Genomic DNA, 106,863 nt, shown 5'->3' with positions numbered 1-106,863 from the left:
GTGTACTGTATGTGTGTGTGTGTGTACTGTATGTGTGTGTGTACCATGTGTGTACACATTGACCACGCCACACACTGGTGTTAAAGTTCGATTCTAATAGACAGACAACAGTACCATAAAGTGGTAAAACATTAGTCTTTATTACACCAGCGGGAGTGGGAGAGCTACAACTAGTATGCTCGCATACTAGCAGTCACTCGAAGACCCCACTCACTTACAGAGTGTTTCAGCAACCTTTTTATGCACCAAATACAAAGGGTTTTTAGAAGTGATAACAGAACCAGACACCCCACACAGGTGGTCTTGCAAGAGGATGGGAGTTCAATGAATCATCACCCACTATCACTGGCCATTGTCCGAGGTTAACAATTGAGTATATTAACATAAACACATCTTCCTAGTGCTCAACTTTAGAGTGATTGTAACGAGGCTCAGTCTATTAACATAAACACATCTTTCTGGGGCTCAACCTTGTGGTAATTGTTCAGAGGCTCAAGTCTACTCGGTGCTCTTCTGTATCCGTATCCTGTCCTTTGTAAGATTACAACACCCCTTCTGCAATCTCAAGCCAGCATCTACACAGAGGTAGATTTGCCGGCATCTGAGGTATGCATTTTAATTTAGTGACAGTTCAGCTTCATGTAGCATTTGGTCACATACACCTTAACCCTTAAATCCCCTTTTCTCCTTTACACTGGTGCTGGGGTTTCCTGTGGCAACGGTCGCTATTCACACGTCACTCTGAATCCGAGGGCCATACTTGGTCCATGGAACAATGTTTAACGGAGATGTTCAGGGCAGGTTGTTTCACAGAGGGTGGTGGGGACCTGGAACCAGGGGTGGTGGTGGAGGCAGATACGGTAGTGGTGTTTAAAAGGTTTTTGGACAGGCACGGGCAGAGAATGGGGGATATGGATCACGTGCAGGCAGAGGGGATCAGTTCAACTTGTCATTATGTTCAGCACGGACATTGTGGGCCGAAGGGCCCTGCTCCTGCGCTGTGTTCATCTCTGCCCAGGCATTAATGATAGGAGCAGAATTAGGCCATTCGGACCATTGAGTCCACTCTGCCATTCAATCATGGCTGATCTATCTCTCCCCCTGACCCCATTCTCCTGCCTTCTCCCCATAACCTCTGACACCCGCACTGATCAACAATCTATCAATCTCCGCCTACAATAGACAATAGGTGCAGGAGGAGGCCATTCGGCCCTTTGAGCCTGTACGCACCGCCATTCAATGTGATCATGGTTGATCATTCTCAATCAGTACCCCGTTCCTGCCTTCTCCCCATACCCCCTGACTCCGCTATCCTTAAGAGCTCTATCCAGCTCTCTCTTGAATGCATTCAGAGAATTGGCCTCCACTGCCTTCTGAGGCAGAGAATTCCACAGATTCACAACTCTCTGACTGAAAAAGTTTTTCCTCATCTCACTTCTAAATGGCCTACCCCTTATTCTTAAACTGTGGCCCCTGGTTCTGGACTCCCCCAACATTGGGAACATGTTTCCTGCCTCTAATGTGTCTCAACCCCTTAATAATCTTTTCCGTTTCGATAAGATCTCCTCTCATCCTTCTAAATCCCAGTGTATACAAGCCTACCTCCACAGCCTTCTGTGGCAAAGAATTCCACAGATTCACCTCCCTCTGACTAAAGAAATTCCTCCTCATATCCTTCCTAAATGAACGTTCTTTAATTCTGAGGCTGTGCCCTCTGGTCCTCGACTCTCCCACGAATGGAAACAGAGTATGAAGAAAGGTCCCGACGTGCAACGCCACCCATTCCTTCTCTCCACAGATGCTGCCTGACCCACTGAGTTACTCCAGCACTCCATGAAACGTCACCTATCCATGTTCTCCACAGATGCTGCCTGACCCGCTGAGTTACTCCAGCACTCTGTGAAACGTTGCCTATCCATGTTCCCCACAGATGCTGCCTGACCCGCTGAGTTACTCCAGCACTCTGTCTATCTTTTGTTTGAAACTGTTGCATTAACCTTGGTCTTTGCCCTGAGGGTGTGTGGGTTGGTCTTGAGTATTCTCGGAACCTCTGGGGTGTGGGACCGGCTGCTGACATTGAGTAGCTGCACGAGGGAACTGCGATAAGTGAAAGTCACCTTCCCTTCACCCTGCACGTCGTAGCCATGACTAAAGTCCACTCTCTGCACGTTGACAGTGGAGATTGGTGAAGGCCACACCTCACGCACAATTCTCTGCCTCAGAGGCAGTGGAGGCCAATTCTCTGAATGCATTCAAGAGAGAGCTAGATAGAGCTCTTAAGGATAGCGGAGTCAGGGGGTATGGGGAGAAGGCAGGAACGGGGTACTGATTGAGAATGATCAGCCATCATCACATTGAATGGCGGTGCTGGCTCGAATGGCCTCCTCCTGCAGCTATTGTCCGTTGCCTACAAGGTGGAGATTTGCCACACCTCACACACAACGTGGAGATGGGGGGAACACTGGTCAGCCAGCATGGAAACAGGCCCTTCAGCCCACCGTGTCCACACCGCCCAACATGCCACACCTACACTAGTCCCACCTGCCTGCGTTTGGCCCATATCTATAAATTGTCCCTAGTGTGTGTAGGATAGACTGGGTGGGCCAAAGGGCCTGTTTCTGCACTGCATCTCTAAACTAAACTAGTGTACGGGGTGATTGCTGGTCAGCACGACTCGGTGGGGAAGGGCCTGTTTCCGTGCTGTATCTCTGAACTAAACTCTCTCTATCAGACATGTCTGACTGCGGTGTTGGGTCACGAGGTGACATTGAACTTTAGCGCGGGCGGTGGTACTCGGGGAATGAGAGATGTTGGCTGAAGGGCCAGAGGTGAGACGTTTCAGCCATGCGGTGCAATGATATCTCCTGCAGCTGTCCACTGCCTGCCCAAGATAGTCAGAAATCCCCCAGGCCAGCCGCAGTGAGACGGTGCGGTCTGCTGGGAGGGGAGGGAGAGGGGAGAGGTGGAGGGGGAGGGAGAGGGAGGCGTGGATGGGGAGAGGGAGAGGGTGGGTGGAAGGGAGAGGGAGGCGTGGATGTGGAGAGAGAGGGAGGGAAGGGGTGGAGGGGAGGGGGGAGAGTGGCTGGGAGGCGTGGATGGGGAGAGGGTGGGTGGGTAGGAGGGGACAGGGAGGGGGGTGGAGAGGGAGGCATGGGTGGGAGGGAGAGGGTGGGTGGGAGGGAGAGGGAGGAAGGGAGAGGGTGGGTGGGAGGGGAGAGGGAGGAAGTGAGGGTGGGTGGGAGGGAGAGGGTGGGTGTGGAGGGAGAGGGTGGGTGGGAGGGGAGAGGGAGCATGGATGGGGAGAGAGAGGGGAGGGTGGGTGGATGGAGAGGGAGGCGTGGATAGGAGAGGATGGGTGGGAATAGGGAGGAGAGGGTGGGAGAGGGAGGTGCAGATGGGGAGAGGGAGAGGGTGGGTGGGAGAGAGAGGAGGGAGAGGGGAGGGAGAGGGTGGGTGGAAGGAGGGGAGAGGGAGGGTGAGGGGTTGGGAGGGGGAGGAGGGAGGGTGGATGGGGAGAGGAGGGGAGGGTGGTGGAGAGGGAGAGGGTGGAGTGGGATGGGTGAGGGGAGGAGGGAGGAGGGTGGGATGGGAGGGTGGGAGGAGGGGTGGAGGGAGGGTGGGTGGGAGGGAGAGGTGGGAGGGAGGGAGGTGAGGGAGAGGGGTGGGTGTGGGAGGAGTGGGAGGAGAGGGTGGGAGGGAGAGTGGGGAGGGAGGGTTGGTGGGGTGGAGGGGTGAGGGGGTTGGATGGGAGAGAGGGAGTGGAGTGTGGTTGGTTGAGGGGAGGAGTGGTGTGGGTGGTAGGGAGAGGGTGGTGGGTGGGAGGGAGGAGAGTGGTGGGTGGGTGGGGAGAGGGTGGAGGTTGGAGGTGTTGGGTGTGGGGTTGGGAGGGTGGATGTGGGGGAGGGGGTTGGTGAGGTGGGTTGGTGTGTGGGGGAGGTGGAGGTGAGGTGGGTGGAGAGGGAGGGTTGTTGTGAGGGTGTTTGGGTGGGTTGGGGGGAGGGTGTGGTGGGGAGGGTGAGGGTGAGGGTGTGGGGGGTGAGGGTTAGGTAGGTAGATGGGGAAGATGAGGGAAGGAGGGAGATGAGTGAGTTGGGATGAATAGTTGGTGGGAGAAAGAAGAATAGTTTTTGATATAAGCAAGAACTAAGAGGGCTTGTGTACAAAACAGGGGTCAATGTTGAGGCTCTATAAGGCGCTGGTCAGATGCATTTGGAGTATGTGTGCAGTGTTTATGGGCAAATTGAGGAGTGGATGTGCTGGCTAGTGAGAGGGCCAGAAGTTGGGTGTACAAGAACGTTCCATGAATGAGTGGGTTAACTACGATGAGTGTTTGTGGGCACTGGGCTGTACTCGATGGAGTTTAGAGGATGAGAGGGGACATATTGAACGTACAGATAGTGAGCGGCTGGATAGAGTGGATGTGGGAGAGATGTTCACTAGTGGGAGAGTCTGGATCAGAGGGCACAGCCAGATATAAGGACGTTCCTTTAGGAAGATGGGGTGGAATTTCTTTAGCCAGAGGGTGGTGAATATGTGGAATTCTCACCACAGACGGCTGTGGAGGCGAAGTGAGTGGATATTTTGAAGGCAGTGATAGATAGATTCTTGATCAGTGGGGGCGGCGTAGAGCTGCGAGTAGAGCTGCTGTCTCACAGCGCCAGACACCTAGGTTCGATCCCAAATGTGGGTGCTGTCTGTACGGAGTTTGTACGTTCTCCCCGTGACCTGTGGTGGTTTTCTCCGGGTGCTCCGGTTTCCTCCCGCACTCCAAAGACGTGCAGGTTTGTTGGTTAATTGAGTCAGGTAAAATTGTAAATTGTCCCCCGTGTGTGCAGGACAGGGCTAGTGTACGAGGTGTTCGCTGGTCGGCATGGAATCGGGAACCAGGGGCCACAGTTTAAGAATAAGGGGTCGGCCATTTAGAACGGAGATGAGGAAAAACTTTTTCAATCAGAGAGTTGTGAATCTGTGGAATTCTCTGCCTCAGAGGGCAGTGGAGGCCAATTCTCTGAATACATTCAAGAGAGAGCTAGATAGAGCTCTTAAGGATAGCGGAGTCCTTATGGGGAGAAGGCAGGAACAGGGTACTGATTGAGAATGATCAGCCATGATCACATTGAATGGCGATGCTGGCTCAAAGGGCCGAATGGCCTTCTCCTGCACCTATTGTCTATTGTCTATAGGTCGGCCGAAGGGTCTGTTTCTACGCTGTTTTTCTAAAGTTCATAGTCATTGGAGCAGAATGAGTCCATTGAGCCCATTCAATCATGGCTGATCTATTTTTCCCCCACAACCCCATTCTCCTGCCTTCAACATGTGATGTTAGTTACGGCAGGTACCACGAACAACATTTAAAAGGCATTTAGACAGGTACGTGGACAGGACAGGTTTGGAGGGATATGGGCCAAATGTGGGCAGGTGGGTCTAGTGTAGCTGGAGCATGTTGGTCGGTGTGGGCAGGTTGGGCTGAAGGGCCTGTTTCCGTGCTGGGTGACTCTGTGACTAGTGTAGCTGGGGCATGTTGGTCGGTGTGGGCAGGTTGGGCTGAAGGGCCTGTTTCCGCGCTGGGTGACTCTGTGACTGCCCGGTCCATCATGGCAACTGACCCCCCCCCCCATTATGAAAGTGCTCTACAGAAAGCAGCCAGCATTACCAGAGACCCTCACCTCCCTGGCCACACTCCCAATGACCCACACCACCCTGGCCTCACTGCCAATGACCCACACCACCCTGGCCACACTCCCAATGACCCTCACCCCCCTGACCACACCCCCAATGACCCTCACCCTCCTGACCAGGCTCACAAAGACCCTCACCACCCTGACCACACTAGCAATGACCCTCACCACCCTGACCTCACCCCCAATGACCCTCACCACCCTGACCACACCCCCAATCACCCTCACCCCCCTGGCCACACTCCCAATGACCCTCACCCCCCTGACCACACCCCCAATGACCCTCACCCCCCCTGACCACACCCCCAATGACCCTCACCACCTGGCCACACTCCCAATGACCCACACCACCCTGACCACATCCCCCCTGACCCTCACCCCCCTGGCCACACTCCCAATGACCCTCACCACCCTGGCCACACTCCCAATGACCCTCACCACCCTAACCACACCCCCAATGACCCTCACCACCCTGACCAGGCTCACAAAGACCCTCACCACCCTGACTACACTGGAAATGACCCTCACTACCCTGACCACACTCACACCAGAGACCCTCACCATCTTGACCAGGCTCCCAATGACCCTGGCTACACTCTCAATGACCCTCACCACCCTGGCCACACTCCCAATGACCCTCACCCCCCTGACCACACTCCCAATGACCCTCACCACCCTGACCACACTGGAAATGACCCTCACCCCCCTGGCCACACCCCCCCTGACCCTCACCCCCCTGGCCACACTCCCAATGACGCACACCCCCCCCTCGACCGTCACCACCCTGACCACAGACTCACCAGAGACCCTCACCCCCCTGACCACACTCCCAATGACCCTCACCCCCCTGGCCTCACTCCCAATGACCCTGACCACACTCCCAATGACCCTTACCCGCTGGCCACACTCCCAATGACCCTCACCCCCCTGACCACACTCCCACTGACCCTCACCCCCTGGCAACACTCCCAATGACCCTCACCCCCCTGGCCACACTCCCAATGATCCACACCCCCCCTGACCCTCACTCCCAATGACCCTCACCCCCCCTGGCCAGACTCCCAATGACCCTCACCCCCCTGACCCACACCCCCCCTGGCCAGACTCCCAATGACCCTTACCCCCTCTGACCACACTCCCAATAACCCTCACCCCCCCTGACCACACTCCCAATAACCCTCACCACACTGACCACACTCACACCAGAGACACACACCACCCTGACCACACCCCCAATGACCCTTACCCCCCCTGGCCACACCCCCAATGACCCACACCACCCTGACCACGCTCTCATCTCACTGCTAACATCAGGATGAAGGTACAGGAGCTTGAAAACCGTGACCTCTAGGTTCAGGAACAGCTTCTTCCCATCAGAGGCTCGAACCAGCATTAACAATCCTGCACCATCGGACTTTATGTGTAGAGGGAACTGCAGATGGTGGTTTACAACAAAGATGGACACAAAGTGCTGGAGTAACTCGGCGGGACAGGCAGCATCTCTGGATAGAAGGAGTGGGTGACATTTTGGGTGGAGAACCTTCTTCAGACTTTATCTTTATTCTGACTTTGCCTTGCACTGAATGTTGAGTCATTATCCTGTATCTGCACACTGATTATCACTATGTCTCCTACTTTCATTGACTGAGCAGCGTGCAACAAAAGCTTTACACCGTGCCGTTGTATACGTGACATTCATAATGATAATAATCATTTAAATTGGCACTAAAGCAATATGTACTTTGCCCCAGGCATTGTACTTTGCACTATCACGATACGGTTCACCCGAAATAACTGGGGATTTATTGCATTATTGTGCACTTATGGTGCTGCAATAAAGTGGCTGTAAAGCCGAGCATAAAATCATGAAAGGAGCAGATCGGGTAGACGCACAGAGTCTCTTACCCAGAGTAGAGGAATCAAGGACCAGAGGACACAGGTTTATGGTGATGGGTGGTCTTAAAGAGGTGTACAAGATCATGAGAGGAATAGATCAGGTTAGATGCACACAGTCTCTTGCCCAGAGTAGGGGAATCGAGGACCAGATATGCATTTAAGGTGAGGGGGGAAAGATTTAATAGGAACCTGAGGGGTATCTTTTCCACACAGAGGGTGGTGGGTGTCTGGAATGAGGTGCCAGAGGAGGTAGTTGAGGCTGGGACTATCCCAACGTTTAAGAGACATTTGGACAGGTACATGGATAGGGCAGGTTTAGAGGGATTTGGGCCAAACGCAGGCAGGTGGGACCAGTGTAGATGGGACATTTTGGCCGATGTGGGCAAGTTGGGCCGAAGGGCTTGTTTCCACGTTGGGTAACTAGTGTAGACGGGGCATGTTGGCCGGAGTGGGCAGGTTGGGCTGAAGGGCCTGTTTCCACACTGTATCATTGTGACTCTAAGCTGCAGCAAACAAGGGTTTCATTGTTTCAGGTCATATCAGTTTAGTTCAGTTTATTGCCACGTGTTCTGAGGTACAGTGCAAAGCTCATATCTTCCCCTGCAACCGCAGGAGATGCAACACCTGTCCCTATACTTCCTCCCTCGACTCCGTCCAAGGACCCCGACAGTCCTTTCAGGTGAGGCAGAGGTTCACCTGCACCTCCTCCAACCTCATCTAGGTGTTCCAGGTGTGAACCTCTGTATATCGGCGAGACCAAGCGTTTCCCTGAACACCTCCGTTCAGTCTGCCTTAATCTACCAGATCTCCCAGTTGCTCAACACTTTAACTCCCCCTCCCATTCCCATCCTCACCTTTCTGTCCTGGGTCTCCTGCACTGTCAGAGTGAGGCCCAGTGCAAATTGGAGGAAAAGCACCTCATATTTTGTTGTAGCTTCCCAACTCAAATACCACCTCTCTACCAATAACCTGTATGAAACTTTCCAATCCGGATTCCGCTCAAACCACTGTACTGAAACTGCGCTCCTCAAAATCACAAACGACATTCTCCTCTCCTCCGACGCTGGCAACCTCAACATCCTCATCCTACTTGACCTCAGCGCCGCCTTTGACACCATAAATCACTCCATTCTCCTCACCCGACTTGAAACCTCCCTTAACATCACCGGCACAGCCCTATCCTGGTTCAAATCTTACCTCTCTGACAGACACCAGTTCATCTCCATTAACAACTGTAAATCCCCCACCGCTCCCCTCCCCCAAGGTGTCCCCCAAGGCTCAGTCCTTGGCCCCCTCCTCTTCATCCTCTACCTGTTCCCCCTTGGTCAATTAATCCGCCGTCATGGTCTCAACTTCCACTGCTTCGCCGATGATATCCAGCTCCTCATCTCCACCAAGTCAATCTCCTCCACCACACACTCTACACTGACAAACTGCATTACTGAAATAAAATCTTGGCTTCAATCAAACTTCCTCAAACTCAATTGCAACAAATCTGAAATCATCATCATTGGTCCAAAAATGCTCACCAAATCCACCCAAAACTTCATCCTCAACATTGATGGTCTCCCAGTATCCACCTCACCTCACATCCGGAATCTTGGAATCATCCTTGATCAAACCCTCTCCTTCGACAAACACATCAAACACATCACAAAGACAGCCTTCTTCCACCTCAAAAACATTGCCCGTCTCCGTCCATCCCTCTCCTCCACAGCTGCAGAAACCCTCATCCACGCCTTCATCACCTCCCGTCTGGACTACTGCAACAGCCTCCTCTATGGCGCACCCTCAAAAATCATCAATAAACTTCAATACATTCAAAACTCCGCTGCCCGTCTACTCACACACACCTCGATCCGTGACCATATCACCCCCGTCCTTTATAAACTCCACTGGCTCCCCATCCCCCAGAGAATCCAGTACAAAATCCTCCTCATAACCTACAAAGCCCTCCATAACCTGGCCCCATCCTACCTGACCGACCTCCTCCACAGGCACACTCCCACCTGCACCCTCCGCTCTGCCGCTGCCAATCTCCTATCCCCCCACATCCGGACTAAACTCAGATCCTGGGGGGACAGGGCTTTCTCCATCGCTGCTCCCACCCTATGGAACTCACTACCCCAAACCGTTAGAGACTCCCCCACACTCACCACATTCAAAACATCGCTGAAGTCTCACCTGTTCAGTACTGCCTTCAACCACTGAAGGTCACCTCACCTTCTGTCTCCTTTCTCTGTTCATTTATTTATTTACTTATTTATCTATTTATTCATTTCCCCTATGTTCTCAAAATCTCTGTAAAGCGTCTTTGAGTATATGAAAAGCGCTATATAAATAAAATGTATTATTATTATTATTATTATATTTTACTTGGGCAGCTACACCCCAGCGGTATGAACCTTGACTTCTCTAACTTCAAGTAATCCTTCCTTTCCCTCTCTCTCCATCCCTCCCCCTTCCCAGTTCTCCCACCAGTCTGAGTGTCTCCAACTACATTTTATCTCTGTTTGCTTTGTCACCTTCTGCCTGCTAACAATGATCTATTCTATCATCTTCCTTGATCTCCATTCCCTTGTTCCTGTTTTCACACCTTACCCTTCCTTATCTCTGTGTTTCCCTCTCCCCGACTCTCAGACTGAAGAAGGGTCTCGACCCCAAACGTCACCCATTCCTTCTCTCCAGATGCTGCCCATTCCGCTGTTACTCCAGCATTTTGTGTCGATCTTGGGTGTAAATCCTCCTGAGCTCCAATTAATAAAGTCCTAGCCTGCCCAACCGCTCCCTCTAGCTCAGGCCCTCAAGTTCTGACAACATCTGTGTAAATCCTCTCTGTTTAGTTTAGTTTAGAGATACAGCATGGAAACAGGCCCTTCAGGCCACCGAGTCCTTGCCGACCAGCCTGAATACCATCCCACTAGCGACAATTAACCTGCGTACCTCTATGTCTTTGGATTGTGGGAGGAGGACCGAAGATCTTGGAGAAAACCCACGCAGGTCATGGGGAGAGCGAACAAACAGACAGCACCGGTAGTCGGGATCGAACCCGGGTCTCTGGCGCTATATTCGCTGTAAGGCAGCAACTCTACCGTTACGCCAGCACTTAATAAAGTGCTTCCTGTAGCAAGGTGACCAAAACTGAACAAAATACTTCAAATGCGACTGCACCAACGTCTTGTACAACTTAAACAAGACATCCCCAACTTCTGTACTCAATATAGACAAAAAAATGCTGGGGTAACTCAGCGGGACAGGCAGCATCTCTGGAAAGAAGGATTGGGTAACGATTTGGGTCGAGAATCTTCGGTTTAAACCAGCATAGAAACATAGAAAATAGGTGCAGGAGTAGGCCCTTCGAGCCTGCACCGCCATTCAATATGATCATGGCTGATGATACAGCTCAGTAACCTGTACCTGCCTTCTCTCCATACCCCCTGATCCCTTTAGCCACAAGGGCCACATCGAACTCCCTCTTAAATATTGCCAATGAACTGGCCTCAACTACCTTCTGTGGCAGAGAATTCCACAGATTCACCACTCTGTGTGAAGAAATGTTTTCTCATCTCGGTCCTAAAAGACTTCCCCCTTATCCTTAAGCTGTGACCCCTGGTTCTGGACTTCCCCAACATCGGGAACAATCTTCCCGCATCTAGCCTCTTCAACCCCTTAAGAATTTTATATGTTTCAATAAGATCCCCCCTCAGTCTTCTAAATTCCAGTGAGTATAAGCCTAGTCTATCCAGTCTTTCTTCATATGAATGTCCTGCCATCCCAGGGATCAATCTGGTGAACCTTCTCTGTACTCCCTCTAAGGCTAGAATGGAAGGGGAATACTCCCGTTCCCTAATTAATGAGAATAACTCGGATGTCCTCGCATGGAACACCTCATGATGGGAGTAGATGTGGTGGAGATGAAGGAATTGGGAGTAGGGTCCAGAGTCTGTGCAAGAGCCAGAGTGGGAGAAAGTGTCGTCCATATAACTATGGGAATCAGTAGGTTTGTGATAGACGTCAGTCGATTGTTTATCTGCTGTGTTGGAAGCACACATTTTCTGTTCCTTTCTACATATCCTGTACTCAATATCCTGTCTGATGATGGGTAATGTACTGAAAGTCTTCTTGACCACCCTATGTACCTGTGACACAATTTTAATGACCTATATACCTGCACTCCTAGATCCCTCTGCCCCACGACATGTCCCAGAAACCTGTCATTCATTGTGAAGATCCCATTCTGCTTTCACTTCCTCACACTAATCTACATTACCGTGCACTTACCTGCATTAAACGCTATTAATCATAAGTCACCCCATCTTTGGAATATATGATACTTTAGTGTAATCTGTAAACTTATTTCTAGGTCTTTCCACATTCTCATCAAAATCGTTGATATTAACTGAAACAGCTAAGGGCCCAGCACCGATCCCCGAGGCACACTACTAGTCACAGGAAAGATGTTGTCAAGCTAGAAAGGGTACAGAGAAGATAGACACAAAATGCTGGAGTAACGCAGCGGGACAGGCAGCATCTCTGGAGAGAAGGAATGGGTGATGTTTCGGGTCGAGACCCTTCTTCAGACTGAAGGGTACAGAGAAGATTTACGAGGATGTTGTTGGGGCTAGAGGGTGTGAGCTACAGGGAGAAGTTGAGTAGGCTGGGACTCTATTCCTTGGAGCGCAGGAGGATGAGGAGTGATCTTATTGAGGTGTATAAAATCATGTGACAAATAGATCGGGTGAATTTACAGTCTATTACCAGAGCAGGTAAATCGAGGACCAGAGGATATAGATTTAAGGTGAAGGGGAAAAGATTTCATAGGAATCTGAGGGGTAACGTTTTCACACAAAGGTTAGTGGGTGTGCAGAACAAGCTGCCAGAGGAGGTAGTTAAGGCAGGGAGTGTCCCAACATTTAAGAAACAGTTTGACAGGTACATGGATAGAACATGGTTGAAGGGATATGGGCCAAATGCAGGCAGGCGGGACTCGTGCATCTGTGACATGTTGGTCAGTGTGGGCAATTTGGGCCAAAGGGCCTGTTTCCACACTACACTCTATGACTCTGTGAGCAAGTCCCAGCCAATATTGGAGTTGAAGTCGCCCAATAAGACCACCCTGTTGCGTTTCAATCTGTCTGCATATTTGTTACCCGATCTCCCGCTTACTGGGGGGAATACTAGCATAATCTCATTAACATTTTCTCACGTTTCTTATTTTATAATCTCATTTAATGTGCAATTAATAACTCGCCTGCTCTCATCGATGGTTTTAAATTCACCGTTTACATGCTTTAAACTCAAGGTTAAATGCTTTACCTTTTACCTTTTACCATTTACATGCTTTAAGGGCGGCACGATGGCGCAGCGGTAGAGTTGCTGCCTTACAGCGAATGCAACGCTGGAGACTCAGGTTCGATCCTGACTACGGGCGCCGTCTGTACGGAGTTTGTACGTTCTCCCCGTGACCTGTGTGGGTTTTCTCCGAGAACTTCGGTTTCCTCCCACACTCCAAAGACGTACAGGTTTGTAGGTTAATTGACTGGGTAAATGGGAAAAATTGTCCCTAGTGGGTGTAGGATAATGTTAGTGTGCGGGGATCGCTGGGCGGCGCGGACTCGGGGCGAAGGGCCTGTTTCCGCGCTGTATCTCTAAATCAAAATCAAATCCTCTGTCTATATGTATTGTATTGTATTGCACTGTCATAGAAACATAGAAAATAGGTGCAGGAGTAGGCCATTCGGCCCTTCGAGCCTGCACCGCCATTCAATATGATCATGGCTGATCATCCAACTCAGTATCCCGTACCTGCCTTCTCTCCATACCCCCTGATCCCTTTAGCCACAAGGCCCACATCTAACTCCCTCTTAAATATAGCCAATGAACTGGCCTCAACTACCTTCTGTGGCAGAGAATTCCACAGATTCACCACTCTGTGTGAAAAAAAACTTTCTCATCTCGGTCCTAAAAGACATCCCCCTTATCCTTAAACTGTGACCCCTTGTTCTGGACTTCCCCAACATCGGGAACAATCTTCCCGCATCCAGCCTGTCCAACCCCTTAAGAATTTTGTAAGTTTCTATAAGATCCCCCCTCAATCTTCTAAATTCCAGCGAGTACAAGCCTAGTCTATCCAGTCTTTCTTCATATGAAAGTCCTGCCATCCCAGGAATCAATCTGGTGAACCTTCTCTGTACTCCCTCTATGGCAAGAATGTCTTTCCTCAGATTAGGAGACCAAAACTGTATGCAATACTCCAGCCGTGGTCTCACCAATGCCCTGTACAACTGCAGCAGAACCTCCCTGCTCCTATACTCAAATCCCCTCGCTATGAATGCCAACATACCATTGGCTTTCTTCACTGCCTGCTGCCTGTCTAATTGTATTGTACTGTATCGTATTGTACTGAACTGTCATCCCCTGTTATATGTTTTGCATTTGTCTTGCACTATGGCCCCCGGGGGCACTCTGTTTCGTCCCATTCGTTGCATGATCTGTAAGGAGTGGAATGACAAATAAACTAAACTAAACTAACTAAACTTATTTCCAAACTCTATCCATTCAGCCGCAGCAGACGAACACTCCAAGGGGTTCTACAGATATGTCAATAGCAAAAGGATAGTGAGGGATAAAATTGGTCCATTAGAGAGTCAGAGTCAGAGTGGACAGCTATGTGCTGAGCCGGAAGAAATGGGGGAGATATTAAACAATTTCTTTTCTTCGGTATTTACCGAGGAGAAGGATATTGAATTATGTGAGGTAAGCGAAACAAGTAGAGTAGTGATGGAAATTAGGAGGATTAAAGAAGAGGAGGTACGGACACTTTTGAAGAATATAAAAGTGGATAAGTCTCCAGGTCCTGATAGGATATTCCCTAGGACATTGAGGGAAGTTAGTGCAGAAATAGCAGGGGCTATGACGGAAATATTTCAAACGTCATTAGAAACAGGGATGGTGCCGGAAGATTGGCGCATTGCGCATGTTGTGCCTTTGTTTAAAAAAGGTTCTAAAAGTAAACCTAGCAATTATAGACCTATTAGTTTGACGTCTGTGGTGGGAAAATTAATGGAAAAGATACTTAGGGACAATATATATAATTATTTGGATAATCAAGGCCTGATTAGAAACAGTCAACATGGATTTGTGCCTGGAAGGTCATGTTTGACTAATCTTCTTGAATTTTTTGAAGAGGTTACCAGGGAAATTGATAAGGGCAAGGCTGTGGATGTTGTCTATATGGACTTCAGTAAGGCATTTGACAAGGTTCCACATGGAAGGTTGATTAAGAAGGTTAAATCGTTGGGTATTAATAGTGAGGTTGCAAGATGGATTCAACAATGGCTGAATGGGAGATACCAGAGGGTAATGGTTGACAATTGTATGTCAGGCTGGAGGCCAGTGTCTAGTGGAGTGCCCCAAGGATCTGTGTTGGGTCCACTGTTGTTTGTCATTTACATTAATGATCTGGATGATGGTGTGGCAAATTGGATTAGTAAATATGCAGATGATACTAAGATAGGTGGAGTAGTTGATAGTGAGGTAGATTTTCAAAGTCTACAGAGAGACTTGGGCCTTTTGGAAGGGTGGGCTGAAAGATGGCAGATGGAGTTTAATGCTGATAAGTGTGAGGTGCTGCATTTTGGTAGGACAAATCAAAATAGGACGTACAGGGTAAATGGTAGGGAATTGAGGAATGCAATGGAACAGAGGGATCTGGGAATAACTGTGCATTGTTCCCTGAAGGTGGAATCTCATGTGGATAGGGTGGTGAAGAAGGCGTTTGGTATGCTTGCCTTTATAAATCAGAGCATCGAGTATAGAAGTTGGGATGTAATGTTGAAATTGTACAGGGCATTGGTGAGGCCGAATCTGGAGTATGGTGTGCAGTTCTGGTCGCCAAATTATAGGAAGGATGTTGACAAAATGGAGAGGGTACAGAGGAGATTTACTAGAATGTTGCCTGGGTTTCAGCACTTAGGCTACAGAGAGAGGTTGAACAGGTTGGGTCTTTATTCTTTGGAGCGTAGAAGGTTGAGGGGGGACTTGATAGAGGTTTTTAAAATTTTGAGAGGGACGGACAGAGTTGACGTGGGTAAGCTTTTCCCTTTGAGAGTGGGGAAGATTCCAACACGGGGACATAGCTTCAGAATTGAGGGACAAAGGTTTAGGGGTAACATGAGGGGGAACTTCTTTACTCAGAGGGTTGTGGCTGTATGGAATGGGCTTCCGGTGGAAGTGGTGGAGGCAGGCTCGATTTTATTATTTAAGAGTAAATTGGATAGGTATATGGATAGGAGGGGATTGGAGGGTTATGGTCTGAGTGCAGGTAGATGAGACTAGGTCAGGGAGAATGGTCGGCGTGGACTGGTAGGGCCGGACAGGCCTGTTTCCATGCTGTAGTTGTTATATATTGTTATATATATATATATTGTTATGTCCTCAGTGAGAGCCGCATTGTAACTTAGAAACATAGAAAATAGGTGCAGGAGGAGGCCATTCGGCCCTTCGAACCAGCACCGCCATTTATTTTGATCATGGCTGATCATCCACAATCAGTAACCTGTGCCCAAGTTCTCCCCATATCCCTTGATTCCACTTGCCCCCAGAGCTCTATCTAACTCTCTCTTAAATTAATCCAGTGACTTGGCCTCCACTGCCCTCTGTGGCAGAGAATTCCATAAATTCACAACCCTCTGGGTGAAAAAGTTCTTTCTCATCTCAGTATGAAATGGCCTCCCTTTTATTCTAAGACTGTGGCCCCTGGTTCTGGATTCCCCCAACTTTGGAAACATTTTTCCTGCACCTAGCTTGTCCAGTCCCTTTATAATTTTAAAATATATATGTCTCTATAAGACCCCCCCTCATCCTTCTAAACTCCAGTGAATACAAGCCTAGTCTTTTCAATCTTTCCTCGTATGACAGTCCCACCATCAATCTCGTGAACCTACGCTGCACTGCCTCAATTACAAGGATGTCCTTCCTCAAATTAGGAGACCAAAACTGTACACAATACTCCAGATGTGGTCTTACCAGGGCCCTATACAACTGCAGAAGAATCTCTTTACTCCTATACTGAAGGTATCACAAAATGCTGGAGTAACTCAGCAGGTCAGGCAGCATCTAGGAGAGAGGGAATGGGTGACGTTTTGGGTCGAGACCCTTCTTCAGACATACAATACAATACAATATATCTTTATTGTCATTGCACAGGGGTACAACGAGATTGGGAATGCAACTTCCATTCGATGTAATAAATTAATTAGCTAATCAACAGAAATTTAGACAACCCAGAGAAACAAAATGAGAAACAGTATAAAATGCAAATATGTCTGTGCCGGGTCGCAGTGCGACGTGACCATCCGAAGGAGACTGTTCATGAGGGTGCACCCAGCAGGACCAGTTCATAGCAGCTATGGCCCTGGGGATTAAGCTGTTCCTGAGTCTGGAGGTGCGGGCATAGAAGGCCTTGTATCATCTGCCTGATGGCAGAGGTTCGAACAGACCATTGCAGGGGTGTGAGGAGTCTTTATGAATGCTGGTGGCTTTCCTGAGGCATCGTGTGTTGTAGATGCCCTCTAAGGCTGGAAGCTGCGTCCCAATAACCTTCTGAGCTCTGTAGAATACCCGCTGAAGAGCTCTCCTCTCCGGCTCCATGCAGCTGAGATACCACACAGAGATGCCCTGCGTTAGGATGCTCTCTGTGGTGCAGCGGTAGAAGGTCGTCAGCAGCTGTCGGGGCAGACCAGTCTTTTTCAGTGTTCTTTGGTACAACAGTCATTGCTGTGCCTTCTTGATCAGCGCAGCAGTGTTATTGGACCATGTTAGGTCCTCCGAAATGTGAGTGCCCAGAAACTTGAAGCTGGACACTCTCTCCACACTGTCCCCGTTGATAAAGATCGGAGTGTATTCCCCGTTATGTGACCTACGGAAGTTGATGATTAGCTCCTTGGTCTTGGTGGTATTTAGGGACAGGTTGTTATCAGAGCACCAGTCCGCCAGGTTCTGCACCTCCGCTCTGTAGTTTGTTTCATCACCGTTGGTGATCAGCCCGATCACCGTTGTGTCGTCTGCAAACTTGACAATGGTGTTGGTGTCGAATGCAGGAACACAGTCGTGTGTGAAGAGGGAGTAGAGCATGGGGCTCAGAACACAGCCCTGTGGTGTGCCGGTACTCAGGGTGATAGTGGAGGACAGGTGCGGGCCCATTCTCACTGCCTGCGGTCGTTCCAGCAGGAAGTCCAGGATCCCGTCGCATAATGACGAGCTGAGGCCTAGCTGGTGGAGTTTGGTGATGAGCTTGGTGGGGATGACAGTGTTGAAGGCAGAGCTATAGTCAATGAATAGCATCCTCACGTACGTGCCCTGTCTCTCCAGGTGATAATTTTGATAATTTTTCAAAACTCCTTAGACTCTGGAGTAGTTTCTGAGGACTGGAGGGTAGCTAATGTAACCCCACTTTTAAAAAAGGGAGGGATAGAGAAAACGGGGAATTATAGACCAGTTAGCCTAACATCGGTAGTGGGGAAAATGCTAGAGTCAGTTATTAAAGATGTGATAGCATCACATTTGGAAAGTGGTGAAATCATCGGACAAAGTCAGCATGGATTTACAAAAGGCAAATCATGTCTGACGAAACTTATAGAATTTTTCGAGGATGTAGCTAGTAGAGTGGTTAAGGGAGAACCAGTGGATGTGTTATATCTGGACTTTCAGAAGGCCTTCGACAAGGTCCCACATAGGAGATTGGTGTACAAACTTAAAGCACACGGTATTGAGCGTTCAGTGTTGAGGTGGAGAGAAAATTGGTTGGCGGACAGGAAGCAAAGAGTAGGAATAAACGGGTCCTTTTCGGAATGGCAGGCAGTGACTAGTGGGGTACCGCAAGGCTCAGTGCTGGGACCCCAGTTATTTACAGTGTATATTAATGATTTGGACGAGGGAATTGAATGCAACATCTCTAAGTTTGCGGATGACACGAAGCTGGGTGGCAGTGTTAGCTGCGAGGAGGATGCTAGGAGGCTGCAGAGTGACTTGGATAGATTAGGCGAGTGGGCAAATGCATGGCAGATGCAATATAATGTGGATAAATGTGAGGTTATCCACTTTGGCGGCAAGAACAGGAAAGCAGAGTATTACCTGAATGGTGAACGATTAGGAGAAGGGGAGATGCAACGTGACCTGGGTGTCATGGTGCACCAGTCATTGAAAACAAGCGTGCAGGTGCAGCAGGCAGTGAAGAAAGCGAATGGTATGTTGGCATTCATAGCAAGAGGATTTGAGTTTAGGAGCAGGGAGGTTCTACTGCAGTTGTACAGGGCCTTGGTGAGACCGCACCTGGAGTATTGTGTGCAGTTTTGGTCTCCTAATCTGAGGAAAGACGTTCTTGCCTTAGAGGGAGTACAGAGAAGGTTCACCAGATTGATCCCTGGGATGGCAGGACTTTCATATGAAGAAAGACTGGATAGACTAGGCTTATACTCTCTGGAATTTAGAAGAATAAGGGGGGATCTTATTGAAACATATAAAATTCTTAAGGGGTTGAAGAGGCTAGATGCGGGAAGATTGTTCCCGATGTTGGGGGAGTCCAGAACCAGGGGTCACAGCTTAAGGATAAGGGGGAAGTCTTTTAGGACCGAGATGAGAAAACATTTCTTCACACAGAGTGGTGAATCTGTGGAATTCTCTGCCACAGAAGGTAGTTGAGGCCAGTTCATTGGCTATATTTAAGAGGGAGTTAGATGTGGCCCTTTTTGCTAAAGGGATCAGGGGGTATGGAGAGAAGGCAGGTACAGGTTACTGAGCTGGATGATCAGCCATGATCATATTGAATGGCGGTGCAGGCTCGAAGGGCCAAATGGCCTACTCCTACACCTATTTTCTATGTTTCTATGAGTCAGGACAGTGTGAAGAGCCAGAGAAATGGCATCCTCTGTGGATCTGCTTGCCCTGTATGCAAATTGATGTGGGTCCAGTGAGGCAGGGATGTTGGATTTGACGTGTGAGGGGACCAGCCTTTCAAAGCACTTCATGACTATCGGAGTTAGGGCACTTAGGACGGTAGTCGTTCAGGTCGGTGAGCTTTGCTTTTTTCGGCACCAGCACTATGGTAGCTAACTTCTGGCACTTGTGGACCATTGCCAGAGATAAAGATATCAGTCTGAAGAAGGGTCTCGACCCGAAACGTCACCCATTCCCTCTCTCCTAGATTCTGCCTGACCTGTTGAATTACTCCAGCATTTTGTGACACCTTCGATTTGTACCAGCATCTGCAGTTATTTTCCTACCCTACTCCTATACTGAAATCCTCTTGTTATGAAGGCCAACAAGCCATTAGCTTTCTTCACTGCCTGCTGTACCTGCATGCCAACTTTCAGTGACTGGTGTACAAGGACACCCAGGTCTCGCTGCACTTCCCCCTTACGTAACCTAACACCATTGAGATAATAATCTGCCTCCTTTTTGCCGCCAAAGTGGATAACCTCACATTTATCTACATTATACTGCATCTGCCACACATCTGCCCACTCACTCAACCTGTCCAGGTCACCCTACAACCTCCTAACATCCTCTTCGCAGTTCACACTGCCACCCAGCTTTGTGTCGTCTGCAAACTTGCAAGTGTTACTTCTAATTCCTTCATCCAAACCAGCTGCCAGAGGAGGTAGTTAAGGCTGGGACTATGCCAACATTTAAGAAACAGTTGGACAGGTACATGGATAGGACAGGTTTAGAAGGATGTGGAGCAAATGTTGGCTGGTGTGGGCAAGTTGGGCCGAAGGGCCTGTTTCCACTGTGTATCACTCTGACCCTATGACACGTAGACCAACCTCTGACCCATTCCTTCTCACCTGAGATGCTGCCTGACCTGCTGAGTTACTCCAGCATTTTGTGAATAAATACCTTCGATGTGTACCAGAATCTGCAGTTTCGAGGATGTAACTAGTAGAGTGGATAAGGGAGAACCAGTCGATGTGTTATATCTGGAGTTTCAGAAGGCCTTCGACAAGGTCCCACATAGGAGATTGGGGTACAAACTTAAAGCACACGGTATTGGGGGTTCAGTGTTGAGGTGGAGAGAAAATTGGTTGGCGGACAGGAAGCAAAGAGTAGGAATAAACGGGTCCTTTTCGGAATGGCAGGCAGTGACTAGTGGGGTACCGCAAGGCTCAGTGCTGGGACCCCAGTTATTTACAGTGTATATTAATGATTTGGACGAGGGAATTGAATGCAACATCTCTAAGTTTGCGGATGACACGAAGCTTGGTGGCAGTGTTAGCTGCGAGGGGGATGCTAGGAGGCTGCAGAGTGACTTGGATAGATTAGGAGAGTGGGCAAATGCATGGCAGATGCAATATAATGTGGATAAATGTGAGGTTATCCACTTTGGCGGCAAGAACAGGAAAGCAGAGTATTACCTGAATGGTGGCCAATTAGGAAAAGGGGAGATGCAACGTGACCTGGGTGTCATGGTGCACCAGTCATTGAAAGCAAACGTGCAGGTGCAGCAGGCAGTGAAGAAAGCGAATGGTATGTTAGCATTCACAGCAAGAGGATTTGAGTATATGAGCAGGGAAATTCTGCTGCAGTTGTACAGGGCCTTGGTGAGACCGCACCTGGAGTATTGTGTACAGTTTTGGTCTCCTAATCTGAGGAAAGACATTCTAGCCTTAGAGGGAGTACAGAGAAGGTTCACCAGATTGATCCCTGGGATGGCAGGGCTTTCATATGAAGAAAGACTGGATAGGCTAGGCTTATACTCGCTGGAATTTAGAAGACTGAGGGGGGATCTTATTGAAACATATAAAATACAGAGTGATACAGGTACGGGTTACTGAGCTGCATGATCAGCCATGATCATATTGAATGGCGGTGCGTACAGGCTCGAAGGGCCGAATGGCCTACTCCTGCACCTATTTTCTATGTTTCTATTCTTAGACTGTGGCCCCTGGTTCTGGACTCCCCCAATATTGGGAATATTTTTCCCGCATCTAGCTTGTCCAGTCATTTTATAATTTTACACGTCTCTATAAGATCCCCTCTCATCCTTCTAAACTCCAGTGAATACAAGCCCAGTCTGTCCCATCTTTCCTCATATGAAAGTCCCGCCATCCCAGGGATTAACCTCCTGAACCTACGCTGCTCTGCCTCAAAAGCAAGGAAGTCCTTCCTCAAATTAGGAGACCAAAACTGCACACAATACTCCAGATGTGGTCTCACCAGGGCCCTATACAACTGCAGGAGAACCTCTTTGCTCCTCTACTCAAATCCTCTCATTATGAAAGCCAACATGCCATTAGCTTTCTTCACTGCCTGCTTTACCTTCCTGCTTACTTTCAGTGACCGGTGTACAAGGACACCCAGGTCTCGTTGCACTTCCCCTATGTTTCTATGCTATTTTCTTACAATATCTGACCTGCTGTGCATTCCACACGCTGCCTTCTGCAGGTTAAACCCTCACTCCGGGTCACACGAAGAAGAGGCGGTGGGTCCGATACTCTGCTTGGGGGTTGGCGGAACTAAACCAGGAACTGCCGCCCCTTTAGTTGAGATGGAATAACAAGGAAGGAACTTGTTTTATTCACAAAATGCTGGAGTAACTCAGCAGGGTGAGGAAGGAACTTGTGCCGCCTACCCGGAAATCCAAGCAGAACCTTCATCCGAGCGCCACGTAAGTGTAAGGCAGCCTTTGGTTGTCCTGTCTGTGATTCCTCCATCTGTCCTATTCTATCTACCTCGTCCCACTCTGTGGCCCGTTCCCGGGTAAGTGACTGGTCATTCTGTGAGGGTGGGTGGAAACGGGACTAGCTGCAGTACACTCCCATTGGTGGAAACATCCAGTCCAGGTGTCCCCCCCCAACTCCCAAACGCACACTCTGCTGTTGAGTCAGCGGTGAAACCAAGTCGTGCCCCGCAACTGTCTCGGCCTTTCAACCCATGCAAGTTCACACAGTAACACAATACTTCACACAGTAACAACGTAACGCCCAGATCATGACTGGATCCGACATTTCCGGGAACACCAGCGGAGTTGGAGACCGACATGTTCAGCTGACTGCAGGTCCAACACGGTCGGATCGTGGTTTGCCACAACACCCACAAAGCTGAGTCCTTGGTGACTCAGGACAGAATCGCAGCGAATGCGAGACGAGGGATCAATCCCGACTGCCGGTCCTGTCTGGAGGGAGTTTGTAACTTCTCGTTACCTGATGGCGTTTCTCTGAGATCTTCGGTTTCCTCCCACCACTCCAAGGACGTACTTGGTAAATGTATAAAATGTCCCTAGTGTTAATATGCGGGGATCGCTGGTCAGTGCGGACTCGGTGGGCCGAAGGGCCTGCTTCCGCGCTGTATCTCTAAACTAAAGGGGAAAAAGTGAAATCAAGCACGATTCGTACAGGGAAAGGTGGTCCCCGATTAACTACAACTACAATGTTCACAAGTTCGAGGAGAAGAATTGGGGCATTCGGCCCATCACGTCTACTCCTCCATTCAATCGTGGCTCGCCAATCTTTCCCTCGCAACCCCATTTTCCTGCCTACTTTACAAGTAATCCCCGACATCCGTAATAATCGAATTTCTGAATAATCGACTTACAAATATCCATTGGCATGGCCTCCACATCTATCTGTGGCAATGAATTTCACAGAATCGCCAACCTTGAGGTACGACAATCGCAAAAGAAATTCCTCCTCGTGTCCTTTCTAAAGGTATGTACTTTTATTGCAGCGGTGGCCTCTGGTCCTGGACTCTCCCACTCTCCACACTCTGTCCATCCAGGCCTTTCATTATAGACAATAGACAATAGGTGGAGGAGTAGGCCATTCTGCCCTTCAAGCCAGCACCACCATTCAATGTGATCCTGGTTGATCATTCGCAATCAGTACCCCGTTCCTGCCTTCTCCCCATACCCCCTGACTCCGCTATCCTTAAGAGCTCTATCTAGCTCTCTCTTGAATGCATTCAGAGAATTAGCCTTCACTGCCTCCTGAGGCAGAGAATTCCACAGATTTACAACTCTCCGACTGAAAACGTTTTTCCTCATCTCCGTTCTAAATGGCCTACCCCTTATTCTTAAACTGTGGCCCCTGGTTCTGGACTCCCCCAACATTGGGAACATGTTTCCTGCCTCTAACGTGTCCAACCCCTTAATAATCTTAGATGTTTCGATAAGATTCCCTCTCATCCTTCTATACAAGCCCAGTCGCTCCAGTCTTTCAACATATGACAGTCCCGCCATTCCAGGAATTAACCTAGTAAACCTACGCTGCATGCCCTGAATAGCAAGAATATCCTTCCTCAAATTTGGAGACCAAAACTGCACACAGTACTCCAGGTGCGGCCTCACTAGGGCCATGTACAACTGCAGAAGGACGTTTTGCTCCTATACGACTCCTCTTGTTATGAAGGCCAACATTCCTTTGGCTTTCTTCACTGCCTGCTGTACCTGCATGCTTCCTTTCAGTGACTGATGCACTAGGACACCCAGATCTTGTTGCACGTCCCCTTTTCCTAACTTGGCACCATTCAGATAATAATCTGCCTTCCTATTCTTACCACCAAAGTGGATAACCTCACACTTATCCACATTAAACTGCATCTGCCATGCATCCGCCCACTCACACAACCTGTCCAAGTCATTATAATGTTTGCAGCTTTGGCTTGTATCAGAAGTGATTTCAGTGCATGATGCCATAATAAAAAGACATCAGAAAGAGGATCCCAGATCACTTGAACATGGGGGTGCCAACTATCTCACTCCCAAATAAGGGACAAGGTGACGTCATCACGTGACCTCACCCAGTCAGCAGCCACGTGCTCCCGCTCTAGTAATGGCGGCCGCCCAGGCCGGGGTGGGGGGGGTGGGTTGATACACAAGCTCCGTTTACCAGCATCTGGGCCTAGGCTGTCTGGGTCGACAGCACCGCCCGGGCCTAATATGGCCAAGGGTGGTCCTGTACTGGACAAACCAATTTAGCCTAAAATACGGGATGTCCCAGCTAATACGGGACAGTTGGCAACCCTACTTGAACTATATCCACGCTGATATAGTCTCTCTCGGTGGGGGAGGCATCTGAACTGACCCAGGGTAAGGATTGTCCCATCTCCAGTCTTTATGTGATAATTTCTGCATTAAGATGGAAAGTGACCTGGTTAATTCAGAGACAAGTAGTGAATGGAGACTTTGACGAGATGAGACGGGAATTGACTCGGATAGCAAAGAAGAGTGGGAAGGCAGAGGATTGGGACTCTTTTAAAGAGCAACAGAAGATACTCTGGGATGCAGACCATCAGGCCTTGGGGATTTATCAGCCTTCAGTCCCATCAGTCCCATAAGATTATTAAAGGGTTGGACACGTTAGAGGCAGGAAACATGTTCCCAATGTTGGGGGAGTCCAGAACCAGAGGCCACAGTTTAAGAATAAGGGGTCGGCCATTTAGAACGAAGATGAGGAAAAACATTTTCAGTCAGAGAGTTGTAAATCTGTGGAATTCTCTGCCTCAGAAGGCAGTGGAGGCCAGTTCTCTGAATGCTTTCAAGAGAGAGCTAGATAGAGCTCTTAAGGACAGCGGAGTCAGGGGGTATGGGGAGAAGGCAGGAACGGGGAACTGATTGAGAATGATCAGCCATGATCACATTGAATGGTGGCGCTGGCTCGAAGGGCCGAATGGCCTACTCCTGCACCTTTTGTCTATTAATAGACTGGCAATGTATGGTATTGGTAGTAGGGTATTGACATGAATAGAGAATTGGTTGGCAGACAGGAAGCATAGAGTAGAAATAAAAAGGGTCCTTTTCAGAATTGCAGGCAGTGGAGAGTGGAGTGCCACAGGGCTCGGTGCTGGGGCCACAACTATTTAGAATATGTATTAATGATTTGTATGATGGAAATAGAAGTAACGGTAGCAAGTTTGCAGATGACACAAAGCTGGGTGGATGTTAGGAGGTTGCAGGGTGACTTGGACAGGTTGAGTAAGTGGGCAGATGCATGGCCAATGTGGATAAATGTGAGGTTATCCATTTGGGGGCAAAAATAAGGAGGCATATTATTATCTCGACGGTGTCAGATTAGGTAAAGGGGATGTGCAACGAGACCTTGGTGTCCTTGTGCACCAGTCACTGCAAGGAAGTGTGCAGGTACAGCAGTGAAGAAAGCTAATGGCATGTTGGCCTTCATAACGAGAGGATTTGAGTACAGGAGCAAAGAAATCTCTCTGCAGTTGTGGTCTCCCTGGTGAGACCACATCTGGAGTATTATGTGCAGTTTTGGTCTCCTAAGTTGAGGATGGACATCCTTGCTATTTAGGCAGTGCAGCGTAGGTTCACGAGGTTGATCCCTGGAATGGAGGGACTGTCATATGAGGAAAGATTGGAAAGATTAGGCTTGTATGCACTGGAGTTTAGAAGGATGAGAGGGGATCTTACAGAGACGTATAAAATCATAAAAGGACTAGGCAAGATGCAGGAAAAATACAGGAAAAACGTTCCCAATGTTGAGAGAGTCCAGAACCAGGGGACGCAGTCTAAGAATAAAGGGGAGTCCATTTAAAATTGAGGAGAGAAGAAACCTTTTTCACCCGGAGAGTTGTGAATTTGTGGAATTCTCTGCCACAGAAGGCAGTGGAGGAAAATTCACTGGATGGATTTAAGAGAGAGTTAGATAGAGCTCTAGGGGCTGGTGGAATCAAGGGATATGGGGAGAAGGCAGGCACAGGTTATGGATTGTAGATGATCAGCCATGATCACCAGAGAGAGTTAGATTTAGCTCTTGGGCCTAATGGAATCAGGGAATATGGTGGAAAACGCAGGCAGGTGGTACTGATTTCGGATGATCAGCCACGATCATATTGAACGGCAGTGCTGGCTTTAAGGGTCGAATGGCCTACTCCTGCACCTATATTCTATGTTTATACTTGCGGTAACAGCGAGCAGGAAACCAGCCGAGACCTTGCCAGGAATGCAGCAGGGAGCATTTACACAGTGGATGTTTAAATCCGGATTGCACATTCCCTACAGCAGAAAGGGTTAAACAGAATTTTAAACTAATTTTGTGACAGTGGATTGCAGAACCGGTTTGAATTGATTTCCAGACCGAGACCAACCACTTGTTCTTGGGTATGTGTGATCGGCACAAAATGCTGGAGTAACTCAGCAGGTCAGGCAGCATCTCTGGAGTGAAGGAATGGGTGACGTTTCGGGTCGAGACCCTTCTTCAGACTGCGTGTGTGTGTTTTGGCATCCATTTTGTGGACCGGCTACTGAGTGTACGCAGAGTTCTGAATCTCGCACCACAGCAAATTGCACCTCCCATATCAATCCTATACTTGTGTAGGAAGGAACTGCAGATGCTGGTTTAAATCAAAGATAGACACAAGAAGCTGCAGTAACTCAACGGGACAGGCAGCATCTCTGGAGTAAAGGAATGGGTGAAGTTTTGCGTCAAGTCTGAAGGGTCCCGACTCAAAGTTTTTTTTTTTTTAATATCAAAAAATACTTTATTCAAGTAATAAATATCGCTTACAAAACATATTTTTTAACAAACCCATCCGACATTTCCGGAGGTTACACATTCGATACAGGCACTCACTTCCAAATTTACATACATTTACTTACATTTACAGACATTAACCCAGTATCCCTTATTTGGAGGGGCGTCTCTCTCCACCACACCCTGCCCCCCCATGTCCAGCAGCGGAAGGACCCTAGACTGTGGCCCTCCCCCACAGGGCCTTGGCGTTGGCTGCACCAAGTTTCAGTGCGTCCCTCAGCACGTACTCCTGCAGTCTGCAGCGGGCCAGTCGGCAACATTCCTTGACGGACAGCTCGCTCCGCTGGGAGGCCAACAAAGCTCGGGCAGACCAAAGAGCGTCTTTCACCGAGTTGATGACCTTCCAGCAGCACTCGATGTCAGTCTCCGAATGCGTCCCTGGGAACAGTCCGTAGATCACAGAGTCGTCTGTGACGGAGCTGCTCGGAATGAATCGTGCCAGGGACCCCTGCAGACTTCTCCAGACTCTCTTGGCAAATCCACACTCTGTGAAGAGGTGGGCCACCGTCTCCTCTCCGTAGCAGCCGTCCCGAGGGCAGCGTGTGCCGGTAGTGAGGTTCCGGCGGTGCAGGAAGGATCTGACTGGGAGGGCTCCCCTCACCGCCAGCCAAGCCAGGTCTTGGTGCTTGTTGGTGAGTTCTGGCGATGACTCAAAGTCTTTTTTTTTTTTTTTTTTATCAAAAAATACTTTATTCATGTAATAAATATCATTTACAAAACATCTTTTTTAAACAAACCCATCCGACATTTCCGGAGGTTACATATTCAATACAGGCATTTACTTAGACATATACATACATTTACATACATATCCCTTATTTGGAGGGGCGTTTCTCTCCACCACACCCTGCCCCCCATGTCCAGCAGCGGAAGGACCCTAGACTGTGGTCCTCCCCCACAGGGCCTTGGCGTTGGCTGCACCGAGCTTCAGAGCGTCCCTCAGCACGTACTCCTGCAGTCTGCAGTGGGCCAGTCGGCAACATTCCTTGACGGACAGCTCGCTCCGCTGGGAGGTCAACAAGGATCGGGCAGACCAAAGAGCGTCTTTCACCGAGTTGATGACCTTCCAGCAGCACTCGATGTCAGTCTCGGAATGCGACCCTGGGAACAGTCCGTCGAGCACAGAGTCCTCTGTGACGGAGCTGCTCGGAATGAATCGTGACAGGGACCCCTGCAGACCTCTCCAGACTCTCCTGGCAAATCCACACTCTTTGAAGAGGTGGGCCACCGTTTCCTCTCCGTAGCAGCCGCCCCGAGGGCAGCGTGCGCTGGTAGTGAGGTTCCGGCGGTGCAGGAAGGATCTGACTGGGAGGGCTCCCCTCACCGCCAGCCAAGCCAGGTCTTGGTGCTTGTTGGTGAGTACTGGCGATGAGGCATTTTGCCAGACAAGCTGGGCAGTCTGTTCTGGGAACCACGCCACAGGATCCATGGAGTCATTCCCCTGCAGTGCCTGCAGGACGTTCCGTGCTGACCACTGCCTGATGGACTTGTGGTCAAAGGTGTTGGTCCGGAAGAACCTGTCCACAAACGACAGATGGTTCGGCAATGTCCAGCTGACTGGCACATTGCGTGGCATCTGCGCCAGGCCCATCCTTCGCAACACCGGGGACAGGTAGAACCTCAGCAGGTAGTGGCATTTGGTGCCCACGTGCCTTGGCTCTATGCTCCGCCTGATGCAGCCACACACGAAAGTGGCCATCAGAATGAGGGCGACGTTGGGCACGTCTTTACCCCCGTTGTCTGCCGACTTGTGCATTGTGGCTCGTCGCACCCGGTCCATCGCCGACCCCCAGATGAAACGGAAGACGGCCCGGGTGATCCCCCTGGCGTAGGAGGGAGGGACGGGCCACACTTGCGCCAAGTATAGCAGCCCCGAGAGCACCTCACACCTGATGACCAGGTTTTTCCCCGTGATGGAGAGGGAGCGCTGCTTCCACAGCTCCAGCTTCTTCCCCACCTTAGCTATCCACTCCAGCCAATTTTTGTCACACGCCTCAGCCTTCCCGAACCAGATCCCCAGCACCTTCAGGAAGTCAGGCTTGATGGTGAAGGGGATGGAAGATCGGTCGGGCCAGTTTCCAAAGAGCATGGCCTCGCTCTTCCTGCGGTTTACCCTGGCCCCCGTGGCCAACTCAAACTGGTCGCAGACGCTGATCAGTCTGCGGACCGACCCTGGATCCGAGCAGAAGACGGCGACATCGTCCATGTACAGGGAGGCCTTGACCTGAGTGCCCCCACTGCCTGGCAGTGTCACTCCTCTTATGCTCGCATCCTTCCTGATGGATTCGGCAAAGGGTTCAATGCAACAGACGAACAAGACAGGGGAAAGAGGGCAACCCTGCCTGACTCCAGACCTGACGGGGAAGCTGTCTGATTCCCACCCATTAATTTGGACTGCACTACAGATATCAGAGTAGAGCAGTTGTATCCACTTCCTGATTCCCTCCCCAAAGCCCATTTTGGAGAGCACGTCCCTCATGTACGTGTGCGATATCCTGTCGAAGGCCTTCTCCTGGTCCAAGCTGACCAGGCAGGCATCCACCCGTCTGTCCTGCACGTAGGCAATGGTATCTCTCAGCAGCACCAGGCTGTCTGAGATTTTCCTGCCAGGTACAGCACAGGTTTGGTCCGGGTGGATCACCTGTCCCAGAGCAGACTTGACCCGGTTGGCGATGGCCTTAGACAGGATCTTGTAGTCTACATTCAACAATGTGATGGGTCTCCAATTCCTTAAGTCATTCATCTCCCCCTTCTGCTTGTAGATCAGGGTGATGTTGCCCTTCCTCATAGAGTCTGACATGCTGCCTGCTAGGAGTATATCGTTGTACACTTCCAGCAGGTCCGGGCCCACCCAGTCCCACAGAGCCGAGTACAACTCTGCCGGTAAGCCATCGCCTCCGGGAGTTTTACTCGAGTCAAAGGAACGGATGGAGCCAGTCAGCTCCTCCAGGGTCATTGGTTGGTCCAGACTCTCCCGCTTGCTGTCGTCCAAGACTTCCGTGATGGAGGACAGGAAGTTCTGGGAGGCGGTGCTGTCTGTGGTCTTTACATCGTACAGATCCTTATAAAAGGATCTGCAGATCTTGAGCATGTCTGTCGGCGAGGATGTTACCGAGCCGTCCTCCTCCCTAAGGCTTTTGATCACAGAGCTCCCCCTGTGAACCTTATGGAAGAAGTAACGTGAGCACGTCTCATCCTGCTCAACATGGCGGACCCTGGACCGGAAGATGATCTTGGAGGATTCAGAGGTAAAGAGCCGAGCTTGCCAGCCCTTCAACTCTCTCAGTTCCTCCCTCACATCCACCCCTCTCCTCTGCAGAAGGAGTAGCTGCTGCAAATCTGTCTGGAGTTGACACAGTTCCCTCTTACCCTGTCTTGCTCTCTGAACACCTTTGGAGACGAAGAACTTCTTGATGTTCTCCTTTGTTGCCTCCCACCAGAGTGTCTGGGAGTCAAAGAGGGGCCTCACAGTTCTCCAACATGCGTAGTCCCTCTTTAGCTCCTTAACGTTCTCCGGGGTCAACAGCTCCACGTTTAGCTTCCACGTCCCTCTGCCCGCCTTCCGGTCCTCCTGTAGGTGACAGGTGGCCTGAAGGAGGCAGTGGTCAGAGAAGAACACCGGGGCGAGGTCGGTGTGTCTGACCGTGACGGCCCTCGATGTGAAGAGGAAGTCTATCCGGGACTGGGCTGAACCGTTTGGTCCTGACCAGGTGAACCGTGGCTGGACTCCGCCTGCAGGGTCACTGAAGGCGTCGCGCAGCTTTGCATCTTTGACCGTTTCCACCAGGAGTTTGGAGGTGCCGTCCAGTCTGTGGTTGGCACTGCCGGATCGTCCAGCCGCATCGATGATGCAGTTGAAGTCACCGGCCAGAACGAGCGGTCTAGACGTGGCCAGCAGCGGTGGGAGCTGCTGGAGGACGGCCACCCGCTCGCTCCACCTGGGTGAGGCATACACATTTATCAGCCGGAGCGGAGAACCACGGTACATTACATCCACCACCAAGAGACGACCCCCCACCACCTCCCTTACCTCAGTGATGGTGAAGCCCCCTCCCCGCAGCAAGATCCCCAGACCGGACGCACGACAATCATTTCCCCCCGACCATACCGACAGTCCGTGGGGCCACCATCGCGACCACCTCCGATAGCAGCGAAGGTGTGGCAGCCCGCACTCCTGTAAAAAAGTCACATCCGCCTTTACCATGGCCAGGTACTGCAAGGCGGATACACATCGCACAGTGCTCTTCACACTGCGCACGTTTAAGGATGCCAGTTTCAGCTCCATTGTCCTTTATTGTCCCAGGCGATCCTCCCGCATGCCAATCATCTGGCTCAGTTCCTGCACATTTTTGTCGCACAGGTAGTGGTACAGGTTGGTGGCTTCCTCAGCACAGGGTGTATTTTCTGGCGAAGCCACTGCGCTGCTCCCAGTGTCCTGGAGCTGGGGCCCATTGGCCACTGCACTGCTCCCGGTCTCCCGGAGCTGGGGCCCATTGGCCATTGTGCCGCTCCCGGTCTCCCGGAGCAGGGGCCCATTGGCCGTTGTGCCGCTCACGGTCTCCCGGAGCAGGGGCCCATTGGCCGTTGTGCCGCTCACGGTCTCCTGGGGCTGGGGCCCATTGGCACTGCTCCCAGTCTCCTGGGGCTGGGGGGCAACAGACACGTACTTTCTCTTACCTTCCTCCTCCCCCGTTTCCTTCCTCTGCCTCTGCCTCCGTTGTCGGCTCCTCCCGGTCGTCTCATCCTCCGATGCGGAGAGGCTGCTGGCCTCGTCCTGGGAGAGGACTCTTTTTTGGGACTTGCTTGCCCCCTCCGCCTTTTTCTCCGTGCGCACAGCCTTCAATGTTTTCCTCGACTGTACCACCTTCCATTCCTCCTCTTCCTGTTCCCCCTCTTCCATCGACTCACCCTCGTGGGGAGGGGCCTGGGGTGCTCTGTCCTGCGGTTGGGGGCTCCTGGTGGTCGCGTTGTCCTCGCCCCTGCTCTCCTTTCCTTTTTGGACTTTTTCCGTGGTAGGAGGCGTCTCGTCCACCCTGGGGGTGCTGGCAGCGGCCCCTCTTATCGCCTGTGCATAAGTGCTTGCTCTTTTAGGGCAGGCCCTGTAAAGGTGGCCTGCCTCCCCACACAGGTTGCAGCTCTTACTCTCTTTACAATCCCTTGTCTCGTGGCCTTCTAACTTGCAGTTTCTGCAGACGACTGTCCTGCATTCTGCCGCCACGTGCCCAGGTTTGTTGCATTTCCTGCACACCCTGGGCTGCCCCACGTACGTCATGTAGCCCCGGTTCCCTCCGATAGCGAACACCGAGGGAGGGTGGACAATGAATCCCTTCCCGTCCACCCTCAGCTTCACCTTTACCTGCCTCTTGCTCGTCCAGATCCCGAACAAGTCCTTTATGTCCACGCAGTTTCCGGCCCCTTCGACGTAGCGCGCAAGGAAGGTGAGGACATCCACGACGGGCACATGTGGGTTAAACATGTGCACCGTGATCATCCGTTCCCTCTGGGTGGGGAGGGTGAAGAGCGGCTGCACCTTCAGGAGCGACAGCGGGGCTTCATTCCCCTTCTCCCGGAAGTCCTGCAGCAACTTCTGCCATCCCGCCGGGTTCTGGAAGGTAACGTCGAAGTATCCGTTACCTGGGAAGTCCTGGAGGCAGAAGATGTCCCCGGCCTTGAATCCACAGGCCTCCAGCAGCACCTTCTTGATGAAGAGATCCCTTGAGAAAGGGTTCCCCTCCTTGAGGTCCTTCACCGATACACGCAGGGTATTCCGGATACCCTGCCCTCCAGCTCCACTTGCTACTGCCATCCCACCTGGATAAGGGTGTTAGGTTGGTTACCCAACCAGCATGGATCCACCCCTAAACCAGACACGTGCTCCTGACCTCCGCTCCTCGTCAATGATCTAATGCAAATACTGCTCTTATACTTACCCTGTTCTTATAAGAACATTAGATTGTGCCAGAACAGATACTACACTTGATCTTAGCCAAAAGGCCGAGAAGCGACTCAAAGTCACCCATTCCTTCTCTCCAGAGATGCTGCCTGTCCCGCCCGCTGAGTTACTCCAGCTTTTTGTGTCTATCTTCAATCCTCTACTTGATCGGCCGGATTGAGGCAAGAATAATTTCCACACAGACGCAGCAGATCCTTTTGGTTTTCAAAGGCGGCTATCACAGCTGATCTTTATTTCGGTCTTTGTTTACAATCGCCTTTAAATGGTGGAAGGACATTTAGATCAGAGCCCTGGGAAGCCTTGACTTCGGTTTGATCCTGTGCTTGTAGTAGTCATATCTGCGTTCCTGTTGCCTGTTGCAGAGGTCACATTTTCCACACCTTGTGATAGAATTCAAGGCAGTCCCAGTGTCAAGAGTCAAGAGTGTTTTATTGTTATATACCCCAGATACAACCATGAAATTCTTGAAACAGAGTATGTAAACATAGAGCATTGTAAACAATATAATAAACGAGTATAAAAATTCAGTGTGTGTGTATTTACACGCACACGCACCCACACACACAGAAATCAATAATGGTGCAAAAAGACAAAACCAATGGCCCCAAGTCTATTAGTTCAGAATTTATTTGGAGGTAGCAGTGTTTAACTGCCTGATGGCTGTAGGGAAGAAGCTGTTATTGAACCTGGACATTTTCAGGCTCCTGTACCTTCAGGGGTACAGGGGTAAAATGAGTTTGTGGCCAGGATGGTCTGAGGAATATTAGAGAGGCGCGTCAACAGGGCAGTAGGAGTGTGGATTCTGGACTTTGCAGGAAGTGGGAACACTGTAAAATGTTTGGGGAATCAAGATCAAATTGTAATGATATGCCCCATCAGTTAGTAATGTTCTGTCAAAGTGGATGTAAATATCATCTCATTGTTGTGCGACGGACCGCATCGGTCAACACAGTTATTCTGTCTCTTCACTGTAGCTTCATTCTACAGCCCAACAGCCGAATCCCTCTAACATTATGAAAAGCAGAGAGATAATGCAGCGTTCAGCTTAGTTTAGTTGTATTTTTTGTTGCGTGCTCTCCAGTCAGCGAAAAGACTCTACATGATTACTATCAATCCATCCACACTGCACCAATGCAGGATACAATGTCTCAGGATAAGAGGAGTTGAGTATAGGAGCAAAGAGGTCCTTCTGCAGTTGTACAGGGCCCTAGTGAGACCGCACCTGGAGTACTCTGTGCAGTTTTGGTCTCCATATTTGAGGAAGGATATTCTTGCTATTGAGGGCTTGCAGCGTAGGTTTACTAGGTTAATTCCCGGAATGGCGGGACTATCATATGTTGAAAGACTGGAGCGACTAGGCTTGTATACACTGGAATTTAGAAGGATGAGAGGAGATCTTATCGAAACGTATCAGATTATTAAGGGGTTGGACATGTTAGAGGCAGGAAACATGCTCCCAATGTTGGGGGAGTCCAGAACAAGGAGCAACAGTTTAAGAATAAAGGGTAGGCCATTTAGAACTGAGACGAGGAAAAACTTTTTCAGTCAGAGAGTTGTGAATCTGTGGAATTCTTTGCCTCAGAAGGTAGTGGAGGCCAATTCTCTGAATGCATTCAAGAGAGAGCTGGATAGAGCTCTTAAGGATAGCGGAGTCAGGGGGTATGGGGAGAAGGCAGGAACGGGGTACTGATTGAGAATGATCAGCCATGTTCACATTGAATGGCGGTGCTGGCTCAAAGGGCCGAATGGCCTCCTCCTGCACCCATTGTCTATTGTCTATTGTCTCGTGTTTAGTGCAAGATAAAGTCCACTAAAGTATGATTAAATATAGTTTGAAGGTCTTCAATGAGGCAGATGGAAGGCCAGTACCACTCTTTAGTTGGTGGGAAGGTGGCTCAGTTACCTGATAGCAGCTGGGAAGAGACTGTCCCCGAGTCTGGAAGTGTGCGTTTTCAATCTTCTGTACCCCTTGCCAGATGGGCGAGGGGAGAAGAGGAAGTGACCGGGGTGAGACTGGACCTTGATTATGCTGATGGCCTTGCCGAGGCAGTGTGAAGTGTAGATGGAGTCAGTAGAAGGGAGGTTGGTCTGTGTGATGGTCTGGGCTACATCCACACCTCTGAAATGTCTTCGATAGAGCTGTTCCCAAACCATGCTGTGATGCTTCCCGATAAAATGCTTTCTACGGCGGATCTGTAGATGTTAGTGAGGTTTGTTCGGGACATGTCAAACCCCCTAAGACGTCTAAGGATCTAGAGACCTTTCTTTACCATTGCACGAAGGGATTAAAAGTACCATTAGCAAATTTGCAGATGATACTAAGCTGGGTGGTAGTGTGAATTGTGAGGAAGATGCAATAAGGCTGCAGGGTGACTTGGACAGGTTGTGTGAGTGGGCGGATACATGGCAGATGCAGTTTAATGTAGATAAGTGTGAGGTTATTCACTTTGGAAGTAAGAATAGAAAGGCAGATTATTATCTGAATGGTGTCAAGTTAGGAGGAGGGGGAGTTCAATGAGATCTGGGTGTCCTAGTGCATCAGTCAATGAAAGGAAGCATGCAGGTACAGCAGGCAGTGAAGAAAGCCAATGGAATGTTGGCCTTCATAACAAGAGGAGTTGAGTATAGGAGCAAAGAGGTCCTTCTACAGTTGTACCGGGCCCTGGTGAGACCGCACCTGGAGTACTGTGTGCAGTTTTGGTCTCCAAATTTGAGGAAGGATATTCTTGCTATGGAGGGCGTGCAGCGTAGGTTCACTAGGTTAATTCCCGGAATGGCGGGACTGTTGTATGTTGAAAGGCTGGAGCGGTTGGGCTTGTATACACTGGAATTTAGAAGGATGAGGGGGGATCTTATTGAAACATATAAGATAATTAGGGGATTGGACACATTAGAGGCAGGAAACATGTTCCCAATGTTGGGGGAGTCCAGAACAAAGGGCCACAGTTTAAGAATAAGGGGTAGGCCATTTAGAATGGAGATGAGGAAGAACTTTTACGGTCAGAGAGTGGTGAAGGTGTGGAATTCTCTGCCTCAGAAGGCAGTGGAGGCCAGTTCGTTGGATGCTTTCAAGAGAGAGCTGGATAGAGCTCTTAAGGATAGCGGAGTGAGGGGGTATGGGGAGAAGGCAGGAACGGGGTACTGATTGAGAGTGATCAGCTATGATCGCATTGAATGGCGGTGCTGGCTCGAAGAGCTGAATGGCCTACTTCTGCACCTATTGTCTATTGTCTATTGGACCGCGGGGGATGGGACAGTGTTATGATCCGAGAGGTGGGCCAAGGTCAGATAGGAAAGTGTGATCTGGAGAAAATGGCCCTGGAGAAGGGGAAATTGTGTGATCGGGAAAGATAGATGAGTGGAACAGTGTGTGACTTAGGTGAAGATCGGCTCCAGGGATCGGACAGTGTGTGACCCTGGAAACATGGATTGTGGGTGATAGGACCATGTTTGACCTAAAATGGCCCCAAGGGTCAGGGGTACGTGTGAACCGGGGAGGGTGAAACTTGAATTGAAGAAGTTAATGTTAACGATGCTGAGTTTGGCATTTACGTTTTACATTTAGGTGTGGCATCGCTCTAACTGTTGTAGTCGGTGTGTTTGTTACAGATTTGCCTTCACATTCACTTGGACCTTCTTTGGCACCTCCTGAGGAAATAGTCTAATGAAAACGATCTACGACAAACACAGCAATTCTCATAGCGACCAAATCAGCGACTCCCCCACGTCTTGTGGCTTCATTGATGGTGCCTGTGGATAGGGCCTCACCTGAGATGGAGCGAACTATCAAGGAGGATGAAAGATGGTCCAAGTGAAGCTGAGGGACAATCGACACAACTGCTCCCAATTTCACCCCCACTGACAGCGTGCAGCCACACACAAACAGTAAAACTAGCACCTCATTTCTGCTGGGGTAGCTTACACTCTATTGCAGATACTGCAAAGATTAATGTTCCATTAATATGAAACTCACTGTGAATGTATGGAATGCACTGAGGGGTCTGATGGGGGAACGTTGGAGTTTAGAAACATAGAAAATAGGTGCAGGAGTAGGCCATTCGGCCCTTCGAGCCTGCACCGCCATTCAATATGATCATGGCTGATCATCCAGCTCAGTAACCTGTACCTGCCTTCTCTCCATACCCCTTGATCCCTTTAGCCACAAGGGCCACATCTAACTCCCTCTTAAATATAGCCAATGAACTGGCCTCAACTACCTTCTGCGGCAGAGAATTCCACAGACTCACCACTCTCTGTGTGAAGAAATGTTTTCTCATCTCGGTCCTAAAAGACTTCCCCCTTATCCTTAAGCTGTGACCCCTGGTTCTGGACTTCCCCAACATCGGGAACAATCTTCCCGCATCTAGCCTCTCCAACCCCTTAAGAATTTTATATGTTTCAATAAGATCCCCCCTCAGTCTTCTAAATTCCAGCGAGTATAAGCCTCGTCTATCCCGTCTTTCTTCATATGAAAGTCCTGCCATCCCAGGGATCAATCTAGAGTCTGTCTGAAACATTCAACAATAGCTGAAAATTCAGGGTACATCTTTGGCTTAATGATACTCAGAGCTTGGTGTTGAGTTTGTTATTTCTTTTTTCAGTTATTTTTGGTGAGCCACTTCCTCCACTATCAGAGTAACAGCTAACTTGGGCTGCAAGGAATGTTTCAAGCTTTTATCGCTATCTAGTCACTGGTCCTCAGCGGACAGTGATTGACCACAGGAGCACGACCAAAGGTGCAAACAACTACAAGTCTGAAGGAATCAGAATGGACAAAGGTAAGCCAAAAACGATCTTTAAAGTTACTGGTCTATCCACTTGTCCTGACAGTTCAAATTTCGCCAAACGACAACAGTTCGGAGGACAGAGCAGATACTCACTTGCACATTGGACGTAGAAAGATGTCATCTAACTGGGACATTGGCCTCACCGGTGAAGAGGCCCTGAGTGCTGGAAGTGTCCAACAGTTGTAGTGTCGAGTTCTGACACCAGGATCTGCATGTGAGGAAATGACTCAGCCAAGGGTCTTCTGAGAATCAGGAGCAGGGACTGTATGGACAGTCAATAGTCAATTTTATTTGTCACATACACATAAATGCGCAGAGAAAATCCCACGGCCTATTATACGGGTGGGTGACTATATTTGTATTTATATTTTGTATGTAAATGGTCGGGTATATGTATATATATGATTGGCCTAATGTATGTATATATATCAGATATAGTTAATATAGACATTATTGTGTAAATAGGTATATTCATATGATTGTAGGGGTGAGTGAGTATATATGTAGTTATATAGGTATTTTAGGTATTAGTTATTATAGATAACACTTGATAAATATTGATTAGGGAATGGGGGTAGGATTAAATAAGTTCACACTTCTTCCTACTCCTTTTCGCACATGTAAAGACGTTAAGTAATGGATGAAATTCTTTGTATTTTTTTCCTGTTTTTTTTGTTTATTTTGTTTTTTTAATTGATGTCTTTTAACATGTACGAAATAAAATGAAATGAAATGAAATGAAATGAAATGAAAGATTACCCACAGTCCAATAAGAGAAATAAAAATAAGCAATAACTCACACAATCATAAACCAACACCAAACAAAAAGAAACATCCATCACAGTGAGTCTCCTCCAGTGCCCTCCTCACTGTGATGGAAGGCCAGAATGTCTTTTCTCTTCCCCTGCCGTCTTCTCCCGCGGTCAGGCTGTTGAAGTTGCCACGTTCCAGGCCGCGCCGGACGGTGAAAGGTCCGCAGCGGGCCGACCCAAGCCCCGCGATCCGCGGCGGGTGAAAGCGCCGCCGCTGCACGCCGGGACGGTCGGGGCTCCCGACATTGAAGCCCACGCCGGGCAGAGAAAATCCCCCGGCCTATTTCAGGCCGTGCCGGACGGTGAAAGGTCCGCGGTGGGCCGACCCAAGCCCCGCGGCTCGGGGCGGGCAAAGACGCTGCCGCTGCCGGAGCTCCCGATGTCGGCCTCCATCCAGGGCAGGGCCTGCGAGCTTCCGACGTCAATAGACAATAGGTGCAGGAGGAGGCCATTCGGCCCGTCGAGCCAACACCACCATTCAATGTGATCATGGCTGATCATTCTCACGCGGCCGGTGCCTCAGAAGGCGAGTCGCAGCCGCTCCCGCAGCGCCACCGCGGCCTCCGAAGGCTGCCAGCTCCGCAGATGGTTAGTCCGGTCCGCTGGGTCTGCAACCAGAGCCCAGGTGGTCCCAGGTGGTCCCAGGTGGAGGCCGCCAGCTCCAGGTGTTTGGCCGATGGTAGGCCGCAGCGGCAACGGAGACACCACCCAGAAAAAAGGTTGGGTCTACGTTCGGAAGAGACAATTTTACAGTCCCACCCCCCCCCAACATAGTGCACAACCACAAAAAACACTACATCATATCTAAATACTACAATTAAGACAAAAAACAACAAAAGACACAAAAGACAAACGGACTGCAGGCAAGCCGCAGCTGCTAGGGCAGCGCAGGCACGTGGGGTGCTTAGTACTAGAGATAGAATAGTACGGCATATGAACAGGACCTTCAGGCCACAATGTCCATGTTGTCCACCACCACTAGCAGCATCTTCCTCGCACCTGCCGCTTCTATCAAGTCTCCCCTCAACCTCCAATGCTCCATCCAAGATTGCCCAACCTCCCCTGATAACTAATACCCTCTAATCCAGGCAGCATTCTTGTAAATTTGTGGAATTCTCTGCCACCGAGGGCAGTGGAGGCCAAGTCATTGGAAGAATTTAGGAGAGAGTTAGATAGAGCTCCGGGGGCTAGTGGAATCAGGGGATATGGGCGGAAGTTGGGCACAGGTTACTGATTGTGGATGATCAGCCATGATCACAATGAATGGCGGTGCTGGCTCGAAGGGCCGAATGGCCTCCTCATGCACCTATTTTCTATGTTTCTAAATCTCTCCTTCATCCTCTCTGAAACTGCACATGCTTACTGCAAAGGGGTGACCAGAATTGCACGCAATATTCCAACCAGTCAGTCAAGGGGATAGGAAGAGTCGACCTTAGCCTTGGGCAGACCTGGATGTGGAAGTCGCCGCCCGACAACTAGCGGAAATGTCAGCTGTTTTGTCTGATAAATATAGCGGAGCACAAAATATTGGTATTAGCCCACATCCAACAATGGCCTGTTTCCTTTATCATTGTAACGTTTTTGCATATCTTTCATTCATTTGTTCTATATCTCTACATCACCGTCCATATTCCTTGTTTCCATTTCCCCTGAATCTGAAGAAGGGTCTCAACCCAAAACGTCACATATTCCTTCTCTCCAGAGATGCTGCCTGATCTGCTGAGTTACTCCAGGTTTTTATGTCCATATTGGTACATTAAATTGGAAGGCCAGGATATAATTTAATTCTGGGTTTTCGGGTTATTCCACAATGGAGATAACGGGACTTTCCTTGAATCTATTTCCCCGTGCCCAGGTAGTGTCATCGAGTCCTAGAGTGATCTGCTAATGGCTGTGTGCGCGGAGGACTAATGGTGGGTGTGGGCTTCTCAGAAGGTATTGACCGTCCCCTTGAGAATCTATGCTATTAGCTGATATAGTCAATTAGAGATATTATATTTTGTTGTAGTAGAGATGGTTTCTTTTGTTGTTTTAGCTAATATAAAATGAATGCTTATTTTAGTGGAAAGCAGTAAGATGGATGCTTGTGGCAGAAATGTTATCCTTGGGAACAGAATGTGTTTGTCCCTTTACGAATGATAAGGAGTGTACAGAAGAGATGGGCTATTGTCCTCTCCCACTACTCTGTCTGACTGCGAGTACTGTGTATTGAAACAGTAAAGCAAGGTCATGCAGCTACGAGATTGCTCGTCTATAGAGATAATAATAATAATAATAATACATTTTATTTATATAGCGCTTTTCATATACTCAAAGACGCTTTACAGAGATTTTGAGAACATAGGGAAATAAATAAATAGATAAATAAGTAAATAAATAAATGAACAGAGAAAGGAGACAGAAGGTGAGGTGACCTTCAGTGGTTGAAGGCAGTACTGAACAGGTGAGACTTCAGCGATGTTTTGAATGTGGTGAGTGTGGGGGAGTCTCTAACGGTTTGGGGTAGTGAGTTCCATAGGGTGGGAGCAGCGATGGAGAAAGCCCTGTCCCCCCAGGATCTGTGTTTAGTCCGGATGTGGGGGGATAGGAGATTGGCAGCGGCAGAGCGGAGGGTGCAGGTGGGAGTGTGCCTGTGGAGGAGGTCGGTCAGGTAGAATGGTGCCAGGTTATGGAGGGCTTTGTAGGTTATGAGGAGGATTTTGTACTGGATTCTCTGGGGGATGGGGAGCCAGTGGAGTTTATAAAGGACGGGGGTGATATGGTCACGGATCGAGGTGTGTGTGAGTAGACGGGCAGCGGAGTTTTGAATGTATTGAAGTTTATTGATGATTTTTGAGGGTGCGCCATAGAGGAGGCTGTTGCAGTAGTCCAGACGGGAGGTGATGAAGGCGTGGATGAGGGTTTCTGCAGCTGTGGAGGAGAGGGATGGACGGAGACGGGCAATGTTTTTGAGGTGGAAGAAGGCTGTCTTTGTGATGTGTTTGATGTGTTTGTCGAAGGAGAGGGTTTGATCAAGGATGATTCCAAGATTCCGGATGTGAGGTGAGGTGGATACTGGGAGACCATCAATGTTGAGGATGAAGTTTTGGGTGGATTTGGTGAGCATTTTTGGACCAATGATGATGATTTCAGATTTGTTGCAATTGAGTTTGAGGAAGTTTGATTGAAGCCAAGATTTTATTTCAGTAATGCAGTTTGTCAGTGTAGAGTGTGTGGTGGAGGAGATTGACTTGGTGGAGATGAGGAGCTGGATATCATCGGCGAAGCAGTGGAAGTTGAGACCATGACGGCGGATTAATTGACCAAGGGGGAACAGGTAGAGGATGAAGAGGAGGGGGCCAAGGACTGAGCCTTGGGGGACACCTTGGGGGAGGGGAGCGGTGGGGGATTTACAGTTGTTAATGGAGATGAACTGGTGTCTGTCAGAGAGGTAAGATTTGAACCAGGATAGGGCTGTGCCGGTGATGTTAAGGGAGGTTTCAAGTCGGGTGAGGAGAATGGAGTGATTTATGGTGTCAAAGACGGCGCTGAAGTCAAGTAGGATGAGGATGTTGAGGTTGCCAGATAAGAAAGTTTCTTTCTTAGTAACAACTCCTTATTTGGGTGCGTGTGAAAGTAGGAAAAGTTTTGAATCCACTCTAGGTAAATTGATGCGTTTCTCTAAAAACATGTGACTTATATTAATGGTTTGGTTTCTGAGCATGACCTGTATCAATAATTTTGTCTTCTCTGTAACCATGGGAATTGTATTAGATGTGTAATTGGTCCTTGTATTAGATGTGTAATTGGTCCTTGATTTCTTTTTGTCACACCTCTCTTTTTCAGTATAAAAAGTAAACAATCGTGGAGAAGTTGTTCTTCCCCTCCCCTGAGTTGAGATCTTTTCAGACACTAATATTGAGTCTGGAGATCCTCTTGGGGAAGAACCCCATGGTGGAATAAATCTGATGTGCTAATCCAGTATCACGTGTGATTATTCAGACTGAAGGTAAAGAACTTGATTTAACACCCTCCTGGTGTTCACAGATCTGAACTCCGTAATCTCCGCCTTCTTGTCACGTTGTGATGATGACAAGCTGATCCTGTTGACGAGATTCTACCGGGACCGACTGGAGCAGGCAATTGAAGAGGGAGTGGAGCGACTCGGCTTCATGTTAATGGACGCGGATCACTTCACTGGGCCAGAGTACCATGTAAGTGGATGGGACACAGGTTAAATGTATATCCTATTTCATCACAGACTGCCGGAACAGATGGAAAGGAACCGATGGACTATGAAAAGGCGAAGGTGCATGTGGACTGAATGGGGTTAAGAGGGAGAGATAGATTCTACTCCTATAACTTGTGAGCACTTGACTGTCTTGTGTTTGGACATATTTCATCATGTCTCATGTTTGAGTTGTCTTCTTTTACTTACGACCGTTTTACAGATATGTAATTACTGCAGTGTGCAGTGCAGCTTGAAGAATTAGCAACAATAAAGACATTGAAAGCAGCCGCCAAATTAAAATCAATGGCGGCAGGCAGTGAAGAAAGCTAATTGGCCTTCATAACGAGAGGATTTCGGTATAGCAGTAAAGTGGTTCTTCTGCAGTTGTACAGAGCCCTGATAAGACCACATCTGGAGTATTGTGTACAGTTTTGGGGTCCTAATATGAGGAAGGACATTCTTTAATAGAGGCAGTGCAGCGTAGGTTCACGAGATTGATCTCTGTGATGGCGGGACTGTCATATGAGGAAAGATTGAAAAGACTAGGCTTGTATTCACTGGAGTTTAGAATGATGAGAGGGGATCTTATAGAGACATATAAACTTATAAAAAGGACTAGACAAGGTAGATGCAGCAAAAATGTTCCGATTGTTGGGGGAGTCCAGAACCAGGGGCCACAGTCTTAGAATAAAGGGGAGGCCATTTAAAACTGAGGTGAGAAGGATTTTTTTCACCCAGAGAGTTGTGAATTTGTGGAATTCTCAGCCATGGAGGGCAGTGGAGGCCGATTTACTGGATGGATTTAAGAGAGAGTTAGATAGAGCTCCAGGGGCTAGTGGGATCAAGGGATATGGGGAGAAGTTGGGCACAGGTTATTGATTGTGGACGATCAGCCATGATCACAATGAATGGCGGTGCTGGCTCGAAGGGCTGAATGGCTTCCTCCTGCACCTATTTTCTATGTTTCTATGACTGGTGTTCACGATCCAAGTGGCTGATCCTCAATCTGGATGAGGAAAGGAATACAAATCGTACATAACTAACTTTCCCCATTTGCCAGTTCACTGCAAACACATTTCTCTGTGATATTACGACTTCACCTCTATCTCCCTCCTGTGGGAACAAGTCCTGAGCTCACCGCCTGCTCCTCGGTGCCGTTACCACACCCTTCATTGAGCCCAATAGTGACGTCTGATAACATATAACATATAACATATAACAACTACAGCATGGAAACAGGCCTGTCCGGCCCTACCAGTCCACGCCGACCATTCTCCCTGACCTAGTCTCATCTACCTGCACTCAGACCATAACCCTCCAATCCCCTCCTATCCATATACCTATCCAATTTGCTCTTAAATAATAAAATCGAGCCAGCCTCCACCACTTCCACCGGAAGCCCATTCCATACAGCCACAACCCTCTGAGTAAAGAAATTCCCCCTCATGTTACCCCTAAACCTTTGTCCCTCAATTCTGAAGCTATGTCCCCTTGTTGGAATCTTCCCCACTCTCAAAGGGAAAAGCCTACCCACGTCAACTCTGTCCGTCCCTCTCAAAATTTTAAAAACCTCTATCAAGTCCCCCCTCAACCTTCTACGCTCCAAAGAATAAAGACCCAACCTGTTCAACCTCTCTCTGTAGCCTAAGTGCTGAAACCCAGGCAACATTCTAGTAAATCTCCTCTGTACCCTCTCCATTTTGTCGACATCCTTCCTATAATTTGGCGACCAGAACTGCACACCATACTCCAGATTCGGCCTCACCAATGCCCTGTACAATTTCAACATTACATCCCAACTTCTATACTCGATGCTCTGATTTATAAAGGCAAGCATACCAAACGCCTTCTTCACCACCCTATCCACATGAGATTCCACCTTCAGGGAACAATGCACAGTTATTCCCAGATCCCTCTGTTCCACTGCATTCCTCAATTCCCTACCATTTACCCTGTACGTCCTATTTTGATTTGTCCTACCAAAATGCAGCACCTCACACTTATCAGCATTAAACTCCATCTGCCATCTTTCAGCCCACCCTTCCAAAAGGCCCAAGTCTCTCTGTAGACTTTGAAAATCTACCTCACTATCAACTACTCCACCTATCTTAGTATCATCTGCATATTTACTAATCCAATTTGCCACACCATCATCCAGATCATTAATGTAAATGACAAACAACAGTGGACCCAACACAGATCCTTGGGGCACTCCACTAGACACTGGCCTCCAGCCTGACATACAATTGTCAACCGTTACCCTCTGGTATCTCCCATTCAGCCATTGTTGAATCCATCTTGCAACCTCACTATTAATACCCAACGATTTAACCTTCTTAATCAACCTTCCATGTGGAACCTTGTCAAATGCTTTACTGAAGTCCATATAGACAACATCCACAGCCTTGCCCTTATCAATTTCCCTGGTAACCTCTTCAAAAAATTCAAGAAGATTAGTCAAACATGACCTTCCAGGCACAAATCCATGTTGACTGTTTCTAATCAGGCCTTGATTATCCAAATAATTATATATATTGTCCCTAAGTATCTTTTCCATTAATTTTCCCACCACAGACGTCAAACTAATAGGTCTATAATTGCTAGGTTTACTTTTAGAACCTTTTTTAAACAAAGGCACAACATGCGCAATGCGCCAATCTTCCGGCACCATCCCTGTTTCTAATGACGTTTGAAATATTTCCGTCATAGCCCCTGCTATTTCTGCACTAACTTCCCTCAATGTCCTAGGGAATATCCTATCAGGACCTGGAGACTTATCCACTTTTATATTCTTCAAAAGTGTCCGTACCTCCTCTTCTTTAATCCTCCTAATTTCCATCACTACTCTACTTGTTTCGCTTACCTCACATAATTCAATATCCTTCTCCTCGGTAAATACCGAAGAAAAGAAATTGTTTAATATCTCCCCCATTTCTTCCGGCTCAGCACATAGCTGTCCACTCTGACTCTCTAATGGACCAATTTTATCCCTCACTATCCTTTTGCTATTGACATATCTGTAGAACCCCTTGGGGTTTACTTTTACATTACTTGCCAAAGCAGCCTCATATCTTTTTTTCGCTTTTCTAATTTCCTTTTTAAGATTCCTTTTACATTCTTTATATTCCTCAAGAACCTCATTTACTCCCTGCCGCTTATATTTATTGTATATCTCCCTCTTTTTCCGAACCAAGTGTCCAATTTCCCTGGAAAACCACGGCTCTTTCAAATTATTATTCTTTCCTTTCCACCGAACAGGGACATAAAGACTCTGTACTCTCAAAATTTCACCTTTAAATATCCTCCATTTCTCTATTATATCCTTTTCATAAAACAACAATTTCCATTTCACTCCTTTTAAATCCTTTCTCATCTCCTCAAAATTAGCCTTTCTCCAATCCAAAATCTCAACCCTTGGTCCAGATTTGACCTTCTCCATAATGATATTGAAACTAATGGCATTATGATCACTAGACCCAAAGTGCTCATCAACACATACCTCCGTCACCTGACCCATCTCATTTCCTAACAGGAGGTCCAACACTGCCCCTTCTCTGGTAGGCACCTCTACGTATTGCTGCAAAAAACTATCCTGCACACATTTTACAAACTCCAAACCATCCAGCCCTTTAACAGAATGTGATTCCCAGTCTATATACGGAAAATTGAAATCACCCACAATCACCACTCTGTGCTTACTACTAATATCTGCTATCTCCTTACATATTTGCTCTTCCAATTCTCGTTCCCTATTTGGCGGTCTATAATACACCCCTATAAGTGTTGCTAAACCTTTCTCATTTCTGAGTTCCACCCAAACAGCCTCCTTAATCGAGCCTTCTAGTCTGTCCTGCCAAAGCACTGCTGTGATATCCTCCCTGACAAGCAATGCAACACCCCCACCTCTTGCCCCTCCGATTCTATCACATCTGAAACAATGAAATCCTGGAATATTTAATTGCCAATCGCAACCCTCCTGCAACCATGTTTCACTGATCGCCACAACATCATACTTCCAGATGTCAATCCAGGCTCTAAGCTCATCCACCTTTCTTACAATGCTCCTAGCATTAAAATATACACATTTAAGGGACCCATCATTTCTTATTCTCAGTTTATTTATTTTCCCTTCTTTCTCTCCTACATATTGGGTCTGAGTGTTTCCCTTTTCTGCCTCCTGCCTCACACACTGCCTATTAGCTATCTGTGTTTGAGTCCCTCCCCCCAACCGTACTAGTTTAAAGTCTCCGCAGTTATTTTAGCAAATCTCCCCGCCAGGATATTGGTTCCCCTCGGGTTCAGATGCAACCCGTCCTTTTTGTACAGGTCATACTTCCCCCAGAAGAGGTCCCAATGATCCAGAAACTTGAAACCCTGCTCCCTGCACCAGTTCCTCAGCCACGTATTTATCCTCCACCTCACTCCATTCCTATTCTCACTATCGCGTGGCACAGGCAGTAAGCCTGAGATTATTACTTTGGAAGTCCTTTTTTTTAACTCTCTTCCTAGCCCCCTGAATTCTCCTTTCAGGACCTCTTCCCTTATCCTACCTATATTGTTGGTACCTATATGTACCACGACCTCTGGCTCCTCTCCCTCCCCTTTCAGGATATCCTGGACACGCTCAGACACATCCCGGACACCGGCACCAGGGAGGCAAACCACTATCCGGGTCTCCCGACTGCGTCCACAGAAACGCCTATCTGACCCCCTCACTATAGAGTCCCCTATTACTACTGCTCTCCTCTTCCTTTCCCTACCCTTCTGAGCAACAGGGCCGGACTCCTTGCCAGAGGCCCGGGCACCGTCGTTGCCCCCAGGTAGGCTGTCCCCCCCAACAGTACTTAAACAGGAGTACTTATTTCCAAGGGGTACAGCCACCGGGGTACTCCCTAGTCCCTGCCTCTGTTCCTTGCCCCCCCTAACAGTGACCCACTTGTCTACCTCCCGTGGTCTAGGAGTGACCACCTCCCTGTAACTCCTATCTATAACCTCCTCACTCTCCCTGATCAGACGGAGGTCATCAATCTGCCGCTCCAGGTTCCTAATACGGTCCCTTAGGAGCCCCATCTCGTCACACCTGGCGCAGATGTGGATGTCTGGAAGACTATCAGACTCCCAGATTCCCCACATCTGACACCCAGAACAAAAAACTGCCCTGGCAGTCATACTCTCCAAACAAAGCCCCGCGCTCGGTTACTAAACCTACCGCCCGGCCGCTACTCCAACCGCTCCAACCGCCCACCCAAAAGAACTGAGTGATCTCCTGGGAGAGGCGAAAAACCGGATAAAAAACCCAGGCCAATTTGGGAAAAAATCCGGGAAATTCCTCTCCGACCCCAAGCTAGGCGATCGAAACTAGTCCGGGAGATCACACAGGTCTTACTCCTTACTATCCCCACACAATCCCCACACACTACTTCCCAAGCAACACAGCTTGGTGCTGCTTGCTGCTGCTGCTTGCTACTGCTGCTGCTTGCTGCTGCTACTGCTGATTGCTGCTGCTACTGATGTGTAATTTAGTTCAGACATACAGCGTGGAAATTGCCCTTTTGGCCCACCGAGACTGCACCGACCAGCAATCCCCACACAGTAACACATTCATACACACGAGGGATCATTTACATTGATACCAAGCTAATTAACCTACAAACCTGCAGGTCTTTGGAATGTGGGAGGAAACCGAAGTACTCGGAGAAAGCCCATGCATTTACAGGGAGAATGTACAAACTCCGTACAGACAGCACCCATAGTCGGGATCGAACCCAGGTCTCTGGTGCTGCCAGGCAGCATCTCTACCATGCTGCCGTGGTTAAATTAGCAGACTAGAGGTTCTTGCAGTTCTTCAGCAGTTATCCTGGAGTAGATCAACACTGATCCCCTATTAGTCAGACCTAGTGCTGGGTCAGTGTGTGCCATGCTGGGTCAGTAACATCTAGTGACAGTGCCCCATCCCAGTGCCCCTGACTATCCCACCATTTCCTCCTAACTGCTGCTTGCCACCCTCCGCATCATAGCATATGCCTTAACCTAAAAGACTCACCTTAACATATTGGAAAATTACCAATATTACCCCGCTGTACAAGAAGGGAACAAAGCAGAAGAGGGTGTTACTTTAGGAAGGAGATGAGGAGGAATGTCTTGTGTCAGAGGGTGGTGAATCTGTGGAATTCTTTGGCACAGAAGGCTGTGGAGGACAAGTTAATGGATATTTTTAAGGCAGAGATAGATAGATTCTTGATCAGTATGGGTGTCAAGTGTTTATGGGGAGGGCAGGGAAATAGGATTAGGAGGAGGGATAGAGCTGCCATGATTGAATGGCGGAGTAGACAATAGACAATAGGTGCAGGAGGAGGCCATTCGGCCCTTCGAGCCTGTACGCACCGCCATTCAATATGATCATGGCTGATCATTCTCAACCAGTGCTCCGTTCCTGCTTTCTCCCCATACCCCCTAACTCCGCTATCCTGAAGAGCTCTATCTAGCTCGCTCTTGAATGTATTCAGAGAATTGGCCTCCACTGCCCTCTGAGGCAGAGAATTCCACAGATTCACAACTCCCTGACTGAAAAAGTTTTTCCTCATCTCTGTTCTAAATGGCCTACCCCTTATTCTTAAACTGTGGCCCCTGGTTCTGGACTCCCCCAACATTGGGAACATGTTTCCTGCCTCTAATGTGTCCAACCCCTTAATAATCTTATACGTTTTGATAAGATCCCCTCTCATCCTTCTAAATTCCAGTGTATACAAGCCTAGTCGCTCCAGTCTTTCAACATATGACAGTCCCGCCATTCCGGGAATTAACCTAGTAAACCTACGCTGCACGCCCTCAATAGCAAGACTTGATGGCCTGATTCTGTTACCATTTTGACTTATGCAGCATTATTCATGACAGAGTGTGACTGGCCTCGCGGAGAAGGGAAACCGAGTGGCCGGTTCCAAACGCCTACTGGATCTGGTTATGGAGAAGGGCTCTGGGGCTCGAAGAGTGATGTGGGAATCCCTTGTGAAAATACATCACCCGGCACCGAAGCTGAACAGATTATTGAAAGAAATACAGGAAAATGGTACGAAGAACAGTATATTTTACATTGCATTTCGGCTGTGCAGACTGCTCATGTTAGGTTGTTACACATAAATGCATTCATACAAGTGAATCTGTTTGAACAGGTGATGGCCAGTTCGCCTACATGGACACAGAGCCCACTCAAGTGCCCACTCAGCTGAAAGGTAAGCAATGGAATGGAAATGGCAAAGCCTTCCTTTCACTCGGAGAATTTGATTATCTGCCTTTGGCTGCCTGTTTAGAGTTTGTCAGAATCTGGGAGTTGGGCCTTCGTGTCTGGCATCAGCCCTGCACTTGTAGTCCCATTGAGGCTTGGCTACTCCATGCTTGGCTACGCCATGCTGTCTCATCCTGTGGATTCTTCAAGGTCCAGCAACAGACCACAGAAACTGTTCTGCGCTGTTCAGTCATCAGTAATTTTCTGCATTTCGCAACGCCAGCAGAGAATCTAGCGAATTGCCAAACCCTGAACAACTGAAGCCTGACAATTCTAATTGGAGCAGCCAACTCCCACCAGGAAGTCTCGCACTGAGGGGTCTTGACACAGGAACCCACATTTGGTGGGGTATTTCAGTACAGTAATGGTTAATTGCCACAGTTCGCTTGCGAGGTCTGATGTGGCCCATAAATCCGGGTCTCGTTGGTTGACCTTGGTTTCCAGACATGTGCTTAGGAGGAGGATGTGAATGTAGCTAGTGGTGACAGTCAGAAACCTTTTCCCATGGTGGATATGTCCAACACTGGAGGGCATAGCGATCTGGTGAGTGGAGGATAGTTTTATGGAGATTAGTTTAGTTTCGAGATACAGCACGGAAACAGGTCCTTCGGCCCACCGAGTCCGCATCGACCAGCGATCTCCGCACATTAACACTATCCTACACACGAGGGACAATTTACACTTACACCGAGCCAATTAACCTACAAAGGTGTACGTCTTTCGAGTGTGGGAGGAAAATGAAGATCCCGGAAGAAACCCACGCAGGTCACAGGGAGAACGTACAAACTCCGTACAGACAGCACCTTGTACTTGAATCGAACCCAGGTCTTTGGTGCTGCATTTGCTGTAAGGCAGCAATTTTACTGCTGTGCCACCGTGCCAAGATGTGCAGGCAATTGTTTTCCACAGAACGTAGTGGGAGCATAGAATGCCTAGCCAGGTTTGGTGGTGGAGACAAATACGACAGTGTGTTTAAGGGGCTTTCAGATAGACACATGGAAGTGGAGGGAAAATAAGGGTATTGATCCTGCACAGGCACATGAGCTCAGTTTAACTTGGTATTATATTCTGTAGAAACGGCGTGGGCCAGACGGCCCGGTGCGAGAAACATACAAAATAGGTGCAGGAGGAGGCCATTTGGCACCACCATTCATTGTGATCAAGGCTGATCGTCCACAACCAGTAACCTGTGCCTGCCTTCTCCCCATAACCCTTGATTCCACTAGCCCCTTGAGCTCTATCTAACTCTCTTTTAAATTCATCCAGTGAATTGGCCTCCACTGCCCTCTGTGGCAGAGAATTCCACAAATTCACAACTCTCTGGGTGAAAAAGTTACTTCTTACATCAGTTTTAAATGGCCTCCCCTTTATTTTTAGACTGTGACCCCTGGTTCTGGACTCCCCCAATATTGGGAACATTTTTCCCGCATCTAGCTTGTCCAGTCATTTTATAATTTTATATGTCTCTATAAGATCCCCTCTCATCCTTCTAAACTCCAGTGAATACAAGCCCAGTCTTTCCCATCTTTCCTCATATGAAAGTCCCGCCATCCCAGGGATTAACCTCCTGAACCTACGCTGCTCTACCTCAAAAGCAAGGAAGTCCTTCCTCAAATTAGGAGACCAAAACGGCACACAATACTCCAGATATGGTCTCACCATGGTCCTATACAACTGCAGGAGGACCTCTTTGCTCCTATACTCAAATCCTCTCATTATGAAAGCCAACATGCCATTAGCTTTCTTCACTGCCTGCTTTACCTTCCTGCTTACTTTCAGTGACTGGTGTACAAGGACACCCACGTCTCGTTGCACTTCCCCTTTACCTAATCTGACACCGTTCAGATAATAATCTGCCTCCTTATATTTGCCACCAAAGTGGATAACCTCACATTTATCCATGTTATACTGCATCTGCCACGCATCTGCCCACTCACTCAACCTGTCCAAGTGACCCTGCAACCTCCTAACATCCTCTTCACAGTTCACATTGCCACCCAGCTTTGTGTCATCTGCAAACTTGCTAGTGTTACTTGTAATTCCATCATCCATCATTAATATATATTGTAAATAGTTGCGGCCCCATCACCGAGCCGTGCGGCACTCCACTCGCCACTGCCTGCCATTCTGAAAAGGACCCGTTTATTCCTATTTTTTGCTTCCTGTCTGCCAACCAATTTTCTATCCATGTCAACACCCTACCCCCAATACCATCTGCTCTAATTTTGCTCACCAATCTCCCATGTGGGACCTTATCAAAGGCTTTCTGAAAGTCTAGATGCACTACATCCACTGGCTCTCCTTCATCCATTTTACTTGTCACATCCTGAACAAATTCCAGAAGATTAGTCAAGCAGGAATTCCCCTTCAGAAATCCATGCTGACTTGGTCTTATCCTTTTACTGCTATCCAAATGTGTCGTAATTACCTCTTTAATGATTGACTCCAGCATCTTCCCCAGCCCGGATGTCAGGCTAACTGGTGTATAATTCCCCGCTTTCCCTCTCGCTCCTTTCTTGAAAAGAGGGATAACATTAGCTACCCTCCAATCCACTGGAACTGATCCTGAATGTATTGAACATTGGAAAATGATCACCAATACATCCACAATTACTAGAGCCACCTCCTTGAAAACCCTGGGATGCAGACCATCAGGCCCTAGGGATTTACCTGCCTTCAGTCCCATCAGTCTCCCCAATACTTTTTCTCGCCTAATGCAAATTTCTTTCAGTTCCTCTGTTTCCCAAGATCATCAGTCCTCTCGTATATCTGGGGGATTGTTTGTGTCTTCCTTCGTGAAGACAGATCCGAAGTACCTGTTCAACTCGTTCGTCATTTCCTTGTTACCCATAATAATTTCACCCGTTTCTGCCTTCAAGGGACCCACATTTGTCTTTACTAATCTTTTTCTCTTAACATACCTAAAGAAGCTTTTACTGTCCTTCTTTATATTCTTGGCCAGCTTCGCTTCGTCCCTCATCTTTTCAGCCCGTATTGGCCTTTTTGCTACCTTCTGTTGTCCTTTGAAATTTGCCCAATCCTCTGGCTTCCCACTACTCTTTGCCATCTTATACATCTTTTCTTTTAGTTTTATTCCATCTCTAACTTCCCTTGTCAGCCACAATTGCTCCTGAGAATCTTTAGAAACATAGAAACATAGAAAGTAGGTGCAGGAGTAGGCCATTCGGCCCTTTGAGCCTGTACGCACCGCCATTCAATATGATCATGGCTGATCATCCAGCTCAGTAACCTGTACCTGCCTTCTCTCCATACCCCCTGATCCCTTTAGCCATAAGGGCCACATCTAACTCCCTCTTAAATATACCCAATGAACTGGCCTCAACTACCTTCTGTGGCAGAGAATTCCACAGACTCACCACTCTCTGTGTGAAGAAATGTTTTCTCATCTCGGTCCTAAAAGACTTCCCCCTTATCCTTAAGCTGTGACCCCTGGTTCTGGACTTCCCCAACATCGGGAACAATCTTCCCGCATCTAGCCTCTCCAACCCCTTAAGAATTTTATATGTTTCAATAAGATCCCCCCTCAGTCTTCTAAATTCCAGCGAGTATAAGCCTGGTCTATCCAGTCTTTCTTCATATGAAAGTCCTGCCATCCCAGGGATCAATCTGGTGAACTTTCTCTGTACTCCCTCTAAGGCTAGAATGTCTTTCCTCAGATTAGGAGACCGAAACTGTACACAACACATTCCTCTTTGGAATGAAATGATACAATACAATACCATATCTTTCATTGTCATTGTACAAGTACAACGAGATTGAGAATGTCATTTCCATATCGATGCTATCAAATATATAAAGAAATCACGGCAAAAATGAAGACAACAAAAGGGGGGGGGGAAGAAAAAAAGGGGGAACAGGGTAAAGTGCAAAAAAAGGTTCATGCAGGGGTCAGTTGTGCCAGATGACCCTGGGGGCAGAGACCGATCATGGGGGCTCTCGGCAGGACCCATTCAGAGCAGCTACAGCTCTAGGAATAAAACTTTCTTAGTCTGGAGGTGCGGGCGTAGAAGGCCTTGTAATGTCTGCCCGATGGAAGTAGTTCAAACAGACGGTGGCATGGGTGTGTGGAGTCCTTGTAGATTCTGGTGGCTTTCCTGAGGCAGCGTGAATTGTGGATGTCCTCCAGGGCTGGTAGCTGTGTCCCAATGATCCTCTGTGCTCTGCAGACGACCTGCTGAAGAGCTCTCCTGTCCACTGCCGTGCAGCTGAGATACCACCCATAGATGTCGTATGTCAGTATGCTCTCTGTGGTGCAGCGGTAGAAAGTCATCAGTAGCTGTTGTGGCAGACCGACCGTTTTTAGCGTTCTCAGGGGAAAAAAGCCGTTGCTGTGCTTTTTTATGACTAGTTGGTGGAGCATGCGAGGTCCTGTGAGATGTGTGTGCCCAGATACCTGAAGGTGGACACTCTCTCCACTTCGTCCCTGTTGATGAAGACTGGAGCGTATTCTGCATTCTGTGTCCTTCTAAAGTTGATAATTCGCTCCTTGGTCTTAGCTGTGTTTAGCGACAGGTTGTTCTCTGAGCACCAGCTCGCCAGGTTCTGCACCTCCGCTCTGTAGGCTGATTCATCACCGTTGGAGATCAGCCCGATCACCGTTGTGTCATCCGCAAATTTGACGACGGTGTTGGTGGCGAATGCAGGGACACAGTCGTGTGTGAAGAGGGAGTAGAGGATGGGCCTCAGCATACAACCCTTCGGTGGTGGAAGACAGTGGAGGCCCATTTTCACTGCCTGCGGGCGTTCTGTCAGGGAATTCAGGATCCAGTTGCATATAGGTGAGCTGAGGCCTAGCTGGTGGAGTTTGGTGATGAGCTTGGTGGGGATGAGTGTGTTGAAGGCAGCGCTATAGTCTATAAATAGCATCCTCACGTACGTGCCCTGTCTCTCCAGGTGAGTCCATAAAGAACCAGAGAGATGTCGTCCTCTATGGATCTATTTGCCCTGTATGCGAACTGATGTGGGTCCAGTGAGGCAGGGATGGTGGCTTTGATATGGGAGAGAACCAACCTTTCAAAGCACTTCATAATTATCGGTGTGAGGGTAACCGGACGGTAGTCGTTCAGATTGCTGATGTTTGCTATTTTCAGCACCGGTACTATGGTGGCTGACTTCAGGCACTTCGGGGACCGTTGCCAGAGATATCGACAGATTGAAGATATTTGTCAATACCTCAGCAAGCTGGTCAGCACAGTCCTTAACTACCCGTCCTGGGACTCCATCTGGGCGTGCAGCCTTGCGTGGGTTGATCCTCTGTACATCATGTGTGTTCAGTGTGAGCATCTGATCGTCCTCTAAGTTTTGGTCTCCAAATTCGAGGAAGGATATTCTTGCTATTGAGGGCGTGCAGCGTAGGTTTACTAGGTTAATTCCCGGAATGGCGGGACTATCATATGTTGAAAGACTGGAGCGACTAGGCTTGTATACACTGGAATTTAGAAGGATGAGAGGAGATCTTATCGAAACGTTTAAGATTATTAAGGGGTTGGACACGTTAGAGGCAGGAAACATGTTCCCAATGTTGGGGGAGTCCAGAACCAGGGGCCACAGTTTAAGAATAAGGGGTAGGCCATTTAGAACTGAGATGAGGAAAAACTTTTTCAGTCAGAGAGTTGTGAATCTGTGGAATTCTCTGCCTCAGAAGGCAGTGGAGGCCAATTCTCTGAATGCATTCAAGAGAGAGCTGGATAGAGCTCTTAAGGATAGCGGAGTCAGGGGGTATGGGGAGAAGGCAGGAACGGGGTACTGATTGAGAATGATCAACCATGATCACATTGAATGGTGGTGCTGGCTCGAAGGGCCAAATGGCCTCCTCCTGCACCTATTGTCTATTGTCTATAAGGCCGGTATTTTACCACTCGTTGTTGCTGCCAGTTTCAAAGCGCGCAAAGAAGGTGTTGAGCTCGTTGGACAGTGTGACATCACTGTGGGGGCAGGCAGGATTACTCTTGTAATCAGTGATATCCCTGATGCCTTGCCACATGCTTCCGCTGTCAGTGCTGTTGAAGTAATCTTCCACACGTAGTCTGTGGAGGTCTTTGGCCCTTTTTATGCCTTTTTTCAGGTTTGACCTGGCAACACTGTATGCTAGTGTCCCCGGATTTAAAGGCAAGAGATGTGTATGCTGGCATCAGGAACAGTGAGATGATCCTGCATTTTCTGGATTATGCTCAGAAATTCCTGCCATTGCTGATCCACCGTCATTCCTGCTAGGATCCTTTTCCATTCGACCTTGGCCAGCTCCTCTCTCATGCCTTCATGTCCTTTGTTCAACTGCAACACTGACATTCCTGGTTTAACCTTCTCCCTCTCAAATTGCAGATTAAAACTAATCATATGATTGATGGTCACTACCTCCAAGCGGTTCCCTTACCTTGAGTTCCCTTATTAGGCAGTGAAAATGGGCCTCCACCTGTCTTCCAAGCGACTAGGCTTGTATACACTGGAATTTAGAAGGATGAGAGGAGTTCTTATTGAAACGTATAAGATTATTAAGGGGTTGGACACGTTAGAGGCAGGAAACATGTTCCCAATGTTGGGGGAGTCCAGAACCAGGGACCACAGTTTAAGAATAAGGGGCAGGCCATTTAGAACTGAGATGAGGAAACACTTTTTCAGTCAGCGAGTTGTGAATCTGTGGAATTCTCTGCCTCAGAAGGCAGTGGAGGCCAATTCTCTGAATGCATTCAAGAGAGAGCTGGATAGAGCTCTTAAGGACAGCGGAGTCAGGGGGTATGGGGAGAAGGCAGGAACGGGGTACTGATTGAGAATGATCAGCCATGATCACATTGAATGACGGTGCTGGCTCGAAGGGCCGAATGGCCTCCTCCTGCACCTATTGTCTGTTGTCTATTGTCTAAATCTGGTTCATTGGACAACACTAAATCCAGAATTGCCTTCTCTCTGGTAGACTCCCTGTCTTGGGGTCAGAACCAACTTGATTTTCCCAGTCTACCTGCATATTAAAATACTAGATAACCACAGTGGCATGAACTTTGTTCCATGGCAGTATTAACTCCTGCTGCAACTTACACCCTATATCCAGGCTACTGTTTGGGGGTCTGTAGATAACTCCCATTAGTGTCTTCTTACCTTTACAACTCCTCAACTCTATCCACAGTGACTATACATCGTCGGTCCCTATGTCACCCATCGCAAGGGACTGAATTTCATCCCTCACCAACAGAGCTACCCCACCTCCTCTGCCTACCTGCCTGTCCTTTCAAAAGGACGTATAAGCCAGAATATTCAGGGTTGTGCTCTACAATTCTGTGTTATATGTTGTGTAGGTATTTTTGATTTCATATATCTGATTATTGATATGTGGTTCGATGTTTTAGGAAAGTTAGCATTATATTTTATAAGACTTAATTTCACCTTTAATAATTACACTTCCATTCAATGGTTTTTATGCGTCTCTGATTATGTCTACTTGACATGTAGTAATGCAAGAGATAGACTGTAAATGGAATTAAACGTGAACTGATCGGTCGTGAGCACGCAGTGTGAAGAACACAGGCAGTTTAAATCAGTGGTCCTGTCAAACCACAACTGGTATGTTGCCAGGTTCATAGTTATCTCTGGGCAAGACAAGAACTATAGAGGGCAAAGGGCTAACATGACTTTCAGCAAATGCCCTCTCAGAGTTATTTAGAATGTTTCTCAGTCATTGCTTAATTTCATGTGCATTGCATTTCATGTCTTTGATTCAATTTTTGGAATTAACATTGTCAACCGTTGCCTGTATTTCCAAAATAAAGATGTTCAAAAGCAACACAAGGAGACTCTGTGGGCACAGACTGAAACACTGAGAGTGAACACAATGCTGAAGATGGAGAAGGTGAAGGTTTTCCAGCTGGTTGATCAATATGCTGAGCTCACGGTCATCTCTACTCTTCGAGATCGGAGACTGGTGGAACATGAGCTGCTGGCAAGAGGCCGAGTCCTCGAGGAGTGGAGAGAGAAATGCCTCGAGAGAGAGTTGGAAAAAATCCGGATTGATCAATTGTTTCAGAGCTGCTTCTCCAACAACATGACTTATTGGGGGAAATTCAAGTGTTTCCTCGGATACGAATGTGGAAGCTCGGCATCAGTGACTAGAATGAACTTTGGGAGTTTTGCAGTCGTGGCCGGAGTTCCGGGGATTGGAAAAACAACAATGGTGCAAAAGATTGTTTATGACTGGGCCACGGGGGAAATATACCAACACTTCCAGTTTGTCTTCAGTTTCAGATTCAGGGATTTAAATACCATTAACTGTCAAATAACCCTGAAAGAATTGATTCTGCATCAGTATCCTTACTTTGGGAATATTCTGGGAGAGGTCTGGAAGAACCCAGCAGGGCTGCTTTTTATATTTGATGGTTTGGATGAATTCAAGGACGTGATAGATTTTGCTGACAGTTGGAGAGACACAGAGCCTCAGTATATATGCTCTGGTCCCGAGTTCCGGTGTAAAGTGTCTGACATCGTGTACAGTTTAATCCAGCAAAGGCTGCTTGCATGGTGTTCAGTGCTTGTGACCACACGCCCCAGTGCACTACATTTATTGGAAAATGCAAACGTTAGTATGTGTGCTGAAATCCTGGGATTTGGTGGTGAGCAACAGAAGGAATATTTCACCAGGTATTTTGATGATCGGGTGGTGGCAGCAACCGTTTTCAAACATGTGGAGGAGAACGAGATCCTGTACACAATGAGCTACAACCCCTCCTACTGCTCGATCCTCGCCGTGACACTGGGCCCTTTTCTTCACAAAAACACAAAAGGACGCTCGCTAAGTTCCCAAGACCATCACGCAATTATATTCCTACTATATTTGCAACATCCTGCAAAACCACGGCCGTGAGAATGAGAGCCCTCGAGAGGTGTTTCTGAGGCTTGGTCAGATGGCCTTTAAAGGTGTATCGGAGAAGAAAATCGTGTTTACAGATGGAGATTTGGCCAAGTACAAACTGCAGCCTTCCCAGTTCCTGTCCAGCTTCCTGATGGAACTACTGGACAGAGAGGATTCTGCTCAGAACGTGGTGTACACATTCCCTCACCTCACCATCCAAGAGTTTGTAGCTGCAGTCGCCCAATTCCTGACTCCATATTCTGACGATATCCCGAAGGTCCTCATTGAATCCCACAGCACGACAGACGGGCGATTTGAGATATTTCTCCGTTTTGTCGCTGGTCTCTCCTCCTCATTGTCAGCTCGGGGCCTGACGGAGTTTCTGGGTCCATTTCCTCACGAAACAACCTGCAGGGTGATTGACTGGGTGAAGGAGGAGGTTAAACGCCAGGCTGGAAACGCAGCGTGTGAAGCTGGTAAAAGGAGCCTCCTGAACACAATGCACTACCTGTTTGAGTCTCATAATAGTGGACTGGCTCAGAAGGCAATGGGATCTGTGCAAACACTTTCATTCAGTGGACTGCGACTGACCCCGATTGACTGTGCAGTCCTGTCTCATTGCATTGGGTGCTGCGATACAATTAAACACCTCGACTTAGAGAGCTGCCACATTCAATGTGAAGGACTCCAGCGGTTGGAACCCGGGCTGCACAAGTGTCAGCACTTGGGGTAACTCTAAATATTCCGATTGTCTACTTATGGGCTGTTTAGGATTGGGGATCAAACTGGTGACATTGATATTCAAACTAACTACCTTTGTATGTCTAAAGTAGGTTTTCAAATTTAATGACAGTGCTTAGAAACACTAGTAGCATCATACGCCATCCCAGGGAAAAGGGCCCCTCCTGGGGAACAGAGGGATTTGGGAGTAATTATACATAGTTCTCTGAGAGACATAGATTGGGTGGTGAGGACGGCGTTTGGCAAGATGGCCATCAGCAGTACGGGGAATGAGTAGACAGGTTTGGATGTTACGTTCCATTTTTACAAGACTTTGATGAGGCAGAACTTGAGGTATTGCATTCAGTTCTGGTGGGCCCGCTATTAACTCCATGGACTTTATTCCATGGAGTGCAAATGGCTGATGAGTTATCTTATACTGGTGTATAAAACCATGAGGGGAATGGAAGGGGTTGCTTACACACTTTTGTCCCCAGGGGAATGGAATGAAGAGTTGCAGGTCAGAGGTTTAAGTTGAGAAGGGAATGATTTGACATGAATCTCTGGGTTACATTTGCATTCACAAGGCAGTTAACAAATGAAACAAACTGCCTCTCGGAATTTCCAAAATATCCTCAAACGAATGAATTTTCAAGCAAATTATTTTTAACCAAGTCATTAGATCAATATTAAATTATTTCATAATTCATCCATTTCATTGATACTCCGCAATTAAGACTAGGATATGATCACAGCAAAAATCAAACTGTTTTTGCATATATGATCTAAAGCCCAGGAGGGAAATTGGGAAATGAGACTGCACAGAGAAACATTCATAAATCAATGATTTATGAGAAAACTTTAACGCAAATGGATTTGGACGTAGAGTGTCAGTGGTGAAATAATCTGGTTAGTAATTGCTTAAATGCATTGTTCTGTTTAATGAGTAATTTGAATGAGGGACATTATATCACATCAGTGGTCTGGTTCAACTTGATCCTCAGTGTTGTCTGGTTTGGTTTAGATTGGGAAATAATGACCTGGGAGATTGCTCTGTGAAGCTGGTGTCTGATGCTCTGAAGAATCCCAACTGTAAAATCCAGAGACTGGGGTAAGTCCCGTAATTCCCGTAATTCCCGGTGTAAACGACTGTTGTATGGACACAAAAAGTTGGAGTAACTCAGCGGGTCAGACAGCATCTTGGAGAAAAGAAACAGGTGACGTTTCAGGTCAACCCCCCTTCTGGGAGTAAGGGATGGGAGGTAGCCAGCTTGGTGGATTAAGGGGAATGGGAGGTAGCCAGCTTTGGGGAGTAAGGGATGGGAGGAAGCCAGCTTTGGGGAGTAAGGGATGGGAGGAAGCCAGCTTGGGGGAATTCAGGATGGGGGGTAGTCAGCTTTGGGGAGTAAGCGATGGGAGGAAACCAGCTTGGGCGAATACATAGAAACATAGAAAATAGGTGCAGGAGTAGGCCATTTGGCCCTTCGAGCCTGCACCGCCATTCAATATGATCATGGCTGATCATCCAACTCAGTATCCCGTACCTGCCTTCTCTCCATACCCCCTGATCCCTTTAGCCACAAGGGCCACATCTAACTCCCTCTTAAATATCAATAGTCAATAGTCGTTTATTTGTCACATACACATAAATGTGTAGTGAAAAAAAACATTACCCGCAGTTGAACAATAAGACCAATAAGAATAATCAATAAAAATGCAATAACACATACAATCACAAACTAACACCAAACAAAAAGAAACATCCATCACAGTGAGTCTCCTCCAGTCCCCTCCTCACTGTGATGGAAGGCCACAATGTCTTTTCTCTTCCCCTGCCGTCTTCTCCCGCGGTCAGGCTGTTGAAGTTGCCACGTCGGGGCGGTCGGGGCTCCCGACATTGAAGCCCCCGCTGGGCGGTGAAAAATCCTGCAGCCTATTTCAGGCCGCACCGGACGGTGAAAGGTCCACGGCGGGCCGACCCAAGCCCCGCGATTCGGAGCGGGCGAACACGCTGCCGCTGCCGGAGCTCCCGATGTCGGCCCCCACCCAGGGACCTGTGGGCTTCCGACATCCACGCGGCCCGCGCCGGAGCCTCCGGAAACGAGTCGCAGCCGATCCCGCAGCATCCGAAGGCGGCCAGCGCCGCAGGTGGTGAGTCCAGGCTGCGGGCTCTGCGAACCAGAGCCCTAGGTGGTCCCAGGTGCATGGCCAGTTGTAGGCCGCAACGGGAACGGGGACACGACACAGAAACAAAGGTCGCGTCTCCGTTCGGGAGAGAGAATTTTACAGTTCCCGTTCCCTCCCACCCCCCCCCAAAACATAACATACAAACCCTACACCATATTAAAACTACAATTCAGACAAAAACACAAAAGACAGACGGACTGCAGGTGCTGGCTCCTCCCTTAAATATAGCCAATGAACTGGCCTCAACTACCTTCTGTGGCAGAGAATTCCACAGATTCATCACTCTGTGTGAAAAAAAACGTTCTCATCTCGGTCCTAAAAGACTTCCCCCTTATCCTTAAACTGTGACCCCTTGTTCTGGACTTCCCCAACATCGGGAACAATCTTCCTGCATCTAGCCTGTCCAACCCCTTAAGAATTTTGTAAGTTTCTATAAGATCCCCCCTCAATCTTCTAAATTTCAGCGAGTACAAGCCGAGTCTATCCAGTCTTTCTTCATATGAAAGTCCTGCCATCCCAGGAATCAATCTGGTGAACCTTCTCTGTACTCTATGGCAAGAATGTCTTTCCTCAGATTAGGAGACCAAAACTGTACGCAATACTCTAGGTGTGGTCTCACCAATGCCCTGTACAACTGCAGCAGAACCTCCCTGCTCCTATACTCAAATCCCCTCGCTATGAATGCTAACATACCATTCGCTTTCTTCACTGCCTGCTGCACCTGCATGCCTACTTTCAATGACTGGTGTACCACGACACCCAAGTCTCGTTGCATCTCCCCTTCTCCTAATCGGCCACCATTCAGGTAATAGTCTGCTTTCCTGTTCTTGCCAACAAAGTGAACAACCTCACATTTATCCACATTATACTGCATCTGCCATGCATTTGCCCACTCACCTAACCTATCCAAGTCACGTTGCAGCCTCCTAGCATCCTCCTCACAGCTAACACTGCCCCCCAGCTTCGTGTCATCCGCAAACGTGGAGATGTTGCATTCAATTCCCTCATCTAAATCATTAATATATATTGTAAATAGCTGGGGTCCCAGCACTGAGCCTTGCGGTACCCCACTAGTCACTGCCTGCCATTCTGAAAAGGACCCGTTTATTCCTACTCTTTGCTTCCTGTCTGCCAGCCAGTTCTCTATCCACATCAATACTGAACCCACAATACCGTGTGCTTTAAGTTTGCATACTAATCTCTTATGTGGGACCTTGTCGAAAGCCTTCTGGAAGTCCAGATATAACACATCCACTGGTTCTCCCTTATCCACTCTACTAGTTACATCCTCGAAAAACTCTATAAGATTCGTCAGACATGATTTACCTTTGATAAATCCATGCTGACTTTGTCCAATGATTTCACCACTTTCCAAATGTGCTGCTATCCCATCTTTAATAACTGACTCCAGCATTTTCCCCACTACCGATGTTAGACTAACTGGTCTGTAATTCCCCGTTTACTCTCTCCCTCCCTTTTTGAAAAGTGGGGTTACATTAGCTACCCTCCAATCCTCAGGAACTACTCCAGAATTTAAAGAGTTTTGAAAAATTATCACTAATGCATCCACTATTTCTGGGGCTACCTCCTTAAGCACTCTGGGATGCAGCCTATCTGGCCCTGAGGATTTATCGGCCTTTAATCCATTCAATTTACCTAACACCACTTCCCGACTAACCTGGATTTCACTCAGTTCCTCCATCTCATTTGACCCCCGGTCCCCTGCTATTTCCAGCAGATTATTTATGTCTTCCTTAGTGAAGACAGAGCCAAAGTAGTTATTCAATTGGTCTGCCATGTCCTTGTTCCCCATGATCAATTCACCTGTTTCTGACTGCAAGGGACCTACATTTGTTTTAACTAATCTTTTTCTCTTCACATATCTATAAAAGCTTTTGCAGTCAGTTTTTATGTTCCCTGCCAGTTTTCTTTCATAATCTATTTTCCCTTTCCTAATTAAGCCCTTTGTCCTCCTCTGCTGGACTCTGAATTTCTCCCAGTCCTCTGGTAGGCTGCTTTTTCTTGCTAATTTGTACGCTTCATCTTTTGTTTTGATACTATTCCTAATCTCCCTTGTTAGCCACGGATGCACTACCTTCCCTGATTTATTTTTTTGCCAAACTGAGATGAACAATTGTTGTAGTTCATCCATGCGGTCTTTAAATGCCTTCCATTGCATATCCACTGTCAACCCTTTAAGAATCAATTGCCAGTCTATCTTGGCCAATTCACGTCTCATGCCCTCAAAGTTACCTTTCTTTAAGTTCAGAACCGTTGTTTCTGAATTAACTAAGTCACTCTCCATCCTAATGAAGAACTCAACCATATTATGGTCACTCTTGCCCAAGGGGCCACGCACATCAAGACTGCTGACTAACCCTTCCTCATTACTCAATACCCAGTCTAGAATAGCCTGCTCTCTCGTTGGTTCCTGTACATTTTGGTTTAGAAAGCTGTCCCGTATACATTCCAAGAAATCCTCTTCCTCAGCACCTCTGCCAATTTGATTCACCCAATCTATACGTAGATTGAAGTCACCCATTATAACTGTTTTACCTTTGTTGCACGCATTTCTAATTTCCTGTTTGATGCCATCCCCAACTCTACTATTGCTGTTAGGTGGCCTGTACACAACTCCCACCAACGTTTTCTGCCCCTTAGTGTTTCGCAACTTTACCCATATCGGTTCAACATCCTCCAAGCTAATGTCCTTCCTTTCCATTGCGTTAATCTCCTCTCTAACCAGCAACGCTACCCCACCTCCTTTTCCTTTCTGTCTATCCCTCCTGAATATTGAATACGGAATGGGAGGTAGCAAACTTGGCGGAGTAAGGAGAATGGGAGGAAGCCAACTTGGGGGATTAAGGGGAATAAGAGGAAGCCGGTTTCTGGGAGTAAGGGATGGGAGGTAGCCAGTTTGGGGGATTAAGGAGAATGGGAGGTAGCCAGCTTGGGGGATTTCAGGATGAGGGTTAGCCAGCTTGGGGGAGTAGGGAGTAAGGGAAGGGAGGAAGCCAGCTTGGGTGAATACGGAATGAGAGGTAGCAAGCTTCTGGGAGTAAGGGGAACGGGAACTCGCCGCCTTGGAGGTGTAAGGGATGGGGGGGACCTTAGGTTGGGGGTGCAAGGGATGGGATGAAGCCAGCTTGGGAGAGTAAGGGATGGGAGGTAGCCAGATATTGGGAGGTTAAGAGAAATTTGACCCACAATTCCCGGTGTAAACGACCGTTGTATGGGCACAAAAAGTTGGAGTAACTCAGCGGGTCAGACAGCATCCCCCCCCCCCCCTCCCTCCCCCAATAACATGTTTGTTGTAATTTGGACCAGTTGATGATGGAACGCAATGCACTTCAATGGATTACTGGTGAAATCTCGCAATGTTGCAAACCCATGCTTTTTTATTTTGGTTACCTTTCCCAGATTGGGGAATAATGGTCTCACCGCTTCTCCAATTAACGAATTGGCCAATGCTCTTGCTGCAAACCGTTCACTGATGGAGCTTGATATTAAGGATAACAGACTGGGAGATTTGGGTGTGGATCGTCTATCTGTGCCTCTGAAGAACACGGAAAACAAAATACAGAAATTGGAGTAAGTAAAATACTCTAATAGATTGTTTCTATAATGACATGGTACGAGGTTAAACATTATTCAGAGGTCATCAGTGAATACCAGCAATTTGAACTGCTTATTGACTCTCACTCTGCTTTTGTCACATCTTATCAATCACAAGGCTGAAAAATAACAGTTTCACAGCTTCTTGCATGAAGAAACTTGCCTCTGCACTCAGTACACACAGCTCGCTGACGGAACTGGGAGTAGATAACAATAAACTGGGAGATTCGGGAGTGAAACTGCTGTGCGCTGCTCTGAGGAACACAGATTGCAAAATACAAACTACGGTAAGAGAGAAATCGTGTTTCCTGTTGGATGCCTGATATTGACGAATGTTTATGGCAGTAATTGGTTCAATTACGTGCACTCATTTTTGCAGTATGAGCGAATTTGAGATCAGGGGCATAGAAAAATTGCCACGTATTCGAAATGTTTTTCTCTGAACTTCAGGTTATGCACGAACGAACTGCACATGCTGGTTTATCCTATCAGTTGATAGTCTGTCACCTGCGATGGTTCCATCACAGAAAATGTGTGCTTCTGTCACCTGTGATGGTTCCATCACAGAAAATGTGTGCTTCCAACACAGCAGATAAACAATCGACTGACGTCTATCACAAAACTACTGATTCTCATAGTTATATGGACGACACTTTCTCCCACTCTGGCTCTTGCACAGACTCTGGACCCTACTCCCAATTCTTTCATCTCCACCACATCTACTCCCATCATGAGGTGTTCCATGCTCGGACATCCGAGTTATTCTCATTAATTAGGGAACGGGAGTATTCCCCTTCCATTCTAGCCTTAGAGGGAGTACAGAGAAGGTTCACCAGATTGATCCCTGGGATGGCAGGACTTTCATATGAAGAAAGACTGGATAGACCAGGCTTGTACTCGCTGGAATTTAGAAGACTGAGGGGGGATCTTATTGAAACATAAAATTCTTAAGGGGTTGGAGAGGCTAGATGCGGGAAGATTGTTCCCGATGTTGGGGAAGTCCAGAACCAGGGGTCACAGCTTAAGGATAAGGGGGAAGTCTTTTAAGACCGAGATGAGAAAACATTTCTTCACACAGAGAGTGGTGAGTCTGTGGAATTCTCTGCTACAGAAGGTAGTTGAGGCCAGTTCATTGGGTATATTTAAGAGGGAGTTAGATGTGGCCCTTATGGCTAAAGGGATCAGAGGGTATGGAGAGAAGGCAGGTACAGATTACTGAGCTGGATGATCAGCCATGATCATATTGAATGGCGGTGTGTACAGGCTCGAAGGTCCGAATGGCCTACTCCTGCACCGATTTTCTATGTTTCTATCATAGATGAGACCCGCACATGTGTCTCCTCTGCATTCCGTAGTTCCACTCTTGCTCCCCCTCCCCTCAGTCACAACAGGGACAGAGTCCCCCCTCAACTTTCACCTCATCAGGCATCGCATACAACACGTCATCGTACACCATTTTCATCAACTCAACCTCGATGCTGCCACTTGTCACATCTTCCCATCTCCACCCTTTCTGCAGAGACTGTTCCCTTCGCAACTCCCTTGGTTTACTCATCCCTTCCCACCCAAATCACATCCTCCCCAGGTACTGTTCCCTCCTGCCGTGACTCCATCCAGCGACGCCGACAGCCATTTCAGGCGAAGTCGAAGTTTACATGCACCTCCTCCAATCTCATCAACTGTGTCTGGTGCTCTTGGTGTGGGCTCCTATATATCGGTGAGATGAAGTGTAGACTTGGCGATCTTTTCGCTGCACACTGACGCTTAGTCGCCTAGGCCTACGCAATCTCCCAGTTGCCAAATATTTTAACTCCCCATTCGATTCCCAAAATCGCTTTTTGTCCTGGGCCTCTTCCACTGTCACAGTGAGGTCACACGCAAATTGGAGAAAGTATGAAATTGGGTTCTCTAATCTCAAGTAACTCCTGCAATCACCCCCCCCCTCCCCCCCCCCCCCCCAATAGACAATATACAATAGACAATAGGTGCAGGAGGAGGCCATTCGGCCCTTCGAGCCAGCACCGCCATTCAATGTGATCATGGCTGATCATTCTCAATCAGTACCCCGTTCCTGCTTTCTCCCCATACCCCCTGACTCTGCTATCCTTAAGAGCTCTATCCAGCTCTCTCTTGAATGCATTCAGAGAATTGGCCTCCACTGCCTTCTGAGGCAGAGAATTCCACAGATTCACAACTCTCTGACTGAAAACGTTTTTCCTCATCTCAGTTCTAAATGGCCTACCCCTTATTCTTAAACTGTGGCCCCTTGTTCTGGACTCCCCCAACATTGGGAACATGTTTCCTGCCTCTAACGTGTCCAACCCCTTAATAATTTTATACGTTTCGATAAGATCTCCTCTCATCCTTCTAAATTCCAGTGTATACAAGCCTAGTCGCTCCAGTCTTTCAACATATGAAAGTCCCGCCATTCCGGGAATGAACCTAGTAAACCTACGCTGCGCGCCCTCAATAGCAAGAATATCCTTCCTCAAATTTGGAGACCACAACTGCACACAGTATTCCAGGTGCGGTCTCACTAGGGCCCTGTACAACTGCAGAAGGACCTCTTTGCTCCTATACTCAACTCCTCTTGTTATGAAGGCCAACATTCCATTGGCTTTCTTCACTGCCTGCTGTACCTACATGCTTCCTTTCAGTGACTGATGCACTAGGACACCCAGATCTCGTTGTACATCTCCTGTTCCTAACATGACACCATTCAGATAATACTCTGCCTTCCTATTCTTACCATCAAAGTGGATAACCTCACACTTATCCACATTAAACTGCATCTGCCATGCATCCGCTCACTCACACAACCTGTCCAAGTCACCCTGCAACCTCATAGCATCTTCCTCACATTTCACACTACCACCCAGCTTTGTATCTGCAAATTTGCTAATGGTCTAATCTCAAGTAACTCCTGCAATCACCCCCCCCCCCCCCCCCACCCCAGACTCTGGTCATCCTATTTGTTCCACCGTTCGCATCCTTGTGTCACTGTTGACAGCACATGTCCCCCAGCCAACAATAGGCCATTAAGGACTCCACCCTACCTAATGTCATCTCTTGCCAGCCCTGTATTGGTCTGGCCTCTTTTCCACCCAAAACGTCACCTATTCATTTTGTCCAGAGATGCTGCCTGACCCGTTGAGTTACTCCAGCATTTTGTGTCCATCCAGGCTATGTAGTGTCGGTGCCAAGGATCTGGTCTCCGCTCTCAGCATTAACCGTTCTCTGATAAATGTTTCTCTGAGTTCTAATACACTGGGAGCATCCGGAATGAAGTTGGTATCTGTGGCTTTGATGAATCCAGACTGCATAATACAGAAACTACGGTAAGCACCAGACTGTGACAGATTGTTTTAATTTTTTTTAAAAGAGACTGAAATTAAATTATATTGAAGTGGTTAAATATACGTCCGTATGAATAACTTTCTGATCAATAATAATGACTAGAAATTGAAGTGGGGGTGGGGGCATAACTATTTATTTTTAAATATTCAAATGTTTCTGGAGTTTAATCTGATCAAGTGTGCGGTGTTTCACTTTGATCAAATGTGAGAATAAATATGCAATTAATGGCATGTTCTTGAACAGCATTGATGTGCGTGGGATCTTCGTGTCCAAGTCCATATCTACCTGATAGTGGAAACAGAATTAGACAGTGGCAAGAAGCCACATGGTGTGCTTGCTTTCATAGGTGGGGCATTGAGTATAAGAGTCAGGATGTCATGATGCAGCTTTATAGGACGTTTGATAGGACACATTTGGAGTTTTGCATGCAGTTCCGGTCATCACATTACTGGATGGATGTGGAGGCTTTGGAAAGGTTGCAGTTGTTGATCATGATTATGCCTAGATTAAGCAATTATGCCCAGATTATCAGATACACAGAGCCGTTGGATAGACTGGATTGTTTTCTCTTGAGCACATGAATTTATGGGGGGACTGACATAATATAATAATAATATATTCCTTTATTCATCCCGCACCGGGGAAATTTACAGTTACAGCAGCAAAGTGCATAGCAAGAGAGCAATAGATCATTCATTATAGATAAAAGATACATAAATTGTCATTTGTTTCATAGAAACATAGAAACATAGAAAATAGGTGCAGGAGTAGGCCATTCGACTCTTCGAGCCTGCACCGCCATTCAATATGATCATGGCTGATCATCCAGCTCAGTAACCTGTACCTCCCTTCTCTCCATACCCCCTGATCCCTTTAGCCACAAGGGCCACATCTAACTCCCTCTTAAATATAGCCAATGAACTGGCCTCAACTACCTTCTGTGGCAGAGAATTCCACAGACTCACCACTCTCATGTGTTCTTAGCTGTTATTGTTGACTCGTCCGCTGGGAGCAGTGCTGGTTGTGCAGTCTCACAGCAGCGGGAAGGAAGGACCTCCTATATCTCTCCTTCACGCACTTGGGGTGAAGGAGTCTGTCACTGAAGGAGCTACTCAGTGTAGACAGTGTCCTGCATGGGGTGGGATTCGTTGTCCAGCAGCGATGTTAGCTTTGCCATCATCCTCCTCTCTCCCACCACCTGCACTGAGTCGAGGGGGCAACTCAGGACAGAGCTGGCCTTCCTGACCAGCTTGTCGAGTCTCTTCCCCTCCGCCGCTGAGATGCTGCTGCTCCAGCAGACCACTCCATAGAAGATGGCCGCTGCAACCACCGTGTTGTAGAAGGTCCATAGGAGTGCCCCCTGCACTCCAAAGGACCTGAGTCTCCTGAGCAGATAAAGTCTGCTCTGGGCCTTTCTGTTTTCAGTCCAGTCCAGTTTATTGTTGAGGTAGACACCCAGGTACATAAGAATCCACCCTCTCGATGTCCATTCCCTGGATGTTCACCAGTGTCGGGGGAACCTGACTGCGCCTTACGAGACATTCGACATGCGACATTACGAGATGCATAGATAGGATAGACAGCCAGAAACTTTATCCCAAGATGGAAAATCAAATCGCAGAGGGCATGGCTTTCAGGTGAGGCAGACAAAGTTTAACGGAGATGTGCTCGGACAGGTTTTTTACACAGAGGGTGGTGGTTGAGCCAGGTGTGATATTGGCATTGAAGATACTTTTGGAAAGGCATATGAATGAGCATGAAATGGAGGGATATGAATTATATACAAGCAGAGATGAGTTGATCTTGGCATCATGTTCACCACAGACATTGTGGGCTAAAGGGACTGTTCGGGTGCTGTACGATTCTAACTCATGCTGTCTATATCCTTGTCTTACATTCTTGTCTCATGTCCTCAGTTTATGGGACGTTGGTCTCACAGAGTCATGCTGTGAGGATCTGGCCTCTGCCCTTTTCACAAACTGCTCGCTGAAAGTTCTGTCACTGGGTGACAACCAACTTGGAGATCTGGGGATGAGACGTTTGTTTGAGGCCCTGGGGAACCAGCAATGCAAACTGCAGGAACTGGAGTAAGTATCACTACCTCATGTGGCAACCCAACAGTATACACATTATATTCTGCAATTTTAAGTAAGGTCCCACTCTTCTTCCTTGTGCCCCAGCTGGGTTCCACAGATTGCAACACTTCCCCACCATCCCCTCCCTGCAACTTGCTTTGCTTCTTATTGATTCACATTTCATTCCTGTTCTCTCCGCAGCTGATACCTTTTTGTCTTCTTTTCATCTCTAGCCTTTGCCCATTGATCTGCCAATTAACACCCCCCCCTCCCCGATCTTTATCCACTTCACTTGCCAAGCCTTGTTGAGACACTGAACGTTACCTATGTGCTCCAGAGATGTTGCCTCACCGACCAAGTTACCAGTCATAGAGGCATACAGCATGGGCTGAGGCAATTGTCCCAACAATTCCATGGCCCATATAAGAAAATAACTGCAGATGCTGGTACAAATCGATTTATTCACAAAATGCTGGAGTAACTCAGCAGGTCAGGCAGCATCTCGGGAGAGAAGGAATGGGTGACGTTTCGGGTCGAGACCCTTCTTCAGACTGATGTCAGGGGGGCGGGACAAAGGAAGGATATAGGTGGAGACAGGAAGATAGAGGGAGATCTGGGAAGGAGGAGGGGAAGGGAGGGACAGAGGAACTATCTAAAGTTGGAGAAGTCGATGTTCATACCACTGGGCTGCAAACTGCCCAGGCGAAATATGAGGTGCTAATCGTTGCTAATCGTGCTAATCATGCACCTCATATTTCGCCTGGACGGTTTGCAGCCCAGCAGTATGAACATCGACTTCTCCAACTTTAGATAGTTCCTCTGTCCCTCCCTTCCCCTCCTCCTTCCCAGATCTCCCTCTATCTTCCTGTCTCCACCTATATCCTTCCTTTGTCCCGCCCCCCTGACATCAGTCTGAAGAAGGGTCTCGACCCGAAACGTCACCCATTCCTTCTCTCCCGAGATTCTGCCTGACCTTCTGAGTTACTCAAGCATTTTGTGAATAATTCCATGGCCCATATGCTTTAAAAATGTCCTATCCATGCACCTGTCCAAGTGTCTTTTGTAATAGTATCGGCCTCCACTATCTCATCCTTGCCATGCGTTCCACATGCACACAAACCACTTTGTGCAAATGTTGCACCCCCGCCCCCCCCCCCCCCCCCCACAGTTTGTATCAATATTTCCCCTCTCACTTTATAGCTATTTCCACTGGTTCTTGATTACTCTACCCAAAGTAAAAACCTGCATTCACCCTATCTATGCAGAAGAGATTTAGAAACATAGTAAATAGGTGCAGGAGGAGGCCTTTTGGCCCTTCGAGCCTGTACGCACCGTCCTTCATTATGATCATGGCTGATCATCCACAATCGATAACCTGTGCCTGCCTTCTCCCCACATCCCTTGATTCCACTAGCCCCTAGAGCTCTATCTAACTCTCTTTTAAATCCATCCAGTGAATTGGACTCCAATGCCTTCTGTGGCAGAGAATTCCACAAATTCACAACTCTCTGGGTGAAAATATTTCTCCTCACCTCAGTTTTAAATGTCATCCCCTTTATTCTTAGACTGTGGCCCCTGGTTCTGGACTGCTCCAACATTTTTCCTGCATCGAGCTTGTCCAGTCCTTTTATAATTTTATACATCTCTACTTGTACTTCTCATCCTTTTGAACTCCAGTGAATACAAGCCCAGTCTTTCCAATCTTTCCTCGTATTCCAGTTTCGCCATCCCAGGGATTAACCTCGTGAAACTACGCTGCGCTGCCTCAATAGCAAGGATGTCCTTCCTCAAGTTAGGAGACCAAAACTGCACACAATACTCCATATCTGGTCTCACCAGGGCCCTATACAACTGCAGAAGGACCTCTTTACTCCTAAACTCAAATTCTCTCGTTATGAAGGCCAACATGCCATTAGCTTTCTTCACTGCATGCTGTGCCTGCACACGTTTTTTCAGTGACTGGTGTACATCCAGGTCTCGTTGCACTTCCAATTGACCTAATCTGACACCATTGAGATAATAATCTGCCTCCTTGTTTTTGCCGCCATAGCGGATTAATCTACATTATACTGCATCCCGCATGCATCTGGCCACTCACTCAACCTGTCCAAGTCACCCTGCAACCTCCTTACATCCTCTTCGCAGTTCGCACTGCCACCCAGCTTTGTGTCATCTGCAAATTTGCCTGTGTTACTTCTAATTCCAACAAATAATGTCGTGGCCTGCCCAACCTATCAATCCCAGTCCCTCAGATCCTGACAACATTCTTGTAAATATTCTCTACTCTCTTCCCAGATTTATGACATCATTCCTGTAACAGGGTGAACATAAATTAACATGTGAGGCCTCACCAATGTCTTGTAGAACTGTAACTTAAAGTTTTAACTTCCATACTCACCACCCAGCTTGACGAAGGCCAGTGTACCACAAGCCTTCTTGACCACCCTGTCATGTCTTGACCACCTTCTTGACCACCTGTAATGTCACTTTCAAGGAACAGTGCACATGTACACCTGCTCCATTTGCTCCACAACACTCCTTGAAGTCCTTCCATTCACCGTGAAGGTTCTGCCCTGGTTTAACTTCCCAAAATGACACATCTCACAGTTATCTGCATTAAACCCCATTGACCACTCTTCAGTCCACTTGCCCAGCTGATCAAATTGCTGCTTTACGTTTTGATATCCATCTACACTGTCTGTGACACCGATCTACTTTTGTGTCAGCTGCAAACTTAATAATCATGCCTTGTACATTTTTCAACCAAGTAGTAGATATCAACCACAAACAACAATGCATCCAGTCCCGATCTTTGAGACATGCCGCGCTTCGCTGGCCTCCTTTCCCAAACAAAAACCGTCTGCTTCCTTCCAAGAAGTCAATTCTGTATCCAGTGTGCTAGCTCTGCCTGGATCTCAATGAAAACCATCGAACTTTCTTTCATCGGACATTACTAGACTTTACCTTGCACTAAACTTTACACCCTTTGCGCTGTGTCTGTACACTGCAGACGGCCTGATTGTAATCATGTATAGTTCTTTTCTTCAATCGGATAACACGCACTAATTAGAGCAGATTGTATTGGGGTAGGGTGTTGACATGGATAGAAAATTGGTTGGCAGACAGGAAGCAAAGAGCAGGAGTAAACGGGTAACTAATGTAACCCCACTTTTCAAAAAGGGAGGGAGAGAGAAAACGGGGAATTACAGACCAGTTAGTCTAACATCGGTAGTGGGGAAAATAGACAATAGACAATAGACAATAGACAATAGGTGCAGGAGTAGGCCATTCAGCCCTTCGAGCCAGCACCGCCATTCAATGCGATCATGGCTGATCACTCTCAATCAGTACCCCGTTCCTGCCTTCTCCCCATACCCCCTCACTCCGCTATCCTTAAGAGCTCTATCCAGCTCTCTCTTGAAAATATCCAACGAACTGGCCTCCACTGCCTTCTGAGGCAGAGAATTCCACACCTTCACCACCCTCTGACTGAAAAAGTTCTTCCTCATCTCCGTTCTAAATGGCCTGCCCCTTATTCTTAAACTGTGGCCCCTTGTTCTGGACTCCCCCAACATTGGGAACATGTTATCTGCCTCTAATGTGTCCAATCCCCTAATTATCTTATATGTTTCAATAAGATCCCCCCTCATCCTTCTAAATTCCAGTGTATACAAGCCCAATCGCTCCAGCCTTTCAACATACGACAGTCCCGCCATTCCGGGAATTAACCTAGTGAACCTACGCTGCACGCCCTCCATAGCAAGAATATCCTTCCTCAAATTTGGAGACCAAAACTGCACACAGTACTCCAGGTGCGGTCTCACCAGGGCCCGGTACAACTGTAGAAGGACCTCTTTGCTCCTATACTCAACTCCTCTTGTTACGAAGGCCAACATTCCATTGGCTTTCTTCACTGCCTGCTGTACCTGCATGCTTCCTTTCATTGACTGATGCACTAGGACACCCAGATCTCGTTGAACTCCCCCTCCTCCTAACTTGACACCATTCAGATAATAATCTGCCTTTCTATTCTTACTTCCAAAGTGAATAACCTCACACTTATCTACATTAAACTGCATCTGCCATGTATCCGCCCACTCACACAACCTGTCCAAGTCACCCTGCAGCCTTATTGCATCTTCCTCACAATTCACACTACCCCCCAGCTTAGTATCATCTGCAAATTTGCTAATGGTACTTTTAATCCCTTCGTCTAAGTCATTAATGTATATCGTAAATAGCTGGGGTCCCAGCACCGAACCTTGCGGTACCCCACTGGTCACTGCCTCCCATTCCGAAAGGGACCCATTTATCCCCACTCTTTGCTTTCTGTCTGTCAACCAATTTTCTATCCATGTCAGTACCCTACCCCCAATACCATGTGCCCTAATTTTGCCCACTAATCTCCTATGTGGAACCTTGTCAAAGGCTTTCTGAAAGTCGAGGTACACCACATCCACTGACTCTCCCCTGTCAATTTTCCTAGTTACATCCTCAGTGAAGACAGATCCAAAGTAACGGTTTAACTCGTCTGCCATTTCTTTGTTCCCCATAATAAATTCCCCTGTTTCTGTCTTCAAGGGACCCACATTTGCCTTGACTATTTTTTTCTCTTCACGTACCTAAAAAAACTTTTGCTATCCTCCTTTATATTATTGGCTAGTTTACCCTCGTACCTCATCTTTTCTCCCCGTATTGCCTTTTTAGTTAACTTTTGTTGCTCTTTAAAAGAGTCCCAATCCTCTGTCTTCCCACTCTTCTTTGCTATGTTATACTTCCTCTCCTTAATTTTTATGCTGTCCCTGACTTCCCTTGTCAGCCACAGGTGTCTCTTACTCCCCTTAGAGTCTTTCCGCCTCTTTGGAATAAATTGATCCTGCAACCTCTGCGTTATTCCCAGGAATACCTGCCATTGCTGTTCTACCGTCTTCCCTGCTAGGGCCTCCTTCCAGTCAATTTTGGCCAGCTCCCGCCTCATGCCTCTGTAATCCCCTTTGCTATACTGTAATACCGACACTTCCGATTTTCCCTTCTGCCTTTCCATTTGCAGAGTAAAACTTATCATGTTGTGATCACTGCCTCCTAATGGCTCTTTTACCTCTAGTCCCCTTATCAGATCAGGATCATTACACAACACTAAATCCAGAATTGCCTTCTCCCTGGTAGGCTCCAGTACAAGCTGTTCTAAGAATCCATCTCGAAGGCACTCTACAAACTCTCTTTCCTGGGGTCCATTTCCAACCTGATTTTCCCAGTCTACCTGCATGTTGAAATCTCCCATAACCACCATAGCATTACATTTTTGACTCGCCAATTTTATCTCCTGATTCAACTTGCACCCTATGTCGAGGCTACTGTTTGGGGGCCTATAGATAACTCCCATTAGGGTCTTTTTACCCTCACAATTTCTCATTTCTATCCATACTGATTCAACATCTCCTGATTCTATGTCACCCCTTGCAAGGGAATGAATATCATTCCTTACCATCAGAGTCAGTTATTAAAGATGGGATAGCAGCACATTTGGAAAGTGGTGAAATCATTGGACAAAGTCAGCATGGATTTATCAAAGGTAAATCATGTCTGACGAATCTTATAGAATTTTTCGAGGATGTAACTAGTAGAGTGGATAAGGGAGAACCAGTGGATGTGTTATATCTGGACTTCCAGAAGGCTTTCGACAAGGTCCCACACAAGAGATTAGTATGCAAACTTAAAGCACACGGTATTGTGGGTTCAGTATTGATGTGGATTGAGAACTGGCTGGCAGACAGGAAGCAAAGAGTAGGAATAAACGGGTCCTTTTCAGAATGGCAGGCAGTGACTAGTGGGGTACCGCAAAGCTCAGTGCTAGGACCCCAGCTATTTACAATATATATTAATGATTTGGACAAGGGAATTGAATGCAATATCTCCAAGTTTGCGGATGACACGAAGCTGGGGGGCAGTGTTAGGTGTGAGGACGATGCTAGGAGACTGCAACTTGACTTGGATAGGTTAGGTGAGTGGGCAAATGCATGGCAGATGCAGTATAATGTGGATAAATGTGAGGTTATCCACTTTGGTGGCAAGAACACGAAAGCAGACTATTACCTGAATGGTGGCCGATTAGGAGAAGGGGAGATGCAACGAGACCTGGGTGTCGTGGTACACCAGTCATTGAAAGTAGGCATGCATGTTCAGCAGGCAGTGAAGAAAGCCAATGATATGTTGGCATTCATAGCGAGGGGATTTGAGTATAGGAGCAGGGAGGTTCTGCTGCAGTTGTACAGGGCATTGGTGAGACCACGCCTGGAGTATTGCGTACAGTTTTGGTCTCCTAATCTGAGGAAAGACATTCTTGCCATAGAGGGAGTACAGAGAAGGTTCACCAGATTGATTCCTGGGATGGCAGGACTTTCATATGAAGAAAGACTGGATAGACTCGGTTTGTACTCGCTGGAATTTAGAAGATTGAGGGGGGATCTTATCGAAACTTACAAAATTCTTAAGGGGTTGGACAGGCTAGATGCAGGAAGATTGTTCCCGATGTTGGGGAAGTCCAGAACAAGGGGTCACAGTTTAAGGATAAGGGGGAAGTCTTTTAGGACCGAGATGAGAACGTTTTTTTTCACACAGAGAGTGGTGAATCTGTGGAATTCTCTGCCACAGAAGGTAGTTGAGGCCAGTTCATTGGCTATATTTAAGAGGGAGTTAGATGTGGCCCTTGTGGCTAAAGGGATCAGTAGGTCTGGGGAGAAGGCAGGTACGGGATGCTGAGTTGGATGATCAGGCATGATCATATTGAATGGCGGTGCAGGCTCGAAGGGCCGAATGGCCTACTCCTGCACCTATTTTCTATGTTTTTATGGGTCCTTTTCAGAATGGCAGGCAGTGGCGAGTGGAGTGCCGCAAGGCTCGGTGTTGGGGCCGCAACTGTTTACCATATATATTAATGATTTGGAAAAGGGAATTAGAAGCAACACTAGCAAGTTTGCGGATGACACAAAGCTGGGTGGAAGTGTGAACTGTGAAGAGGATGTTAGGAGGTTGCAGAGTGACCTGGACAGGTTGAGTGAGTGGGCAGATGCGTGGCAGATGCAGTATAATATAGATAAATGTGAGGTTATCCACTTTGGCGGCAAAAACAAGGAGGCAGATTATTATCTCAATGGTGTTAGGTTAGGTAAGGGGGAAGTGCAGCGAGACCTGGGTGTCCTTGTACACCAGTCACTGAAAGTTGGCATGCAGGTACAGCAGGCAGTGATGAAAGCTAATGGAATGTTGGCCTTCATAACAAGAGGATTTCAGTACAGGAGTAAAGAGGTTCTTCTGAAGTTGTACAGGGCCCTGGTAAGACCACATCTGGAGTATTGTCTCCTAATTTGAGGAAGGACGTCCTTGTAATTGAGGCAGTGCAGCGTAGGTTCACGAGATTGATCCCTGGGATGGCGGGACTGTCATATGAGGAAAGATTGAAAAGACTCGGCTTGTATTCACTGGAGTTGAGAAGGATGAGAGGGGATCTTATAGAAACATATAAAATTATAAAAGGACTGGACAAGCTAGATGCAGGAAAAATGTTCGCGATGTTGGGTGAGTCCAGAACCAGGGGCCACAGTCTTAGAATAAAGGGGAGGCCATTTAAAACTGAGGTGAGAAGGAACTTTTTCACCGTGAGTTGTGAATTTGTGGAATTCTCTGCCACAGAGGTCAGTGGAGACCAATTCACTGGATGGATTTAAGAGAGAGTTAGATAGAGCTCCAGGGGCTAGTGGAATCAAGGGATATGGTGAGAAGGCAGGCACGGGTTATTGATTGTGGACGATCAGCCATGATCAGAATAAATGGCGGTGCTGGCTCGAAGGGCCGAATGGCCTCCTCCTGCACCTATTTTTTTCTGATTCTTTCTTTCTTTCTAACAAAACCACTATCTTGGTACACTGAACTAAACTGAACTAAAGAAATGCATTTTTACCCGATCCCACCATTTACTTACTTACATACCACAGATGTTGGGCTCACTGGGTCTATAGTTGATCAGCTTTTCCTTGTAGCCCTTCTTCAACAGAGGAACAACATTAGACTAGGGTCCTGAACGTAAAGAATGGAGACTTTGAAGGTATGAGATGGGAATTGGCTTGGATAGACTGGCAGATTATACTTAAAAGGTTGACGGTGGAGGTGCAATGGCAAAGATTTAAGGACAAAAATTGTTTATCATTGTCTGGCGAAAAAATAGAACGGGGAAAGTGACTCAACCGTGGCTAACGAGGGGAATTAAAGATGGTGTTAAATCCAAGGTAGAGGCATCTAAATTGGTCAGAGTAAACAACAAACTGGAGGACTGGGAGACATTTAGAACGCAACAGAGCAGGACAAAGGATGAATTGAGAGGGGAAAAAGAGAGCATGAAAGAAAGCTTGCGGGGAATGTAAAAACTGAGTCTAAATGTTTCTTTAGATATGTAAAAAGGAAGAGATTAGTGAAGACAAATGTCGGTCCTTTACAATCAGAAACAGGTGAATTTACAATGGAACAACAAGGAAATAGCAGAACAGAACAGTTGACTTCATACACTTCACTTCCAATTCCCATCCTGCCCTTAAATATACCTGGACTATCTCCGACATCTCCCTACCGTTTCTGGACCTCACCATCTCCATCACAGGAGACAGACTAGACAATTTATTATAAACCCACTGACTCGCACAGCTATCTGGACTACACATCTTCCCACCCAGTCCCCTGCAAAAAGTCTATCCCCTACTCCCAATTCCTTCGTCTACGCCGCATCTGCGCCCGGGATGAGGTGTTTCACACTAAGGCGTCAGAGATGTCCTCATTCTTCAGGAAACGGGGCTTCCCCTCCTCCATTATAGATGAGGCTCTCACTAGGGTCTCTTCTACATCCTCGCAGCTCCGCTCATGCTCCCCCTCCCCCCACTCGCAACAAGGACAGAATCCCCCTCGTTCTCACCTTCCACCCCACCAGCCAATGGATCCACCAAATCATCCTCCAACATTTCCGTCACCTACAAGGGGACCCCACCACCGGTCATATCTTCCCATCCCCTCTCCTCTCTGCGTTCCGCAGAGACCGTTCCCTCCGTAACTCCCTGGTCCACTCGTCCCTTCCTACCCAAACCACCCCATCCCCGGGCACTTTCCCCTGCAACCGCACGAGATGCAACACCTGCCCCTTTACCTCCCCCCTCAACTCCATGCAAGGACCCAAACAGTCTTTTCAGGTGAGATAGAGGTTCACCTGCACCTCCTCCAACCTCATCTATTGCATCCGCTGCTCTAGATGTCAACTGCAATGAGCAGACAGAAAGATTAGTGGAAGCTAAGTCTTTGGCAGCATTTCACAACAGTCCTGAGGAATCATGACATAGAAGGCTTACGCTCAGTACTGGCAGATTGGGTTGAAACGTAAAGGTGGCCATTGGCTGGCGTGGGCGTGTTTGGCTGAGTGGTCCATTTCCATGATGCTGTAAGTCCATGATTTCATGACCTTCTGTCATTACTGTCAACATTAGTGCAATGAAATGTTTGCATCTGTTTTTACGAGGGAGGAGGGCGATGCGGACTTAGAAATGGAGCAGGAGGGTTGTGATGATCTGGATGTCAACGTACAGGGCATGATCAGCAAGTTTGGGGGGGTGGTGAATAGCGAGGAAGGGATCTGCAAGCTGCAGGAAGATATAGATGAGATGGTCAGATGGGCGGAGCAGTGGCAGATGGAATTTAATCCTGAAAAGTGCGAGGTGATGCACTTTGGCAGAAATAACTTGGAGAGGGAGTGCACCATGAATGGAAGGACCCTAGGGAAGACAGGGGTACAGAGGGACCTTGTAGTACAGGTACACAAGTCCTTGAAGGCAGCAGGACAGGTGGACAGGGTGGTCAAAAAAGCATATGGGTTACTGGCCTTCATTAGCCGGGGCATCGAATATAAAAGTAGGGGGGTAATGATGGAACTGTACAGAACACTGGTGAGGCCACAGCTGGAGTATTGTGTACAGTTCTGGTCAGCACATTATAGAAAGGATGTGATAGCTTTGGAGAGGGTGCAGAGGAGATTCACCAGGATGCTGCCAGGGATGAAGGGCCTCGGTTATGAGGAGAGACTGCGCAGACTGGGGTTGTTTTCCCTGGAGCAGAGAAGGCTGAGAGGGGACATGATTGAGGTGTACAAGATCATGAGGGGCATAGATAAGGTAGATGGCGGGGAACTTCTTCCACTGGTGGAAGGTTCAACAACGAGGGGACATAGATACAGGGTAAGTGGAGGGAGGTTTCGGGGGGATGTGAGAAAGAACTTTTTCACCCAGAGGGTGGTTGGAGTCTGGAACTCACTGCCTGGGGTGGTGGTGGAGGCGGGAACACTCACAACGTTTAAGAGGCATATGGATGGGCACTTGAAATGCTACAACATTCAGGGCTACGGTCCAAATGCGGGAAAATGGGATTAAAATTAGACTGTGTTTGGTAACGGGCGGCACGGACATGATGGGCCGAAGGGCCTCTTTCTGTGCTGTAGGACTCTATGACTCTATGACTCTAACCAGTGCTGGCAGGTCACACAAATGGGTGTATGGGACAAGCTGCCAGAGGAGGTAGTTGAGGCTGGGACTATCCCAATGTTTAAGAAACAGTTAGACAGGCACATGGATAGAGCAGGTTGGAGGGATATGGACCAAATGCAGGCAGGTGGGACTAGTGTAGCTGGGACATGTTGGCCGGTGCGGACATGTTGGGCCAAAGGGCTCGTTTCCACAGTCTCTCTGACTCTGACTCCTGTTGTTTCTCTATCTGATCCCCAGGCTGTATAATAATGGCCTGACGGATTCTTGCACGGAGGATCTCTCTTTGTGTCTCAGGAAAATGCATTCACTGAAAGGTGTGAACCTGGGAGCAAACTCTTTCACAGACCTATCTGTTCCCGCTCTCCGCCACCTCATAGAGAAACGCAAGAATTTGAAGCAGATCACGTAAGTGTGTTACTTGCACTAATGAAAGACATTCTAGCCATAGAGGGAGTACAGAGAAGGTTCACCAGATTGATCCCTGGGATGGCAGGACTTTCATATGAAGAAAGACTGGATAGACTCGGCTTGTACTCGCTGGAATTTAGAAGACTGAGGGGGGATCTTATTGAAACATATAAAATTCTTAAGGGGTTGGAGAGGCTAGATGCGGGAAGATTGTTCCCGATGTTGGGGAAGTCCAGAACCAGGGGTCACAGCTTAAGGATAAGGGGGAAGTCTTTTAGGACCGAGATGAGAAAACATTTCTTCACACAGAGAGTGGTGAGTCTGTGGAATTCTCTGCCGCAGAAGGTAGTTGAGGCCAGTTCATTGGCTATATTTAAGAGGGACTTAGATGTGGCCCTTATGGATAAAGGGATCAGGGGGTATGGAGAGAAGGCAGGTACAGGTTACTGAGCTGGATGATCAGCCATGATCATATTGAATGGCAGTGCAGGCTCGAAGGGCCGAATGGCCTACTCCTGCACCTATTTTCTATGTTTCTATGTTCTATGTTACAGTTTAATGTGATATAGTCTCCGTGGATTTGCATGCTATTCTGGTGATATTTGTCTGTAAATGTGGTTGAAATATTAACTTCATTCCGTTATTGACAATGTTCAATCTCCTTATTCTCTCTTTATTCTTCAATCTGTTTCAGATTCCAGGGGAATCCGATCAGTTCAGATGGACAGAACCAACTGAAGTCTCTGCGCGGACTCAGAAAAGGATTAAATATTAAACTCTGACAATTTCAAGAAGAAATGTTTCCATCCTGGGGATGGTGATGTTTTTGACCAGTTTCCCCGATTCCCTGCCATCCTGTTCAAAGGGCTGTGCTGCAGATTAATCCCCATCCACCCACACCTCGAGGTGAACATGTGCTGCCACCCGTGTAGACAGGACGGGCCCAATCCTTACTCGTATATCTCCAGCGCCCTTGCCTTGTCAATTGATCTGCGGGACATCTCAGCCTGGGTACCTCCAACTTGAGCCCTGTGCAAATACAGGGAAAGGAATGGCCCAGGATGAGCTCAGTTTGGGCAGTTGAAGAACGAGAATCTTACTCCCTAATCCCAGGGTTGATTTGATCGGGAAAATGATGTTCTTGATCAAGCTGTTGAAGACGGTGCAGCGATGACTTCGGAGTGGTAATGCTCAAGGCCATTTTGAAGTACAGCTATGTATTATGTCCAGTCTCTAAACAAACCTCTGTTGGGCGGCACGGTGGCGCAGCGATTGAGTTGCTGCCTTACAGCGAATGCTGGGCCGGACTCCCGGGTTCGATCTCGACTACGGGTGCTATCAGTACGGAGTTTGTACGTTCTCCCCTTAACCTGCGTGGGTTTTCTCCAGGATCTTCAGTTTCCTCCCACATTCAAGACATACAGGTCATAATTGGCTTGGTAAATGTAAACATTGTCTCTAGTGGGTATAGGATAGTGTCAATGTGCGTGGATCGCTGGTTGGCATTGACCCGGTGGACCAAACCTGTTTCCGCGCTGCATCTCTAAACTAAACTAGCCACTGATACTTCACACAATGAATTACTGTGACATAAGATTATAAAGGGGTTGGACACGTTAGAGGCAGGAAACATGTTCCCAATGTTGCGGGAGTCCAGAAGGGGTCGGCCATTTAGAACTGAGATGAGGAAAAACCTTTTTCAGTCAGAGAGTTGTGAATCTGTGGAATTCTCTGCCTCAGAAGGCAGTGGAGGCCAATTCTCTGAATGCATTCAAGAGGGAGCTGGATAGAGCTCTTAAGGATAGCGGAGTCAGGGGGTATGGGGAGAAGGCAGGAACGGGGTACTGATTGAGAATGATCAGCCATGATCACATTGAATGGCGGTGCTGGCTCGAAGGGCCGAATGGTCTCCTCCTGCACCTATTGTCTATTGACATTCCTGACTATTTCTTACATGCTACTTTATCAATTGGGCATTATTGTGATTCATTTGTGAAATGTTCTGTAACGTTTCATTCACCGATCATTATTTCATTCAGTGTTTTATAAGGGTTGTTATGTTATTGACGATGTGCACAATAAACTACTGCAAGTGATTCGTGATATAGATATATACAATGCAGATACAAAGCAGACGTACCAGACTTGGATACTGACTGAGATGCATGTGATGTTCAGAAACATTTTAGACACTTTCTGTCTCGATGTACACTGCCATATGAAAGGAGGGCAACTCTTGGTTAGTAAGTTTGAGGATAGTGGGTCGTATCATAGATAGCGAAGATGATTATCACAAATTACAGCAGGATCTTGCACAATTGGGCAAATGGTCTGGGAAGTGGTTCGTGAAGTTTAAATATGTGCGAGGTGTTGCATTTGGGAAAGTCGAACCAGGGCAGGATCGTGACCCAGAGGACACCAGGCTGTCACCGGGAGAATGTACAAACTCTGCAAGACAGCAACCGTAGTTAGATGGCGTCAGGCAGTAGCTCTACTGCTATGCCACCCATAAATGCCTTGGTAAATAGGGTGGGTGGGGAGGTGAGAGGCAGGAAGGGTAAAACCTTATTCCTGGGAACGTTGAGGCTGAAGAGTGTTGCATCAGATCCCCAAACCTTCCCTTTATCATGGGGGAAATATAGAGTTGTTGCGTGGAATCTTTTACTCGGAAATAGAGAACCAGAGGTCATGTGTTTGAGGCGAGAGGGGAGAGATTTTATAAAAACCTGAGGACCACTTTTCACACACATGAATGAATGAATAAGTGTATTAGCCAAGTATGTAGACAGTCAAGGAATGTGCCTTGGTGCTCTGCTTGTAAGTAACAACACGGACATACATAGAAACATAGAAACATAGCAAATAGGTGCAGGAGTAGGCCATTCGGCCCTTCGAGCCTGCACCGCCATTCAACATGATCATGGCTGATCATCCAACTCAGTAACCTGTACCTGCCTTCTCTCCATACCCCCTGATCCCTTTAGCCACAAGGGCCACATCTAACTCCCTCTTAAATATAGCCAATGATCTGGCCTCAACTACCTTCTGTGGCAGAGAATTCCACAGACTCACCACTCTGTGTGAAGAAATGTTTTCTCATCTCGGTCCTAAAAGACTTCCCCCTTATCCTTAAGCTGTGACCCCTAGTTCTGGACTTCCCCAACATCGGGAACAATCTTCCCGCATCTAGCCTCTTCAACCCCTTAAGAATTTTATATGTTTCTATAAGATCCCCCCTCAGTCTTCTAAATTCCAGTGAGTATAAGCCTAGTCTATCCAGTCTTTCTTCATATGAAAGTCCTGCCATCCCAGGGATCAATCTGGTGAACCTTCTCTGTACTCCCTCTAAGGCTAGAATGTCTTTCTATACAGTAGAATACAGTAAACAATTTAGAATAAAGCATAAAACATTATGAATGCAACATTACAGTTTGAACATGTGGGTGAAATACACCAGAGCAAAAAGAGACTACAGACTTTTGGTTATTGAGTAGAGCTATTACTCGCGGAAAAATGCTGTTTTTAAGTCTGGCTGTGGCTGCTTTGACAGTCGCCTTCCAGAGGGAAGTGCTTCAAAGAGTTTGTAGCCAGGGTGAGAGGGGTCAGAGATGATCTTGCCCACTTGCTTCCTGGCCCTTGCAGTGTACAGTTCGTCAATGGGGGTAAGGTTACAGCCAACAACTTTCTCAGCTGATCGAAAGATTCGCTGCAGCCTCCAGAAGTCGTGCATGGCTGAGCCAAACCAGACCATTATGGAGAAGGTGAGAACAGACTCGAGGATGGCAGTATAGAATTGGACCATCATTGCCTGTGGGAAACTGTGTTTCCTTTGCTGCCGCAGGATGTACATCCTCTGTTGGGCCTTTTTGACTGTGGAGTCGACGGTGGTTTGTGATGTTTTTCAGCTGGGCCAGCACGTCTTTCAAAGGTCTTCATGAACACAGTGCGACAGGCCTGTACTGGTTGAAAATATCTGTGTAGACCGGTGCCAGTTGTTTGGGCCCTGTTGAGACAACACCTGGAGTATTGTGTGCAGTTTGGGTCTCTTAATTTGAGGAAGGACGTCATTGTTATTGAGGCAGTGCAGCGTAGTTTTACAAGATTAATCCCTGGGATGGAGGGACTGTCATATGAGGAAAGGTTGGAAAGACTGGGTTTGTATTCACTGGAGTTTAGAAGGATGAGAGGGGATCTTATAGAGACGTATAAAATTATAAAAGGACTGGACAAGCTAGATGCAGGAAAAATGTTCCCAGCGCGGAAACAGGCCCTTCGGCCCACCGAGTCCGCGCCGCCCAGCGATCCCCGCACATTAACACTATCCTACGCCCAATAGGGACAATTTTTACATTTACCCAGTCAATTAACCTACATACCTGCACGTCTTTGGAATGTGGGAGGAAACCGAAGATCTCGGAGAAAACCCACGCAGGTCACGGGGAGAACGTACAAACTCCGTACAGACGGCGCCCGTAGTCAGGATCGAACCTGAGTCTCCGGCGCTGAGCATTGGCGTCAATCCCTTTGGACATTGTAACAGGATCGTTCCGAGTCAGCATGGATTTACGAAGGGGAAATCATGCTTGACTAATCTACTGGAATTTTTTGAGGATGTAACTAGGAAAATTGACAGGGGAGAGCCGGTGGATGTGGTGTACCTCGACTTTCAGAAAGCCTTCGACAAGGTCCCACATAGGAGATTGGTGGGCAAAATTAGAGCACATGATATTGGAGGTAGGGTACTGACATGGATAGAAAGTTGGTTGACAGACAGAAAGCAAAGAGTGGGGATAAATGGGTCCCTTTCAGAATGGCAAGCAGTGACTAGTGGGGTACCGCAAGGCTCGGTGTTGGGACCACAGCTATTTACAATATACATCAATGACTTGGATGAAGGGATTAAAAGTACCATTAGCAAATATGCAGATGATACAAAGCTGGGTGGCAGTGTGAACTGTGAGGAAAATGCTATGAGGTTGCAGGGTGACTTGGACAGGTTGTGTGAGTGTTCGGATGCTTGGCATAAGGATATGTGGATAATAATAATAATAATAATAAGCATTTATTTTATATAGCGCCTTACCAGAAGCTCAAAGCGCTTTACAAAAACAATCATAACATAAAAACAAACAGACAAACTATCCTAACGGAGAAGCAGCGAATAAACAGCGCCAGCGTCCTCTCACGTCAGGGTCCGGCAGTATACAACACAAAGCACAGGACGCACAGATACAATTTATAACACAAACAGCCATCACAGTGATTGCTCCAGGCACACCCTCACTGTGATGGAAGGCAAAGAAAAGTCTTATCTCCTCCTCATTCTTCTCCCGTGGTGCCACGAGGTGATCGAGGCTCCCAACTTTTTGAAGCCCCCACCGGGCGATGGAAAGTCCTAGGGCCGAGCCGAGCAGGCCGATGAAAGTCCTGAGCCCCCACCGGGCGATGGAAAGTGCCGCGGCCAGGCCACGCAGGGCGATGAAGGGCCTGCGAGCCGGTCGATCGTACCTCGCGCTTCGGGGCGGTCGAAGCTGCTACGCCTGGAGCTCCCAAAAGCCGGTCGCCAGCCAGGGACCTGCGAGCTCCCGATGTTGCGGTCTGCAGGGCCCACGGCCGAAGCCTCCGAGATGGTAAGTCCAGGCCCTGCGACCGGAGTCTTCAAAGTCGATCCCAGTTGGAGGCTGCCGACTCACGATGTTAGGCCGTAGCGCGAACGGAGACACGACACGGTAAAGGTCGCATCTCCGTTGAGGAGGAGATTAGAAAAAAGGTTTCCCCCACCCCCCCCACCACCCCCCACATACACAAAGTTAAAAATAGAACAAAACGTACATTAAATGATGACAATAGACAAAAAAACACAAAAAAAGACAGAGAGACTGCCGGTGAGCCGCAGCTGCAGAACACAGCCAAGTGTGAGGTTATCCACTTTGGTGGTAAGAATAGGAAGGCAGATTATTATCTGAATGGTGTCAAGTTAGGAAAGGGGGACGTACAACGAGATCTGGGTGTCCTAGTGCACCAGTCACTGAAAGGAAGAATGCAGGTACAGCAGGCAGTGAAGAAAGCCAATGGAATGTTGGCCTTCATAACAAGAGGAGTTGAGTATAGGAGCAAAGAGGTCCTTCTGCAGTTGTACAGGGCCCTAGTGAGACCGCACCTGGAGTACTGTGTGCAGTTGTGGTCTCCAAATTTGAGGAAGGATATTCTTGCTATTGAGGGCGTGCAGCGTAGGTTTACTAGGTCAATTCCTGGAATGGCGGGACTGTCATATGTTGAAAGACTGGAGCGACTAGGCTTGTATACACTGGAGTTTAAAAGGATGAGAGGGGATCTTATCGAAACGTATAAGATTATTAAGGGGTTGGAGGCAGGAAACATGCTCCCAATGTTGGGGGAGTCCAGAACCAGGGGCCGCAGTTTAAGAATAAGGGGTATGCCATTTAGAACAGAGATGAGGAAAAACTTTTTCAGTCGGAGAGTTGTGAATCTGTGGAATTCTCTGCCTCAGGAGGCAGTGGAGGCCAATTCTCTGAATGCATTCAAGAGAGAGCTGGATAGAGCTCTTAAGGATAGCGGAGTCAGGGGGTATGGGGAGAAGGCAGGAACGGGGTACTGATTGAGAATGATCAGCCATGATCACATTCCATGGTGGTGCGTACAGGCTCGAATGGCCTCGTCCTGCACCTATTATCTGTTGTCTAACCCCATCTAGCAAAACCCCTCCCCCCCTAACCCCACCTAGCAACCCCTCCCCCCTAACAACCCATCCTAGCAACCACTCCCCCCTTAGCAAGCCCCCTAGCAACCTCACCTAGCAACCCCCCTAGCAAAACCCCTCCCCCTAGCAACCCCTCCTAGCAACCACTCACCCCTTAGCAACCCCGCTAGCAAAACCCCTCCCCCTAGCACCCCCACCAAGCAGCCCCTCCGAGCAACCCCCCTAGCAACCCCCGGTAGCAACTCCCCATAGCAACCCCCCTAGCAACCCCACCGAGCAACGCCCCCTAGCAACCCCACCTAGCAAACCCCCTCTAGCAACTCCACCTAGCAACCCCCCCAAGCAACCCCCACTAGCAACTCCCCCTAGCAACCCCCCCTAGCAACCCCCACTAGCAACTCCCCCTAGCAACCCCATCGAGCAACGCCCCCTAGCAACCCCACCTAGCAACCCACCCTAGCAACTCCACCTAGCAACCCACCCTAGCAACCCACCCTAGCAACCCACCTAGCAACCCCCCCTAGCAACCCTCCATAGCAACCCCACCTAGCAACCCCACCTAGCAACCCCACCTAGCAACGCCCCCTAGCAACCCCACCTAGCAAACCCCCTCTAGCAACTCCACCTAGCAACCCCCCCAAGCAACCCCCACTAGCAACTCCCCCTAGCAACCCCCCCTAGCAACCCCCACTAGCAACTCCCCCTAGCAACCCCATCGAGCAACGCCCCCTAGCAACCCCACCTAGCAACCCACCCTAGCAACTCCACCTAGCAACCCACCCTAGCAACCCACCCTAGCAACCCACCTAGCAACCCCCCCTAGCAACCCTCCATAGCAACCCCACCTAGCAACCCCACCTAGCAACCCCACCTAGCAACGCCCCCTAGCAACCCCACCTGCAGTGATGGAAATGGGGGGCTACGGCTTTCCCCTAGTTTTCAATTTCCAGCTGGGGTTTAATGAGCTGCAGAAAGATTCGAGTCATTTATCGCTTTATTGAACTCAGACGAAAACGATTTGTTAACTGCCACTGTTAGCGCTTGTTAACAGCCAGTAGTTAACAGGTAGTAGTTATACAATGTGTCATCAGTACATCGATTCACATTCCTCAGTAACTGTAATTGTGCTTTGACCATGTATTAATGACACCACGTTCCTTTGAATCAAATTCAAGGGAGAATTTCTTAAACTCACTGTCAGGGCGACTGGATAGCGAGCACGGGCTCAGGTAAAGTCACGTTATTTTATTATTCCACGTTATTTTATTTGCCGCTGTGCCTCTCTGCCGCTGTGGCTCAGTTGCTTCAGTTAAATTAGAATGGATGGGGAGAAAATTAAATAAGTAGTACCAATAGTTTTTTTCCAGCCTAAATCGTGAGTGGTGAATGTTTTATTGTGGGTGGTGTAGTGGACACGGAGTTGTCCGTCCAAGAACGAGGCAGCAGACCAAGTTTATCCGACACCACTTTATTTCACTGCACCACTTACTCTCTCTCCACTCACTCCTTTATCTGCCGCCCGCGCCAAAACCCATACCCGCCCCGCCCCGCCCCAGGGGCTGAGACAGTGGGTTTATTTAGCAAAACAATAGTGCAAGCGGAAATGTTTTATTATATATCACTATCAAATTTTATTATATATCACTATCAAATATCTATACATTTCAGATTTGTGTACCCCTGTGAAAATGGGCATACTGGGATACTTTGAAAGACAGCATCTTCAGATCGATGAAGAAATAAATGATAATGAAAACACTCAGCCAGAAAAGAAGACAAAATTACTTAAAAATGACAATGTACCTGATGCAGCATGTGAAGACATTTCAAAAGATATTGAAAAATGTGATCTTCCAGACTGTTGGACACAAGAAATGTACTTAAACAAAAAGAAAGAATATCCCTGGCTAATTGTTAAAAACAGAAAACTCGGATGTAGTGTATGCAGCAAGTGTCATCTTGGACTTGAACGAACAGAAGGAATTCATTTGTCTCGTGAGTGGTGCAGTGTTAATGTAGTAGGAGTGAGTGATGACAAAGCAAAACAGTTAATGAGTTTAAGAAAAAAGATTTTTAAGCACAAAAATAGTGAAGTTCATATCAGATGCCAAAAAACCAATGAAACAGCTGAAAAAAAGCAATCGAAAATGTAGTGTATATGTCACTGTAAAAGGACGAAGCAAAAATAGGTTGAGTTTTTAGAATTGTATATAATATTGTACACAAAGGTAGGCCCTACACAGATATGTCTTCTGATATTGAACTGCAAGAAAGAAACGGCATCGACTTAGGGTACGTTATACACTCTCGTAAGTCATGTGCAGATGTTTCTCACCACATAGGGAACCAGATGCGAAAGACAGTGGTGGAAAATATAATTTCAAAACAATCTAAAATTCTATTATGATTGATGAATCTACTACTATTAATGGGAAAAGTGTTCTAGTAGTCTGCTTGAGAGCAGAATTTGGTGATTCTTCCCAATCTATATCATTCTATTTTGACTTAGAACATTGTTGCAAAACTTGGTGGAAGTGCAAAATCTATATATGATGGGCTTCTAAGTTGCTTACAAAGAGGTGGTTTTTCAATACAATACCTAAAAGAAAATGTGATATCACTTGTAACTGATGGTGCATCAGTAATGTTAGGACGAAATGCAGGGGTTGCAAAACTATTTCTTGATGATTTCCCTAATGGAACTGTTTGGCACAGGCAGTCACAGGCTTGAACTCAGTGTAGGTGATGCTATAAATGAAGTTGTAGGTTTGAATCATTTTCAGGAGGCTCTTCACTGTCAACTGTTGAAGATTGGTCGTGTTTTCAGTGTGAGATGGGTTGCTTCGTCTTACCGAACTGTACAGGCAATGTGGCAGTCTTATAAAGCTATTTGGGAGCATTTTGGAAAAGCACGCTGTGATGCTTCAAGATCGAGTGCAGAGTGAGCAAAGTACGAGGGGCTGAAAAAAGTATTCGAGTCATCAGCTTTCGTAAATAATTTGGGCTTGTTGATGGACAGTTTGCTAGAGTTGTCTGAACTGTCACCAACTGCAGAACTGAAATTGTACACTTAGTAAAGCACATGAGGAAATTAAACGAACTATCAAGGTTCTTGAATGTCAAATAGAGAAGCCAGGAAAATGTTATACTCAAGTGGAGAATGCAACAAGCCAGATGATATTTAATGGAATAAATTTGAGAGCTGGTAAAGTACCTACTATACATAGACAACAGTTTTTGAGGAGTTTGGTCAATTATATGAAATCCAGGCTGCTTGAATCTACATCCGCTTCCAATGATAAGTGTAAAAAGTTAATTAACAAGTCGAAATATTTAGATATTAACAATATTCCAGAAGATTCACTTTTTACCTTTGATGTAGAATGTGTAATGATGTAGAAGAAATGGCAGAACAATTTGGCTTAAATGGTCGGCTTTGTGTCAGAGCCTTCAGAGAATTCACGGACTCTAAAGGGAAGATAGTTTCTGCAGATTTTCAGCAGCTGGTAACGGCTGTAAATACAATTCCGGTATTGACAGCAGAATGTGAAAGGAGCTTCAGTGGCATGAATTTCTGCATGTCACCACAACGTGCATGACTTCAAACTGATCATCTCTCAACTCTTCTATTTATTAAATTGGTGGGACCTCCTCTGTCAAAATTCAACCCCGAAGAATATGTGAGGACATGGCTTCTTAGTGGCAGAAGGCGTGCTGAAGAAACGGCATGCAGAAAGAAAGAGGAGGTGACATAAAAAAATGGAGATTATATACCATTATGGAACATTTTGTAATGTAAACAGAGAGAGTGAGAGAGATGCCAGAAAGCAGCTACGACATATAATACATAACAAACGATATTATAAATACACTGTAGGTCCTTCTGCAGTAGTACAGGGCCCTAGTGAGCCACACCTGGAGTACTGTGTGCAGTTTTGGTCTCCAAATTTGAAGAAGGATATTCTTGCTATTGAGGGCATGCAGCTTAGGTTTACTAGGTTAATTCCCAGAATGGCGGGAATGTCATATGTTGAAAGACTGGAGCGACTAGGCTTGTATACAATGGAATTTAGAAGGATGAGAGGGGATAAGTCGAAACGTATAAGATTATTAAGGGGTTGGACACATTAGAGGCAGGAAACATGTTCCCAATGTTGGGGGAGTCCAGAACAAGGGGCCACAGTTTAAGAATAAGGGGTAGGCCATTTAGAACAGAGATGAGGAAAAACTTTTTCAGTCAGAGAGTTGTGAATCTGTGGAATTCTCTGCCTCAGAGGGCAGTGGAGGCCAATTCTCTGAATGCATTCAAGAGAGAGCTGGATAGAGCTCTTAAGGATAGCAGAGTCAGGGGGTATGGGGAGAAGGCAGGAACGGGGTACTGATTGAGAATGGTCAGCCATGATCACATTGAATCGAAGGGCCGAATGGCCTCCTCCTGCACCTATTGTCTATTATCCAAACAATTTATGCATTCTTGTACTCTTACATGGGTATGACCGCACATAAACGCCCCCTTCCTTCCCAACCTCAGCCTCACGGACCTAAGAGTACCCCTAGTTCCTCAAACCCATTTCCATCACTGCCCGCCGGCAATCCCGCTAGCAACCCCACCTAGCAACCCCCCGAAGCAACCCTCCCTAGCAACCCCCCTAGCAACCCCTCCCCCCCAACAACCCCACCTAGCAACTCCCCTAGCAAAACCCCTCCCCTTAGCAACCCTCCATAGCAACCCCCCTAGCAACCCCCCCTAGCAACCCCCACTAGCAACCCCCCTAGCAACCCCACCTCGCAACCCTACCTAGCAACCCCCCCTAGCAACCCCCCTAGCAACACACCTAGCAACACCCCTAGCAACCCCCTAGCAACCCTCCCTTACAACTCCCCTAGCAACCCCTCCTAGCAACCCCCCCTAGCAACACCCCTAGCAACCCCCTAGCAAAACCCCTCCCCATAGCAACCCCCTAGCAATATCCCTAGCAACCCCCCAAGCAAAACCCCTCCCCTCTAGCAACCCCCCCTAGCAACCCCCCCTAGCAACCCCCCTAGCAAAACCCCTCCCCTAGCAACCCCCCCTAGCAACCCCACCTAGTAAAACCACTCCCCCAAGCAACCTCCCCTAGCAACCCACTAGCAACACCCTCCCCTAACAACCCCACCAAGCAACCCCCTAGCAACCCCCCATAGCAACCACACCGAGCAAAACCCCCCTAGCAACCACACCTAGCAAAACCCCTCGCCCCCTAGCAACCACACCTAGCAACCCCATCTAGCAACCACTCGCCCCTGAGCAACCCCCCTAGCAAAACCGCTCCCCCATAGCAACCCCTCCCCCTTAGCAACCCCTCGCCCCCTAGCAAATCCACCTAGCACATCCCCCAGCAACCCCCCATAGCAACCACACCTAGTAAAACCCCTCTCCCCTAGCAACCCCCCCTAGCAACCCCACCCTAGCAACCCCCCTAGCAAACCCCTGGCAACCCCACCTAGGAAATCCCCTCCCCCCTAGCAACCCAGAAGGCAGTGAAGAAAGCCAATAGACTTCATAACAAGAGGAGTTGTGTATAGGAGCAAAGAGGTCTTTCTTTGGATGGGTTTAAGAGAGAGTTAGATAGAGCACTAGGGACCAGTGGAATCAAAGAGTATGGGGAGAAGGCAGGAACGGGGTACTGATTGTGGACGATCAGCCATGATCTCATTGAATGGCGGTGCTGGCTCGAAGGGCCGAATGGCCTCCTCCTGCACCTGTTGTCTATTATCCAAACAAGTTATGCATTTTTGCACACTTACATGGGTATGACAGCAACATAACCCCCCCCCCCCCTTCCTTCCCAACCTCAGCCTCACGGACCTTAGAGTACCCTAGTTCCTCAAACCCATTTCAATCACTGCCCCCGGCAACCCCCCGTAGCAACCCTCCCTAGCAACCCCTCCCCCCAACAACCCCACCTAGCAACCCCCCCTAGCAACCCCCCCTAGCAAAACCCCTCCCCCCTAACAACCTCCCTAGCAACCCCCCCTAGGCAACCCCCCTAGCAATCCCACCTCGCAACCCCACCTAGCAACCCCCCTAGAAACCCCCCTAGCAACACCCCTAGCAACACCCTAGCAACCCCCAGCACCCTCCCTACCAACTCCCCTAGCAACCCCTCCTAGCAACCCCCCTAGCAACACCCCTAGCAACCCCCCTAGCAAAACCCCTCCCCATAGCAACCACCCTAGCAATCCCCCCTAGCAACCCCCAAGCAAAACCCCTCCCCCTAGCAACCCCCCCCTAGCAATCCCCCTAGCAACCCCCCTAGCAAAACGCCTCCCCCTAGCAAAACCCCTCCCCCTAGCAACCCCCCCTAGCAATCCCCCTAGCAACCACACCTAGCAACCCCATCTAACAACCACTCGCCCCTGAGCAACCCCCCTAGCAAAACCGCTCCCCCATAGCAACCCCTCCCCCTTAGCAACCCCTCGCCCCTAGCAAACCCACCTAGCACACCCCCCAGCAACCCCCCCTAGCATCCACACCTAGCAAAACCCCTCCCCCCTAGCAACCTCCCCTAGCAAACCCCACCCTAGCAACCCCCCCTATCAACCCCACCTAGGAAATCCCCCCCCCAGCAACCCAGAAGGCAGTGAAGAAAGCCAATGGAATGTTGGCCTTCATAACAAGAGGAGTTGATTATAGGAGCAAAGAGGTACTTCTGCAGTTGTACAGGGCTCTAGTGAGACCGCACCTGGAGTACTGTGTGCAGTTTTGGTCTCCAAATTTGAGGACGGATATACTTGCTATTGAGGGCGTGCAGCGTAGGTTTACTAGTTTAATTCCCGGAATGGCGGGACTGTCATATGTTGAAAGACTGGAGCGACTAGGCTTGTATACATTGGAATTTAGAAGGATGAGAGGGGATCTTATCGAAAACGTATAAAATTATTAAGGGGTTGGACATGTTAGAGGCAGGAAACATGTTCCCAATGTTGGGGGAGTCCAGAACCAGGGGCCACAGTTTTAAGAATAAGGGGGAGGCCATTTAGAACAGAGATGAGGAAAAACTTTCTCAGTCAGAGAGTTGTGAATCTGTGGAATTCTCTGCCTCAGAAGGCAGTGGAGGCCAATTCTCTGAATGCATTCAAGAGAGAGCTAGATAGAGCTGTTAAGGATAGCGGAGTCAGGGGGGTATGGGGAGAAGGCAGGAACGGGGTACTGATTGAGAATGATCAGCCATGATCACATTGAATGGTGGTGCTGGCTCGAAGGGCCGAATGGCCTCCTCCTGCACCTATTGTCTATTGTCTGTTGAGGGGGGAGAGAGAGAGAGAGAGAGAGAGAGAGAGAGAGAGGAGAGAGAGAGAGAGAGAGAGAGAGAGCGAGAGAGGAGAGAGAGAGAGAGAGAGAGAGAGAAGAGAGAGAGAGAGAGAGAGAGAGAGAGAGAAGTGAGAGAGAGAGAGAGAGAGAGAGAGAGAGGAGAGAGAGAGAGAGAGAGACAGAGAGAGACAGAGAGAGACAGAGAGAGGGGAGAGAAAGTTTGAGAAAGTTTTGGAATGTTTGAGAGAGACGGAGGGAGAGAGGGAGAGAGAGAGGGGTGAGAGGCTTTAGCTAATTTCGGGCGTACATACGCTTTAATGTTTTTCAGAGATAGAGAGAGAGAGAGCAATGGAGAGAGGGGAAGGAAGAGATTTAAGAGTTGATGCATTTTGGGGCCTCAATTTTAGGCTCTAGATAATTTCAGGCGAACTTACGATTTAAAATTTTTCAGAGAGAGAGAGAGAGAGAGGAGAGAGAGAGAGAGAGAGAGAGAGAGAGAGAGAGAAAGTTTTGGAAAGTTTGATTGAGAGAGGGAGAAAGAGGGGGAGAGAGAGAGAGAGAGAGAGAGAGAGAGAGAGAGAGAGAGAGAGAGAGAGAGAGAGAGAGAGAGAGAGAGAGAGAGAGAGAGGGGGAGAGAAAGTTTTGGGAAAGTTTGAGTGAGAGAGGAGAAAGAGGGGGAGAGAGAGAGTGAGAGAGAGAGAGAGAGAGAGAGAGAGAGAGAGAGAGAGAGAGAGAGAGAGAGAGAGAGAGAGAGAGAGAGAGAGAGGAGGGAGAGAAAGTTTTGGAAAGTTTAGGAGAGTTTGAGAAAGTGGAGAGAGAAAGAGGGAGAGAGAGGGAGAGACAGAGAGATTTAAGAGTAGATGGATTTTTGGGCCTAAATGATAGGCTTTAGATAATTTATGGCGAACTTGCACTGAAGTTTTTCAGAGATAGAGAGAGCGAGGGAGGGAGAGAGAGAGAGATTAAGAGTTGACGCATTTTGGGGCCTAAATTTTAGGCACTAGATAATTTCAGGCGAACTTACGATTTTAAAAATTTTCAGAGGGAGGGGAGAGAGAGTGTGTGAGAGAGAGAGCTTTAAGAGTTGACGCATTTTGGGGCCAAAATTTTAGGCTCTAGATAATTTCAGGTGAACTTACGATTTAAAAATTTTCAGAGAGAGAAAGAGATTAAAGAGTTGACGCATTTTGGGGCCTAAATTTTAGACACTAGATAATTTCTAGTGAGAGGGGGTTGGTGAGGGCGGTCGGTGAGGGGGGGTGAGGGGGGGGGTGAGGGGGGGATGAGGGGGGGTGAGGGGGGGGGGGGTGAGGGGGCAGGGAGTGGGTTTTGAGGGGTGGGGTGAGGGGGGGGGGTGAGGGGGGGGGGGCGGTGGTGAGGGGGGGTGAGGCTGGGGTCCGTGACGCTGGGAGAGCGTCCAACTGCACCCAGGACATGCTGAACGATGCCAGGAACTCACAGGGCAGTGAGACCCCCCCTCCATCTCCCTCCACAGCGCTCCCTCCCTGCTGGGGCTAGTTGGTGTTTGGTGGAGATGGTTTTCACCCCCTGTCTCTCTGCTCTGTATCCCCCCCACCCTCCCTCCCCCCCCCACCCCCCCCTCTCTCTGCTCCGACCCCTCTCCCCCAGCCTGTACGGGCTGGCGGAGAGGTGGTGCAGGGAGCGACCCCTCTCGCCCCTCTCTGGAGACCGTAGCCACACAACTCACCCACTCACTGGACACACAGATACAGGTGGGTCACCCCCCACCCTCATCCCCACCCCCACCCCCACCCCACCCCTGTCATCCCCACCCATCCACTCCCACCCCCTGCAGTTCCTTGATTTTGAATGAATGAATGAATGAGTTTATTGGCCAAGTATGTACACATACAAGGAATGTGCCTTGGTGCTCCGCTCACAAGTAACAACACGAACACACTGTAAACAATTAAGAATAAAGGCATAAACCATTAAAACATTAAGGATGTTACGGTTCTTGTAACATCACGATTTAAACATGTGAGTGAAATAAACCAGAGCAAAAAGAGACTACAGACTTTGGTTATTGAGTAGAGCTATCACTCGTGGGATGAAGCTGTTTTTATGTCTGGCTGTGGCTGCTTTGAGAGTCCGGAGTTCCAGTGGGAAGTGCTTCGAATAGTTTGTGGCCAGGGTGAGAGGGGTCAGAGATGATCTTGCCCGCTCGCATCCTGGCCCTTGCAGTGTACAGTTCATCAATGGGGGGGAAGGTTGCAGCCAACAACCTTCTCAGCTGTGCGAACGATGCGTTGCAGCCTCCGGATGTCGTGCTTGGTGGCTGAGCCAAACCAGACCATGATGGAGAAGGTGAGGACGGACTCAATGATAGCAGTATAGAATTGGACCATCATTGCCTGTGGCAGATTGTGTTTCCTCAGTTGCCGCAGGAAGTACATCTTCTGTTGGGCCTTTTTGACTGTGGAGTCAATGGTGGCCCCCCCATTTAAGGTTCCTGGAGATGATGGTTCCAAAGAACCTTAAATGACTCCACAGATATGACTATGGTGTTGTTGATGGTGGAGGTGGGGGGAGGGGAGGGGGAGTCTTTGAAGGTCTACCATTTAGTTCCACTGTCTTGAGAGCATTGAGCTCCAGGTTGTTACGATGGCACCAGGACGCCAGCTGTGTCACTTCCCCTCTGTAGGCAGATTCCTCCCCATCCTGGATCAGTCCAATCAGGGTAGTGTCATCCGCAAACCTGAGCTTGACAGAGGAGTCTGTGGAGGTGCAGTCGTTGGTGTAGAGAGAGTAAAGGAGAGGGGAGAGTACGCAGCCTTGCTGTGCTACTATGCTGAGGGTCTGAGATGTGCTTTCCCAGCCTCACATGCTCCTTCCTGTCCGTCAGGAAGTTGATGATCCACTGATAGAGGGGTTCAGTCACAGTCAGCTGGGAGAGTTTGTAGTGTAGTAGCTCTGGCACAATGGTGTTAAATGCAGAGCTAAAGTCCACAAACAGAATCCTTGCAAAGGTACTGTGTGCAGTTTTGGTCCCCAAATTTGAGGAAGGACATTCTTGCTATTGAGAGAGTGCAGCATAGGTTTACATGGTTAATGGGGGGGAGGGGGGGGGGAGAGGGAGGGATGGAGGGACCAAACCTCTCCTGCATTGGTGCAGAACCCTCTCCTCCCCCCTCCCCCCCACTCCATCCCCTTCAACCCCCTTTATCCTCCCTCCTACCCCTTCCCTCCCTCCCCACCTCTCTCCCCCCTCTCCCTCCTCCTCCCTCCCAAGGAGATAGATTTAAACTTTAAAATGCGAATAACTTAAAAAATATAGCACCGATTTCAATGAAACTTCTTCCATTGGCACCAAAGGGACGACGGTGAGTAAGGTGGGCCTAAAATTGTCGCGCTATCGTGCACCGTTTTGGCTGTAGTTCAGGAACAAACAAACAAACAAACGAGAGTTTTAGGATATAGATGAAGGGATCTGAGGACTGTCTTGTGAATTTGTGGGGATAGCATTGAATGAAGTGAGATATGTTACTGGGGATGGTGCCATGAGTCGGGGTACTGATAGTGGACGATCAGCCATTATCATGGTGAATGGCGGTGCTGGCTCGAAGGGCCAAATGGCCTCCTCTTGCATCTATTGTCTATAGTTTCTTTGTAGACAGTACATAAGCGGGCTTTCGTGCACCTGGACTCCAGCGACTCCCAGCCAAGGCGATTGAACATATCTGAGACGCTTGTCTGTCTTTGCAGTAAAGAGCACAATCATATCTAATTTGTAGACAGCACTCCCAATGTGCAGTGAATGGTGTTAGGTTAGGTAAGGGGGAGGTGCAGCGAGACCTGGGTGTCCTAGTACACCAGTCACTGAAAGTTGGCGTGTAGGTACAGCAGGCCTTCATAACGAGAGGATTTCAGTATAAGAGTAAAGAGGTCCTTCTGCAGTTGTACGGGGCCCTGGTAGGACCACATCTGGAGTATTGTGTATAGTTTTGGTCTCCTAATTTGAGGAAGGACGTCCTTGCTATTGAGGTAGTGCAGCGTAGGTTCACGAGATTGGTCCCTGGGATGGCGGGACTGTCATTTGAGGAAAGATTGGAAAGACTGGGCTTGTATTCACTGGAGTTTAGAAGGATGAGAGGGGATCTTATAGAAACACATAAAATTATAAAAGGACTGGACAAACTAGATGCAGGAAACATGTTCCCAATGTTGGGGGAGTCCTGAACCAGGGGCCACACAGTCTAAGAATAAAGGGGAGGCCATTTAAAACTCAGGTGAGGAGGAATGTTTCCAGTTGTGAATGTGTGGGAATCTCTGCCACAGAGGGCAGTGGAGGCCGATTCACTGGATGGGTTTAAGAGAGAGTTAGATAGAGCTCTAGGGGCCAGTGGAATCAAGGGATATGGGGAGAAGGCAGGCACGGGTTACTGATTGTGGATGATCAGCCGTGATCACAATGAATGGCGGAGCGTACAGGCTCGAAGGGCCGAAAGGCCTCCTCCTGCACCTGTTGTCGATGTTTCTATGTTTAATTCATAAACAGGTCGCTCCAATTTGTGGTCAACACTCCCACCGTGTGGTGATCCGCCGCACTGCAAGCCCGTCCAATATGTGGTCAACACTCCCACCGTGTGGTGATCCGCCGCACTGCAGGCCCGTCCAATATGTGGTCGACACTCCCACCGTGTGGTGATCCGCCGCACTGCAGGCCCGTCCAATATGTGGTCAACATAGAAACATAGAAAATCGGTGCAGGAGTAGGCCATTCGGCCCTTCGAGCCTGCACCGCCATTCAATATGATCATGGCTGATCATCCAGCTCAGTAACCTTAACCTGCCTTCTCTCCATACCCCCTGATCCCTTTAGCCACAAGGGCCACATCTAACTCCCTCTTAAATATAGCCAATGAACTGGGATCAACTACCTTCTGTGGCAGAGAATTCCACAGACTCACCACTCTCTGTGTGAAGAAATGTTTTCTCATCTCGTTCCTAAAAGACTGTGACCCCCGGTTCTGGACTTCCCCAACATCGGGAACAATCTTCCTGCATCTAACCCCTTAAGAATTTTGTAAGTTTTTATAAGATCCCTCTCAATCTTCTAAATTCCAGCGAGTACAAGCCGAGTCTATCCAGTCTTTCTTCATATGAAAGTCCTGCCATCCCAGGGATCAATCTGGTGAACCTTCTCTGTACTCCCTCTATGGCAAGAATGTCTTTCCTCAGATTAGGAGACCAAAACTGTATGCAATACTCCAGGTGTGGTCTCACCAATGCCCTGTACAACTGCAGCAGAACCTCCCTGCTCCTATACTCAAATCCCCTCGCTATGAATGCTAACATACCATTCGCTTTCTTCACTGCCTGTTGCACCTGCACGCTTGCTTTCAATGACTGGTGTACCACGACACCCAGGTCACGTTGCATCTCCCCTTTTCCTAATCGGCCACCATTCAGATAATAGTCTGCTTTCCTGTTCTTGCCACCAAAGTGGATAACCTCACATTTATCCACATTATACTGCATCTGCCATGCATTTGCCCACTCACCTAACCTATCCAAGTCACGTTGCAGCCTCCTAGCATCCTCCTCACTGCCCCCCAGCTTCGTGTCATCCGCAAACTTGGAGATGTTGCATTCAATTCCCTCATCCAAATCATTAATATAGATTGTAAATAGCTGGGGTCCCAGCACTGAGCCTTGCGGTACCCCACTAGTCACTGCCTGCCATTCTGAAAAGGACCCGTTTATTCCTACTCTTTGCTTCCAGTCCGCCAGCCAGTTCTGTATCCACATCAATACTGAACCCACAATACCGTGTGCTTTAAGTTTGCATACTAATCTCTTATGTGGGACCTTGTCGAAAGCCTTCTGGAAGTCCAGATATAACACATCGACTGGTTCTCCCTCATCCACTCTACTAGTTACATCCTCGAAAAATTCTATAAGATTCGTCAGACATGATTTACCTTTCATAAATCCATGCTGACTTTGTCCAATGATTTCACCACTTTCCAAATGTGCTGCTATCTGCTATGAACAGGCTAGATGCAGAAAAATGTTCCCCATTTTGGGTGAGTCCAGAACCAGGGGTCACAGTTTAAAAATAAGGGGTCGGCCATTTAGGACTGCGGAAAAACTTTTTCACCCAGAGAGTTGTGAATCGGTGGAATTCTCTGCCACAAAGGGCAGTGGAGGCTTTTCAAGAGAGAGTTAGATTTAGCTCTTAGGGCTAAAGGAATCAAGGAATATGAGAAAAAAAAGCAGCAATGGTGTACTGATTGTGGATGATCATCCATGATCAGATTGAATGGCGGTGCTGGCTCGAAGGGCCGAGTGGCCTCCTCCTGCAACTATTTTCTATTTTTCGATGTTTCTAGCACAGGCGAGTTGCCTGCAGTTCCACTTTAACACCAACAGGCGTCTCGATAGCACCAGTGAGAGTTATTTGCAGTTCAACTTTCACAGATGTCTCCCGCACGGACATTGTTACTTGCGGTTCCACTTTACACCAACAGGTGTCTCTAGCACGGACATTGTTACTTGCGGTTCCACTTTCCACCAACAGGTGTGTCTCGAACGGATATTGTTACTTGCGGTTCCACTTTCCACCAACAGGTGTCTTGATTATCACACAAGCGAGTGTGTTCTGCAGTTCCACATCTCTGATCCACAAAATATCATCACATGCGGTTCTGATGTCCGTTAACACACTGATGATAATAATCTGCGGGTCCAATTTGCATCACTAGCTGTCTTTGTTAACACAGAGTCAACAATAACTTGCACTTTCACTGTGCAACGACTATACAGTTATGTTTTTTGACTTCTCCAGTGCTTTTAACATTATCCGCCTTGCACTGCTAGGGTGCAAACTGTCGAAGATGTGGGTGGATGCTTCATTGGTGTCCTGGATCACCAACTACCTGACTGGACGACCTCAATATGTCAGGCTACAGAACTGTGTCTCAGACATGGTGGTGAGCAACACAGGGGGCCCCACAGGGGACGGTCCTCTCTCCCTTCCTGTTCACCATCTGCACCTCCGACTTCAGATACAACTCGGACTCCTGCCACCTGCAGAGGTTTCCGGATGCCTCTGCAATTGTGGGCTGCATCAGTGAGGGGAGTGAAGCTGAATACAAAGGTGCAGTCAGCGACTTTGTTGAGTGGTGTGGGCTGAATCACCTGCAGCTCTACACCGACAAGACTAAGGAGTTAGTGGTGGACTTTAGGAGGAGAGGAACACCCCTGCCCCCGTCTCCATCAATGGCGTGGTTGTGCAGTTTACCAGGGACTACAAATACCTTGGAGTGCACCTGGACAGTAAACTGGACTGGTCCAGGATAGTTGAGGCCCTGTACAAGAAGGGCTGTACTTTCCGAGAAGGCACCGCTCCTTCAGTGTCTGCAGTAAGATGTTGCAGATGTTCTACCAATATGGTAGCCAATGCCATCTTCTTCGGTGCCATGTGCCGGGGCAGCAGGGCGAAGGATAGGATTAACAACTCATCAGGAAGGCCGGCTCCGTCCTGGGGTGGAGTTGGATTCATGGGAGATGGTCTTGGAGGGGAGGATGCTCCTCAAACTGTGGAGCACCTGGACAATGCAGCTCAACCCCTCCATGACACACGGGTCAACCTGAGGAGTACCTTCAGCAACAGACTGGTTCCACCAAGATGTAGCACAGAACGCCACACCTTTTTTCCCCTGTGTCATCACCATGGCTCAGTGGCTGTGCTTCCATTGGAGAGGCTGCCTTGCCTGCAAGCACAATTTATTTCAAGGGGGCTAGAATACAAAAACAGAGATGTAATGCTGAGGCTCTATGAAGTGCTGGTCAGGCCGCATTCGGAGCAAGGAAGTCCTACTGCCGTTGTACAGGGCCCTGGTGAGACCGCACCTAGACTATTGTGTGCCATTTTGGTCTCCTAATTTGAGGAAGGGCATTCTTGCTATTGAGGGAGTGCAGCGTAGGTTCACCAGGTTAATTCCCGCGATGGCAGAACTGACATATGATGAAAGAATGGGTCGACTGGGCTTGTATTCGTTGGAATTTAAATGGATGAGAGGGGATCTTCTAGAAACATATTTTTTTTTTAAGGGATTGGACAGGCTAGATGCAGGAACAGCATTCCCCATGTTGGGAGAGTCCAGAACTAGGTGTCACAGTTTAAGAATAAGGGGTAGGCCATTTAGCACTGAGATGAGGAAAAACTTTTTCACCCAGAGAGTTGTGAATCTGTGGAAAACCCTTCAATTTGTGCTCGCCCCATGCTTGTGATCAGGACCCAACACAACACAACCCATTAGATTGTCCAATTTGAGGTCAAAACTCAACAGCCCGCCCTCGTCTCTCTCTCCCTCCCATCGGCAAGCACAATTTATTTCAAGGGGGCAAGAATACAAAAAGCAGAGATGTAACGCTGAGGCGATGGCGAGGCCGCATTTGGAGCATTGTGAGCAATTTGGGCACCATATATAATAATAATAATAATAATAATATAATAAACATTTATTTTATATAGCGCTTTTCAAAATACTCAAAGACGCTTTACAAAACAGTTAAGACATAAAAACAAACAAAGAAACAAAATATTTGTCCTGACGGAGAAGCGGCGAACAAACAGCGCCAGTGTCCTCTCACGTCAGGGTCCTGCAATAAACAATAAAGAACACAAGACACACAATTACAGTTGAACACAGACAACCATCACAGTGATTGCTCCAGGCACACCCTCACTGTGATGGAAGGCAAAGAAAAGTCTTATCTCCTCCTCATTCTTCTCCCGTGGTCAGGCAGTCAAACTGCTGCCTTGAGGCGATCGAGGCTCCCGACTTTTGGAACCCCCACCGGACTTTCTATCGAAAGTCCCAGGCCGAGCCGAGCAGGCCGATGAAGGTCCTAAGCCCCCACCGGGCGATGGAAAGTGCCGCGGCCCGATGGGGGCTTAGGATATCTGACAAATGATGTGCTGGATCTGCAGAGGGTCCAGAGGAAGTTTACAAGAATGATCCTAGGAATTAGTAGCTTAACCAATGATGAGTGTTTGTGGGCTCTGGGCCTGTACCCTCTGGAGTTCAGAAGGGCAAGGGGGGGGACCTCATTGCAACTTAGCGAATAGTGAAAGGCTTGGATGGAATGTTCCAGCACCAGCCCGCTGGGCTGAATGGCCTCCTGTTGGCGGTGGAGGGCGGGTGTCGGCGACGCCACGTCCTCTGGCGGCTCAGAAAATGCCGACCCGGCAGCCGCGGTTTCCTTTGACTCAACTCATCCCATGTACCCCTCACCGTCTGTGGGATAAACAAGCCCCTCCGTTCCCTTTAAACATTTCTCCTCCTGCCTTAAACTTGAGCCCTCCAGTTTTACACTCCCTTGCCCTGGGGAAAAGGCTGACCATTCACCATATCTAGACCCCTCATGGTTCCCTAAACTTCTGCAGGGTCTCTTTCACTCTAAAGAAAATGTACCAGACTCAAGCCTATAGTCCTGGCAACGTCCTGCGAGTCTTTTTTGTACTCTGTAGTAAGTGGACTCTACTATGTCAAGTCAAGTCAAGTCAAGTCAAGTCAAGTCAAGTCAATTTTATTTGTATAGCACATTTAAAAACAACCCACGTTGACCAAAGTGCTGTACATCTGATTAGGTACTAAGGAAAAAAATGAAACATACAGTAGCACGCAAACAGTTCACAGCGCCTCCTCAATGAGCCTCAAACGCTAGGGAGTAGAAATAGGTTTTGAGCCTGGACTTAAAGGAGTCGATGGAGGGGGCAGTTCTGATGGGGAGAGGGATGCTGTTCCACAGTCTAGGAGCTGCAACCGCAAAAGCGCGGTCACCCCTGAGCTTAAGCCTAGTCCGCGGGATAGTGAGTAGCCCCAAGTCGGCCGACCTGAGGGACCTGGAGTTAGAGAGGGGGGTTAGAAGATTTTTGATGTACGGGGGGAATGTCCATTTAGGGCTTTATACGTGAATAGGAGGAGCTTGACGTTGATTCTGTACCGTACAGGGAGCCAGTGGAGAGAGGCCAGAATCGGGGTGATGTGGTCCCTTTTACGGGTACCCGTCAGGAGTCTCGCTGCGGCGTTTTGGACCAGTTGCAGGCGGGACAGGGAAGATTGGCTGATCCCAGTGTATAGGGAGTTGCAGTAGTCTAGGCGGGAGGAAATGAAAGCGTGAATGATTTTTTCTGTGTCGTCGAATTGGAGGAAAGGTTTGATTTTAGCTATGGTTCGAAGTTGGAAGAAGCTGACTTTTACCACAGCGTTGACTTGCTTATCAAATTTTAATGCAGAGTCAAATATCATGCCGAGGTTTTTGACATGCAGTTTGACTAGGCAGGATAGACTTCCAAGACTGCCTGTTATCGATTTAATGGAGTCGGGGGGGGGGGGGGGGGGGGGGCGAATAGGATGACCTCAGACTTGCTCTCATTTAATTGGAGGAAATTCTGTGCCATCCAACATTTTATGTCCTCAAGGCAGTGTAAGAGGCTGTTTAAATTTGTCTGGTTGTTGGGTTTCAGGGGGAGGTAAAGCTGAGTGTCATCGGCATAGCAGTGGAAAGAAATGCAGTGCCTTTGAATGATTTGGCCAAGGGGGAGCATGTATAGAGAGAAGAGAATGGGGCCTAGGATGGAGCCTTGTGGAACTCCGCAGGAGAGGCTAGCTGGAGCAGAGGAATAACTGCCTATGTTGATGGCGAAACTCCTATCTTTGAGGTACGAAGCGAACCAGCTCAGGGCAGTGCCATCAATGCCAACCCCGTACCGGAGACGGTCAATAAGGATGGTGTGGTCCACTGTATCGAACGCTGCACTGAGGTCGAGAAGGAGCAGGATTGCACTGTCGCCGGTGTCGATGGCGAGAAGCAGGTCGTTGTGTACCTTCAACAAGGCAGACTCTGTGCTGTGGTGGGCTC

The 106,863-nt window shown here is 48.1% G+C and overlaps 1 protein-coding gene and 1 pseudogene across 1 annotated transcript; one reads left to right on the top strand and one right to left on the bottom strand.

Moving 5' to 3' along the window:
* Positions 1–33,027: 33,027 nt before the first annotated feature.
* LOC144611282 (U2 spliceosomal RNA) lies at positions 33,028–33,124 on the bottom strand (annotated as a pseudogene).
* A 6,035-nt stretch (positions 33,125–39,159) lies between these two features.
* Positions 39,160–82,734, top strand: LOC144611113 (NACHT, LRR and PYD domains-containing protein 3-like). Its single transcript, XM_078430182.1, is given in 13 exon segments — positions 39,160–39,258; positions 42,672–42,863; positions 49,775–49,946; positions 50,050–50,109; positions 57,944–58,929; positions 58,931–59,748; positions 60,764–60,850; positions 65,347–65,517; positions 65,660–65,851; positions 68,706–68,879; positions 70,815–70,985; positions 81,782–81,949; positions 82,647–82,734. Coding segments are annotated over 13 exon segments (3,378 nt in total).
* The last annotated feature ends 24,129 nt before the right edge of the window (positions 82,735–106,863 follow it).

The sequence above is a fragment of the Rhinoraja longicauda genome, chromosome 39 (genome assembly GCF_053455715.1).
Source record: "Rhinoraja longicauda isolate Sanriku21f chromosome 39, sRhiLon1.1, whole genome shotgun sequence".
Lineage (NCBI taxonomy): Eukaryota > Metazoa > Chordata > Chondrichthyes > Rajiformes > Arhynchobatidae > Rhinoraja > Rhinoraja longicauda.
The sequence above is the reverse complement of the archived record's forward strand: the minus strand, read 5'-3'. Positions and strand labels throughout refer to the sequence as shown.